The sequence below is a fragment of the Globicephala melas genome, chromosome 12 (genome assembly GCF_963455315.2).
Source record: "Globicephala melas chromosome 12, mGloMel1.2, whole genome shotgun sequence".
NCBI lineage: Eukaryota > Metazoa > Chordata > Mammalia > Artiodactyla > Delphinidae > Globicephala > Globicephala melas.
Window position 1 is genome coordinate 32,084,110 of NC_083325.1, and position 131,514 is coordinate 32,215,623.

Sequence of the window (131,514 nt, forward strand, 5' to 3'; positions counted from 1 at the left end):
CAGTATATGAAAATCAACAAATAAAATAGACCATACTAATAGAATGAAAGGCAAAAACCACATGATAATCTCAACTGATACAGAAAAAAATCTGACAAAATCCAATGCTCTTTCAACATAAAAATGTTCAACAAACTAGGAATAGAGGCAACTTCCTCCACCTTATAAAGGACATCTATGAAAAACTAACATCACACTTAATGGTAAAAGACTAAAGCTTTCACTGTAAGATAAGGAACAAGACAGAGATGTCTATTCTCACACTTCTGTTCAACATTGTACCAGAAGTTTTAGCCAGGGCAATTAGTAAAGAAAAAAAAAAAAGAAAGAAAAAAAATTCCAAAATAAAATTAAGAAAACAACTGTATTTACAATAGCATCAAAAAGATAAAGTCCTTAGGAATAACTTTAATCAAGATAGTGAAATACTTACACGTTGAAAACTACAAAACATTGTTGAAAGAAATTAAAGAACACCTAAATAAGTGGAAAGATGTCCCATGTTAATAGATTGGAAGACAATATTATTAAGATGGCAATACTCCCCAAAGGTCTACAGATTCAATGCAATCCCTATCAAATTCCAAATGCCTTATTTTAGTAATGCACCATTATTGTAGCAAAGGCTAACTCAGACAACATATACCCAAGAGAAATGAAAATATATGTTCATTCATTAACTTGTACACAAATGTTCATAGCAGCATTATTCACTGTAACCAAAAACATACAAATTTTCATTAACTGATGAAAGTATAACAAACGATGTGGTATATCCTTACAATGGAATATTATTGCGCCATAAAAGGAAATGAAATAATTTCTCTTGATGAAAGAGAAATACATGCTGCAACATGGGACATCTTAAAAACATTATGTTGAGTGAAAGAAGCCAGACACAAAAGACCACATATTCCATTTTTATGAAATATCCAAAAGAGGTATCCACAGGGACAGAAAGAAGAATGGTAGTGGGAAATGGGGAGTGACTGCTTAATGGTTACCAGAGTTTCTTTTGAGATGCTGAAAATGTTTTAGAACTTATTACAATGGGTGGTTGCACAACTGCTGTGCAACATTGTATTGTTGCTGCCCCCAGCACTATACCCACCATCTTCATAGGTCTTTAGACTCCTGTTGCTCCTGTGAAAAAGAAGGGTTTCCATCTTTAGCTATATTTTAATTCCTATTCTAGTAACTGCCTCAGAGAAGATGGATATGACCGTACTAAGGTCCTCTGGCTATGGGCCAAATTCCATTCAATTCAGTTCAAGCGTTTAAAGTACCTCTCTCCCCAGATAAAAGCAGAAATTAACAAAATGTTAAACCATTGGTTATTCTATTTTCTGTAGCCTTACTGCTAGGAAAATGAACATTTAGGTTCTATCACACATGCCAAGTCCTGAACTGAGCCCAGGGTAAGGGTCTGTCACAGGGCGTGGCCAGTAGACCAGCATTTTCATGGGGCACAAAGGCCTGCTCTGTGGAACCTTTGCAAGGACTGAGACCCAGTTCGAAAGTCAGTAATTTGAGTAATCAGCAGGCAAAAGCTTCAGCAAAAGTAGTTAGTAGATCTTTTTTTTTTATCCCTATAGTCTTTTATTCATTCAGTTTCATATTCCCTGCCCACTAGACTTTTCAGATTAAAAAATAAAAATAAATCAAAACAAACCAAAAAACAACAGCATTCACAGTCAATACTTTACCTATGCACAGTGTCTTCGCCTGAGATGCATTTCTGCAAATGGAGGAGACTAACTCCCAAGGGGAGAATCCAGGCTTTTCTACAGCATTCTTCTCTTCCCTCATGACCTGGTCACCCTTTGGGGCCAGATGCCATGCTTTCCCAAGGAAGGGAGCAAGTGTTCATTGAGCATCTATTATGTGCCAACACTGTATATACACTATTCACTTAATCCTCACAACAACTCTATGAGGTAGGTCCTATCATTAGTTCCTTTTCACACTGAAAAAGAAAAAAAAAAAAAAAGAGGCCAATGCCCTAAAGTCACACAGGCAGTAAATGGCAGATCCAGAGTTCAACCTCATGTTTCCAGAACTTGAAATTTATGTCCTTTCCATTCTTGTGAGGCAAATGAAGTACTGATTTAGAGAAGAAGAGCACTGAACATGGCCTCCCAATTCTCAGGTTTTGGGGCGGGGGGGATTAAGAGGCTTCCTGAAGTTTCATTCTGTTACCTTATTAAACATGATTTTTAATATCTGTTGTGCATCAGAATCACTAGAGGAGCATTTTCACTATACACATGCTTGGAATTCACACACTGGAAGACCTGGTTAGCAAGAGAATAAAATGTGTTTAGATTTTCTTGCAATTTTTAGAAACGATACCAAATAAAAATAGTAAGAGAATGAATGAAGCTCAAAGGAAATGTATCAAATAAAAAAGATAGATTTTAATTAATTGGGGCTAAGTTATTGGCTCTTAAAGATATTAGAAAATTGCAGTAGGATGGCATTCTGGTTTTCTTGTTTGTAATCCTTGAACCAGACAAGGTTGTCTGGGTCTCCATCAACAGCTATATTCAAAGAGCTGTTCCTTTTCCTGTCCTCAATTCAATTCAGTCATTTTTTTTTGAATGCCTGTTCTTTGAAAGGCTACTTTTTTACAAGTCACATCAGGAAGAAAAGGTTAAATTCAACCATAAATTTAACAAGCATTTATTGACTGCTTGATGTATGCAAAGCTCCATGCCAGGCAATGCAGGTCTTGAAAGAAAGGAGAAAAGGGGAGACAGAGGTCGGGAGGGCATTTCAGGAAAATCGAACAAAGTGATGGTTTAGAGAACTTCTGCAGATTTTAATTAATACAAATATGTCTATATATATATATCTTATAAAACAAACAAACACACTTCTTCTAGGCCTTAGGGACTGTGCAGTAGACTGTATTATTTGTTAGTAATTATTTGTTCATACTTGTCTAGGTAGAGTACTTTGCTGACTCCACTAGCTACTAGCCCCACCCCTCCTCAGCTGACTTTGGGCTTGGTCTTAGGACTTGCTTTGGCCAATGGCATGTGAGTGGACATACTCAGTATATCCACTTGCGTGTTTTGACTCAACCTTCTGAACTCGTACTGTCCACCTGCAAACAACAGTGGCTGCTCCTTCAGTCTTGTCCCCAAAACGAGAAGACAGAGAGACCTGGATCTTTCCCACATGCTATCAAGTCTAGCACACCCCAGCAGCATCGAGCAGCTCCACAACCACAGACCCACAAGTAAAAAATAAGTGTTTGGAATTTAAGCTACTAAGCTTCGAGGTACTTAGTAATGCACCATTATTGCTGCAAAGGCTGACCAATACATCTTGTAATGGTTTACAAAGACGAGCAGCATGAAATGTTCTAGAGATACTCCCCTAGAGCCCATCTAGTATTCGTTTTCTACAACTCCTGTAACAAAGCACCATGAACTGAATGGCTTACAAAACAGAAATTGATTGTCTTGCAGTTCTGGAAGCTCAAGGTCTGAGATCAAGGTGTAGTTAAAATTGGTCCCTGCTGAGAGCTGTGAGGAAGATTCTGTTCTGTGTCTCTCTCTACTTCTGGTGGTTTGCTGGCAATCTGTGACATTGTAGAAGCATCACCCCACTTTTTCTCTTCATCCTCACATGCGTTCTCTCTGTGCCCAGATATTTTCATAAGCATGAAATCTTTTAATAAGGACACCAGTCATATTCGATTAGGGGCCCACTCTACTGCAGTATAATTTCATCTTAACTAATTGCGTCTGCAATGACCCTATTTCCAATTCTGTTGCATTCTGTGGTCCTGGGAATTAGAACTTCAACATATGAATGGGGGAAGTGGGGGTGGGCACAGTTCAATTCATAACAGTGCTTTTTTATACTTACGTTCCTTAAACCAGGGGAAGACCAGAGACCAAACATCATTATGGCTTACACTCCCCTACCTTGGGCCACTGGCCCTTATTGTAATAATTCTCACTTTGAGAGGAGTGGGTTGTTGATGACATGGTATGTGTTGAGCCTTAGGCTTACAAAGCTTGTAAGTTCTGGAACCAGGCTGAGAATCCAGGTGTCTGGATATTAGAACATCTTTCCTATTCTATTCTGCCTTTTTAGTGGTCAGTGATTCAGGGAGGCAGCTAAAGTAAACAAAATAAAGAAATTAACAGGAAAGCAAAAAACAACAATCACATACATTCAAATCACCTATAAACCTCATTTACCATTAGCACGACAAAGTTTCAAAGGCATGAAATCTCTGAAGAAAATAAACAGATCAGTGGTAGAGGATAGCTTTAGCAATCAAAAAAGGAAGTAAATATGGTTGTACAGGATTTTTTAAAATATGAAAGTAACATTTTATAAACTTGATGAAATGAATCATTTTTTGGAAATTACAGAAATTGACTCGAGAGGTAGAAATCACAGTAATTATAGATAGATGAAAAAGTAGTTAAAGTCTCCTCCTATAAAAGGTAATAAAGCCAGATTTATGCAAAAAGTCTACTGAACTGTGAGGAACAAATGATGGAAATCTCCCCCAAATATTGGGTTGGCCAAAAACCCGAACAAACATTTTGGCCAACCCAAATATTTACCCATCACCCTTATGAATACACATCAAAAACTTTTAGTAAATATTAGCAAAACTGGATACAGCAGAAGAATCATGACCAGGATTTATTCCATGAATACAAGCATGGTTCAACATTAAATATCTATTATGTAATTTATTACATGAAAAGGTGAATGGTGAAGAAATATACTTACCAGAGGCTGAAGAATTTAATAAATTCAAAGTAATTTTTACTTCTTAAAATTCTTTATAAGCTATGAAAAAAAGTAAACTTAACTAGAAACCTATTGTGTGAGGAAAAAAACCCAAAAAACAGACCCACTATCAATAAAACTACATGTCACATATTCTAAATGTTAACCTCTCAGCAAAGAATTACTTAATATTTGACTCCTCTGCACCAACTTTGTGATCTTTTTATAGGTCTTCAGTGTTTTACTCTCCTGGAAAAGATGCCATGGTACCTTTCCAAATACTCTCCTGGATAATTACTATGTGTGTTATCAGTGCTTTCTTTATACAGACCTTGAAGTTTCTAAATTATGACACAAGGGCCACTTTCATCTGCCTTTTTGAGTATCTTGGGTCTTATCTCCCCCACTTGATGTCATGAGACCCCCTTCTTCCTTGCTTACCATAAGGCAATTCTTGAAGAGCTGTTAGGTTATGCTTAGGTTATTAAAAAAAGACCCTGTGATTACTTTTATGTGTAAAAGACTGAATTATTGTGTTTGTTTCCCTCATTTCTTCCTCTAGACAATTATTTAGAAAGAGAACAAAAGGTTTGCTTGTAAAATTCTAACTCTATGATCTTTTTTATCTATAACGGCAGCAAGTCCCATACCTCATGGTAAAACCTTAGAAGCAATCCCATTAAAATCAGGAACAAGGTAAGGAATCTGGCTATAAGTTCCCATTATTCAACACTTAATGGAACAAGAAAAATAGGTGAAGTGCAAACACTGGAAAAGAATAAACAAAGCTAAACTAGTTCGCAGATAGTATCATTGTCTAACGAGAAAATATCTCAGAATGTGTTATAATAAATACTGAAACTATTAAGACTGTTCATTAAGTTGGTCTGATAAAAGATCAACACAGGAAACTTGGGTTGTTTTCTTATTCATAGCAATAGCCGTAACCAATTAGAAAATGCAAAGGAAAAATATACTCCATTCAGAAAGGCAAAAATAATTATGAAGTACTCAGAAATAAAAGTGGCAAGAAATACGCAAGGCATTATTTTAAAGACTGTAATACTAAAGATATAGAAGAAGAACCGAAGAGATGGAAGGGCTGGTATATTCCTGGATGAGATTGAATTTTCTAAATATGTACCCTCCAATTAAATTATAGATTTTGTGCATTCCCATTAAAAATTAGAATAGAATTTCTTTTTGAATTTGACAAACTGATTCTAAAGTTCATCTGCAAGAATAGCCATGACAGTTTTCAAAAAGAACAAGGAGGGTTGTGGTAGGCAGCTTCTAAAGTGACCCCCAATGACCCTTACTTCCTAATATTCATGACATATGTAATCCCTTCTGCTTGAGCATGGGCTAGTTCTAATGTCTCACGTCTAATAAATATAACATGGCAAAAGTGATGATGTCACTTCTGAGATTAGGTTAAAAAAGGCTGTGATTCCATATTAGGCACATTCTGTTGCTCTCTCATGTGATCTAGAGCCAGGAAGCTGCCATGTTGTGAGCTGCCCTTTGGGGTAGAGGCTCGTGGGGCAAGGAACTGATGTCTCTGGCCAATAAGCCAGTGAGGACCTAAGGCCTGCCACCCAACATGAGTGAGTTTGGAAGTGGATTCTCCCAGTTGAGCTTTGAGATAAACACAGCCCCATATGCCACTTTGATTGCAGTCTTGCGAGAGATCCTAACCCGGAGGCTCACAGCTAAGCCACGCCCAGATTTCTGACCCATAGAAATGGAGAGATAATAAGTGTTGTTTTGGGTAATTTTTATACAATAATCAATAATTAACACACCCATAAATATTCAATTCCTTTAACCACAACTGCCTCAATCTCATTCAGCTTCCATTAAAACTTAAAACAGAGAACAGATGAGTCACGGAGTTCTGCAGATTCAGGGTCCCATGAGAGTTAGGCTCCTTGGAACTCTTACTCTTACTCCCATGTTGAGGAGTTTTGTGTGGAAAAGCAGGTGCATTCACCAAAGGAATGGTCTGAAGGCCGTCATACCTTCCCAGGGCAATCTTTTTTTTAGAAACTGCAATTAATTTATTTTTTTAACATCTTTATTGGAGTATAATTGCTTTACAATGGTGTGTTAGGTTCTGCTTTATAACAAAGTGAATCAGTTATACATATACTATATCCCCATATCTCTTCCCTCTTGCATCTCACTCCCTCCCACCCTCCCTATCCCACGCCTCCAGGGGGTCGCAAAGCACCAAGCTGATCTCCCTGTGCTATGCAGCTGCTTCCCACTAGCTATCTATTTTACGTTTGGTAGTGTATATATGTCCATGCCACTCTCTCACTTTGTCACAGCTTACCCTTCCCCCTCCCTGTATCCTCAAGTCCATTCTCTAGTAGGTCTGCACCTTTATTCCTGTCTTGCCCCTAGGTTCTTCATAACCATTTTTTTCTTTTTTAGATTCCATATATATGTGTTAGCATACAGTATTTGTTTTTCTCTTTCTGACTTACTTCACTCTGTATAACAGACTCTAGATCCATCCCTCTCACTACAAATAACTCAATTTCGTTTCTTCTTATGGCTGAGTAATATTCCATCGTATGTATGTGCCACATCTTTATCCATTCATCTGTCGATGGACACCTAGGTTGCTTCCATGTCCTGGCTATTGGAAATAGAGCTGCAATGAACATTTTGGTACATGACTCTTTTTGAATTATGGTTTTCTCAGGGTATATGCCCAGTAGTGGGATTACTGGGTTGTATGGTAATTCTATTTTTAGCTTTTTAAAGAACCTCCATACTGTTCTCCATAGTGGCTGTATCAATTTACAACCCCACCAACAGTGCAAGAGGGTTCCCTTTTCTCCACACCTTCTCCAGCATTTGTTGTTTCTAGATTTTTTAATGATGGCCATTCTGACTGGTGTGAGATGATATCGCATTGTAGTTTTGATTTGCATTTCTCTGATGATTAATGATGTTGAGTATCCTTTCATGTGTTTGTTGGCAATCTGTGTATCTTCTTTGGAGAAATGTCTATTTAGGTCTCCTGCCCATTTTTGGATTGGGTTGCTTGTTTTTTTGATATTGAGCTGCATGAGCTGCTTGTATATTTTGGAGATTAATCCTTTGTCAGTTGCTTCATTTGAAAATATTTTCTCCCATTCTGAGGGTTGTCTTTTCGTCTTGTTTATGGTTTCCTTTGCTATGCAAAAGCTTTTACGTTTCATTAGGTCCCATTTGTTTATTTTTGTTTTTATTTCCATTTCTCTAGGAGGTGGGTCCAAAAGGATCTTGCTGTGATTTATGTCATAGAGTGTTCTGCCTATGTTTTCCTCTAAGAGTTTTATGGTATCTGGTATTACATTTAGGTCTTTAATCCATTTTGAGTTTATTTTTATGTATGGTGTTAGGGAGTGTTCTAATTTCATGCTTTTACATTTAGCTGTCCAGTTTTCCCAGCACCACTTATTGAAGAGGCTGTCTTTTCTCCACTGTATATTCTTGCCTCCTTTATCAAAGATAAGGTGACCATATATGTGTGGGTTTATCTCTGGGCTTTCTGTCCTGTTCCATTGATCTATATTTCTTTTTTTGTGCCAGTACCATACTGTCTTGATTACTGTAGCTTTGTAGTATACTGGGAGGGAGGGAGACGCAAGAGGGAAGACATATGGGGATATACGTATATGTATAGCTGATTCACTTTGTTATAAAGCAGAAACTAACACACCATTGTAAAACAATTATACTCCAATAAAGATGTTAAAAAAAAAAGAAAATAGGGAAGAGAGAAGATAAATATGTAAGATAAAAAATATATATAGCTGATAATTGTTAAAAGAGGTTCAAAAAATAAATTAAATAATAAATAACAAAAAAAGAAAGATACTGTGAATAACAGTAAAAGTACCTCTGAAAATATTTTGACTGACATATTGTTCCATTTCAATACAAAACAAAATAGATTTGGAAATAGTCTCCATTTAGCATAATTGACTCTAAGTTTACTGGGTACCTCAGCATGTATAGATAGAATATTTTCCTCATTAACAATATTATATTCTATGGAGAAGAGACAGATGAAAGTATAAACAATTTCAAATTGATTAACCATAACAGCAATATTGAAGAAAATTACAGGAGATTTTATTAAAAAAAAAAAGTAAAAATAAGGCTGTATTGAAAAAACTACATTCTTCAGCAAAATACTAGTGTCATATAACAAGACAAAGATATGGCCCTGAAATTGATTAAAGTTCAAGAATATTTATCTAAAATAAATATACTGCTTATGCTATTTTTTTAATATTAAAGAAAACCTATAAGGGAATTTTAAATTTTGATCTATTATCACTTATGTATTCAAGTTTTTTAAAAGATATTTAGTTTTGAAAAACAGTTTTGAATAAACTCTTTCGCAGGTCTACCAATACAATAAAACCAATATTTTGTTAAATAAATAAATATTTTAAAAATCACTTGATTCTAACAATTTTAGTGTCCCCTTTCACTTTCAAAAATGTCCCAGTGGGGTGGTATATTATGTGGTCACTTTGGCTTTACATAACATGTCTGGACATCCTGCTACCCCACTACAGGCCTCTGAAGTTTATGGGTTTGTCTTTACTTGTCCTTAGACTCAGTTTGGATGAGTTCTTAGAGACGGAGTCCACCCTCTCATTTACAGATGAGGTTGCCTCCTAGAGCTAGCTTAGTTCTTGGAGGTGGCATCTTCCACTGTCAGGAGAGGACTGGAAAAATTCCAGGGTAGGTACTTACCAGACAAAGAAAGAATCCCAGGATGTTCTGGAATAGCCAAACCAATGCTGATAAAGGGGGTAGGGGGGTTTTCCTCTCAAGAAATTGATTCTCTTTGAAGAACCTGAGAAAAGTGCACAGAAAAAAAAGGAAGGGGAGCAACCTGTAAAGCCCACACAGCTGGAGAACTAAAGATCATAAAGAAGCCTTTGGATATGTAAGAAAATAACAGCAGTTACATGCATCAAGCACCTACCACGGCATGTGTCAAGCACTTGCTGGGCACATTACATACATGGTCATGTCTCATCCTTTCAACACACCTACGAGATGGGTATTAGATCCATTTTACTGTTGAAATCCTGAAGCTCACTCAAGCCTGAGGGCTCTTTACTGCTGCACCACCAGGTCTTCCCCAGTAGAGGGGAATGGAGAGCAATAGGGAAACAAAGAAAGAACAGAAGATGAAGACAGGTAAGAAAATCAAGGTTACAACTTGAGAAAACTATTCGTTCATATAAACCAGCCTGAACAAAGACCTTAGCAAAATATGAAAAATCTAGAGGTTCAAAATATATAGGTTTTGAAGGCTCTTGAGAGCAGTGGTCAGCTAGAGACTTTATTCATCCAATCAGAAACAAACATGCCCTCTTTTGGGTGATGAGTGTGCAGAGAGCCAAAGCTCAGAATTAATTACAGAGTGGCTACAATACCAGCCATCCCCTGGAAGTCTGCTGTGAAGCGGAATGCAGAAATAGCACGGGTAATCAGATCCACGGGTTGCTGGGGACGATGCACATTATTCTCCCCAAATTAAAGCACTCTATTCATGTCCAGAGCTTGAAAATTCATTTCTCAGTAAAGGTCAAGAAAAGCAAACACTGCTTGAATTCAATTATTAAGCCAGCTGTCAGTCACTGGCAGTGACAGAGACAGGAAGACATACTGAGGCAGGAAATTGGCTGAAATTAGCAAGACAGCGTCCTTGCATCTTTAGTCAGAAACTCCTCTTTTAGAAATACTTTATCGCTGAAAGAATGATGCCAAGTTGGCATCTATTATATTCCCTTATAGCTTTATCTCATTTTTTAAGTAGCAAATCTAGCAAGACCTTAGTTCACTAAGAGGATGGATTTCAGAAGGGCTGATAATCATATTATTCTGTCATTGACTGTCCACATTCAAAGTAGTGCCCTGAAGCAAGATCAAGGCATGAGATAAAAATCTGACCTGCTGGCACTTTGTTTTGTTTATAAGCTTAGGTGAGAGAGAGTTGGTTCAGGCATCAGGTGAACCAATTTTATCCCTGAACCCGCCACTACTAACTAGAGGCAGCTTCAGAAGGTAGAAGGGACCCAGTAGGCTGGAAGGGAGTACTTGAACTATTGATGTACAGTGAATGAGAAAAAGGCCTAAAGCATCTGCCATCCCCTCCTAGAACCAACCCTGCTACTAATTTTTCCTCTGTAACTTTGGAGGATTCACTTAACATCTCTTAATTTACATATTATTTGATTTTTACACATCAATATTATTAATATTTCCTTAAGCTTAAGTTACTGCCTCGCTACTGATAAATGTTCTTCTGTATTTTTTTTTTTTTTTTTTTTTTTTTGCGGTACGCGGGCCTCTCACTGCTGTGGCCTCTCCCGTTGCAGAGCACACGCTCCGGACGCGCAGACTCAGCGGCCATGGCTCACGGGCCTAGCCGCTCCGCGGCATGTGGGATCTTCCCAGACCGGGGCACGAACCCGTGTCCCCTGCATCGGCAGGCGGACCCTCAACCACTGCGCCACCAGGGAAGCCCTCTGTATTTTTTGATGGTTCTTTATACACAGGGTCCTAACAGAGGAAGCAATCCCATCATTGTCACAAATGATAATGAACAGTCTTCCACAGTCGACCTTGCTTCTCAGTAAACTCTAAAGCTTCTTCCAGCAGTAAAATTAAATGATGATGATACCTTTACTACTTTCAACCAATACATATTCTCCAGTCCTTATGATGAGACAGAAATGCTTTCCTAGGCTAATGTCTGACAAGGAGTTAATGAGTTCTATAGAAAAGTTCAGGAATATTCGCTAACCTGTCATCCATTCAAGAAACTACTTAAAGGGCATGATTAGTCACATTTTCAATAGTTTTTCATTTTTTTCAGCATAATGATGGCCACAGAGAAGAAATGACATTTTTGAGTTAGATGGAATTAGATAAAAATGATATAACCTTAAAAAGGAAAAGTTTCAAATACACACCTAGCACCAAATAAGGTTTTATTTTTAAGTTTAGTATCTCTTACACATATGTATAATTAACACATATTTCATTAATATGCATACAAGGTCCTCATTATTTTCATTTGAAGTTTTTAAGTTTTAATATTTCGGGTGTTATTGATGGTTATAGTAGAAATGTCTATAAGGTTTCTTGTGTTATGGATTTCTCTTTCAGCTGATACGTATTTGGATTCTGTTGGCTATAGTGTAAGTCAGTTTCTCTTCTAGAGCATTCATCTTCTCAAAGCCACAAGATCTAGATTCAATTCACTGGGAAAAAACCTGAAAATCAGCTACGTATACAGCACAGGGCTAAGAACTGCGTGAGAAAAAGAGAACACAGGCCTCACCCTCAAGGAAACTGGACCCACATGACCCTCCTAGGATGACCGCCCAGGGGCTTCAGTTAGAAATAATGAAACCCCAAAGGGTTCTGAACGCCCTGGTAACGCTTCCTCTCCCCTTCCTCAGGACATCACAAGCCTCAGCTGCCCATACTCCATGCCCTGTAACTGGAGGCTGCAATTAGCTGCAATTGTCTTCCATCAGATGCATCTCACCATGCCTCGCACCCGTTTGCCTCAGTCAAGTCTAAGATCATTCCTCACCTAGTATCTTATACTTATGTGTTCAATACATATACAAACTTGACTCGGTTTCTTACTCCCTCCCAACCCCCAAACTTACCCTCTGTAATTCACACTCTGTCATCTCCCAAGTCTGCTAGATGCTCACCTCTTCTCTGAACATCCCCATGAGCTGGCCCTCCGTGGTCTGGCTCCTGCCTCCCTCTACGAAAGGGAGAAGTCTCTTATCCCTCCTGACCTCCGACTCCTCTCAGCCTTTCTCATTCTACCCTAAGCACTCAGGTTTTCTTGATGTTGCTGGAACTCTCTAAGCTCCTTCCTGCCTCATGGCCTTTGTACTTGTTACTTCTGTTGGGAATACTCTTCTCCTAGATCTACACATGGCCACTGCCTTGCTTCACTCGTGTCTCTACTCAAATATCACTCCTCGGGCACACCTTCTCCTACCATTGATCTAAATTAGCTACCACCCCTCACACCCACCACAAGTCCCCACCTCACCACTCCCTATCTCTTTTTTTATTTTTATAGCACTTATTACATTGCTATCATCGTCTCTGTTTTGCTGGCTTATTTGCCGTTATCCTGCTAGAGAATAAGCTACGTTTGGGAAAGAACATTGTGCCAAGAACAATGTCTGCCTCAGTTATAGTTACTCAATAAGTATTTGTTGAATGAAGGAGTGAATGAATATTCTAGAATTTCTAGAATACTCCAGGAAAAAGGTCATGGTTACATAGGTTTCATAAACAGTAAATACTATAAACACAATTTTGAAGATTCACAGAACAAATTTCCTTATGCAAGGCTATGACATGTCTCAGAGTGAGAGACCCTTTTAATCCAGCATTTCACAAACTTACTTCATCACTGTATTCCTTTCTGAGCTTCACCTATAAACACCCTATAGAATCAGAACTCCACTTGGGAAAGGCTGTCGTTGGCTATAGAAATCCACTGAGGATATTTTAGAAGGGGAATGACATCTTCTGACCTTCAAGTAATCCCCTTCCTTCCAGCTCCAATTTTCTAATTTCTTTCCTAGACCAGGAACAGAACCTCAGTCTCAGTAGTCCAGGCTCTTGCAATCTGGGACTCACATGAGAGAACAAAGAGTCTATCTGCTGGTGGCCACTTGGGAGATTTTGTTACCTAAAGAGCCACATGGAGACACGCAGTGTGACACCCAAGCTTGTCTCACACAGGTCACAGGAACCTTCCGTACGGCAGCATCCAATCTTGCCCAATTCCTGCTTCCTCCCAACACTGAACCACTCTCCTCGTTGGTAAGATGTGTGGGTTGAGTGACATTGTTAGGAGGATGAAGATAAATCTACTTGCCATTGCAACTTGCTAATTTCCCCCAGAAGATCATTGTATTGTCTTCCCATGAGCCTTAGTTCCAGGAAGTACTGCAGTCAGAGCTTTTGGGAGCCTTCCATAGGAAGTATCTGGATCATGTTACATGCCCCCAAATTTCCATGGGGGCAAAGTGAGTGGTTGAAGACAGAGAAACACAGTCTAGAATGCTCTCTTCAACTTAATTCTAACTTCTGATGCTTAAGTGAGAGCCCACCCCCAAAAAACCCTCCCTATCTTGATTGAAGCCTGCTAACAAATTCTTCCTAATTGATTACTCTTCTTACTTTCTCTCTGCTCCACAACCAGGTTATTCTATCTGCCTTGGTAGCAGTTTAAAATTTCACCCAGAAATATGAGAAATTTTAAGCATGAAAGTGGTCTCCAAATGTTTTTGACTGCACACTGCATGAACAAGAAATTTTGAGCATGTATATATTTTTTTATAAATTTTGAGCAAGTATTCATATAAATACTGGACATAAAGTATTTATATGCACCACCATATTAATATATGCCCTACAAAACACACAAAAAATTTTTAATTTTAAAGGATGAGGTCAAATTGAAATAATATTTTTAACAGGATTCTTTTGTCTTCAAATTAACTAGTATAGAGCTATGCATCACTTTCTTTTGTATTTAAGAAATCACCCCCATGTTTTATTTTCTTTGTTCTAAGACTTTTAAAGAAAGTTTTTTCAGACACACAGAAAAGTTAAAATAATAGTATAATGAACATCTGGATACTCACCGCCTAAATTCAACATTAATTAACATTTTTGCCACATTATCCGTGTGTGTATATGTGTATAATGGAACCATTTGAAAATAAGCTAAATATATTATGCCACTTCAGCCATAAATATCTCAGCTTGTTATCTCCTACAATTAAGAACATTCTTCTTCAGCATCAAAATGCTATTATTGCAGCCAAAGGAATTAACAATAATTTCCTAATATCATCTAATATTCGGTTCATATTCAAATTTCTTTGACAGTCCTAAAAATATCATTTATAGCTATTTTTTCCAAAGAAAGATCAAATCAAGATTTACGTATTGCGTGTGGTGGTTATAATTTTTTATTCTCTTTAAGTCCAGACTGGTCCCCCTACAATCTTTTTAGAACATTGTCTTTTTTTAAGAGATCAGGTAGAACATCCCACATTTTGTTTATCTGATTATTTTATTGTGGTGTCATTTACCATGTTCCTCTGCCCACTATATTTCCTGTACCCTGAGAGTTAGATTCAAAGGCTTAATTAGATTCAATAAAATATTGTGGTCAAGAACATCACTTCAGGAAGCACATAAGGTCATACTGGTGGGTGACAACTTCTCTCTCCATTGTAAAGCTACATTTTCTCATCTGTAAATTATCTGCAGGATGACACTTTTCAGGATGTGTTGATGGCCCTGGTCTGAATTCATGGGTACATTGGGGGGTTAGAAAATGGTTATTTCCTCGTACTCTCATTTCTCCTCCTTTTATTAGCTGGCATTCTACTGTGAAAAAGAGATTTCTCTCATCTACAGGGGATGAAATACAGTTTTTCCCCAAAGGCAGGATAAACGTTTCTTCAAATTTGCAGAGTAAGAAGTTAATGAGTTTTTTCCTTCTTTTACTTTGTAACAAATATTATTAATAGTAGTAACAGTAGTATCTCTATATACTCACAAATTTGTATTTATTTAATATTTTGTTATGAATTAGAATCACTAGTTTTTTGTTTCACTTCCAACTTTGGTAGTTTAAAGTTATACTTAAATCTCTAATCAGCTAAATAAATGCTGGTGCACTGGGATCTGAAGATCTGCAAGATTTTTTTTCCTTTAAGAAGACCCTGTACATATTTGAGCTTAAGAAGCATTGAAATAGTACCTGTATAAAAGAATAAACTTTGAGACTCATTACTTGACAAAATGCCAAGAAGTTCACCTTAAAGCGTTATATCAGATGTTTTAAAAGACAAACAGTATCTTTTCAACATTTCTACCTCAGTCTGCTTCCTTAAGTACTGACTTTTGGAGAAAACAGGAAAGGAAAGATCGTAACAAATATTGATGGCTAAAATTCCCTTAATTAAAAAAAATACCCTTAATTGAAAACTATAGTGTTGATTATATAGCTTAATCATAGTGTACACTTTATTGTAATAACTAAAAGGGGTTTTGTTTTTTCCTTTTTGCTGGATGCAGCAGACATCAATTTTGGCTAGCTTAAGGAAAATAAAAAAGACCCTGTGGCACTTCAGACAAAGGTCTGGGGATACGCTCTCTAGACGGCCACAGTGCAATTGCCCCAGCTCCAACTCCTCCCTTCTGTTCTTATCCAGGACAAATTCTCTGGAAGGAACACCTGATGGGCCTGTGGGGTCTGGGCTCACCCTGCATCAGTGGCTGAGGTCAGAGAGGTAGGATCCTGAAGCTGGGACGTGGTCCCCAGAGCCACTCTTGGGCATGTTCTCAGAGACAGCAGATCATCACCAGCGGGCAGCCTCTACTAAGGAAACTTCAGTTGTTCTTTACAATGAACTGAGAGTGGCTGTCATTGGTGAGATGGTGTGCTGAGTGCAGATGTGGGAATTTCATTAACTTTGTCATTCTGATTGTGTTGATAGCTCTGTTTTGTTAAAACAAAACAACTTAGGTGACTGTGATTTTTACCATTTAGAGGGACTATAGGTAGGGTGCCAGCTTGGAAAACAAAGTTTGGGGGAACAAACATGTATCCTTGATTAGGAAAATTTTACCTGAATATCCAGCCTGCTACTTCCAGACATTTGTTTATTTCACAGACCAGTAAACCTGCTAAGTCATAAAAGTGTCATCTCTTTATCAGGTGGCATGGTTAATATTTAGGCATAGATGATTTGTGCCATCTTGAGATGGCAACCATTAATCAGAAATAACAAGTGCTATATCTAAGAAGAAAACAAGAGGCAGATTGATCTGTGGCTATTAATTAGACACACCAAGCAACGTGATTTTATCTCCTGTCAGTTAGCACGTAAGATAGCACTGTCCAAAGAATGTAAATCCCTCCAGCATGTAATCAAGGGTGTTGGAAACACAGTTTGCTTAATCTCAGTTTTGGAAGAACAAATTTCTCTTTCAAAAAAGAAGGGATGAATTCCAATTATATGCTGTCATTAAGCTAGCATTAACACAATTAGGGGATATTCTGGACTTCTCATGTAAGCACTGGGATGGGGTGGGGGTTGTTTGGAGTCTTAATTAGCTCACATTCTTCAACCTGCATTTTCTTATCCAGTGGTACCAGTAGGTGAAACCCCCCCCTGGGTTTTCACCTTGCCCTGTTATAATACACAGAATAACAACGATCATGGGTGGGTGCTTGCTGACCTAATGATGCTGACACAGTGGAGGAGTCCAAGCATCAAGACATCTAGGAGAACCCGGTCAGTATTTATGACAGATGTTAAATACCATGGAATATCAAGAGATTTCCAGGAGGAGGGGTGAAGACTCCTTCCAGAATAAAGGATGAGGATGCAGCACTGAGTGGGTTCATCCTGTTTTACCTTATGATGCTCCTTCTCCAGCTTCCCCGAACTCCTCACCCAGGAGTTATATTGATAAGTGCTTGGAATTTGGAGGGAACTGGGGAAATTTAGCTTAATATTTTTTTCTAAAATCAGATTTTCTAAAATCTATCAGATTTGGCATGGGGGAATGCCTTGAATCCATAAAATCTCTTACATTTCTACTAAATTGTTTTTGTTTGAATTTATGTTTTGGCAAAACCCCAGAAGCCATGGGCATAGGGAGATTCGTCCTGGTCACTAAAAAGTTTTCACTGACAGAAACGTTATTGACGGCAGCAGAAATAATGCATGTGTCTGAGGGCTTTATCTTGAGACTGTACTGCTTATCTCTATCACTGCCAGCCTCGATTGGGATCCTTAGCAATGATTTTTTTTGGATACAAGTGGTACTTGAATATGTTCTTGTTATAATATAATAATGTATTCTGGGAATACATTAGTACATGGGCTGAATGTGACAGTCCACCCTTACTCCCCTCCCCCTCCCACATCCATTCCCATTCTCACAGGTAAGTATTATTAACAGTTACCTATACCCTGCTTTTTTTCTATTCAAATGTAAATAAATATACACAGGTACTTCTCTGCATAAATGCAGTCATACTGGTCTAATTATTCAATGACTTCTTTTTTTTTTTTACAAACAGCACTTCTTGGAGAGCTCTTCATATTTGTACATAAGTCAAACACATTCTTCTTAATGGCTGCATAATACTCCACAATATGGCAGCTTCATACTTTATTCAACTATTTCCCTATTGATAGATGGAAATTTAGGTTCTTTCCTTTTCTTTTTTGTTTTTCTTTCTTATTAGAGACAAGGCTACAATGGACTTTTTGGAATATTCATCTTTACACTTGGACACAAAGTTTTTTGTAGGACTGTTTCCTCAAATAGGAACCTGAGTTCCTTGCACTTTAAATATTTGTAACTATGGCAAAATTGTCTTCCAGAAAGGCTTGACCATTGAACACTTCCTTGTTATCACTGAAAGTTGTCAATATTTGAGATTAAAACTTGGCAGTCAAGAACTCTTCCATCATGTTAATTTGTACCCATGTACAGTGAGGCTGAACGCATTTTCACATACACACTGGCAAACTGCTTATCTTCTATGAATCACCTGTTCATGTCTCTTGTCCATTTTTCTTTTACATTGTTCATAGATTTTTATGTATATACATTGCATATACTGCAAATATTTTCCCTGTCTGTTGCTCTATTAAAACAAAATTTCTTTATTTTTGAGTGACATGTGTCATGTTTTTTCTTTATAGATTCTGAAGCGTGGGTTTTGCTTAGAAGGGCTTTCCTTAACACTAGGTTAGGGAACTATTTTACATTTCCTTCCAATATTTTATTTCCCCCATGTTTTTTCTTTAATCCATCTGAATTTTATTTTTCAGAATCTGAGGCAAGTATAATTTCATTATTTTTCAACTTGGCCCAATTGGTTTAAAATTGCACTTTTATCATAAGTTAAATTCCTATATACATATGGGTCTGTTTCTAGAATCTCTATGCTGTTTCATTCATCTGTTTGTCTCTTCCTGTATTGATAACAATTTTTTAAAAGCACGTATACTTCTATTGTTTAGATATAGACAATTTGACTAGGTGGTTGAGTCTTCTCATTGTTCTTGTTCAAAAATTATTGATTTGTGAAGTATATTTTTCTTCAAAATGAACTTTAAAATTGCAAACTTGTCAAAACTTTAGGTTGTAAAACTCTATAAAAAATACATTCAGGGCTTCCCTGGTGGCGCAGTGGTTGAGAGTCCGCCTGCCGATGCAGGGGACACGGGTTCGTGCCCCGGTCCGGGAAGATCCCACATGCCGCGAAGCGGTTGGGCCCGTGAACCATGGTCGCTGAGCCTGTGCGCCCGGAGCCTCTGCTCCACAACGAAAGAGGCCATAACAGTGAGAGGCCCGCGTACCGCAAAAAAAAAAAAAAATTCAAAATTTTACTTGAGATTTCATTGAATTTACTGATTAGAGAGATTTATATATTTTTCCACTTCATTGAGGTATGATAAATAAAAATTGTATATAAGGTATACAACGTGATGTTTTGACATAATATATATTGTGAAATGATTACATCAAATTAATTAAGGTGTCTTTCAACATTGCATTTTTAATCTAGAAATATAGTGTGCATTTCCATCTATGTCAGTCTCTCATGTCCTATAAAGTTTTAATATCTAATTCTATAGGTCTTACACATTTGTGTTAGGTTTATTACTAGGCATTTTCGACTTTGTTGCTCTTCTGAATAAGATACTCATTCATTACATTTTCTAACTTGTTCCTGCAGATGTATAGGGAAGCTGTTAATTTTTGGTGATCTTGTATCTAGCCAATTTAAAAAAAATCCTTGTTAGTTTTAATAATTTTTCAGTTCATGTGTTCCCTAAGTAGCCAAACATGTTGCAGATAGTAACAGGTTTTGTTGGGGTTTTTTTCCTATCGAATATGGAAAACTCTTATTTCTCTTCATTTCTATTACCTGGGGAGGAAGACTCAGAAGACCATGAAACTGTAAAGGTGATCGTGGAGACCGTCTTGTTTCAAACTCCTTCTCTGGGAACACTTCTAATGTTTCCCTATGAACTGCAATGTTTGCTGTAAATTTCAAATAAACACTTTCATCAACTTAAAGCAGTTTAATTCTACTCCTAGCTTACCAAGCGCTTTCTTCTTGTTATTTTGTTTTTTGAAGAACAATGTTGAATTATCCAGTACCATTTTTGGCTTTTCAGGAGATCATGAGAAACTGTTCCTTCTTTAACCTGTTAGTGTGATGAATCACATTAATAGATTTACTGACACTGAACTACCCTTATACGCTCAGCATAAATCCTGGTGCATCATGATATCTTAATGCACTGTTGGAGACAAGTGAGTCATTATTTAGGATATTTATGTCTATGTTCAAACTGAGGTAAGTCTGTAAGTTTTTCAGTGCTGTCTTTGGCTGATTTGAAGAATTGGAGAGTTTTCCATGTTTTTCTATACTCTGTAATAGTTCTTATAACAGGAGGACTGTATGTTGAATAAAGGTTTAATAGACTTCACTTGTAATCCCCAGCATTTAGTACCACAGTAGGGGCAGATCTTTGAATACTCTCCATTTCCTCTATAGCTATTGATCTATTCAGATTTTTAAATCTATTTTAAAGTAAATGTTGATTAAATTATATTTTTATAGAAAGTCATACATTTATCTAGATTTACAAACTTACTGACAAAAAGTTGTACATATTATCTTACAAAAATTTTACAACATTCGTATGTATAGTTCTAACCATTTTTGTTTCTAATGTCTTTTTTTGCCACGTGTCTATTTTATCAATCATTTCAAAGAATCTATTTTTGTGTACTACTGATCAAGTCTACTGCTTTTTCGAATCTTTTATTTCAAGTTTTCACTTTACTAATTCTGTCCTATTTTCCTCGGGTTTATCTTGATGCTTTTATCTTGCTTCTTGAGAAAACTTAGTTCATTTATTTGTATTCTTTTTTCCTAATATATACATTTAAGGCTATATATAACTGTAGAGGCCAAAGATTGAAGCAGGGAGCCCAAGCTGATAGCAGTGGAAGTTCAGAGATAGAGTCAGATTCTGGATATATTCTGAAAGTAGAACCATCAAGATTCTGCTGAGTGTGGGAGAAAATGGAAGGTCAAGAATAATATCAAGTTGTTTAGGTCTGATCAGGAGAGGAAGGTTTGGGGGGTAGCGAGGAGGGCAGTTCGAATTCAGTATTGAACATGTAAAGTTTGAGATGTCTATCATACATTCAAGCGGAGATGTTGAGTAGACAATTGGGTATGTAAGTCTGGAATTTAGTTAGGGAAGAGGTCAGGTCTTGAGATACAAATTTAGGAGTTATCCATACATAGAAAAAACAAAACAAAACAGAAGATTGCATGAAATCACCAAGCAAATGAATGTAAATAGGAAAATGAAGACCAAGGACTCTGCTGCAGGGTACTCAGCATTAAGAGCTCATGGAAAAACTAAATACCCAGCAATGGACACTGGGAGTAAGGCAGAAAAATCTCAAGAAACTCTAATTTCCTAGAAGTCAAATCAAGGAAGTGTCTCAAGGAGGTAGGAGTGACTTATTGTCTCAAATGTTGCAGAAAGTTCAAGAGGAATGAGGGCTGAGAACTGATCATAGGATTTAGAAGAGTGATCATTGATGCTCTTGACCAAAGCAGTTGCAATGGAGAGGTGATAAGGAAAGCTTGAGTTTCAAAGGAGTAGAGGCATTAGTGACAACAAGTATAGACAACACTCTTGGGGAATATTTCTGTTAAGGGGAGAAGAGAAATGGAGTAGTAAAGCTGTAGAGAAAAGTGAAGTCAGAGGAAGATTTTCATTTGTTTTCAGGATGGAAGAAATATTCTTTATATGGTGATGGGAATGGTTCAGTATATAGGCAAAGACTGATGAGATGAGAGCAAAAGGGAGGAATTACCAGTGTGATATCCACGAGCATGAAAGAGGTGACTGAATATGGGGGATTGGCTTTAAATAGGAACACAGACAATTCAACTGTAATATCAGGAAAGACAACAGAGAATATGGGAATAGCTGGGAGATAGGTAGATACAGGTGAGAGTCTGTAAGTTCTCATCTAATGGATTCAATTATCTCCATGGAGTACGAAGTCAAATCTAATCTCAGTACTTAGGCTTGTATCCATTCTGTAGCAACTGACATTGTTCGCTACTTTCTAATAGTTCCTCAACTTTTAGCTTCTGCAACACAGCAAGTTCCTGACATCTCTCTTCTCCAATTCCTTTGAAGTCTTCTTTATCTTCCTACTCCTTAAATGCTGACACACAAGATCTTGTCTTCAACTCTCTTCTCCCTATTTATCACTCACCCCTTCAGTGATTGTGGACATTACTAGTGTTCACTCCATCTGGTTCTCATCTTTTCTGGGCACCCAAATTGTACTTTCCAGGGCCCTTTCAGTGGGCAAGGCGATGTGACTACTTCTGGCCAATGGGCTGTGAGCATGAGTGACACTCGCAGCATGAAGCATTTAATTAACAGGGTACAACCCTCCACTTTCTTTGTTCCCCTTGCAGTCATGATTGATAAGTTTTCATATTCCGGTGGTGCAACTACAAGATGACAGGTTCTGAAAGCCTGGAATGATGAGTTGCCACATGAAAGACACTGGCCTGGAGAGTCACCCAACACAAAAAATCTTGGCTTATGAAAACTTTCCTTGTGTTCAGGCACTGTGATTTGGGGGTTATCCCACCATAACTAGCCTAGTTGAATGGTACAGTGATCTAATTGAGTGGTTCTCAAAACATTGAGGCTTAAGACTCCTTTAACTCGTAAAAATTATTGAGGACCCTAAAGAGCTTTTGTTTATGAGGGTCATATCTATACTTACCTGTTTTGAAATTATAATTGAGAAATTTAAAATATTTATTTGCTAATGCTTTTAAAAATAATAAATCCATTATACATAAACACAAATAATATATTTTATGGAAAATAATATTTTAATTTAGTGAAATGAGTGGCATTGTTTCACATTTTTGTAATCTCTCATTTTTTAAATCTCTTTAATGCCTGTCTTAATAAAAGACAGATTCTCATGTTTGCTCTCGTATGTTGTTTTGCTCAAAGTATACAGAGAAAATTAGGCCTTGTACAGATATATACTTAGAAAAGGAAGTATTTTAATAGGCTTTTCAGATAATTGTGAATATTATTTTCAAAAAGTCACCCAAAATAGACAGATAGCAGCTTCTGAGATGTTAGGTGCAATGTGTAACGTGAAATCATATAATGAACTTTACAGACTCTGTTACACTAAGTTTCATTGGTCTATCTTATGCCTTGAATGTATCTTTTACCCATGCCTGATTTTATAACATACATTGGTCATTTGTAAAATAATGGCTTGCTCAGTTTTGTAGATCTCCTAAATGTGGACACATTTCATTGTATTATATCACCATCAATATCATCAGAAGAGTTTTAAAAGTTCTGGGAAGCTATCAAGCTCACAGCGACATACACAAGTTTTCTAAAATTCTAATTTTTTCTTTGAAAGCTCAATTTTTACAATTACAACATATACTGTTGGTTGCTTTCCTTGAAAAAATAGGCTAAGTTCATTTTTGAGGAACTGTCTGCCACATACTCAAATGTGAATAACCACAGTATGTCTGCCAGTCACTACTGAAGATAAAAATTGTGTACCATGAAAAAAATTTGCTAGTTCAGATTGTAACTCAAATCAGACAAGGGCTCTTCCTCAAGAATGAGACTGTATTTCAATATGCAGCAAGACAGGACATTTAAATTATACTCCAGTATTCCTTTCTTGGACTATTTCATTTCTACCCATTATGCTATTTGCATACTTGCCTCACTGCCTTTGTGAGCTCTCTGACTGTAGACCCCATGTCCTTTTCTTCCTTGCATTCTCCACAGTGTTCGGTAGTCACCGTTACTGAATGAATAAATATCCTATCTTCCCAAACAGACTGTAAGGACACTGAAAACAGAAACTCTGTGTTATTCTTCTTTGAATCACCAGCACCTAAGACAGGGTCTTGGGCACAACAGAGTACAACTGTGGTTGTTTATGATAATCAAGTTTATTATGTATATTATATCAAGATGGCCGGTAACAATCTCAGCAATAATTACTCTTTATCATTTTTCTTTCAATAACTACTGTAGAGGAGCAGCTTCATAAGTCAGGTTTGCAGATTGGCAGGAAGAAACCAAACACATATACACACACGTGAAAGAGAAATTAATTGCAACAAGGTGGTCACACAGAGCAGGGTTGGATATAGCATGTTGGTGTGTGGTTTCCGCCTCCATGCGGTGTGTTGGTGACACTGAACTCTGCATAGATAAATCAGAAGAAAGTCACTATCCATTTATTGTCAGCTTTATATCACCATTCTGGAAAAATTATGCTCACAATCTATTTGCTTTCATTACAATGAATGTTTACAACCACTAGGATCGTCTAGTTCTAGAAACCAACAGTATCAACAAAGCCATCCTCAACCTGGGAGAAAAGCAGAATCAGCACCCATGTGTCACTGAAAAATCTTCATCTCTCAAGCTTCCCAAGGTCCCAGAAAACCCACCTCCCTTCAAGAAGTCAACAAAAAATATCTGCTTTTAGAATTAAACATGTAGGTGAGAAATGTATATGTGATCATTTTTAGCTTGAAGGAGGAGGCTGGGATATAGTTTAAATTCCATGAACACCACGATAGGGAGAGTTGGCTCTTTTCCACGTTCAGGACAGCAATTAATTAAAGAATCAAGTTTTTGTTAATATTGCTTTTGAGCCCACAAATGTCATCAGTTTTCCCTCTATTTCGAGAATCACAGACTTAAATATAGTCCAATTACAAGTGGCAAATTTTTCTTACACTTTAGTCAATTGAGTTACATATTTATACATTTGTTATACTCAAAAGTGTCTTCAGGATGATTATGAAAGGCACATCAAACTATCCTTAAAAAACAGCTACCATGAGTTATCATATTACTCTACTTCCAGGAAGAATATATTCTGATATTGAATGCTTTTTTTTTCTTTCTAAAAGACGAGTGTCACCCTTTGCATTCTTTTTTTTATAATACCCTTATTGAGATATATAATTCATATGCCATAAAATTCCCCCTTAGAAAGTGTATAATTCAGTGGGTTTTAGTAAATTTACAGAATTTTGCATCATCACCACTAATTTTAGGATATTTTTATCAATTCATAAAGAAAGTCTTCTATGCATCAGGAGTCACGCCCTAGCCCCTCCCTCCTCTAGACCCTGGCAACCACTCATCTACTTTCTGTCTCTATGGATTTGCCTATTTTGGATATTTCATAGAAAAGAGTTTACACAATCTGTGGCCCTTTGTGTCTGTCTCCTTCCACTTACCATAAGGTTTCCAAGGTTTATCCACGCTGTAGCATGTTTCAATCCTTCAGTTCTTTTTTATGGCCAAAAAATATTTGGTTGTCGAGGAAGACCACATTTTGTTTATCCATTCATCAGCTAATGGATATTTAGGTGTCTCCACTTTTTGACTATTACGAATAAAGCGTCTATGGACATTGTGTACAAGTTTTTACGTGGACACGTTTTTAATTCCTTTGGGATAGATCTGTAAGTGGATCAAGAAACACTTTAAGGATTAAGTTAGTGCAAAATGAGAATAAGTTCAAAGAATTTTTTTCACAGGTTTTTCAAGCCCCCAAGACTAAAGGGACATTAGGAAAGAACATTAGTTCCTAAATAACAACAGAGAGAAAATCAGAATAATAGACAATAGAGAAATACTTACCTTTTCCTTGCTGTAATTTAAGTAAATTTTAGTATTATACAATGTCTTGAAAACAAATTTAAAGACACTAAGAAAACAATTATAAATCTGTCTTGCTCTTTCTAGATATACATTTTTAGGTTCTTTTAGAATAGAAAATATTAGTGTTTAACAAGAAAACTTTTGGTTTATGATTTATGATTTCAATACTGTATCTACTGCGTTGTGTACATACCCAAATTAAAGATTCTAAACTATATTTCAAAGATTCTAAGTCATCTAAAATGAAGAGTATTACAGAGCCTAAAGTAGTTTAACAACAGAGATACAGGGAGTTCCCTGGTGGCACAATGGTTGGGAATCCTTCTGCCAGTGTGGGGGACGTGGGTTTGATCCCTGGTCCAGGAAGTTCCCACATGCCACGAGCAACTGGGCCCGTGCGCCACAACTACTGAGCCTGCTCTCTAGAGCCCGCATGCCACAACTACTGAAGCCTGCACACCTAGAGCCTGTGTTCTGCAACAAGAGAAGCCACCTCAATAAGAAGCCTGTGCACCGCAACAGAGTAGCCCCCGCTCGCCACATCTAATGCAGCCAAAATAAATTAATTTTTAAAAAAAGATACACTACATAAAATTGGAGAAGAAGGAGTTTCTTCTTGAAATAAAAGGCCAGCATCTTGAATGCTGGCAGACAACTTGCTACTTTCATCTGAGGATAAAAGAACTAATATCGTTTGAGAAAATTATGGTTAAAAATACTGTCTTTATTCTTAATATAAGGACAGCACATTGAGAGCTAAAATAATCAGGCAGGACTTCAGTTTGTAAAAGAAATGGTCAAATTCTTTGAGTTTTCCTAAATACTTTTAAACTCAGACATACAGTAAATTACAGAGTTGGGACGCAAAATAACATCCCCGACATGGTGGACATTTCTCTTCTACAGTCTAGTTGAATCTATTTGCAGTATCCATTTGGTACTGATTTCCCTGTTTCAAAGAATAAAAGTGGTAAATGAAATTGCAAAGCTCACATCTAGGGTTCTAGAAAAAATAACAGCCATTAGATGATGGCTGTTATTTTTTAAAGCCTGGTTCTGCTCGAAGAATTACTTTTAATAGGAATGAAAGAAGCATGCTTTCCCACTAATTATGCAATCTGCCTGCTTATACTGGAGTAAGTATTCTATATAAAGACAGCATCTTTGGAAAAAAGAAAAGAGACCAATGTTTTGTGCCACCTATGGCTTTTAGTTTTATTATAAACACACGAAGTACATGAAAAATATCAAATTATTTCTTTTTAACTCTCTGTCTGCTTATTATTTCCAGATGCTTTAAATAGGATAGAAAAAGCAAACCAACAAAACAAATTCCATCCACTACACTGAAGGTTGACATTTCAGTGTTTCACTTGTAAAGAGTCAATAGTAAAGTCATAACTATAAAAAGAAGGAAAACAATTATCACTTAAGTGCTTCCGTGGTTCCTGAATTATTTTTCCACAAAGAAATGGTAAATATGAGCCATATATTACTGCAGAGGAGAGTTACTTTTTTCTTTTCATGAACTTTTTCGCTTCTTTCAAAAGCCCTTCCACATCTTCCTTTTCTAGGTCTTCCTGTCCTGGTTCCCAGTCGGAATCTTCATCTGTTGGCTCATATTCTTCTCCCTCATCATCTGTAATGCTGTCATGCAGGTTGTACTCACTGGGTTGGCCAACACTGTCATCTTCATCTGAAATGTTTCTCACTGAAAAACAGTTTAGTACATGACACAACAATTGCCACTCAACCTGGGATTAGAAACATCTAACTGTAAAATATCCTTTTCTGCCAAGAAGAATTAATTTTACTTAATACAAAGCTAACTACTACAAATTTCTAGAAAGGGGGCTAAAGCTCTCATTTGTTATAATTCTAACTTCTTTTTAACATTTGCTTAATTCTAACTTTTCCTACCATGAGGCTCCCAAGACTAAAATGTCCTCTGAGATTCATAATGGTTCCTTAATAATATCATAATCATATTCATGCTACCCTACCTTCCACTGTGGTAGAATGTATTTTTGTCCCAGTTATTCACTGTCGCTCCCTGTGATGTGATTCTATTTACCCACCCCCACTGACATCAGACTTGGCCAAAGAAAAGTGAGTGGAAGTAACAGCTTCCATGGAGAAGCTTTAAGGGCCTTTCTGTGGTTCTGCTATTGCCATTTCCCCTCTGCTAGGAGAACAGTGTGTCCCAGATAGAGGTTGATCCTTCAGCCTGGAGTTGGGATGAGAACACACATGAGACAGAGCCACAGCCAACATGCAGCTACATGCATGTAACATGAAGGAGAAATACACCTATTTATCGTTGTAAGGCACTAAAATTTGAGGACTGTTTGTTTTCGCTGCAAACCTAGCACAATCTGATTGACACACCAGGGTTGTGACCAAATGAGGAAATATAAGCTTCCAAACTTTGGAAAATTTAGCTCATGCTTCAATAAGACTAGGATTACTATGGTAACAGCCATTAGACTTTACAGATTTCTAAATAACATTATAATAGTAGAATTACAATTCTAGAATTCTTCTGTCTCAAAGATCCTTTGACCTCAAATGACCTCAAAGATCCTTTCCAACTCCGAAGTTCTAATTTTAAGGACAAAACAGGAATTTTCATTTTCTCTACAGGAATATGAAATGCAGAGACAGGCTGACAGCTTGACTACTTGAAAGCAGCACAAGAGAAATAAGCTGTCACTTTTTTAAAAAAACTGATGGGTAACACTGTTCTACCATAATAATGAAAAATAACAACCTCTAGAAAAAGTAACAAACTCTTTAACATATTTGAAACAACATGCTATTAACTATTTGGTATTAGGATATGGTAATTTCTGACTTTTCTATTTATGCAGAGGAATTTATAATAACAGAATGACAACTCTGAAGTTTGTATCCAATATTTCCTGTACAATTTAAAATTTCACCATCAAAGTCTTATCCCAAGAACCAAGTCTGCAGAGCTACTGAAGAGTATACTGTGTCACATACATGCTGGAAGATTTTTACATGGAGAAAAAAATCTTTCCAAATTGCTGATTTTCTCCAAATAGTTTTCTGGTAATAGGCAATAATAAGACAGATGTCTCATTACAGCTTAACATCAATAATTCTTCAGGTTTTATTTTCCTTTCTTTTCCAGTATATCTTAGGATTAGTTAGGATATTAATTTTCATTTAAGTGAAAAAATACTTTAGCCCAGCATCTCTAAAGATGAAAGCTTACTACATACTATACGAATAAACATTTTTAAATGCCTCATTTTACTACTAAAGACCAAGCTACTAGTTGGGTATTCATATTTTTAACTTTGGGAAAGCAGTTTGTGCAGGTCTGATCCACTTTATTATACATTAAGTTTATTTCTTTTTTAAAACACCATTGCATTAGTCTTTTATATGTTCCAAAATCTCTCAGGTTTCCTCACAGTAAGCAGCAGTTTACAGAATCTCATTTAAGTTTCACCAACCTTCCTTAATAGCTTTCTTTCTAGATCTTTTAATTTCTACTTCTGAAAAGAAAAAAGTCTACATAAGCACATGTGTGCATACAACTGCAGAACTAGAGAAATAGGAAAATAGTTATCAGTAGGACATTCTAAATTTTGAGTCATGAATGGTACTGATCACCTAGAATCATGACTATCACATAATAATCAAAGCCAGAAAGAATGACTCCAATAATCAGGTAATAAAATGCTAACAACAATTTCTTTCAAATGCTGTCAACAAGCAAGGTAGCTAAGAAAGTTTAAAATAAAATCTTCCTGGCATTGAGCACTCTTGTATTCAATATGTTGTGCTAAAACTGCAGCACTATGAAAAAGTGTGGAAAGTTAGTGAAATTTTAAACCAATTAGTTATACAAGAAGCTTAACAGATGATAGCAGTCAAACCTACAAAAATTGGAATACACTGCATAAACTGTTACATGTATGGAAGAACTTTACAAACTGAAGTGTTTTAGGAGTGCTACAAATCAGAAATTAAATAAGGATTTCATGTAGTTATTCTGTATTATAAAATTCTATAGTATTTGGTATATAGTATATGGGTCTATATTAACTTTTACTGTTTTATTATGTATTTATGATACCCCCACCTCAAATTTAACATGTGTTAAAAAAAAACAACCCACAAACTACCTAGTTCTTCCTCCTGATCTCTATTATCATCTCCAGCCTCCTGATAATCTGTACTTTAATTTTCAGTCGTTCCTATTTCCTTTACCTCACCCCACCCCCCACACCACAACCAATCAGTTGGCAAATCCTATTGACTCTTAGTTCAAAATCTCACTTGTATCCAATCCTATCTTCCTACTCTCATGGTAGCCTAGTTCTGGTCCTTTATTCAACTACCTAACTAATCTCCAGAAGGCTTCCCCTACTCTAATTCAGACTGCTCATCATCAGGGGTAAAATACTGGCTCACCATTGTTTGTCAGTGCACAATACCTCTTTGGTCTAGCTTTCAAGAGCTTCTATAATCTGACTTCAATACACCCCTTTAGTATCATTCACAGTAACTAGAGAGACTCTCCCTGTCAATTAAACTGATCTACCTTCTAACTCCAAACACAACTTTCCATTTTCTACTCAATGTCCTTGACTCATCTATTATTCACTTTATCTGGGATGTCCTATACCCACCCACGCAAAGCTAAGAAACAAAGATAATTGAAATCCTACCATCGTAAAGACCAACTTAAAATTCCCTTATCAAGTCCACCCTGGTAAACCCTGGCAAAAAGTGCTCCACCCCTTTCCTCCAAGATTTTAGAGCATTTCACCCCAAGCATGTAGAGCCAGAGCTGGTTCTCATGTATCTCTGTAACTCTGCTCACTTGGAAGACACATAATAAATGAATAAATGAGTGAATGAGTGTTACATAAATCAGATTAAGATCTTGGGTAATGTTAAACTTTAAAGATTTGGGAAATAAGAAAAACAAGTATGTTAGCATTTTATTTTAGATATCTCTAAATTAAGAAATATGAGACCTCAACATTTAATATTTTAAATACCCCAGACACCTTAATTTATAGGATTTTAGAGTAGGAAGAGATATTCTGACTATATTGCCACATAACAACTCTTGAAAGTACATTAAATATACAAGGCTAAACTGTTACATTAAAATATCATACTTAAAAAAAAAACCACAACTGTCTTTCCAACAAAATAAACAGTTTTTTTTTAAGAAAAGTTAATTGTTCTAAAAATACGTTCTTCATTCAGAAGACACTTCAGTGATAATTCAAAGAGATTTTTCAAAGAAAATTCAGATACTTTTAACTATGCCATATGATGCATATTGTCGGTTTTAGGAAAATGGTTCCTAGTTCTGTAAAGATATACAAATGTGTCAAATGCTCTTTCATGGGGCAGTGCTGAAATCTGTCAATAAAATAGAGTTTTAATCAAATATTATTACATTATTGTTCAAAGGAAAGTTAATTTAACAACCATAAAAGCTATAGCTTGAGATACAGCCCCAATAAAGAAAAGGATAACATATAAACTCCATACCACATTAGCTCAGATAAAGTGATTAAATCTGTATCCACAGTATTAAAGCACTGAAGTGTGTTTCAATAAGAAACAGCAAATAGAATTCCCTTGTGGTGAAATTAATTATTTTTATCACTTGGTTACAAGTTGGCTGTGTTTATACATATACAAAGGCAAGTGGGCATAGCCCGGATAGTACATTTTATTCTCTCACTCTGTGGGCAGAAATACTGGATGCTGAATTGGCCTCTGCATTATATAAATGATATGAAGAAGCCAGAATTTGTTAACGGGAAAAAATATTAGAGTTCAGAAGCAGGGGAAACAGAAGGTAAAACAGACTGATGTAAACAGGAATGACGGTCATTCGATAGTTGCATCTCTGGTGTCTATCTCCCCTTCTTCCCCAAAACTAGCTTCTACTGGGGATCTCTGTGGTTCTGAAGAAAGGGACTCTGAAGAAAGGGACTCTGCCTTGGTTCCAAGGGTGGAACAAACTAATCAGTGGTCACAGTGATTAATTCAAGAATAAGAATGTAACCTAAGCCAGTTTAAAAAAAGTTAATTTTATGATTTTTCCTAGGAATAGCAAGAGTCAAAGTTGTTCTCTCTCTCTCCTTACATATAAACATGGGGAGTTTACCATGTTAAATGGAGTTTAGCCAGTTGAATAAGGATGCATATAGTTCCTTGGTGGGGAGAGGAGCCAGTCTTAGGATAAAAATCACCCCTCTAAAGACAGGATGATGGAAGGAAATTGGGTGTTGGTGAATTATTGACATTATTAATGAGCCAAAGCAACAAATCTTGTCCAATCTAGCCTTGCTTCTGGACTTTTCAGTTATAGAAGTCAATATGATCTCTTTATCATTCAGGCCAGTGTGAGATTTTGTTTTAAGGTACCTGCAAACAAAAGAATCATAACAGATACCAAGGCAACTATATACTGTTGGACAATGATTGTAGAAAACATCTGCTATATAAAAACTCATCAGTTATTAAATCTAAGAAAATTATTAAAATCAGCAATTCAACAAATTCACAGGAGCAGAGATTTTAAAAATTCACAATAACTGGAAACTGTATCTAGGTTTAACAGGAGAATCCATTTGAAGGTTTCATTTGGAGTTTCCTGAAGGAAAATTACTTACCTGGAAATGTACTATGTCTATATTCTATCTTGTGCTGGGGATTCTTCCTTTAAAAAAAAAAAAAGGGGGAAAAAAAGAAAGAAAGCAAATATAAGGTCTAGTTTGACAATCACTGAAAAGGAATAGGACTGTTCAAATTAAACTAGAGCACTCACTAACCTATGAATAAAATTATCAGTAAACCTCTTACTGAAAAGCCTTGTTATTGTTGTTGCTGTTAACTAGAGTCACCATGCTGTACAAAGCATTTGCTTTTTAATTACATTTACTGAGTGCCTACTCCATGCCAGGCATACTTCTAGATGCAAAGACAGAGTGATGAACCAGATAAAGTGCTGCCCTCATGACTGACATTCTACAGAAAAGCAGTATGAGACAAATAAAATATAATACAATATACTGTATCTCTAAACTGTCAATGCCATATATCACATATATAAAGATATGAGGTAAATTAGTATATAAAGTATATAACACAAAATATCAAATTGTGTGTGTGTGTGTGTAATATCTAAAAGGATACTTCTAAGGCTCTTCTAGAATCCAAAGACAAAAGCATGTAAGTCATGTCTCTCCAAAGAATACCAATCAGCTGTTATGAGAAAACAAGAAAGTCAGTTTGCATCGAGAAATTTATAACATATCCCAAAGTCAAACAGAAACTACTGTTTGAATATCTACTTTTGATTATATACATTAATGATCGCTTCTATCATTTCATTAAACAAATGTTTGGGTACACTGTGTATACAACACATTCTCCACAAAGTACAAAACTACCCAGGCAGCAGAACCCCAAAGCGGCAACTGGTTTATCATGATCCACTTGGTGGGTACCTTTCTCTTAGGGGACTGACAAAGAAGAGCCGGGGAGCGCTGACAGTAGACATGTGCTGAGGTATACAGTTCACATGAAGCTGTTGTGAGGATTCAGGAGTAATACACAATAAGTCCTCAGTTTAAGGGCGTAGTAGGCGGTAAGTAATTAATCTTAGCCATTGATTCATTCATCAGTGGTCCAAGTAATAGGCATGGGCCACTTATTACATGCCAGGCTCTGTGTCAGGTGTCAGCAACGTTTCTTATTGCTAATATCTCTTCTTTTGGGGTAACTTCTCCTACGATATGAGCATTAAACACAGTACGAGAGTGCAACCACACAATTAACTGGGGTCATAACTCAATAGTTTTGAAAAGTGGAAAAAAGATTCACCAAAAGATTGTGTGTTTGGGGTAATTAACCCAAATCTGACCTTTTGATGGAAAAGAAACTTCAAAGTTGAAAGAAATAAACTGGATAACTTAAACGTGATGAAGGGAGCTGCAAATGAACAAAGCTGCCATAATGCTTCGTGGGAAGATCTTTCCTTACTGAACATGCTGGCACAGGTCATTAACTTGTTTAATTCAGTCTTTATTAAAGTACAATTAATGTTGGACATCAGGGGAGGTAGAACAGAAAAATGGGGGACATTAATACCAAAGGTATTTTCATCAATAATCTGGATGAAATTGCTGATCCTTTGAGATTGTTTTTGGTAACCTTTTTAAAATCTTTTTTTTTTTATTGTGGTAAAATATACTAGTAACTTTTTATTTTGAAAAAATGTCAAACTACTGAAAAGTGGCAAGATTAGTACACAGAAATTCCATATATCTTCATCAAGATTCTTCAAGTGTTAACATTCTACACAGATGCCTCATTATTATTATTATCTATCTACAGTCATTTGAGATTTAAAGGCTTTTTTCTCCTTCCTTTTAATACATGTTTGCTTCAGGTCCCTAGAAGTCCTAACCTTTTCCTGTTTTGCCCTTAACGGAGCAGGATTATTGAAAAGTTCATTATGGTCTTAATTGTTTGCTACTGGAGCCTCCTTCAAAAGCTGCTTTAGAAACTCTCAAGTAACTAAATGTCAGACTTTAAAAACAAGTATAGAGGGCTTCTCTGGTGGCGCAGTGGTTGAGAGTCCGCCTGCCGATGCAGGGGACACGGGTTCGTGCCCCGGTCCGGGAGGATCCCGCGTGCCGCGGAGCGGCTGGGCCCGTGAGCCATGGCCGCTGAGCCTGCGCGTCCGGAGCCTGTGCTCCGCGACGGGAGAGGCCACAACAGTGAGAAGCCCGCGTACCGCCAAAACCAAAAAAAAACAAACAAAACAAAACAAAACAAACAAGTATAGAAATGAAACCAAGTGAGTTAATGGAGACAAGTACAGTTTGTGTACCAAATACCAGTTAAAAGACTGTGGACATCCACTGGCAGGCTAGCAAGACTGAAAGGAAGAGTAACTTTTTTAAAAGGCCAAATGAAGACACAGTATCAGGATTGACATGTATATATATTAATATGTATAAAATAGATAACCATTGAGAACATGCTGTATAGCACAGGGAACTCTACTTCACTGTACAGTAGAAACTAACACAACATTGTAAAACAACTATACCCCAATTTAAAAAAAAAAGAAACCACGGTGGGGATGGAGGTAATGGTTCAACCCCAAAGTTGCAGAAGGTAAGGTTCCCCATCATCTTGGAACACATACACAGTTGCACTCACATACTCCATTTACATTATCTAACCTCACACACTACCTAGGAAAAGGCAAGCCATTTAAGAATAAACGAATACGGGAAAAAGTTTACCCTGGTATATTGCAAAAAGAGCAGAAATATGTGTTATGAAATTCTGTGCTCAGAAAATTTCAGCTCCATGTGCAGAGTCTCATCTGCCTCAGAGGGGAAAAAGCTGTTTCTCTGAGGTTCTGCTAATAGTTTCCATCCTTTCCTAGGAGAACTTGCTATTTTCATTAAAAGGCAGGTGTTAAGACTGCAATGTAGACCAGAAGAAACTAGCTGAGTTGGTACTTTTCCACATTTAACTTAGAGATCAAACTTCCCATTTAAAACAAAAGTATTAATTAATTAATATCAATAGAGATTCTGCTAGTTAATTCATTGAAAATGAAGAAAAAATATCCTCTGGGACAGGTTCAAAAGTTTCCTGTTTTGGGGTATTTTCAAAAATACTTTATTCTTTCTTGATGCTATAACTCACAGAATAGATAGACTTCAATATGAAAATGAGCCAAAGCAGAAACAAAAATGTATCATCACATTTATGTGCAAAAGCACATACTCAAAAACAAATTTTAGGCATGTTTTCTTTACATAGCAATTTAAATGTAAAGAAGTTAAGTATTCTGAATGTTAAATTATCCTCTCCTTCAAGGTCCCTCCACCTTTATTTGCAGCCCAATCCTTCATTTCTACATTGGGAAAAAAGTTTTTGATTTTTTGCCATTGATAGGCACTTGCTCACAGCCTTTTTTTTTTTAACATCTTTATTGGAGTATAATTGCTTTACAATGGTGTGTTAGTTTCTGCTTTATAACAAAGTGAATCAGTTATACATATACAAATATCCCCATATCTCTTCCCTCTCGCTTCTCCCTCCCTCTCACTCTCCCTATCCCACCCCTCTAGGTGGTCACAAAGCACCGAGCTGATGTCCCTGTGCTATGCGGCTGCTTCCCACTAGCTATCTTTTACATTTGGTAGTGTATATATGTCCATGCCACTCTCTCACTTTGTCCCAGCCAGCTTACCCTTCCCCCTCCCCGTGTCCTCAAGTCCATTCTCTAGTAGGTCTGTGTCTTTATTCCCATCTTGCCCCTAGGTTCTTCATGGCCTTTTTTTTTTAGATTCCATATATATGTGTTAACATACGGTATTTGTTTTTCTCTTTCTGACTTACTTCACTCTGCATGACAGACTCTAGGTCCATCCACCTCTCTACAAATAACTCAATTCCGTTTCTTTTTATGGCTGAGTAATATTCCATTGTATATATGTGCCACATCTTCTTTATCCATTCATCTGTTGATGGACACTTAGGTTGCTTCCATGTCCTGGCTATTGTAAATAGAGCTGCAATGAACATTGTGGTGCATGACTCTTTTTGAATTATGGTTTTCTCAGGGTATATGCCCAGTAGTGGGACTGCTGGGTCGTATAGTAGTTCTATTTTTAGTTTTTTAAGGAATCTCCATACTGCTCACAGCCTTTTTGCCAAGAATATTCTTCTAACTCTACACTGCTTGTCTAAGTACCTTGCGCAGGAAAACAACTCTGATAATTACTGGGAAATATCTCCAGAACATCTCTTGTCCATATCCACCATTTGGTACTTATCACGTAATTTCTTATACTGTCATCTAAATTTTCAACACAAATGTTTGTGTGTGTGTGTGTGTGTGTGTGTATTATCTCATCATCTGTCAAATGAGCTGCTGGAGGTCATGGGTTTTTCTTACATTTTTAAATATCTTTTATAGCACTTACAAGAGTACCTTTTACAAGGTGGCATTCAACTATATTTTTCATAAATTATCTACCTACTACAATATAATCAACTCTTTTCCTTCAAAAAGAGGGTTTTTTTAAATTGAGCTTTACATGAGTTTCCAAAATGATGAAATATTTTCTATTTTCCTATTTAAGAGGAAAAAAGACCCTTGTTTTTGCTACCTATACTATTATTTCTTAAGAAAATGATTGTTGAAAAGAGCTTGAAAGAATCATTTGTGGGACTTCCTTGGTGGCGCAGTGGTTAAGAATCCACCTGCCAATGCAAGGGACATGGGTTCGATCCCTGGTCCGGGAAGATCCCACATGCCGCAGAGCAACTAGACCCGTGTACTACAACTACCGAGCCAGCGCTCTAGAGCCCACATGCCACAACTATTGAGCCTTCGCTCTAGAGCCCGTGCTCCACAACAAGAGAAGCTGCCGCAATGAGAAGCCCGCGCACCACAATGAAGAGTAGTAGGCCCCGTTCCCCACAACTAGAGAAAGCCTGTGCACAGCAAAGAAGACCCAACGGAGCCAAATAAATAAAATTAAATTAAATAAAATAAAAATGCCAATCTTTAAAAAAAAAAAAACATTTGCAATAAAATTTTCATTGGCTGGTACAAAACACGATTTCTAATAACTTCTAGACTGATGAGTTTTCTTACATTAACGTTCTTTTTTTTTTTTTTTTTTGGAAATTGTAATCCATGGATCATGATGTTTTCAGAAATCTATCCTTTGAAAGGCAGTTTTTCTGTTGGATATAAGCCAAAGAATGCCTATTCTCATTAGGCTGAAAAGAATGTCTATGTGCTGAAATTGCTCTGCATTCACACCTACAAAGTTAATAATCAAAGTGCTCATGGAAGCTTTTTACACAAACCTAGGACTGAAATATGTTAGAATTTCCTGCCATTAACAATTCATATTACTTCCCCAGGAAACAATGAAAATCCGACAACCATATTAAGCAGACACCACTGCAATCAGGTTCCTGAGATACTGACTGCTCAGCATCATAGGACACTTAGCTCTAGTCAATCAATCACTCCAGTTAACGGGAACACAGAGTGTGTCCTTCACAAACGCTTAAGAGGCAGATGCCACTGTGACTTGGACCAGTTCTCATCTGGCTTGTTAAACTTTAGATCACCAGCATTATGTTGTGGAAGGGGTTCAGGTTTCGAGATCAGAAGAACCGAGTCTGAATTCAAACTACAGTTTACTGGTTATGTGATTCAGGGCAAGTCCCGTGATCAAGTCTCCACTTCCTCATCTGTAAAGCAGCGAAAATACTGCCTACCTCACACAGGGTTGTTTGAAGCATTAAATGAAGTGACGTGCATAAACATTTGTAGGCCATTAAGCATTTTACAGGTGTCAACTATTTTTATAGAAACATAAATCAATTTTACTTTAAGATAGCCAACAGGGCTTCCCTGGTGGCGCAGTGGTTGAGAATCTGCCTGCTGATGCAGGGGACACGGGTTCAAGCCCTGGTCTGGGAAGATCCCACATGCTGCGGAGCAACTAGGCCCGTGAGCCACAACTACTGAGCCTGCACGTCTGGAACTTGTGCTCTGCAACAAGAGAGGCCGCGACAGTGAGAGGCCTGCGCACCGCAATGGAGAGCGGTCCCCGCTCGCTGCAACTAGAGAAAGCCCGCGTGTAGAAACGAAGACCCAACACAGCCATAAATAAATTTAAAAAAAAAAAAAAGATAGCCAACAATGTCTAAAAATTCTATATGCCAGTAAAAGTAATTGCCAACTAATACTAGAAAGCTGAATCTTTCCTTCAATAATACATATAATTATTATTGTTGAATATTTCCCCAATTGCATTTCACATATTTATAGAATATTTTATAACATTTGCCCATGCATATCCTATTTTTAAAAATAAGTTATTAATAATAAAGCAGAAAGTCTTTTTCATATAACCCTGGGTTAAGGCTAAGTGGCAATACTGTACAGCTCTTTGGGGACATATGAACACCTGAAATAACTTTCAAGGACAATGCAAAATTCCACCCAGGACTTTTTCCTAATAATGAATGGAAATACTTAGAATTCATTCATAAAAGATTTACATCAACCTTTTCCACAAATAGCATTTTCTGTAACTCAGCAGGCCTCAAAATCCTGTTTTTGGACTTTTTTTAAATCTTTGGGTTCTAAAGATAGACGTATACACCCATAACTACACCAGGTTTTTATGAGCTGTTATATTTTAAAATATACATTTTCGAAAGCATTTCTGGTGTTAATGATATAGACACATGAATAACAAATACATATCTGAAGGAAGAACACTCAGTAAGAGAAAATAAAAAATGTCTTCAAATTTGCCATGGCCGTAGGGTATTTGGAAAAACAAAGATTTGTATAGCTCAAGGAGAATGAGGGAGAAGGAAAAGAAGTCCTGAATGAAGTCAGAGAAGAACTTGTAAGCCATGGAAAAGAGTTTTGTGGGAGGCTATCGGATGATTCTGAGTAAGAAATCAACATGATATGACTTATTTTTAGAGAACTGCTCTGGCTGCTGTGTGGAAAATGAACTATTAAGGGGCAAGAAAAGAAACAAGGATATCAGTTAAGAAGCTACTGCGGTACACCAGGTCAGAGATGACGGTGGTTATGACTAAGACGACTGAAGTAGAGGAAGTAGGAAATGGTCAGGTTCTTAATGTATTTAAAGGTTGAAATGGCAAGAACTGCTGATGGATTGAATGCGTGATGTGAAGAAAAGAGAAGAATCAAGGGCATGTCTTGGTTTGGGGCCTAAACACTATGTGAATGGTGAAGTCATTTACAAAGGTGGAGAACACTTGGGAAAGAGTTGTTTTCATGACCAAAATCAAGAGGTCTGTTTCTGATGTAAGTTTGACCTATTTTACAACCAAGTGCAGGCATTTAAACATTTGAGTCTGAAGCCATTACCCTGAATTAGCTCACCTAGGGAATAAACAGAACAGAGAAGGGAAAGGATCAAAGAACTGAACCCTGAGGCTCAGCAATAATTACAGGTGGGAAAAAGGAGACAGCAAAGGCGGCTAAGGAAGAGTAGCCATGAATGTAACTGATCTGACTTTATGAATATGACTATATTTCTCTCTGTTCTAGATTTCCCCACTATTGAATGGAGGCCCCCAGAGCACAAATGATCCAACCTTCTTGTTTTCATGAGGAACTGAAGCCTAGGAAAATCAAACGACATTGAAAGTTTTGCTACAGAACTGGCATAACCATAACTAGAACCTAAGTCTGCTGATTTCAAAACCCATTCTCTCTCCATCATAAAGAGCTACCTAAAGATTAACTAGGCAGTAACAAGAACAGAATAATATTTATTTTTGTTTACTTCCAAAAATTTGATAACTTAATACCAAACCTACCACTCAAAATTTTAAAATGAACCTAAAGTACTGTTTTACATCAACTTCTATAAAACTGACTAGTATATCAGATGCTCAACATTCACTCAATGAATAAATGATCATACTATATGCTTTTCATTCCAAAATAATTTATCTTGCACTTCTGAAATTCAACACTTATTTTAAAACCTAAAGCAAAAACATGAATCCTATGTTTTCAAATATCTAAGTCTCAAATTTAGGAGAAAAAGGAAAATTAACAAATATGGTCTTTATCAAATACTGAAAGAGTAAGCCAGCATAAAATAAGAGAAAGTAGTCAATCTGCTAATTGAAAATCATTACAATTTACTATCTCTGCCAAGAGAGCTCTGAAAATTTGTATACATGTGCAATTAACACTAAATATAACAAAGAAAAACAAACATTAATATGAAAGGGAATGTATATTCAAATAAAGGAGAAAGAAAAACAAAACCACAGAAGACACTCCAGCACATTTTGTCAAGGCTATATGACACATTACATGTCAACTAGCAATGTTGTTACTGCTACTTCTTTTTTGTTGCTGTTACTGCTATTTCTAAATGAAGTTAAACAAAAATTTATAGCCAAGTCTCAGGTAAAACTGTGCAGCCAGTGATTAACATTTACTTTAAGATACTTTCTTCTAAGATTGTATTCTTACATATGATTAAAGAACCGTAAGCGTGGCAAGTGATGACAGGTTACTTCCTATATATGCAGATCCTATAAAAATGCGATCAACTTTGATTATTCTTAACTACAAATAAAATCATCGACAGCCTCACATGACTGATTCTGGGAATCTCAACTACGAGGCAATTAGAGTTTCCCTATTAAAACCTATTTATTTTGCCTCAAATAATATAATATGAATTTACACTAAACACACACATTCCTATTTTTTTAATTAAGCAGCTTCTAAAGATCAGTATCTTGTAGTTTAAGGTGTACATTTGCATACAGGATCTATTAAGATAATACTGCAATAACTTGGAACACTTTGAAAATAAAAGAGAAAATAGGAAAAGACTAGATCATAGCTATAAATCTGGATCAACAAATAAAAAAAGATAGTAATTTTAATATCAACGAATTATGCTTGTGTCAAAAACACTTACGTTTTTTCACACTATACAGATCATATTGCAGATTCACTACAATGAGAGCACTTACAGTTGATGACTGATACACTTCCTTATGTCATCCCTCTTAGAAGGTATTATAATTAATATTTTAAAAAAATGGGGCATTGGCTTCTGGAAAACATGAAGGCAACAACACTTTCATTTGTATAATACATGCCTGCCTAAGGTTTTGTAAATCTAAGACAATATACGTGTTTGACTTGACATTTTTACACTAAGCTGGTTGAAGATGGATTCTGTTCATTTTAATGTATATATATTTTAAGTTTAGTGCTTAATTTAACAAATAAGAACAGGAGTAATGCACTGAATAAAATCCTATTATGCACCAGAGGAGGTAGGTCAGAGGCAAGCACAGCAATCACTGGATTATCCTGGACATTAAGTATCTAATGTTCTAATTTAGACAAGTACCTTAAGCTAATCAAATGCATTAAACAGAACAAGTCTTCTGACAGGCTGCAGTGTATAGTGCAAAGGGAAGAAAACTGGTTAAATGAGTGAGATACTGAAAATGATAACAACTAGTTCTTTCAAATTATCATTTTTCAAGTTGATTTAACTTTGTTAGAGTTTTAAAAGTATAATGTCAGAGAAAATATTAATAATGCCTGTAGTTTTAGAAGAAATAAAATTTAATAATTAAAGATCCTTTTTTCAACATCAACCTCCTATATTATATGGGCTATGGGAATCTTTATTTTACTATAGATTCAGATTCAGAACTTAAGTCTCTCAGACCTCCCAGGAACTCAGCAAATATTTCTTGGGAAAAATCAGCCTTGTGTTTGGGGTTCCTTTAGTTTCTAGACTGTTGTGACAACACCATGAGATCATGATAAGCTGTACTAGCTGATACAGTATAAGATTAAGATTATTTAATGTATTATACAACATTTGAGATCACCTAGATTTATCAAAACGAGAAACTGACTTGGACACGTTCAAGGGATTAGAAGGTAAGATTGGGAAGCAAACAAATTAAAAGCCAACCTAGTATTTCACTTGAGAGAATACTTGTTTTTACTTGAGAATAATTCTTATCCTGTTTTGTGAAGGCAAATTTTTAAAGATAAAAAGCTAACAAAGATGTTTTAGCCCATGAATTTCATCTCTCTTCCAAATGTGTCAACCATCATGGAATACAGGCATATCACAACTTTACTTTTAAAACATATATATCTTTACTTTTCTAAATATATTAATTTCTGGCTGATTTCGTGGGTTATTTTATGATCCGTGAGGCTTCAATATTTTTCTTCTATGGCTACAGGAAAAACCTGACATGCATTTACCTAAAAACTTGCTTTTAAGCAAGCTAATTTAGAACATTTTATCATTCTGATACAGTAGGCTTATATTCTAGCGCTATTGAAACAAACATCTAGGACCAAGATGGAGCCACTCCTGCCTAGGGTGCCATGTCAGCAAACTGAAACTTAAGATAACTTTCAGGTCCCTGTAAATGCTCTGCTTGACCACAGACACCGTGTATCCAGTCAGCCAATCCCCACAGGCCAAACCAATTCTTGGCTCTATACTTATTTCTTTGTTCCTTCTCACCCCAAACAAGGTTGACTATGGGGCCCCAGCCAATCAGACATTTTCTATTTTTCTCTTCCTTGTTCTTTATTCTTCATCCTATAAAATCTTCCTGTCTTCTGCCCCATGTTGCACTTCTCCAAATGGAGACTGTCTGTTTCATAAAGTGTTAAAGTTAATTTGTATCACCCAAACTGTCTTCTTTAAATCATTTTTTAACAGCACTAAACAGTATATGGCTAAAAAAATAATTTATTCTTGCAAATCAATATTGTTAAAGAAAAAATAGCTCATAACATTATATCAATTTAGTTATAGAAATGATACAACATAAATTTACTAGATGTGTTTTTTGCCTAACTAAAAATGATAATGTGACGAGAAAGGATATATAAATATATATCATGCTTCTACAATCTAGTTTCTAGTATCTTGTTGATTTGAAAAATTCACGATTTCTTTAAGGTACTTTATCTGCGTTTTTTTTTTTTTTTTTAACTCCCAAATATTATTTTGCTATGTGGCTAGAAAGGCAAGCACTATCAATACTTTAGAAGCGCTAACAATGGTGGAATCAGGCCACAACACAGAGAAATGCTGGACCGGAGGAGAGAGGAGACTTGGTTTTGAGCTCACTAGCTTTGGAGTCTTAGGCAACTCAATCTTTCTTTGTTTCCATTCCCTTATTTGTAAAACAGTAGTCAGAGTAAGCAATCATATCTAACATTCTCCAAGAGTCTCTCTAAACTGTAATTAAAATTAATGAGGGAGAAAAAAATCTTACGATTTTATCTTCAAGTGGAAACAATGACACCAAGCAGCTCAACAGATGAAAAAGAAAAATACAATATACATACATATAGATATATTTAGATACAGATATGAAAGTTTCTACTAGCACATGTGAGTCACTGGCCTTTGAGTAATTTCTCCTGACTACTCCCTACTCTGCCCCCATTTAAAGAGACTGATGAAATAAAGGCAGCAATTTTTGACATCATTATTCTTAGCAAAGCTTTGCATTTTGTTTTTATTTTCCTCGAGAATAGGCATATTTGTATTTTGCTTCTGAAAAGGGTTCAGGACATCATGGCAGACCGATACTCTTGTTTTAACAACTAGAAAAAACCCTTGATAAATGGTTAAAAATATATTTATGAGAGAATTGTGGGAGCAACGAGAATTTTATATTATCTAAAATTCCAAAGAGGAAAAAGTCCTTCCTAGGCGAGCTGACAATAACTGGCTCCTTTCTTCTGCAGAAGCCTTTGACAATTCTTAGTGTGGGCTAAGGATAAGATTTGGACCGAGTGGACGCACACTATCTTAGGAAAGAGAAATTAGTACAGCTTATCATGATCGCATGGTGTTGTCACAACAGTCTAGAAACTAAAGGAACCCCAAACACAAGGCTGATTTTTCCCAAGAAATATTTGCTGAGTTCCTGGGAGGTCTGAGAGGCTTAAGTTCTGAATCTGAATCTTCAAAAAGGCAGAATGAAATGTCTAACTCAGGTAGTGTTTCAGAGACAAAGTACTACTGGAAGTAAGAGATCTGTAACAAACACATAACTAGCTTCTAACAATCAATTATGAGGAAATACAAGAGAACATAATGAATGACAATTTGGTAATGCAATCAGCAAAATACAGACTAAGGGATACTCCTCAGTACAAATGGTCAGCTTTCTTACACAAATATATTGCAAGGGAAAAAACAAAGAGGAACCTATTGATTAAATAACTTAAGAAACATGGCCACTTTTTGTCATACATGGACCTTAACTGGATCTGGATGCAAAGATACAAAAGGAAAAAAAAATATTATGAGACTGTAAGGGAATTGGGATACCTGACAGAATATTGAGATATTAAAGATTTATTTAATAATGGTATCATAGTATTGGGTTGGCCAAAAAGCTCCTTCGGTGTTTAAAGTAAAACTAGAAGACGGATTTTTCATTTTCACCAAGAACCTTACTGAACAACATATTCACCGTTTTGTTCCACTACCATCTGCCAGTTTCCAGGCAACTTCATAATTCTACCTTCTCAAAACCTTTTATCTTTTTGAGCAAAGAACTGTTCCAGGTGCCTTTTACAGTCTTCCATTAAGAGAATTTTGTAAAGACTGAAATAAATGGAAATCTGAAGGTGCAATGTCTGGTGAATATGGCGGATGAGTCAGAACTTCCCAGCCAAGCTCTAACAGTTCTTGCCTGGTCATCAAAGAAACGTGCGGTCATGTATTATCCTGAAGGAAGATTATGTGTTTTCTGTTGACTAATTCCGGATGCTTTTTGTCGAGTGCTGTTTTCAGTTGGTCTAATTGGGAGCAGTACTTGTTTGAATTAATCATTTGGTTTTCCGGAAGGTGCTCATAATAGAGGACTCTCACCATATACACAACATCACCTTCTTTGGATGAAGACCAGCCTTTGGTGTGGTTGGTGGTGGTTCATTTCACTTGACCCACGATATCTTCCGTCCCACAGTATTGTACAGTATCCACTGTACAAAAAAAAAGTGTACAGTGTACACTTTTCATTGCCCGTCACAATTTGTTTTAAAAACGAAACGTTTTTGTTACGTTTAAGTAGAGAATTGCACGCGGAAATATGGTCAAGGAGGATTTTTTCGCTTAACTTACGTGGAACCCGAATAAGGTGACATATGGTCACGGAGGCAAGAATATACAATGGAGCTCAATATCAAAAAAAACACTACCCAGTCAAAAAATGGGCAGAAGATCTAAATAGGCATTTCAGCAAAGAAGACATACAGATGGCCAAGAGGCACATGAAAAGATGTTCAACATCACTAATTATTAGAGAAACGCAAAGCAAAACTACAATGAGGTATCTATCACCTCACACCAGTCAGAATAGCCGTCACCAAAACATCTACAAACAATAAATGCTGGAGAGGGTGTGGAGAAAAGGGAACCCTTCTGCACTGTTGGTGGGAATGTAAATTCAGCCACTATGGAGAACAGTATGGAGGTTCCTTAAAAAACTAAAAATAGAGCTACCATATGACCCAGCAATCCCACTACTGGGCATATATCCTGCCTTCTTATTGAAAACCAAATCATAGAAATAGCAACAATTTCAAAAACGGCAGTAGGTTCAGTAACCTGTATTCCAAAATTATCTAAGAAAGACAGTTGTCTAGAATTAAAGCTCTCTAAGAATGGAATCCTACTTCTTTCTTTGGTAGTTTGATTTATTTCAAGTTCATTCATTCATTCAACAAAGTTGCAGATAAAAAAGTCCTTACTGGAGGGACTTCCCTGGTGGTCCAGTGGTAAAGAATCTGCCTTCCAATGCAGGCTTCAATCCCTGGTCAGGGAACTAAGATCCTACATGCCGCGGGGCAACTAAGCCCACACGCCATAACCACTGAGCTTGCGCTCCTCAATGAGAGCCCACGTACTGCAAACTACAGAGCCCACGTGCTCTGTACCCTGCGTGCCACAACTACAGAGCCCACACACCCTGGAGCCTGAACGCCACAACTAGAGAGAGAAAACCGTACTCTACAACTAGAGAAGCCCGCGTGCCACAACGAAGAGCCCACACTGCAACAAAAGATCCCATACGCCTCAACAAATACCCCAATGCTGCAACTAAAACCTAAACTAAAAAGGAAATAAATTAAAAAAGAAATAAAGATGCTTAAAAAAAAAAAGTCCTTACTGTCAAGGAACTTACTGTCTGGAGGAGAAGCCAATCCAGGAAAGAACTAAACACAACCTCATGAGATAAATTCTACTGTGCATGATACAGACAAGTACAAGATGCTATGGAAGGAGAGAGGGGAGGTACTGTTTCCTTTTAGGATTGAGTTTCATGTGCTGGCAAGAATGGTGGCCTGGTAGGCGTTGAGGGAGGCAGAGATAACATCCTGAATTGATTTATGTCAAACTAAGGAGTCTGGATAGAAGGTATAATGGGGTAGCACTGACAGCTTTTAAATTATCTGATTTACACTTTAGAAAGTTAGAAATGAGGAAAAATTTTAGGCATTTATAATGTTAATAACTTCAACAATTTAGAATTATCTAAAAGAAACATTACAATCCTACCTATTAACAAAATGAAAACCTATTATCTATGGAAGTTTAAAAACTAAAAGTGAAAGGCTTGAGATGAGAAGCTTGCCTGCAGTTTCTCCTGAGTAAGTAACAGAGGTTAAGCAGAAAAGGAGTATAACCAAACACTTCAGGTTTACGTACCTATAACAAGATGCTCCATAGGGACATTCGGGCCGGTCATCAGCCTCACCTTGACACGTGATGTGTACACCTCCATAATCACTATCACCAGGGTGACTGAAGTGTTGAAAATGGACAGGATTCTTCCTATGAGAGTGATAAACATACTGTCAGAAAAAAAGAATTAATAGGATATAGCAGACTTCTAGATAAACTAGAAAAAAATAATAGGATATAGCAGGAAACCAAACAATACACATTTGATTATTCTAGAACGTGAACCAACATGCTACATGACATTCAGTCAGTGAGGAACTCTCATGGCAGCAAATTAAATTTCTGGTGACATGGGGAAGACCATGAATGTCAACGGACAATCTGAAAACAGTACTTTATATAGGCTATATACAACAGAATATACAGGATAATATAAATAGCATACAGAGCTTTTAAAGACTTTTAATAAAGTGAACACATCTACACTCCCTCTGCTAAGATAAAAAACAATATTACCAACATTCTAGAAGCCCTGCATGTCCCCTTCGAATCATTAAACCCATTTTACTACCCAAAGCTAACCACTATCCTGTCATCTGCAACAGTGTTTCTCAAACTTTTCAGTCTCAGGAAAAAAAACTATTAAAACTCCAGAGAACTTTTATTTATGTGGGTTATTTAACCTATTAGAAATTAAAAATGAGAAATTTTTAAAATAAATTTACTTTATAATAGTAATAAACCCTTTACATATTATGATAAATAGCACATCTTAATGTAAATACCTATTTTCCAAACAAATTCGTGGAGACATCGTTTTATACTTTGGAAATTTCTTTAATGTCTGGCTTAAAAGAGGGCATCCGAATTCTCCTATCTGCTTCTGCATTCAATCATTAACACAAATCATGTAGCCTCTGGGAATACTGTACACTTGTGAGTGAGAGAATCAGAGTGAAAAAGGCACACACACACAAAGTATTATTATGAAAATGGTTTTGGCCTCCTAAAAGCATCTCGGGGACCAGGACCTGCAAGGGCCTCTGGAACATACTTTCAGAAGCAATGTTACAAACAACATATTAGTTTTTCCTGTATTTGAATTAAAATGGAAATATGTAGTATGTACTTCTTTGAGAATGACTTTTTATGTTTGTATGATTACTCCACATTACTGCATGTAACAGTAGTATACTTTTATTACTGTGTAACATTCCACTGTATGAAAGTGCTATAATTTATTTGTCCATTCTACTATTAATAGACTTTTGGATTCATTCTAGTTATTGGCTTTTATAAATAATACTGCTGTGAACATTCTACTTTTGGCGTACTGTTAGAAGTAATAAACTAATTCAGCAAAGTTGGAGGATACAAAAATCAACACCCAAAAACCAGTTGTGTTCCTATATACTTGCAATGAACAATCCCGAAAGGAAATTAAGAAAACAATTCAATTTACAATAACATTTAAAAATAAAATAGTTAGGAAATAAACTTAAGGAGGTGAAAGACATACACAGGTTTAATTTCTATTAAAGAAGACACAAATAAATGGAAAGACATCCCATGTTCATGGAATGGAAGACTTAATACTGTTAAGATGTAAATACTACCCCAGGCAATCTACAGATTTAAAGCAATCCCTATTAAAATCCCAATGACATTTTTTTGCAGAAATAGAAAAATCATCCTAAAATTCATGTGAAATCTCAAGGGACCTCAAATGGACAAAACAATCCTGAAAAAGTTGAAGGTTTCACACTTCCTGATTTCAAAACTTATTACAAAACTACAGTTATCAAAACAGTGTTGTACTAACATAAAGACAGGCATATAATATAGACACATGGAAAAGAACAGACAGCCCAAAATAAACTCTTGCTTATATGGTCAAATGGTTTTTCAACAAAGTTGCCAAGACCATTCCAAAAGGAAAGAATACTCTTTTCAACAAATGGTGCTGGAAAAAGAGGATATTCACATGCAAAAGAATGAAGTTGGACCCTTCCCTTACACCATATACAAAATTAACTCAAAATGTATCCAAGACATAAAAGTAAGACCTAAAATATAAAACTTCTAGAAGAAAACAGGGGGAAAGCTTCATGACATTGGATTTGTCAAAGATTTCTTGCCAAATGCAAAGGCAAGAAATGTAAAAGTTGCCTAAGTTCCATGAGACTGCCCCAAACTCTGCCTGTCCTCTTAGCCCTCAGTCTGAAACACTAAAAAATTGGCAAATGTCACAAGAGAAAAAGAAGCCTCAAGGTCCTGACTGCCTCTAATGTTCTCAAGCGTGAGTGTTCCCCTTTGCTAGTTGTTTTCAGTGGGAGCTTTGGTCCTCAATAAGACACATCACCTTTACTAGAGATAAAACGCTTGTTTTATAGACTATTAACTCATAATTTATATGACCTTATGGAGATAAAATCTACAAGTTTTAATTAAGGTATAAATTTCTTACAAGTTAATAAGAGACATTTCAATTTCTATCCAATTTTTAAAAGCAGTTTACTAATGGAATCAGATGCTATTAAACAGAAAAACTATATGGCCCCAAAAGAACAAAATTTTCAAAAAGAATTTTTTGGAAGCAACGGTTTCTATAAAGTTAAATGCTATTTTGTTGTTTTTTTGCTTCACAAAGGATTGAAATAAGATGTGACTGCTTTAGACAGGTTGAATTTGAAGTGCCTGTGATTTAAGTGGTGATTATCTGGATCTAAAATTTAGTACAGAAATCTGTGTTGGAGATACAGACTTGGGAGTTAATACCATAACATCAAGGGAGTGAATAAGACTACCCCTGAGCAATAATTTTCTATTAAGACAGAACATGTAAACAAATAATTAGAAATAAATGATTAGATAGTAAATATCAGATCTAATATCAAATATTAGAAAGTGTACGAGGAAATGTTGTGTAGAATAGAAGATGAGCAATTTAGGGAAGAATGAACATGTTAGAAAAGGGCTAAGAAAGGAACTGAATGTGTCTTTAAGCAGGACAGGAGACAGGAAAACGGAACAACACATCCAAAGGACCTAACAACAGCATGACAGCATGGTGCATCCAAAGAATTACTGGGAGTTCAGGGTCTTCTAGGCTATGCTAAGAAATCTGGCCTTTAGCCACTGAAGGATTCTGTAAAGGAGAGTAAAATTGTCAGATTTTTTTCTCTCTCTTCTTTTTTACCTTTGTTTTTATTTTCTTAGCCAGATCGTTCAGGCAACAATGAGGAAGGAATGTGAACCTGACGGAAAGTTTGGAGACTTAGGAGATTATTCACTTGTCCCAGAGAGATCATTGCATGAGCTAAAGCAGTAGCACTGAGGCTGAAGAAAAGATACATTTAACTAATTGTTAAGATGCATGTATATAACAAGAACTCAATATAGGTTATTTTTCCCCCTTTGTTACAAATATAAACATTTTGTTTTCAAGATTTCAGTGGCAAATATTTCTCAGGTATTAATTATGTATATCAAAATTAGTGAAGAAGTAAAAAAAACTATTCATAAGCTATGACTGGTTAAAACTAACGTGTATCATCATCAAATATGTATGAATTCATTATGATCTTGATAAAACATTCAATCACATTTAACAAAGACAAGTACCAGCCAAACACTGTTATGGACTGAATTGTGTTCCCTACCCCCAAATTTATATGTTCAAGTCCTAACCCCTAATGTGACTATATTTGGAGACAGAGCCTTTAAAGAGATAATTCAGATTAAATAAGGTCATGAGGGTAGGGCTTTAATCCAAAATGACTGATGTCCTTATAAGATGAGGAAGAGACTCCAAAGATGTGCATGTACAGAGAAAAGGCCATGTGAGGACGCCATGAGAAGGCACTGTCTGCAAGCCAAGGAGAGAGCCTGCAGGAGAAACCCAACCTGCCAACACCTTGATCATAGGCTTTCAGCCTCCAGAACTGTGAGATAATAAATTTGTGCTGTTTAAACCACCCAATCTGTGGCATTTTGTTATAGCAGCTCTCGTGAACTGATACAGATACCAAACAGGATTTTTCAAAAATCCAAAATAATAGAAGGTTTATATACTTCCATTTCACAAGTTTATAAATTATGTTCCATATGCAGGACTAAGGCCATTGCAAATAGACAAAATTGTGAATAAACGCATAAATTATAATGGTTGAAATTGAAAAATATAATTATTCAGGTGTTATAATGGCACTGCATTTTAAAGAGAGATACAATGAATGAGAAATTAACAGAATATGTGATATAAATATGCTATTGAATAGAAGACAAACTGCACTAGAATGTACTGATAAGATACTTGGTTTGATAAGTTGGAATGGCAAAGAAATACTTCTGAAATAGGGCTAGGTAATTATAAACATGCTAGAATAAACACAGAGAAACTATAGCCTAAAACTAATTCACAAAGCATGAAATTAGAAAATATGGTACAGTGTTATCAAATGAAGTAAGTATAGGAGTAACCAATCAATCCAGAAAATATATATTTAGTTGTTTCAGAAGGCATCACGGTGACTCAGAAGCACCATTAGAAAAATATAAAGGAAAATGCACAAATATAAGATGCTTAAGCACAACTTAGAATTCTCTTGAGAGTTATACTGTATACAGCAACTATTTATGAAGGCATCTTTCCAACAGCTAAATAAGACATTACATAAGCAGGTATTTTGATCTGAGTGATTCTGTTTTCAAGTCTGGATTCCCCAGTTCAGATTCCTGTATTAATCAGCATATCTACAATGAAACATTTAATTCCCCACAATATTTTAAAAGCCTCTAGCAGGATTTGCTAGAATGCATACTGAGAAAGTGCAAACCAGGAGAAACATGATAAAGCTCCTAACCTTTAGGCCAATGGGTTTTATTAGGCTTTTAACACACTATAGCATGTATCTACATAGCTGTTATGCTGTTGAAATAATGGAATTATATGCTAGCTGTAATTTCACTTCATACCTGTAGCAGTTTGCCCCATACATGCAGGATGTCCTCTTGACCTTGTTTTCTTCAGAACCCTGTGGAACTGAATCAGCTGCCTTTGCATGCAAAGTTTCAGGATTGGAGGGATCAGAGCCAGACTCAGGATGAGATCTTTCAGGCTCGTCATGGAAGGACTTGCCTTGGGCACTCAAACAACTCTCAGAACAACTCCTCGCCTTGCTGTCTTTATTTGGTGTTCCCTTAGTGGTGATTTTATGTTCAGGAACCTTACCAAGTTCCTCTACTGGGATTTCATTTCTCTGTGCATTAGTCTTCATGTTATTTACCTCTGTGTTATCTAACGTGATTGCAGAAAATGACTGTGACATTTCCTATAACACAAATCAGAAAGTAAATAATAAAGCATGTTTCAAAAGAAATATGTAAATTTAAGCATAAAAGCGTGAAACTACAAGATTCATGCAATATGTATATTTTAAAACTTTAAGATTCACATTTTAAAGTTATTAAAAATACCATTATCTCTGTCTCTAATTAAATAACTTTGAAACGGTCTACCGTTATCAGAAAAGGAACTTATAGCTGTATCAAACCTTTACAATCGTGTCAAACATTCAGTGACAAATAACCAGAAAAATACAAACGAAACATAAGAGAACACAACAGTTGCTTTCATTTGAATATAATCTTTCCCAAAAACCTAGTAGGCTCTTAAATTTCCTGTTCAAGAATGTGTCACACTCTTATGCCCTGTTCTTATAATTTCTTATAAGTTACTGTAATACTTTATTTCTACCCTCTAAATATAATCATGATTTTTTTCCTACAGCTGCATGATGAAATTGCTCCGCCTTCACAGAAAAATTTGCATTAAGTTATGAGCAACTTAGAAAATAAATGATTCCTTTGAAGTGGTAGGAATAACAGTTTCAGTTTAACCAATTAAAGGCATCTTGAATCAAGTAAATATTCTCATTAGCACTACAGAACCTTTTTTAATGTGTACTTACCACCAGTAAGTACAATGAGTAAGCCTAGTCTTATCCTATTAAAAATGACCTATTAATTTCTTATACTTCCTGTGGAATGAAAACATTGCTCAGATAAACCCCAGTCCTCCTGGTAAGGATGTGATGACCATGTACTAGATACACGTGAATGTTCACTCCCATGTATAACTAAGAACTCATGTATGCTGGCTGTCTTCTGGGAAAAGCTGGTTTTAATGTTATGTGATATCCAACAGCTCAAATTTCTTGAGAAGGTATCAGCATGACTTTTTTTTAGACTAATTACTTAGGTGTTTTGATAGTTTTTTCTTTTCTAACACAGTATGCCAACTTTAAAATGTTATCCAAACTGACTAAAGACCTTGCAAAAAGAACCTAGATCTAATCATGGCTCTCGTATAGTAGGTAACAGACAACCAATCATGTGACTACCTCTTGGAGCTGGCCCTCAGGTGGTGGCATTCATGCCACGTCCCGCTAACATATACACTATTTCCTCCGAAGCTGCTCAAGTACACCCCAATCTCATCTCCTTCTGCTATAGGACCAACTAACACATGCCAGGATCTGGACCTGGGGGTGGGTGGGGTAACAGAGCAATTCTGATCCACCTCCCCACTTGGCAGTCCCCACACTGGGTCAACTCTCACCAATTTTCTTTTTTTCTGTTCAGACAGTAATGGGGTAAGTCAGCAAATCCACTGGCTAAGCAGGTCTAATAAAATGTCAGTCTCTTCTTCCTGTTGGCATCTCGAAATGCCACAATAAATTCTCTTAGAGCACATCTCTTCTCTTGATTTTAGAAAGGGAGAAAATAACTTCTTCCCCCAAACACAGCCCTCTCCCAGATCTTAAAACCTCCTTGTCTCTCAGTTCTCTTTGTATAAAGCCTGAGGGTGGAACAGTGAATACTTCTCACCCCTTTCAATAAGCCCCACAGGGAAAGTCTAGCTCTCACTGCTGGGGTGCTCCTTTCAAACATGAGATACTTAACAGTACTTCTGTCCTCAGTGTTGGGCCTCAGCAACAGTTTTGTTGACAATAGGGAAAAATATCCCATTCAACGTCCTGTCACATTTAGTATAGGGGAAAAAATACAACACAACTAGGGAAATGGTTAAATAAAGTAGAATACATTCTTACCATGAAACACTGTGCAGAGGTTGAGAAGAATGAGGTAGATCTATATATATATATATAAGGATTTTTTAAATTAAACAATATATATATACTATGATTCCATCTAGCTTGTAAAAAAATATTCCCTATATATCTATGTGAGTACTTACTTGTGTAAATCCACGTGAAAAGATTTAGAAGGATGCAAACTGAAATACCAGTAGGCAATAAGACTGAAGGATGAGGCAAATCAAGATTTTCATTTTACTTCACATAAGTCTGAATAGTCTAATTTTTGACAATAAGCATCTACTATATTGCCACTTAAAAAATGAAAAGCAAACCAAAGAAATGAAATAAAAGATATGAAGTGTAAAGCATCATATTTCAACTCCCTCTACTTCCATGAAACGTAAAGAAGGATTTGTTTTTTTAATATCTTCACAAGGAATATGTTGAACATGTTAATTTATTCCAAAAGAGAAAGGAGTAATAAAGTCACAGATATCAATACTATGGATCAGGGGTTCTCAAATAGTTTAAGAGGCATAAAAACTGGAATTCATAATGTTCTTTATGGAACTCCATGAAATATTGATATTCAGTAGGCCCCTGGCATTTAACATTCGTGGTTTCAATTATTCATAAACGGTCTCAAAAATCTATTACATGCAGTATTTTGTAAGTTTGCTGAGACATAAATTCGTACTGTGCCAATTATAAAACTCATGAGCCAGAGCAAGTCACTGAACTGGCAAATGAGAGAAGAGGAAAGATGGAGGGTGCTCTGTGCTGGAAGAAGTAGGGGAAGGCAGAGCTCCACATTTTATGGCACCCAAACGGCTTATGTCCTAGATGAGATGAAAAAGTGAAGAATGAAGTGTGGCAGGCTAGAGATTCATGACAGAAGAGGCAGATCTACACTTTGTAAAAATACATGCTAGAGACCTCAGGGATCGGGGAGCATGGAGCTAATGGAAGGTGGCCCTGGTGCTTGAAGGTGGCTAAAATGTACCATATTAAGGCTATTAAAGTAGCCTGTTAACTTGCCCAATAAGCCCTGCCTCGTCCCTCAACCATCTGAAGTTGTTTTTTTTTTTGGCCCCGCCATGCAGCCTGTAGGATCTTAGCTCCCCAACCAGGGACTGAACCAGTGCCCATGGCAATGAAAGCACAGACTTTTAACCACTGGACTGCCAGGGAATTCCCCATCTGAAGTTTTAATACACTACAAGGGACAGGATAAAGAACCTTCCCCGATACAAGTTCAATGAAGTAATTTGTTGTTATTTCCAAGCTGCCCTTGGAAAGAATGTCTGTGCTAATAAATTGCCTTGAAAGTCCTGCATCAATCCCATTAGCACCCACATGCTAAGGACTAAAAAATCCTAAACTCCAGCCCCAGCCTCACTCTTGAGCTTCAAACTCATATATTCAACCACTAGCTAGACATTCCTTCCTCAATATTCTATGCAACTCAAACTCAAAATGTCAAAATTGAAATCCTCCCTCTGTATTCTGGCCATAGTTTTGGCCAACATAATTTATCTATTCATTCTAGCCAGAACCTTGGAAGTCTATCTTTCATTTCTTCTTTCCTTCACTTTCCCCAGATCTAAGCAACAAGTGCTGCAGTTTGTTTCTTAAATATTTCTCTAATCCAATGCCTTTGCATCATCCTTAATGTCAGTGCCTTGGGTCAGATTCTCTTCATTTCATGACACTGTCAATGACCTTATCCCCCATTTTTATCTTATTCTCTTCCAATCTCTCCTCTGAAGAGCTGGCTTATGTAGTCCTCCTCAAGGCTCCCATAAAAATCAATGTGTTGTCACTTTATTTTAGGATTTGAATCATGTCCCCTATAAGACTATTTGCTTCTTATCAACTATATCTTATTCATCTTTATTCATTGAATTCCATATTCTAGCATACTGCCTTGCATATAACAGACAGACTGCTTTAGTGTAATGATTATTAGAATGGTCTTTGAAATAAAAGAATCAGATTTTGAATATCAGCTTTGCTATTTCCTAACCTTTGACCTTGAACAAGTTGATTTAAACTTTCAGACTCCCCTGGTCTGTAAACCAGGGATATTATCAACCAACTTTACAGGATTTTCTAAAACTTAAATGAAATAAGTATATCTTAGTACTGGGTATAGCCGATAAAAAGGGCTCAATAAATGACTGGGGGTGTTTTTTCAGTTGTTGTTGTTAATAGCATTATTAATGCCACCATATTACTACTATTTGCTTAGTGAACGCTTGTTAAATGAACGAATGATTAAATGAATGAAAAGGTGTTTCTGTGGGACTGATCAGAGACATGCTATAAATGGTACAACCTAAATGGCCGATCAGGAGCAAAGGATATAGGATTCTTTGATGCAGTAAACAAACACTAAGAAGCGCTGGGGGACACAGTCTTACTTAAGAGGTAGCTATGTACGTAAGAGTTACGCTCTTCACCTCTCCTGTTATTTTGGTCAGCCAAGCCAAGAATCTAGTGTACTCAAGACAAATGAAGATATTCTTAAAATATCACCTCCCTACCAGCTTTCAGGAATAAACAACCTATTTTTGGTAATGTTTCAAAGAGTTTATTGAACATCTAGATCTTTTGATATTCCTGATAACTTAAAATGTTTTCTTTCTGAATAACCTTGATTGCAGTCCTTACAGTTGGCAGAAAAGGTCTGACCTTTCTTAAAGGTTCACTTGTGATTATCAAACTTTATGGGTTGGTATAAACATAGGAAAACGTGTATACTACAGATTTTCCTCTGGAAAAAAATTTCTCTTCTTGGGAAAAAAAAAGGGCAGTTATATTGATATTGTAAAAAATCAATAAAAAGAAACCTCAATTAAATAGAGTCAGGATACCAGAAGATGGAGCTCTCATGCCCTGTGATGAGAGCAAAGCCCAACACAAAGAAGACTCCTCTTCTTTCCTGGCAATGATTCAGCCAATAAAAAGCCATGGACTCTTAGTTTACTATAGTCTGCCAACCTCCTTTTCCTCTCTATAAAAGAGTTCTCCTTCCCTTGTAAAGCGAGAACTTGCAGCACATGGCTTGCCATGGTTATAGACCTCGAATTGCTGATCACAAATAAAACCATTTGTTTTAGGTCAACATTTTGGTGGCCTGTATGGGAATCAGAGAAGACCCCCAATAGCTCCAGGGTTGGTGAGCAAACAGGTGCAGTCCCCACAATTGAGTCCACTGTGCTCACTGATTTTTCTCGCAGACCCTGGAGTTCGCAGACCCATGTTTCTCCAGGATCCGAGCTCATATCCTCTTTGCATTTGAAGCTCTCCAGGCTTTATCTGGAATCTATTTTAAGGTTCTGTCTTCCGGGTTAAGGCCTTGTTCTGCATGAGGGTACTCATTTGGCACTTTGGTCCGACTTTGAGATCAGATTGTTTTAACTGAAGCTGGCTGAGAAGCCTCTAGCCTGGCTTCTCCAGGACCAAACTGTTTCCTTAGAACTGTCTGGTATTAGACCTGCGAGCTGTTTGAGTTGCGAGCTGTTTGAATTGAGCTGCTTAAGCTGTTTGAAAATTGTTCTTTTATTATAGAGAAAAATCTCTGAGAACTGGCACCCAGTTATCTAAATATTTTGAGGGCAACCCACCCCCACAACAGGTACTTCAGCTGATTTTGTGTTTAAAAACCACAGTCCTTCCTCACGGGCATTTCCAACTAAATGGACCAACCTGACCAAAGGCAATTTAGAATATCAATGGCCATTATGGGAAACTTTTGAAATCCCCAAATTAATTTTCTTAAAGCCAAGCTGGATTACAATAGCTCAAAAACTTCCAGAACTGAATGGAATGACTATTTTGATTTGAAATTTTGAGGCTTCCCAATGTTATCAGAAATCTAAAATTGACTCTCTGCAAAATAAGATTTTAAGATTAACTGAGGCAAATGATTAAAGAAAAACAAAATAGCTTCTGAAGCTTCAGGCTCTTCTTCCTTAGCTTCTTCATCTCAGGTTCCACCTCAGGTGCCATCTTGTCTTTCTCCCTTAGCTCCTATGGTCAGACTCTGCCTCTGGCACGAACTTCCTCCTTCCTTTTATACTGTCTATACCTCCTCTGTACCCTCAGTGCCCCCATACTAATTTTCTTGCTAAACTTCCCCTTTTGTCTGAAACTTACCCTACTCCCTCTTCCTTTGAAATTGCCAGAACCTGTTGCTTTAAAATTAAGCCTTCTGAGGAGCCAGAGGCTAAACCCTTAATTTCTTATATTCCCTGGACTAAAGCTGAACTGTGAGCAATAGTCAAAGGTTTTCCCAAAGTAACAGAAGATCTTCATAGATTTGCTGAGGAATTTAATATAGTCATTCAAACTTGACAACCTGGTTTCTCTGACTTATATCACCTAGTTCATATATTTGTCACTGAAGGCCAGGCCCAGCATTGGATAAAAGCTACTAATTGGGAAAATCTTGAAAGGTTTCTAGCATTACAAGTGGGAGACCAGCCCAGTAACTTATTATATGATCACACTTAAGCAATCATGAGGCGACTTCATCAGGTAATTCCTACGGCTTTTCCAAAGCCTGTTGATTGGAACAAAATTCAGGCTTGCACACAAAAATCTGATAATCCTGTTTATGACTATTACAATCAACTTCAGATTGTTTTAAAAGAAAATTCTGCTCTTCTTTCAGATGTGGATTCCACCTGGGTATCTGTTAACTCTATGTTTATTACTGGGCTGAACTGGGTCCTTTCCTTTCTAGTAAAAAGGAGCAGGATAGAATGGAAAACGATGTCTACTCCAGATTTAGCTAACCTGGCAAACCAGCTCACTCCAACTCTAGGTGGGTAACCCTGCCCCCTCTGCCAAAAAAAGACTACTAAAATTCTTAATCTTCAAATCCAGCAACTAAAAGACTCCTAAACAAGACCAAAACCCTCCTGGTTTCTGCTATTATTGTGAAGAGCCAGGACATTGGAAAGAGACTGTTAACAAGTGTAAGTACTTCAGGCCTTCAGCCCTCTAACCAGCCTTTCCAACATCTGCCCAATTCTCAATGACAGGACTCTGATAAACTACAGGGGCTCTTCCCAATCCTCCCTCTCCATCGACTTGGAGAAACATTTCTCCAGATTGGGGATGAATCTCTTCTAGTCTTAACTGACCCTGGAGCCATACTTTCAATGCTCAACCCCGCTACTATAAAGCAGTCCCTAAAACAGCTCAAATAGTGGGATTTCTAAAGAGCCTCAAGAGTTTCCTCTCCCTGAGTCTATTCCCTTTTGTTTAGGCCCTTTGAGAGACGCACACCCTTTTCTCCTTAGTTCCTCTGCCCCTATTCATTTATTAGGCTGAGACTTCTTAAAGAAGTATCATGCTGGAATTTCTTTCTCCCAAAAGGGGGAAATAATTCTAGAATTTAACAATAGTCATCAAAGTAACCAATCAGGTGAATTAAATGATCCTTTGACATCTTTTATTTGTTTTGCCTCTGATGGCACTAGAGCTAATTCTTGGAAACACTGATCATTTGTCCCTAGTGAATCAGCTGCCACCCTCCTTATGGGCAAAAACTCCAATTGATACTGGCAAAATTCACAGCGCACCTCCCATCAAGATTCAAACAGAGCCCTCAAAACCACTTCCAGAATTAATATTCCATAAGAAAAGAAGCCCTTAAAGGCATAAAGCCATAATAGAACATTACAAGGCTCAAGGCCTCATTATCCCTTACACCAGCCTGGTAAGAAAACCTAACGGCCGAGGGTGGAGGTTCATCCAGAATCTCTGAGCAGTAAACAACATTGTTATCCCTTGACACCCCGTTGTTCTTAATCCCCGTACATTACTAACATCCATTCTTACTGGAAGTAAATTCTTTACTGTTACTGATTTATGTAGTTCATTCTTTAATATTCCAGTTGATGAAGCTGGCCAATACCTTTTTGCTCTCACTTGGGAAGAAAAACAATTCCCCTGGACAGTAATGTCCCAGGGTTTTGCTGAGGGTCCTTCTTATTTCTCACAAATCCCAAAGGCTGATCTGGATTATATAAAGTTCCCTAGAGGTTCTACTTTGTTGCAATATGTGGATGATTTGCTTCTTTGCTCTCCTTCTCAATCATCCTCACAGGAAGACAGTATTCACTTGCCAAAGTTTTTAGCCTGAAAGGGACATAAGGTTGTCAAAGAAAAATTGCAGTTTGCCCAAACCCAGGTTCAATATTTAGGGCATCTGATATCAGAACGAAAGCTACATGTAGATCCAGATACACTTCATGATGTCCTAAGTTTTCCCAAACTCCAAACTAACCGCCAACTGCAAAGTTTTCTCAGGATAGTTGGTTACTGCCAAAATTGAATTCCAAATTTCTCTCTTATGGCCAAACCTCTGTATGCTTTATTAAACAATAACAACCATGACTCAAACTTATGGGAAGAACCAAACAATATAGCCTTTAAGGCCTTAAAGTTGAGTCTGATGAACCCGCCTGCCCTTGAGAATCCCAATTATCAAATTCCCTCTTTTCCTTTTTGTATATGAAAAGGAAGAGAATGTCCTTGGCGTACTCACCCAAAACCACGGGGTCCACCATCAACCCACACTGCATTATTGCCAATAACTGGACCCTGTGGCACAGGGATATCCTGCTTGCCTTAAAGCCATTATGGCCACTGCCCTTTGGGTTAAGGCCACCAAGAAAACTGTGGGATCCCCTCTAACTATTTTTGTACTTCATGCAGTAGAAGCCCTCCTGAATTCTCATCACCCTCAATATTTCTCAGCCAGCTGCCTCACCTCCTATGAAGGAAGTCCTTTTGTTAACTGCTCCTCGCATAACTCTTTTATGCTATAATAACCTTAACCCTGCTACTCTTCCCCCCTCTGTCACGAAAGAAGTCCCTCTTGACTGCTTAACACTGACTGATCACCTCCTGACTCCTCATGATGATTTACAGGAAAGATCTCTCAGTAACACTGACTTCTCATGGTTCACTGATGTTCTTATTTAAAAGGTAACAATGGCAAATATTATGTTGGGTATGCTTTGCAACTCCTTTTGATGTTGCTGAGGCAGCATCTTTACCAATGGTTACTTTGGCCCAACAGGCTGAATTATACACTCTCAAATGGGCTTGTACTTTAGCTAAGGGCAAAACTGCCAATATTTATACTGATGGTACACACTTTAAGAGTAGCTCATGATTTTGGAATACTGTGGAAGCAACGTGGTTTCCTTACTTCCAGCGGAAATAAAATTTTAAATGGCTCTTATGTTCAGGAATGCAATATTTTTATCTGCCACTTTAGCTATTACTAATATTGCAGGGCATTCTAAACTTTACTCTATGGAAGCTAAGGGAAATCACTTTGCTGACATTTCTGCAGGGAATGCTGCCCTGAAAGGGGCTAACAGCATTCTGTTGGTCCAAAGGAACATTTCCCCAGTTGATAACTTAGAAAAACTGGCTAAAGAAACCCAACAACTGGCCTCAGAAAAGGAAAAACAAGATCAGAAATTCAAAAATTATTGGTTTGATAAAAAGAGAAAGCTCTGGTTTAGACTAACTAACAACCCAGTCCTACTGGAGACTCTAAAATCCCCATTCAGCACCCCTGTACATGCATTAAACCACTGGTCTACTGACAAAATGACAGCATTCATGAATCAGTATTGATGGGGAAACATTGACAAATCCACCCAAAGTATCTACTTCACTTGTCCCACTTGTCTGAAATATAACCCAAAGAAGTCTGTTTGTACTGCTCCTAAACAATTTAAACTGTCCAATGGACCACTCAAGTCTGACAACTTGCTCTGGCTCATGGATATAAATATGTTTTAGCAATGGTCTATGTGTTTTCACATACAGACAGGCCTCCCTTGCAGACAGGCTACTGCTTCTTCTGTGGTTAAGGTCCTTTTAGAAAAGAGTATCCCTACCTGGGGAATTCCTCTCAAATTTCATGGTGATCAAGGAACACATTTTACTGATCAGGCACTTCAACAAGTCTGCTATTTAGCCAGTTTTACAACACTTTCACTGTGCTTTCCACTCTCAATTCTCATTTAGGTGAATGCACTAATGGCATTATTATGACTCAATTGGCAAAATTTGTAAAGGCCCTCCAGATACCTTGCCATTGGTCCTTCTAAATCTCAGATCCACCCCTTTTGGAACTCATAAAGCTCTCACCCTTTAAGACAGCCACAGGATGCTCAATGCACTTGGCTCTTGCTTCTTTTGACTCACAACTGATAAGAGGAGAGATATTCCAATATTGCAAAGGCCTAATTGCTTCTATTAAAAATAACCATGTTTTGGTAGAGCAATCTTTTCATAGTGTACTTGTAGGAGATGATGACCTTAAACATCACCTGGCAACCTGGATATTTCGTCTATTGGAAAGAAACACCTCCAGAAGAACTCTCTTCAACCTCACTGGAAAGGCCCCTATCAGGTACTGCAAACCAGCCCTGTGCTGCCAAACTCCAAGGAGTGGACTCTTGGATTAATGTGACACACTAAACACTGCACTGAACCCTGACTAGCCCTGCACATCATCTGATGACCTGAAGGTAAAGATTTCCCATAATTGAAGCCACATCTGATGAGACAGCTTTCCCAAGATATCCAGGCCAGGCCTGTTGGAACCTTGTCTGCCAAACCTCTGATGATGACATAAAACTTCAGATGCTCTCCAATCTCTATGATCTTTATAACATAGAGACTTTAGATTAAAAGTGCCTGAAAGTTCTTCCTCCTACCTCTCCTTGATACTTGAATGTGACTTCAATAGGTTTCCAATCTGTACTTTCTCTCCAATGTGAGACACCACACCTAGCAAAGGCCCCTCCTGGCATTAAGGGACAAAAAGCCACTGAAACCAGAACACCTGATTCTTGATCAGCAGTGCTTTCAGAGAAAGACCTTGATCAAAAGGGGTAAAATGTAAAATATTAACAAACAAGAAACTTCAATTAAATAGAGTTGGGAGACCAGAAGGCAGAGCTCTCATGCCCTGTGATGACAGCAGAGCACAACATGAAAAAGAAAGACTCCTCTTCCTTCCTGGCAAGGACTCAGCCAATGAAAAACCATGGACTCTGTTTACTATAGCCCTCCCAACTTCCTTTTCCCCTCTCTAAAAGCATTCTCCTTCCCTTGCTGTGCAGGAACTTGCACGTGGCTCATCCATGGCTGCAGACCCCAAACTGCACTGATGACCTTATTAAGTCTTTATAGCCAATATATGAGTCAGAACACATTTTGTTTTCATTTATTAAACTTGACTCCATAAGTAAGCAAAGGAGTTGAGCCTATAGTGATTATACCCCACTTCTCTAGCTTGAGGAAAGGATCCAGTGAGAAGCAGGATCTCCTCTAATGGGAGAGGAGGCAAGAGTGAGGGGAGAACTATAAAAGGTCTGACTCTCTGGAATAACTGCTGGAATTTCCATCAATCCAGTGCATGCTATTCTAAAACCAATCCTACTCCTATGGCTCTCAATGAGACTAAATAGATGCAGACCCACAAAGCTTAGCCATCGGTCTACAAGGATCATGAAAACTGTCATCTAAAGCCACCCTACTCCTGAAAGGAAGACTACCTGATCTTTCTGTCCTAGGGCCATCTCTCTCTCTCTTTTTTTTCCCCTTCTCTCTCTCTTCTTAAATGCATCCAATAAATAGGCCTCATTTTCTTAGAGTATCCAGTACCAAAGAATGCTTCAGTCAGCCAAACAATTCTAGTGACTTAGCAAAAACTGAAAGAGGAAAGAAAAGATTTATAAATACTGCAAGTTAGTCCAGAAGTAATCCTGCAACAGGCTGTTAAGAACTGCCCATTTGTTGTTCCTCTCTTCACACTTATCAAGAAGAAGGTAGTTACGGGCAGTCTGAGAATGACCAATAGAATAGAAGAAACCAGATTTTCAAAATGGAGGTACCAAATTATGACCAAAGTCAAGTGGTCTCCACCTTTTTTTCAGTCTGAAAATGTCTAAATTAAATAGCTTTGTTTTCTACATTGCAAGTGCTATATTAAAGATTAGTTTCAGTAAGCCAAAAACAAACAAAAGAAAAACTGGGGCTAGTTTTTATCTTGATAAACTCAATATAAAAAGCATTTTTGGTTTTTCCTTGATATATACAGCATATAACTATTCCTAACTAGAACACCTGATGAAGAAAATAAACAATCAAATTATGAATTTTTAAAAAATCACCTTGGATGAAATGATAGACTCTTCCTGGTCAGCATTTTTGCACTTTTTTCCTGTGTCTTGCTCTGCTGATATACTTTCTGTACTTCCTGATGAAATTAATCGCTTTCTTCCTTGCTGTGTGATGTTTACTTGGGTTTTGTCTTTGCAGATTCCTTCTTTTCCACTTTCTTGGATTACATTATTATCTTAATCACACACAAGTACATAAACACAAAGAAAAAGAAGAAGAAAATTATCTCCTGTACCTTCAAATGTCAATAATCCATACCAAAAAAAAAAAAGACAGAAGGAAAGAAAAAGGATAAAAGAGCAAGTAAATTTAAAGTTCTATTTATATTAAGGCCAATCTCCAATCTGAAAATGCATATTTGCAAATCTCAAAAAGTATTAAGCAGCACCATGGCCAAGAGCTCCAGCCCTGAAGTCATCCTGGCCAAGATGCTAATGTGGGCAGGCTCCATCCTCTAACTGTTTCACCTCACCTTTCTCAACTTTGGTTTCATCATCTGGAAAAAGGGAGTTATAATAATAACTGATGGAGTTATAAGGAGGAGTAAATGAGGTAAGATATATAAACTCTCAGTTTATATATATGTATGTTAACATATATGTATGTTAGTTATCATATACATTTTTTAAAATTTTGGCATTGAATTTCTCTAACAGAAAATCTGACATATAACTATCCAATGAATTTTACATACATTTACTGAGCCTCTATCATCCACAGTGAGGAATACAACTTAAGTTACCTTAAATACAGATTAAGTACCTAAAATAACTGAAAAGGAAGAGCAACCTCTACAAACTTCACTGATAAAGAAAACAAGTCTCAACAACAATGGACACTGCATTGCTATAATACTTATTCAAGGTTCAATGTAGTGGGGAAACTTAAATCAGCATCATATTTTGTTAACAAATTCATGAATTGTCTAATCAGAAAAGAAAAAAGATCTGCTTATTTTAAGAGGAAAATCTTCATGGTTAGTTGTCTTTCTCCTCTACTTCATGAGGGCAGAGACTTTCTGTGCCTTGTTCATTGTCCCCCATTTTGTGTCTCTAGTATCTAGACCTATGCCTAACACAAAACTGATACTCAATGAATATGTTTGAGTAATTGAATTGTTAGCATACACAGAAATTGTCCAAAGATCCTTTGAGAGACTGGATACAGGTATGTAAGGCAATCTGTAGTCACTATTTTAATGTTCTAAAGCAAAGATTAGCAAACTTCTGCAAAAAGCCAGAGAATAAATATTTTAAGCACTGTGAGCCATATCATATTTGTCACAACTACCCAACTCTGCCTTGTAGTGTGAAACCAGCCATAGACAATACATACATGGATGAGTATGGCTATGTTCCAATAAAACTTTCTTTACAGAAACAGGCAGTGGGCTGAATTTGGCTCATGGGCTGTAGTTTGCTCAGAGCTGTTCTAAAGGATATTCAAATGCCCTGAAATGACACACCCTCATTAAACTCAGAAAAGAAATACTAATAGAATACTGTCCATATTATTGAACAGGAAAATCACTGAACCAATATAAAAGTAATGTATTTATCAAAGGAAACTTATGAAAAAACTATCTAATAACTAAACTCAGCCTCAATTGTTTAAATCTTTGTTTTGAATCTAAATTAGGGAACATTTCACATCATTTTAGAAACTGGCAGAAATAGGACTAAATAAAACTGACTATACAGTTTGGTGAAGCAAATGACCAAATATTACAACAGTTATGAATTAGTGAAACCAAGGGAAATAATCAACTATGATACTGTTTACTATGTTAGGAACTAAAAAACTGTATATTAAATAAGGCACAGCTTTTCCACAAATGACAGTTTACCACATTCTAAGTGTCACAGATGTATATAAAATTCTAAAATTAAACATATATATATTTAAAATATACAATTCTTTAAAATTCCAAATGATATACTACAAATATCCCTTCTAGGGACCAGAGCTCATTTTTTTTTTTTTTTTTTTTGCATAGGAAGAAGTCATTTTGATACTGTTAAAATGTTCTTCACAAAGTGTATATAAAATATGTAAGTTAATTGTCTCGTAACAATCTTTATATCTGGCATATAAAATATTTTTCTAAATCCAGGATAGGTATACTTAAATGATAGAAATATAAAAGAAATTAGCTATTAGAGCAAATCAGTTTATTTTAAACAATTACTAACTGCATTTACTTACATGATCAGTTACACTAATACTATATGAATACTAGCTCAACTATATGCATATATGTCATTAAAATCACAACCATCCAATTTTATCCTCCAAAGAAACCACTCCTAACAGTTATAGTAACAATTTGATGCGTATTCTTCTCAACTTTTTCCTAAGTATAAGCAAATATATTTACAAATACATAAATATATACAGGGCTAAAAGTATACATGCTATTCTTTCTCTGGGATAAATACCTAGAATTGGAATTTCTGGACCAAAATGAGTTATACATTTAAAGATCTAAGAGATATTGGCAAATATCTCTATTTAATGTCTCTAAATAACTTTAAAAGGCTATACCAACTTATACTTCCACCAACCATGTTTGCTGATACCCATTTTGGTCAGTACTGAATATTATCAATTGCTTAGATTTTGATGAGTTTAATAAACAGAAACTGGTATCTGGTTGTTTTAATTTACATTTCCCTATCTGATAGTAGTCATATATTTATTGGCTGTTTGTATTTATTCTTCTGTAGTACAGCATATAAAATGCCCCAAATTTCTACCAAGTTCTTTCTTTTGTGTTACTAAGTAGACAATCATTAAAAACCTTCTATCTATTATATAACTGTGGCAGATAATATCTCCCAGTATATTGTTTGTCAGTCTGCTATTTGCCTCTGACTTTGTTTACAGTGTCTTTTGCATTAAAATTTTTTTTACCTTTAATCTAAATAGATCTGCCAAATTTTCCCTTATGGTTCTAGGCTCCCCATCATCTTAAGAAAGTCTCCCAGAAGTAATAAAAAATATTTCCCCATATTTTCTTCAAATGCCTTAATAGTTTCAATTTTTACATTGGTTATTAATTCAATAGAAGTTTATTTATGAATATGGCATGAGCAGTGAGTGCTCTATTATTATTTCTTCCAAATGGAAAGCTAATTCTCCCAACATCATATTTAATAATGATGCATCCTTTCCCCATCAATTTAACTGATAATTTCTTATATATTAAATGTGTGTTATTCTAATCTGCTTTGGGGTGTTTCACTCTTTTTTACTGGTCTAACTTACCTATTCCTATGCCAGAACTATCAACTACTAAAAGTAGGCACCAGCCTAGATTGTGAAAAAGGAAAGTTCTATAAAGAAATGAATATTTCTGTCATTCAAACTGTCCTTGAGCATATATAAAAAATCTCCTAATGCACTTTATACAATGCTGACATAGCTCTAATGTCAAAATCTGACATGGATGGCACAAATGGAGAAAAATACTAACCACACTTATGAATATAGATACAAACGTCCTAAACTAAATATCAGCAAATCTAGCACAGCATGAAAATAATAAGTCACCACAATAAAATTAACTTATTCCAGGAACACAAGCATGGTACAACATTAGGAAATCTACCAACATCATTAATTACATTATCATATGAAAATGCAGGACTGTTTCTATAACAAAATTTCTTTTCAAAGAATTCAACAGTTATTCCTGAAGGAATCAGTCAATCACCCTAAACATGATGAGTATCAGAATCAAATACCAATCATATTAAGTGCTGAAACACTAACAGAATTACTGTTAAAATCAGGAATACAGATGCCAATTTTATCCATTTTTATTTAAGATTTATAGGATCTAACTTATGAAATAAGAAATGTTTTTAAAAGCAGTAAATAGATCAGAAGAGCCAAAATTATCATAATTCTGTAGATATGACTATACAGCTAGAAAATCCAAGAGGCTAAAAAATGATTAGAATTAATTAGATCATTTAACAAGGATGCTTAAAATAAAGTAAATGTTTATAAAGAATAAGAAGAGCTTTAAGTAAACTGAACCATAATCAAATTAAACAATGTCAGTTAAATATTTATAATCTGTATTGAGTTGTCATACAGAAAATATTCAGAGTACAAAATTAAGTGTAAACTAAATGGTTTGGGGACTGCTTACTACTTCAACCTTTATCAGCATGTGCCATTTTTCATAACTCCATGTTGGAGGATTAGAAGATGGGGAAAGAAGAATACTAAAGGGTTGCATGATAACCAGTGAAAATATAAAAGCTGCCTTTTCAATCTAGCAAGAGTGTCATACCCTAGGAGTTCTAACTTGTCCTGGGGTCTAGAAGGTTGAGGAAGCAAATGGAAGCAAAGAGAGGGGAGGCTCTAATACCCTTTGCCCAAATATTTATATTCACTTACCAATCACTAAGGGACATGGAAAAATTTTAGCCCAGGCCTGAGAAACTCATGATAACATCTAAGGGCTAGTAGCTGGGGACCCAGAAAAGTAAATAAATTAGAAGTATACTGGTTGAAAGACAGAAAGGATAGCCTGATCACAGCAAACATTCACGTACATATAAGAATTAAACTAACAGTTAAACTGAGAAAAGATCTAGGAGAGAATGCAAGGGCATATTAATAAAATAAAAAGCAAAAACCAAACCAAACCAAACCCCCAAAGCATACAGAGGGTAAATTCAGGTGGCATCCAGGTATAGTGGTATGGTTCAGAGCATGGGCTTTAGAGCCAGGCAGAACTGGGTCTCAATTATAGCTCTGGCATTTATTATGATCTTAAATAAGTTAGTTAACATCAGTTAACATTATTATTTGTCCTGTAATTAATGTCACAGATAGTTCCAAAATATCAAGACGGTTTCATAGTCTAAATAAAGATCAATGAACACAATAGAGTACTAAAGCTGCAAAAGACGTAAGAAAGTATCCTACATCTAAATGAGCCTAAAATGCATCTTGGAAATTGATTTTTCAAAATCATTAGCATCGGTCTGTTGACCTGGATGATATATTACTTAAACAAACAGAACAATAACAATAATAAAAACTACACAGCAGAAAAAGTCAAATTATTCCAACCTTTAATTAGCTGGATTCAAGTACGAAACTGTCCTTTACTTCTAAATCTTTCTGTCTTTAAAGGAGTTAAGTAACCTAACTTCGCTTTTTTAAGTATTCCCCCAAAGTCTGAATTTTTAAGACATGCCTGAATGCAAAGACTTTTTTATCTTATTTTGAAGCTTTAGCATTTTAAGTATATTATGTACTATATAATATTCCTGTCCAAATCAATGTCAAATTACTCTCATTTGTATTTTCAAGGTGAGGTACCAAAAAAAGTGCTTCTTATTTTATATGGTGCATTTATCAAGTGAAAATTAATGGATATTTGCTTCAAATTTATAATTTGAAGCAAATATATTTTAGACGATTATAAGTCATCTAATAATGGTAGTACAGAAGCATATAGAGTACAAAATAACTCTGAAAGAAAAGAACTTGTTTGCAAGGAGGCAGTTCACACTGGTCCAATTTTTGGTCCAATAATATTCTTTCTATATTAGAGAAAAGGTTCTACTGAGGGAAAGTGCTGCCCCCTCTCCACTACCATCCCCCATTCCCGTCCTGCAAACTGAGAAGAACCACACTTAATGAGAAATGTTACTGATAAAAATATATTATACATGTAATGATGGGGGTGGGGGATTGAAAACCACTGTCCTGGAATAAAACACTTAGCAGGAAATCTTATGATTTAAATACGAAAATTCTCTAGATTAAATCACATCTCCCTCACCATATGATATATAAGCTATTTTTGCCACAAGACCACTCTGATCCTACTACAACCTAAATTAGCATTAAATAAGGAATATTCTGTACACAACATATTTGATCAAAAACTTTAGAAGACTTCTATGACCACTATGCTGAACATGAGAAATAGTAAGAGTTGGAACATTCAACTAACATATATTGTGCTGTTAATTGTACTGTCAATTGTGCTGTTAATTTATAAAAGACAATGTTCAAGGTAAAAAGGCAGATTGACTGAACTGATCATCCCAAACAAGACCATTACAAATTTTAGACAAAATATTTTTTTTAAAAAACAACTATTTGAAGGCACTAGAGAGTAACCAAAAAGGCAGAAATGACGAGTCTGACCTTGAAAAATTAACTACAGTCTGCGAAGTTTATCAATTTATGGCTTTTTCCCTGAGGGCATCCCCCAATTCGCAGGTGACAGAAAGCTGCACCCTTACTGGCTTAAGTGCTGGCTGAGTTTGAGGCTAACAGAGTAGGCAGAAAGTTAAAGACAAAATTCCAGAAGGAAGAAAGGCTTAGAGAGCCAAGAACCAAAATCTACATTTAAAACTGACCCAAATCCCTGGCTGGTTGCTAAACTACATGCGCAGAGACTGCAGCTGCTGTCCACACGGAGGAAACAGAGTTTAGGGCCTGAATTAAATGCCCATTAAGAAAACAGGAAGTAAATTTCCTATTAGGCCCAGTTAATTGCCTATTAGAATAAAAATATTTATTCAGAGGGATATAAAATCAAAGTCTCTATACTCTATCATTCATAACATCCAATAGCATAAACAAGAAAATGTGACCCATCTAAAGGAAAATAAGCAGTCAATTGAAACTAAACCTGAGATGATGAAAAGCTGCAAATAAAATGCAGACTGAATAATACAATGTAGCAAACATTTTAATAATCTTGAATCAATGGGAATACCCAGCAGATGACACAAATCATTGTGGTATCTGCTATAACAGTGAACTATGCTAGGACACTGGTCTCATCTTTGACTCCTTCAGCACGTACCATTGGGTGCCTGTAGTTTTTTGTTTAATTAAATAATTAAATTAATTTTAAACACTCTTACTGTGCTTGTCTTTTACCTTAGACATGACCCCAACAGGTCTGTTTGAAAACCTACTTTAATAAGTCATCTGTATTGCTTTCAGTATTAAAATGAATAGTATTTTTCTACATATGTAAATAGCACATATTGTAATGGGTGAAACCTAGAGTTGACCAGGAAACAATTTTTCGAAATTTTTTTTTCCATTGTAGTATAAAGGGAGTGCTTTAGCAACATATATCATGATCCTTTAATATTTACACTTTTTGATAAACTAATTTCCTTTCTACAATTTATACCATAGTAATAATAAGAGTAGACTTCTAAGATATTCACAGTTTTTAATTGCACTTACTAATGAAGCTGCAATTTGGGACAGTGAATAAATATTCAATAATAAGATAATTCTTAAATGATGATGTATTAAGACCATGTATTACTGTGGTTGGCAGAATTCTAAAATGAACCCTCCCCAAGATTTCCTGCCCTAATCCCCAGGACTGTGAATAAGATGAGATATCATGCCCATGATTATGTTAGGTTATATGGCAAAATAAATGTTGCACCTATTTTTAAGGTTACAAATCAGTTTATCTTGGGTTAATTAAATGGGAGATTATGTACATGGGCATGATCTAGTCAACAAATCCTTTAGAGCAGAGAGTTTTCTCAGCTAGCCAACGAGGGGAAATTAGAGAGACGCAAAGCTGGAGAAAGGTCTGCTGCGTTATGCTGGCCTTGAAAATGAAATGCAAGAACAGAAAAATGCCCTCTAGGAGCAGAGTGAGCTCCAGCCAACAGTCAGCAGGAAAACAAGTCCTTTAGTCCTCCAACTGCAAGGAAGCAAATTCTCCACAACTGGAATAATCTTCTAAGGGGATTCTCCCATGACACCCAAGTCAGAACCCAGCCTGACAGACACTTGGATTTCTCTTGTGAAAATCTCAACAAACAACTCAGTTGAATCTGCCGGACTTCTCATCTTTAAAACTGTGAGCTAGGGCTTCCCTGGTGGCGCAGTGGTTGAGAGTCCGCCTGCCGATGCAGGGGACACGGGTTCGTGCCCCAGTCCAGGAAGATCCCACATGCCGCAGAGCGGCTGGGCCTGTGAGCCATGGCCGCCAAGCCTGCGCGTCCAGAGCCTGTGCTCCGCAACGGGAGAGGCCACAACAGGGAGAGGCCCACGTACCGCAAAACAAAACAAAACAAAACAAAAAAAACTGTGAGCTAGGGCTTCCCTGGTGGTGCAGTGGTTAAGAATCCGCCTGCCAATGCAGGGGACACAGGTTCGAGCCTTGGTCCGGGAAGATCCCACATGCTACCGAGCACCTAAGCCAGTGTGCCACAACTACTGAGTCTGAGCTCTAGAGCCCACAAGCCACAACTACTGAAGCCCGCATGCCTAGAGCCCATACTCTGCAACAAGAGAAGCCATAGCAATGAGAAGCCTGCGCACCGCAACGAAGACCCAATGCAGCCATAAATAAATAAATAAACAAACAAACAAACAAATTCATTTAAAAAAACCCTGCGAGCTAATAAATGGGTACTGTTTTAAGCCACTAAAAAATAATCATAATCATAATAATTAGCATAATGGTGTTTGATAAATGGCATAAAATAATAGTTTATGTTTAAAATTAGACTTCATGAACACATCTAAAGAAATGTTAGGCTAAGTTATACACTTACATAACTGCTATTGTGTCTTCATTTGTTCAGAAAAACTTCCAAATTCTGTTAAATATTTTCCTGAAACAAAACCTACCTCCACTGATGACTGGTACTGAAAGGTTCTGATCACTTAGATTTTCTGTTAACATCCACGCTGGAAGGATTCTTTTCCTCTGGGAAGCGTTTGGCTGTTGCTTACTCAAGTCTCTACTTTCATCTAGGAAAGACTAAAAAGGCACTTATATATGAATTGCTAAAAATAATCCTGCATCCTTAATAAAACCACAAAAATTATTTACTTTGCAGAAAACTACCATTAAAAAAATCCATCTGGGCTTCCCTGGTGGCACAGTGGTTGAGAGTCCGCCTGCCGATGCAGGAGACACGGGTTCGTGCCCCGGTCCAGGAAGATCCCACGTGCCGCGGAGCGGCTGGGCCCGTGAGCCATGGCCGCTGAGCCTGCGCGTCCGGAGCCTATGCTCCGCAACGGGAGAGGCCACAACAGTGAGAGGCCCGCGTACCACACAAAAAAAAAATCCATCTGCAACTGTGGACTGAGTTGCTCAAAGTTCTCAAAGTAAGAAATTCAGTATCTCTGTTAGTTGAAGTGTTGGTCTAGTGTGATATTCTCTAGAGCTTAACTTAAAAACAGCAAAAGCAGATCAATGCTAGAAATTTTGTCATGATAAGTCTAATACCAGTTGTCTTGTCTTTCCTTAAGGAACATGTTATAAACGGATGAGATCTTAAATTTCTTACCACACTATTTGCAGCGGTCTGGGTCTTTCCTATTTCTGTGCTTCTTTCCAGCTGTGGGGCATCAGGTGTCTCATCAGGCAAATCAATCGAGGAAGATTTTGGCGTTTCACTCAATATATCATCTTCATCATGTATTTGACTGTTTCTATGAAATACAATTGAAATTCATTTATTAATCACGTAAATTTAAAACATTTCTATTGCCTACCATGCCATTATGTGATTCGCCCAAGTACGTCTAACTAATGGGTTATGCTACTTTTCTCAGACTTAGGAAGACAAAAAAGCAGATTATAGTATGCTAGAATAAAATATATACACTAGAATATGTTCCTCATCTTCTGCCCACTCTATCACCATAAAATACATTAATCTTTCCAAAACATGGGCCTAGAAACCACAGCTATTTATAAGATGGGCAATGGCCATCTCTATGAAGGCTTAAGAGTTATTTACTTACTATATAGTATTTGTTCAGATTGTCCATAAAAGTTAAGATCTCCTCCAAGTATCCAAAAAGAAAATGCAAACTGTAAGAACATCAGCTAAGCTAGTTAGGCTCTTGAAGAAAAAAGAAATAAAATCCTGAGGTCAGGTTCACACACAGCTGCTACTGGGGTCTTGGCCAGTGCAGCCACTTGTGAAATCTCCTCAAACTTGTAGTCCGACACAGGAGCATCCACAGTCACATGTGGAACATACTAGCAGAACCAATTACCTCCTACTTGCTGCAAAGTGTGGTAAGATCATCCAAAGTTCTGGATCATTATTCTTTATGTATGCATAGAGATGATCCAACAGACTTATCTTTTTTTTGTTTTTTCGTTTTTTTGTTTTTTTTGCGGTACGCAGGTCTCTCACTGCTGTGGCCTCCCCCGCCGCGGAGCACAGGCTCCGGACGCGCAGGCTCAGCGGCCATGGCTCACGGGCCCAGCCGCTCCGCGGCACGCGGGATCCCCCCAGACCAGGGCATGAACCTGCATCCCCTGCGTCAGCAGGTGGACTCTCAACCACTGCGCCACCAGGGAAGCCCCAGACTTATCTTTTTGAAAATTTGAAAATATAGATGGAAATACCACTCAGAAATAAAAAGGAAAAAAGTACGATATGTACATTAACTTGGATGAATCTCAAAGGCAGTTTGCTAAGTGAAAGAAGCCAGACACAAAAAGTACATATCGTATGAATCCATGCATATGTCATTCTGAAGAGGTAAAGCTACAAGGACAGAAATCAGATCAGAAGTCGCCAGAAACAGTGGGTGGTGGAGGGGAATGACCACAAAGAGGCAAGAGGGAATTTTCTGGGGAAATGAAAACGTTCTATATCTCACTGTGGTGGTACTTACATGACTACACAAATTTGTCAAAGTGCATTGAATTATACATTTAAAAGGGGTGAATTTTACTATTGGTAAAATGTTCCTCAGTAAACACTAACATTAAAAAACTTTGTCTAGCTGAGAAAAGAATAATTAATGGCTTGTTTTATTTGTTTTAGTGTATCTTATAGGAATAACCTCCTTCAAACGCAGACTCGAATTCAGGGCAGGAATCAGTCAAAAGAGAACAACTTACTTAGACTAAATTTCCCTGCAACACCACTGTTTTAGTTCATTCAATAAATATTTTTTAAATACCTAGGGTGTGTCAGACACTGTGCCAGGCACTGGGGACTCAGAGTTGAAAATGTATGATTGCATGAAATTGCACTCCCATCACAATATTCAAATCCATTTTACTCACAACACACAGGTGTGCTTCCAAATTCTTTTTTTTCCTCAAATTTTCTTAATATTTAATTTGAAAAATATTAAGAAACACTCCAGAGAAATGCAATGGCTTTTTACAACTTACAGTGTTACAAATTAAGCAACATCATCCATTCCATTTCTAGTTTTTCTATTCTGGCATAAATTCAAGACTAATACACACACATCCTATAGCCACAGGGAATTTTTATTAATATTTACCAAGAATAAATATAACAACAAAGAATCCTATCCCAGAACAAAATTCCAACATTTAGTTTCAAATAGGTCAAAGTGCAAATTATTCTCTTATACTTTTATTTAAATATAAATATTGTCACTGTGATATGGACATATTCTTATATTATCTTCAAATACTTCCTCAAGCAATCAACTATCACAGATTTATAATACAGTGTAATCAGAATTTGTTAAAAAATAAAAACTTGGAATTTAATCTAAATACAATATAACAAAGGTAAATGAGTTACCCTTTTCTTTGGTAACAGCTATCAAGACATAATTCACATAATCATGAAATTCATGCCGTTAAAGTATAAAATTCAGTAGTTTTAGTATATTCCAAAGTTGTACAATGATCACCAATATCTAATTTTGGAACATATTCATCACCTCAAAAAGAAATCCCGTATGCATCAGCAGTCACTTCCCATTCTCTTCTCCAGCCCCAGCAACTGCTAATCTACTTTCTGTCTCTAGAGATTTACATTTTCTGAAACTTCATATAGATGGAATCATATACGTTGTTTGTATACAGATGTTTTCAATTCTTTTGGGTACATTCCTAGGAGTGCAATTGCTGTGTCACATGTAATTCTGCGTTTAAAATTTTGAGAAACTGCCAGAATGTGTTCCAAAGAGGCAGTAACACTTTACAACCCACTACCAAAGCATAAGAGTTCCAATCTCTCCACAACCTCATCAACACTTGTTATTATGTCTTTTTTACCATAGCTACCCTAGTGAACGTGAAATGGTATCTCACTGTGGCTCTGATTAGCATTTCATGTTGAGCATCTTTTCATGTGCTTATTGGCCAGTCGGGCATTTTCCCTGAAGAAATGTCTACTCAAATTTAGTATGCATTTTGAAATTGGGTTGTCTTTTTATTACTGTGCTGTAAAAGTTGTTTACATATTCTAGATAGAAGTCCCCTATCAGATATATGACTTGCAAATGTTTCCTCTCCTTCTGTGGGTTGTCTTTTCACTTCCTTGATGGTATCCTTAGAAGCACAGAAGTTTTTAACTGTGATGAAGTCCAATTTATCTATTTTGTTTGCTTGTGCTTTTGTTCTTCTATCTAAGAAATCATTGCCTAATCCAAGGTCACAAAAATTTATACTTGTGTTTTTTTCTAAGCATTTCATAGTTTTAGCTCTTATATTAGGTCTCTGGTGCATTTTAAGTTTAGTTTTTCTATGTTGTGAGGTAGGAGTCTAACTTCATTCTTTTGCATTTGTCCCAGCACCACTTATTGAGAAGGCTACTCTTTTCTCCATTTAAATGTTTTGGCACTCTTGTAGAAAATTAATTGGCCATAGTGTAAGGGTTTATATCTGGACCCTCAACTGTATTCCACTGACCTGTATGTCTTTCTTCACACCAGTACTACACTGTCTTGATTACTGTAGCTTTGTAGCAGGTTTTGAAATTATGAAGTGTGAATCTTCCAACTCTTTTCTTCTTTTTAAAGACAGTTTTGGCAATTAAGTTATTCTTAACTCTTAAAGATATATTCCAAGTTATATTTAAATATAAGTTATATATTTTGTCTTTAATACAAAATGTACTGCTAATATGTATGAGCTGGATCTAAAAGTAAGTTTTAAAATAATCATAAATGAATTGTAAACATGCACACTTTCATATTACAATGGCATTTTCATCAACATTTTATTGTTCTGTCCTGTCCAAAATTAAAGTGATTAAAATTAGCTATTTATACGGAATCTAAGTATTAAGAACTTTAACAATTTGAAAGAAAAATGTAATTTGGTACAAAAGATTTACTTTCCTTTCCTCAACAGTGTTTTAAAGAAAATATCCCTCTAGAGAGAGAATGTTATACTTCCTTATCAGCAATGAAATTCAGAAAAAGAAAATGTTATACAATATTTCATTCGTGTATTCAAGAAGCCAATGCCTGCTAAGCACCCACTACTGGGGAAGCAATAGGAATGCAAAATTAATGTTGGTCCTTCTACATGAAATATGTCAAAATTTAATTAGCTAAAATCTAAAACTTTTTTTTGGCTTTCTTACTTTGACTTCTCAAAAAAGTATGGATTTTAGTACTTCTCACAGAATAATTTCATAGAAACATATACAGAAAAGAGTGAAAAATGAACACACTAGAGCTGATATATATAGACCCATATGCTCTCATTGAGTTCATTATGAATGGGATTTATTATACAGAATGTAAACACTACATGAAAAGCATGTTGACATGAGTGAAGTGAGAACCTAAAGAAATGACAAGCTTTTGTACGGTTGTTTTGTTGTTCAAATCTCTTTCTTAAATTCATAACTGGTTGGAAGAAAAAATTTACAATGATATCAGGGGTCCTTACAACTGACACAAAGCACGTAGGTTTTCTTTTCTGTTCTTATTCAAATTTAAAAATATTTCAACATGTAGAAATATAGAGAAAATATAATGTATGTATTCTATCTACCTATCTATTAATATAAATACTTCTGTATCCATCACCCAAATAGAAACATTTTGTCATATTTGCTCCAGATTAATTATAAATACAATCAAATCTTCCTCTGTGTCCAGCCTCAACCTTGTTCCTCTCCCTCTCATCCCTTCTTTGAAGGAAAATTATTCTGATTTTATTATTCACATGCATGTCTTTATACTTTTACTACTATATGTATATATCCATTACTTGTGTGTATATATATATACACATAATATATATATTATTCATGAAGTAATCCAAATAATCCACAATACACAGGTATAATATGTAATATATATCTATATACAAACGGCGTATGCTTTATATATATGTAATCTTTTTGTTTGTGTTTTTCCTCAACGTTACATTGTGGAGATTTATCCACATTTTAACCTGGAGCTCTCTCTAGTTCATTCACTTTCACTCCATTTTAAAACTACACCAAATTTATTTAGCCACTCTCCAAGTGTCTTCACTATTAGAATGACTGCTATAGTAAGCTTTCTTACACAGTCAGGGAAGTCAGTAAGAGCTATAGTCCTAGTCAGCTTGTATTTGAATTCTCTGTCACATATTAGCTATGAGACCTTGGGCAAGTCTCAAACCTTCTGTGTCTCAGTTTCCTAATCTGTAATACAGGGATTTTAACAGTACCTATTCCTTATAAAGATGGTTGTGAAGATTAAAAAGTTCATACGTGTAAATCTTACACAACAGTACAACCGTGTTTCTATGAGGTAGACACTACAAAATGGAGCTAGTTCTAAAATATATGAGAATCCCAATGGTATCAAAAAATGTCTAAAATATATTTCAATACTTCCACAGTCTAAGACATGGTTCACTCCCCCTTGCTAGAGGATAGCAGCCTTTCTTTGTCTGGAGACCAGGCAGCTGCCTCCTAATGGTATACCTGTCATGATGATACTTGCCTTCCTTAAGACCTGCCCTCCCACCCCTCGTGGCTTCTATTCCAATAACCAAGGTCAACTCATCATTACCTGACTAGAAAAGTACTGTCCATACTTCAACAGGAAAGCAAATATTTACTAAAGAGCTACAGGACCTGGCTAATATGTACTGACAGAAACCAGAAGAGCATGCCCAAGAATAGATCTTGAAGATGTTAAAACAGGGGATGCAGAATAAAACTGGAAAAAAAACACTGCAACCTGTCCTGCAACCTGGGATTTAAGGTACTGGCAAGGATACCTGAAGCCAGTCCTAATATACAGCTGAAATGGCTTGTTCATGCTTGGAAAAAGAATATGTTTACAGTAAATAGGGTAGAAATAGAGAATGCGCTGGCATGATACTGAAAAGGGGGTCAATAGGCTCTAAGAGGTGGGCATGCTAAAATGGACTTATTACATGAGACTAGAGAATCCCCCACCTGACCATGTTCCCCAGAAGGGCCCAGAACACTAAGCTATATACTAGTGAGGCAGTGTTGAAGAGCTCAATGGTAACTGCCTCTATAGGTCAATGTTGATGGTAGGAGAGGCTGCCAAGAACAAGCCTCTTTAGCATCAATGGAGATGACAGCATTCTAGAATTGCAGAGGCCAGGTGGTTAGCATTTAACCATCAGAGGCTAAGTGGACATTATGTGCATAACAGTCAGCAAAGTTGTAATGGCACTGATCTATAAGCACCTTTAACAATGGCTATCCACCCAGCTGGAGATTACATTGCCCAGCTTTCCTTGCAACTCCGTGTAGCCATGTGCCAAACAACCCGATCAAAACGTGGGCAGAAGACTTAAATAGGCATTTTTCCAAAGAAAACATACAGATTACTAACAGGAACATGAAAAGTTGCTTAACATCACTAATTATTAGAGAAATGCAAATCAAAACACCATGAGATATCACTTCACACCTGTCAGAATGGCTATCATCAAAACGTGTACAAATAACAAGTGTTGGTGAGGATGTGGAGAAAAGGGAACCCTTGTGCACTGTTTAAGACTATAAATTGGTGCAGCCACTATGGAAAACACTACAGAGGTTCCTCAAAAAACTAAAAATAGAACTACCATATGATCCAGCAATTCCACTCCTGGCTACGTATCCTAGAAAAACAAAAACACTAATTCGAAAAGATACATGCACCCTGATGTTCATAGCAGCACTATTTACAACAGCCAAGATATGGAAGCCCAAGTGCCCATCAACAGATGAATGGCCTGTTGTTATACAAAGATACATATATATATATATACACACACACACACACACACACATACACCCAATGGAATACACACACACACACACACACACACACACACACACAATGGAATATTACTCATCCATAAAAAAGAATAACATTCTGCCATTTGCAACAATATGCAGGGACCTAGAGAGTTTTACATTAGTGAAATAAGTCAGACAGGGAAAGACAAATACTGTACGTTATCACTCATATGTGGAATCTAAAAAATACAACAAATGAACGTATATAGCAAAACAGAAAGAGACTCACAGATATAGAAGACAAACTAGTGTATACCACTAGGGAGAGGGAAGGGAGGATGAGCAAGATAGTGTTATGGGATTAAGAGATAAAAACTACTGTGAATAAAATGGATAAGCGAAAGGATATATTGTACAGCACAGGGAATTACAGCCATCTCTCAGTAATAACTTTAAATGGAGTATAATCTATAAAAATACTGAATCACTATGCTGTACACCTGAAACTAATATAATATTATAAATCAACTATAATTTTTAAAATGACAGAGAATATATCCAGCACCCCCAAAAAGTTCCCTTGTGGCCCCCCTTCCTAGTCAATCCTCCAGAAATAAACATTGATGGATTAGTTTTCTTATAATAGAACGTAATATAAATGTAACTATACAGTAGGTATTGTTTTGTGACTTGCTTCCTCAGGATTTTCTAAATAGACAATCATGTCATCTGCAAATAAAGACAGTTTTACTTCTTTCTTTCCAGTATGATGCACTTTATTTCTTTTTCTTGCTTTACTGGACTGGCTAGGACCTCCAGTCAACATGGAATAGAAGTTGTGCAAATGGATATCTTTGTTTTGTTCCCAACTGTAGGGAGAGAACTTTTCAATACCTCACTACTAAGTATTTTTTTATAGGAAGGAAATTTCCTTCTTTTCCTAGTTTTCTCTAAGGTTTTTTTAACAGGTATTAAATTTTTGTCACAATTGTTTTTAGGCATCTACTGGAATGACAGTTCTTTAATCTGTTACAGTGAATTTCACTGATTGGTTTTTTTTTTATATATATGATAAATTCACCTTGCATTTCTCATACAAATTTCACTTGGTCATAGTGTATTAAAATCTATTTCACACATTGCTGGGTTTGACTTCTAAATATTTTGTTATAAGGAATGTGGGTTTGTATTTACTTTTCTTGTAATGTTCTTGTCTGATTTTGGTATCAAGATTATGGAAGCTTCATAAAATGAGTGGGGAAGTGTACTCTCTTCTATTTTGGAGAAAAAAGTATAATATTGGTATTATTTGTACCTTGTAAGTTTAAGAGAAATCACTAGTGAAGTTCCTTGCAGGAAATTCTTAAATTGGGAACTCAATTTCTTTAATGGACATAGGATTCATCAGATTTTCTATTTCTTCCTGTATCAGTTTTGGTAAATTGTGTTTTTCAAGGAATGCATCCATTCATTTAGGCTATCAGTTTTACTGGCATAAAGTTTTACATAATTATTTCTTCATTATTCTTTTAAGGTCTGCAGGATCAGTAGTGATATTGCCTCTCCCAGTCCTGATACTGATAATTTGTGTTTTCCAGCTTCTTTTTCTTGGTAAGCCTTGTCAATTTTATCAATCTTTTCAGAAAACTAACTTTAGGCTTTGTTGATCTTCTTTGTTATTTGTCTATGTTCTATTTCCTTGATTTCTAGTCCTATTCTTCTTATCGTTTCCTTTTTTCTGTCTATTTTGGGATTAATTTACTCCTGTTTGTCTATCTTCTTAAAATAGAAGCAAAGGGCATCAGTTTTACCTCTTTCTTCTCTTCTAATATAGGCATTTAATATAAATTTCCCTCAAAGGACTACTTTAGATATATTTCACAAATGTTTTTGTTATGTTTTCAGTATTATTCTGTTCAAAATGTTTTCTAATTGCCCTTGTGATTTCTCTGGGTTCCAGAGGTTACCTAGGTATGTGCTGTTTAATTTCAAAACACTTGAAGATTTTCCTAGATATTGTACTTTTATTGATTTTTAAATTTAATACCAGTGCCGTCAAAGAACACACTCTATATAATTTTGTCCATCTACTTCTGTAGGTCCAGTTTAAGTATTCTATAATTTAAAAACTAAAACAAAGGCGAATAATCCGCTAATGACTGCCTCAACAAAACTAGTGCATTAATTTCAATTTTACATCAGCTATTTATTGTAACCTCATTTCATCTGTTTCCCTATTCTATATTTTCTGTTATTTTTATAAGAAATAAGAGTTATACAAGCATAATCTAAAACAGAGGTTAATACCTTAAGAAAATTTTAAAAACTAAAAAAAAAGATTAAGAAAATGTAGTCAGTTTCAAATTAACTATCCTGGTTATTGTTAGATGCGAAATATATTCTAAACACAATGGTAAAAGATACAACATATGGAAGCAATCACTATTGAAGCATTAGTTTCCAAAATCTAATGTTTTCTAGAAACACACATACACACACACACACACACACACACACACACACACACTCACCATGTAAGACCTATCGCCAATGTAGTTGAATTCTAGAGCGGTGTCTACTGAAGCTTTTGTGGATGACTGAGGAATTAGATTTCAAATACCATTACTTAATTGCATTTCATCAGGCAATCTTACCTTAAAGTACATTCCACTTCCGTTTCAGAATGTGTAGACAAAACACGAAAAATGTATTTGTCAACTAATAAAGAGAAACTATCTCCAGGATTCAACCAGTGCCATAGATTTGTCTTCAATGGTAAGAGCTGGCTCTTCTCAGAAGACTGATAAAAGCACGGATTTGTATGTATCTAACAAATTAAAGAAAAAGAATACAGTGATGTAGTAACTTAAAATCATGACTAGTTAAAACTACAACTAAATACGAACTGATTCAAAATTTGTGTCAAAACAATTCTAAGTATAAACTTACACTTAAATGTCTAATAAATCTGGCACTTCTAAGTATCATAATTATTATCTAAACATAAAAAAATAGTTGTAACATACCTCCCATTTCTCTAGGAATCAAAGAAAAAAGCAAAGTTATCAATTAACTGGTTAAAAGATACTTCTATTTTGTTTGAGAGATGACTGGACATTGGAAAGAGAAACATGAAAAATAATTATCAGTATGGAAACTGAGTCCCCCAATTTTGATATCCAAAATTCACTAATCTATTGAAAATTCTCTTCTGCTTATTTTCCCCTAATAATTTCTTACTATGATTAAAAAATGAGAAACTATGGGAAGGAAATTCTTGATCAAATTTCTCAAGCAAACAACACACCTTTTTTCTTTACTCCTCACAGAGGAATCTTCTTATTTTGTTTAAATGAAATTCCCCTCTGAAGATCATCATCCATATTCAAATTGCAAGAGGTAAATATATCTCAATGTCAAAACTATTACAATATCCCCTACTTTGAATTATGTTTCCACTGATTACCTCACGTTAGCAAAGATAATGAGAGTTGCCTCCATAATTAACACCTATTGAAAGGCATCTTAAAAATTCTAACTAAAATCAAGCTGAATTTAGCCATCTCCAGAATAGCCTTCTTGTCATCTAAACCACTGGGTCTTTTAATAAGCTTTAGCATATACCAAAGCAATCCACATTAATGCAGATCTTCAGTTTTTTAAAAGAATTTTACATAGAGCAACTCCCCCTACCACCCATTCATCTGTCTACTTCATCAGTATAAATGACATTTTTTTCTAGAGACATCAACCATCTCTCCATTTATAGCAAGGTAAATGTCACCCTGAGATTGGACATATGCCAAACATTCTCAGTTTTTCTATTTATACTTCATTAAAGTATCTTGAGATACAACTAAATTTTCACACATCAAAACCTTTTCTGATCCCAACCATTTAATATATCTATAGGTGTTAAGATACGTTTTATTCACCCTGAGTTTGAACAGACTAGAAATGAGTATAAATTCAGTAGGTAAAAACTTCTGTTCCTACTGTACAAAATATTCATTATGGAAAAATTAAGGAAGCTTATAATAGTCCTCTTTTTAATGTATTTTGAAATTCTAGAAATGCATCAGTATTTTTTTTTTCTTTTTACCCCTCAAAAATTTTCTTTTCATTGGGAAACTTGGTTAAAATTTTTTATTAAATATAGTTACTTTCATTTTTTAAAAATCTTAATCATTTATGGAATATAAACTAAGATATAAACAAGTCTAGAATATTGTTATAAAACATGAAGCAAATAATGTTGTTAAGTTAGGTAGATTACTTTGCATTATAATTTATTTTTCATTTGTTTTTATTTCTTAAAATGCCTATTTCTATGGAAAAAGAATAGGGTATTTCAAGTGTAAATACAAGATATTCTGATTTAGTTTCAATTATATATTAAAACACACCAAAATATCCACAAACTTTTACTGAACATCTACAACATTCTTTCATTCCATTCAAATGTCAAGCCCCAGATCATTTACCTCTGAAGTATCCCGAGTCCATCTCTCTTTAGCATTTGCAGTCACTGCCCTAGTTCAAGGTCTTACCCACTGCTTGCGTTTCTTGCTTGTGCTAACATCATATCAAGTCTCCCTGATTTCCTTTACCTCACTGCTTCCTAAGTTTTTTTTTTTACATTTCCCTACATAAGGCCTCTGATGCTTCTCCAATATAAGCAAAGCATAGCGGTGAAGGCTCTTCATAAATCTACAGTGGTTTGCAACCTCATCTCTCACCTTCACACACCAAAATCTTCACCCTATACATACAATCTTTGATCCAATCATTGAGACCTACTCAAAAATGCTCTTTTGTTTACTACAGCCTCAGTAATGTCTTATCCCACCCCACCTTTCTGCTTGAACTATTGGAACCAGTCCCTATCAGTTCAAAGACAGTCAGCTGATAAATCACCACTAGACTCCAAGGTCCATGGGTGCAGATAACTACCTAACACAGTTCTAACAGTCTATGATTAAAATGACTATAGAAGCCTCTAGCAGCAGGAAGAATCAATGATATTTCAACTGTCAATCATTAGTGAATAATCTCAGGAACGGTTCCAAATAGTGTACCATAAGAAGTGAGGCTTGAAGTCTAATGTACTTAATAAAAATGCTACCTGTTGAATCACTTAAATAGAGTCACCCCTAAAACTGTTTGACTGCATTCTCTATAAGACGTCATATTAAATGATTTTTTTAAATTATAATCGGTACAATTAGGTAAACTAAATTTCAAACAGAATCCACTTTCATCTGCTAAAAAGCTCGTGGAAGCAAGCAACTCGGCACATGAGCTTACTGGCTTTCAAAATCCCAAGAAACTCACAAAAGTAACTTTAGTTGTCACTTCACATGACTTCTTCTGATCAAATACCATAATATACTTTTTAAAAAAAATTATTTACTTATTTATTTATTTTCATTTGATGACTTGAATAATATATATATATATTTTTATACAGAAGGTTCTTACTAGTCATCCATTTTATGCACATCGGTGTATACATGTTAATTCCAATCACCCAATTCATCACACCCCCACCCCCACCACCCGCCGCTTTCCCCCCTTGGTGTCCGTACGTTTGTTCTCTACATCTGTGTCTCAATTTCTGTCCTGCAAACCAGCTCATCTGTACCATTTTTCTAGGTTCCACATATGTGCGTTAATATACGATATTTGTTTTTCTCTTTCTGACTTACTTCACTCTGTATGACAGTCTCTAGATCCATCCACGTCTCAACAAATGACCCAATTTGTTCCTTTTTATGGCTGAGTAATATGCCATTGTATATATGTACCACATCTTCATTATCCATTCACCTGTTGATGGGCAGTTAGGTTGCTTCCACGACCTGGCTATTGTAAATAGTGCTGCAATGAACATTGGGGTGCATGTGTCTTTTTGTGTGTGTGTGTGGTATGCAGCCCTCTCACTGTTGTGGCCTCTCCCATTGCGGAGCACAGGCTCCGGACGTGCAGGCTTAGTGGCCATGGCTCACGGGCCCAGCCGCTCCGCGGCACGTGGGATTGTCCCAGACCAGGGCACGAACCTGCGTCCCCTGCATCAGCAGGTGGACTCTCAACCACTGCACCACCAGGGAAGCCCTGCATGTGTCTTTTTGAATTATGGTTTTCTCTGGGTATATGCCCAGTAGTGGGATTGCTGGGTCATATGGTAATTCTATTTTTAGTTTTTTAAGGAACCTCCATACTGTTCTCCATAGTGGCTGTATCAATTTACATTCCCATCAACAGTGCAGGAGGGTTCCCTTTTCTCCACACCCTCTCCAGCATTTGTTGTTCGTAGATTTTTCTGATGATGCCCATTCTAACTGGTGTGAGGTGATACCTCATTGTAGTTTTGGTTTGCATTTCTCTAATAATTAGTGATGTTGAGCAGCTTTTCATGTGCTTCTTGTTCATCTGTATGTCTTCTTTGGAGAAATGTCTATTTAGGTCTTCTGCCCATTTTTGGATTGGGTTGTTTGTTTTTTTAATATTGAGCTCCATGAGCTGTTTATATATTTTGGAGATTAATCCTTTGTCCGTTGATTCATTTGCAAATATTTTCTCCCATTCAGAGGGTTGTCTTTTCGTCTTGTTTATGATTTCCTTTGCTGTGCAAAAGCTTTTAAGTTTCATTAGGTCCCATTTGTTTATTTTTGTTTTTATTTCCATTACTCTAGGAGGTGGATCAAAAAAGATCTTGCTGTGATTTATGTCAAAGAGTGTTCTTCCTATGTTTTCCTCTAAGAGTTTTATAGTGTCTGGTCTTACATTTAGGTCTCTAATCCATTTTGAGTTTATTTTTGTGTATGGTGTTAGGGAGTGTTCTAATTTCATTCTTTTACATGTAGCTGTCCAGTTTTCCCAGCACCACTTACTGAAGAGACTGTCTTTTCTCCATTGTATGTCCTTGCCTCCTTTGTCATAGATTAATTGACCATAGGTGCATGGGTTTATCTCTGGGCTTTCTATCTTGTTCCATTGATCTATGTTTCTGTTTTTGTGCCAGTACCATATTGTCTTGATTACTGTAGTTTTATAGTATAGTCTGAAGTCAGGGAGTCTGATTCCTCCAGCTCCGTTTTTTTCCCTCAAGACCACTTTGGCTATTCAGGGTCTTTTGGGTCTCCATACAAATTTTAAGATTTTTTGCTCTAGTTCCGTAAAAAATGCCATTGGTAACTTGGTAGGGATTGCATTGAATCTGTAGATTGCTTTGGGTAGTATAGTCATTTTCACAATACTGATTCTTCTAATCCAAGAGCGTACAATAATATACTTTTAAATTAACCACAGAATCATGGAATTTGGGGAAAGGAACCAAAAACTACTTAGCTAAGTTAGGAAAGAAAATGACTACATTTTAGACGCTAAACCATCTAAACAGTACATTTAACCAAGGCCTGGGGCAGGCCGGTGAGACTAATACAGAATAGGGAATGTTAAAGCAAAAGCTGCCAGGAAAATAAGCACTGTTACCTACATGCTCAAATTAAAGAAAAAGAAAAAAAAGACAATTCTGAAAGCTGCAATGAATATAGTCTATCTAGTTCTGGCAATTAAAATTCATGAGGATCTGGTTAAGTCCTTCCTAGGTGTTTCTGCAATTGGAAACATTTCTATTTCCTTTAAGTCTGTGTTAAAAGAAAGCAGTAAAATAAAATTTGGAGAGAAAGGGTAGAAGTAGAAGTTAAAAACAGAGGCTATATAAATTTGGTAGGCAATTATTTCATTTGTCAGTCGTTTTATAAACTATATTAATATAAAATTTTATAAACAAGATGGCATAACAATGGAGATGCAGTGCAATTTATGCAACATCATATTCCTAAAAAGAGCTGTGAATGTTTGATTTTTTTTTTTAAGTTATAACTGAAATGTAATGTTTAGAAACCTTTCATTATGTTATCAGCCACCCCTAATGGTTCTCTGGCATATGGCTAGAGCTTTTGAGTGTTTTTGCATGTTGCTGGGCTTGGAAATGTTCCCTGTTACTCCTCAGCCTTTAAAGGGAAGCCTCCCCTTCCTCGGGTGTATGCCACGGTCACCCGTGAGGAATGGTGGGTAGCAGGAAGGACAAGAGTCAAAACAGGAATATACATATCTTCTGCCTGAACCCTGAATATTCTCTAAATGAGGTTTCCTTCTTATAAGCTAAGAGAAGACCATGCTCTTATTCATGAGTATTTTAAAGATTCAAATGAATCGCTAAACAATATTAAATAATGATATAGTCCTAAGTTTACAAAAGCTAAGATGTTAAATACAAAGGCATAAAATTGTAAGAGAAGAAAAGGTAAAATACTTAAGAAAGGAAAATGATTATGTTTCTTTAAAAACACATCACAAACCCAAAGTCAAGAAAACAGTCAGTTTGAGTATTTTTTGCTCAGCTGAAAGCACTTAATATTTAAATGATAGGTGGTTAAATATTAGGCATTTAGCAAATCATCCACAAAGAAAGTGGACCAATCTGTGTGGTCCGTGATCATCTTTTTCTTTTCCTAAAAATGTTCATACAGGAGGTCCCAGAACTAAGAGCAAAAATGACATACCAAGAAATCTGATGTTCGCTCCTAAAACTCACATCTAAATAACTATTACTCATTGAGTAAGCTTTTTAAAAAAATCTATATCAAACAATATACACTCCAACTAAAAAGCCACACATACAAGAAGTCCAAAAGGCTGTTTCTTAAAAGTTATAAAATGACAAAAATTTATCAATATTTATAAAAAAGGAGAAGACAGACACAACATTTTCTGCCTCTATTCAAAAAGAGTCATGTACCACAATGTTCACTGCAGCTCTATTTACAATAGCCAGGACATGGAAGCAACTTAAGTGTCCATCAACAGATGAATGGATAAAGAAGATGTGGCACATATATACAATGGAATATTACTCAGCCATAAAAAGGAACGAAACTGAGTTATCTGTAGTGAGATGGATGGATCTAGAATCTGTCATACAGAGTGAAGTAAGTCAGAAAGAGAAAAATAAATACCGTACGCTAACACATATATAAGGAATCAAAAAAAAGAAAAAAAGTGGTCAGAAGAACCTAGGGGCAGGACGGGAATAAAGATGCAGACCTACTAGAGAATGGACTTGAGGATACAGGGAGGGGGAAGGGTAAGCTAGGACAAAGTGAGAGTGTGGCATGGACATATATACACTACCAAACGTAAAATAGATAGCTAGTGGGAAGCAGCCGCATAGCATAGGGAGATCAGCTCGGTGCTTTGTGACCACCTAGAGGGGTGGGATAGGGAGGGTGGGAGGGAGGGAGATGCAAGAGGGAAGAGATATGAGGACATATGTATATGTATAACTGATTCAGTTTGTTATATAGCAGAAATTAACACACCATTGTAAAGCAATTATACTCCAATAAAGACGTTAAAAGAAAAAAAGAAATGGTGCAAAGGATGCATTATCCCTGAAGGACTAGAACTAAAATACAAATCAATTTTCTATAGCTTTCTATTGGAATTATCATTAAATATTAAACAAAGATTGATGTATACCGAAAAAAAGCGCTCCTCTTATTTTGTGTTTTTTTAATTTGGAAAGCATTTTTTTTAAAAACAAAATGAGTTGTGGAAAAGCTATTTTAGTATTTTATAGCTATTTTACAAGTGCACCCATAATTTCATGGGAAGCAAAACAATCACAACTCAGAAATTTCATTGTGCAATAGAAAAGATACAATCACCCAAAGCTGCATATTTTGAGAATCAATACCAAATGGCAAAAAATACATATCTTTTGCAATTTATACACAGTTTAGAACTACTCTCTCAATCATCCAAGAACCAAAGAGTAAGTTTTTATTAAAATGAAATAAAAGCATTGACAGGGCTTCCCTGGTGGCACAGTGGTTGAGAGTCCACCTGCCGATGCAGGGGACATGGGTTCGTGCCCCGGTCCGGGAAGATCCCACATGCCGCAGAGCGGCTGGGCCCGTGAGCCACGGCCACTGAGCCTGCACATACGGAGCCTGTGCTCCACAACGGGAGAGGCCACAACAGTGAGAGGCCCGAGTACCGCAAAAAAAAAAAGAAAAAAAGCACTGACAGCTATAAATTCACCCTGATGACATAACTAACCACTGGTGATACAGTCATTTACAAAGAACATCATCATTTTGCCTTCAGAATGCATCTTCTCCCTGCTGATACCAGACTGTACATCAAATTTAAACGACACACAAAAAAGCTAGCATCATCTCCCCATGAGCTAATATTATCTCCTCATGCACTATTTCCAAGAACTGCTAAGAGCTAGAGGCTTTTCTAAAGGGAAATATTAGAGCAGGAAAAAAAGACAAATTCATCCAATTTAAAAGTCCAAATTAGTTACTCCCCTAATTGCATTCATCTATCATTGTCAAAGCTACTTTTTTATTTACTTAGATTTCTAATTTGAGGGAAAGCAAAAAAACATTTAATTACTTAAACATAAAGTGGAATATACAGCATACAGAAGGGATCATCAAAACAAAATATCTGCTATATTTATTTATATAATTTTACAAAGTTTTTTAAACTAAAACTTCTCTCTCAACACTTTATTACAGTTGTATATATAATTCGCTTTAGCAGATCAAATAATTTGTGATTGACTAGAACAGAGAATAAGTGATATTTAGCACACATTATGATAAAATGAATAAACTGGAAGTTATCTGTCCATCTCATACTCATTATTTCTAATCTTAAACTTCCATTAACAAAGTCAGTGTTAGAATTCCTCTAAACTTCTCTAAATTGCACCTTGAAGGTGCAGCTACAATAAGATGCTGATTAAATAAATAAATCTATTTCAAGGGGATAGGTATTTTATTGAAACTATATTAATATAAACAAGAAATCAAACATTACATAAAGCAAAGAACCCATACGTATATCACTAAGTCCAAGAAGCAGCTTTCCTTCAACTAATATAAAGTGAATTCCGTAATTCTTGGAATAAAATTCAAAACCCAATTAAATATTTTTCTAAAAGAGCAATCAAATTCTAGTACTAGAACTGCACATTTCCTTAAAAAATCATTTTTAATGTCTTCCAATGTTTGGTAGTTTGGCATTACAGAAATAACTGCAATATACTGTACTATTCTTTACCCTTTTTCATGTTATAAATATTCCATAATAATTTTTTAGAGACATAATACATGTAAGATATTATGTGTGGACCCACCACCCAGTTTAAGAATATTACCATTACCTTTGATGTTACCAATGAGTCTTTACCTAACCACTCTCTTCTCAGTTTCCTCAGATGTAATTATCCTGATTTTTGTGTTTATCACTTCCTTGATTTTCTTTATGGTTTCACCACCTATGTTTATGACCCTGAATATATTGTTTACTTTGTAGGATTTTTAATCTTACATAAATGAAGCCACACTGTAAATATTCTTCCAATGCTTGTTTTCATCATTCAGTATTATGTTCCTGATTTTAATCCATGCTTTTTCAGCTTTCACAGTAATGTATCTTCACTGTTGTACTACATTTCATTAAATTAATATATCACAATATATTTATTGATTTTACTGTTGGTGGAAATTTATGTTGCTTCTAGTGTTTTGCTATCATATAAACAATTTTGCTCTTCAGGCTCTTGTACATATCTATTGGTACCTGTGTGTGTGTGAGGTCTGCTTGCAGGGAATACAAGCCTTCATCTTTAGGAAATAGCGTCAAGCTATTTTCCAAAGTGGCTGCACCATCTAAGCTCTCAGCCACAGCTCATAACTATTCCACTTGTTCTACTGCTCCTCCAACACTTGAAATTGTTAGACTTTTCATTTTTGCCAATCTGTTGGGTATGGAATCATATCTCATTGTGGTTTCATTTATTTCTCCATCTAATAAGAAGGCTGAGCACCTGCTTTTCATGTTTACTAGCCAGTCAGGTTTCCATTTCTGCAATGTGCCACTCAAATCTTCAGCCCATTTTTCTATTGGATTATCTTCTTCTCATTGACTGAAAGCATTTGCTATAAATTCTGGATATCATTCCTTTGTCAATTATATGTTTTAAGTATCTTCTCCCTGTTGTATTTTTCGTTTTCATTATAGTGTCTTTTGATCAGCAAAGGTTCTTAATTTTAATGTAATTGGCTTTTTTTCAATCTTTCTTTTACAGTTTCTGCTTTTTATATCTTATTTTAAAACCTTTCCCTAATCTAAGGTCATAAAGGTTTTATCCTACGTTATCTTCTAACAGTTTTACAGTTTTGACTTTCACATTAATCTATCTGGAATTGATTTTTGTGTATGGTTTGAGGTAGGGGTCTAATTATTTTTTTTATTTTTTTGCCCAAACAAACAACAAACTGTCCCATTTACTGATAAAAAGTTCTCTTCTCCATTTATATGCAATGCCAGCTCTGGCCCAAATCAAATTCCCACATACAAAAGCCTGAATCTAAGATTGCTTTCAGTTCTAAAGTTCTACTCAACTGAAGGCACTAAAACGTCTTGTGAAGATAAGTTGAAACAATTAGTTTTAACTTCAAGAATTTTTTTTAAAGAAGAGAACATGGCAAAAGAATCCTGACTTGGAAAATGTGATGAAAAAAAAAAAATACTGCAGAGGGTTCAAAGAACCTGAGTTCTAATTTTCATTTAACAACTTACTGACTATGTAGAATTAGACATTCTAAGTTGTCAAAAATAATAGTACCAAGAAAAGGGTAAAAACACTTACCTTTTTCCCATGTGTATAAGGTCACTTAATAAAAGTTCATAAAATTATACTAAACAATATTTAAAAGATAAATATAAACAAAGGTATAATTTAAATAAAATGTTACCATCCCAAATTTTAGTTTTAAAAGTCTATAATCTAATGTGGAATTTTTGCTCTAACTTCTAATTTTGTATCTACCACAGTTTGGTGCTCAAAAGACACGTGTTGACTTATATCAACACAATCTAATTAAAGACCAAGCAAGGTAAAGAATGTTTTCTAAAAGGTGTCTTCTTTGTTTGAACATTGTTAAACACCCATACAGAAATCTGACCCACTTCATAAGGGATAAAGTTTAACCTGAAGAAAGAATTTTCCATTAATAAAATCACCTTTAAGTATATTTATTTTATATTATCGATACTCTTTTAAATAGTCACAGAAGTTCAAAATACACCTGAATACTTTTCATCCAAGTATAGACATGACTCCAATTAAGCATCTCTATTAAGCCAATTTGGAAAATACTCTAGGTACAGAAATCTATTGAAAGAAGTCTATAACACTTAAGTGACTTTGGCTGCTAACCCATCCCCCAAAAGCCAACCATTACACAGTTATGGACTTTCTTACAGAATCTTATTTGTAATACCTATTCATGAACAAAATCATAATGTACACATGAACTGGTAGTCACCTTTCATTAAGATTCTAACTACATAAATGTAGCACTGCCCCATGGGAAAAAAAAGTAGCTTAAACAGTTTAGATCTTTATCTCCCAATTATCTTCTGGCAATAAGAAAAACATATTCTGACATTAATTCCCTATTTTCATAACCTTAAAAATAAGCCCCTCCAATCAGGAGCTGGAAACACGTGAGAGAGAAAATGTTAAAATAAATCATTAATAACATATTTACCGGTTTGATTCGAAGCTGACCACCCACCACTTCAAGAATGGCATGTCTTCTGGACACTCTCTTATCTGTTATCTACAGGAGAAAAAAAATTAAAATTTCAAACACAGCCACCTGCCTAAATAACAACAAACCCCACAGCAACGTTTCTGAAATCAGTAGGCTAGATATGAAATCTATTATTCATTCAACAACTGTATATTGAAATGACTGTCCTCACTGAACAAATAACAAAACAACTCAGAGATTAAGGGACCTTAATCACAGAAAAATAAACAGTGAAGCAGAGACTCAAGGCTGGAAACTAACAGATCCCAAAACCTTTCATGATGGTTTCCATTCAAGACAGACATTTAGTAGGGATTCTTATCAATAAAATTCATAAAATGAGAAAAAAATCTATATAATATGTACTTATCAGGAAGCATTCCAAATACAGATAAGATAAATTATGTTATAATGACAGAAGGTCTCAAAAAGCAGCAGTCTGGTAAATGTAAAACGTAAGACTACAAGCTTTGGTGTCAAGCAGACCCAGGTCAGGCAGACCTGCATTTGAGCTCAGGGCCATTAGCAGTAGTTAAGAGAACAGGAAGGTAGGAGAGGGAGCAGTGAAAACCAAGTATTTACAGTGAAGAAAAAAATTTTAATTATATATTTGCTTCCTGTTTTGAGCCAACACTGTTCTACTTACTCTCACAATCACTTCTGCACACCAAAGTTTAAAAATTGAGAACTTCCCTGGTGGCGCAGTGGATAAGACTCCACACTCCCAATTCAGGGGGCCTGGGTTCGATCCCTGGTCAGGGAACTAGATCCCATATACATGCCGCAACTAAGAGTTCACATGCCACAACTAAGGAGCCCGCCTGCCGCAACTAAGACCTAGTGCGACCAAATAAATAAATATTTAAATAATAATAATAATAAAATAAATTGCAACCTTCACTTCTGCACTTTCTATCTCCCCTCTCCACAATTAAAAAAAAAAACTGCTTGCACTTTCAATGTTGAAATTGCCAATCAAGCCTTCCCTGCATGGCTATTAACAGAACAGTTAAGATTACCTTTGTAATTTGTGACTTTACGTAATGAAAACATTTTAATCACCAATTTTACTTAGCACCATAATTATCCGGCCTACCTCTTCATTACCTTAGTATCTATCACTTCATCTCTGACCTTATCCACATCAGGACCAAAATTATCAGTAAAAGCAGACTGTAGCAAAGCCTAAATTCAAGTAAACCCATTGGTTCTATAAAAACTTGCAAAAATATGAAACTTCCAGGAATCAGTACTCATTATTTTAGCCAACGACTCATTCACACTTAAGGCTGTGACTATATAAAAACAGAAGCATCGCAGTGGAATAAATTCCACATAGTGAATATTCCACACAGCTACAGTTGATTTTTAGAACATTTTCTAAAATAAAATATCTTAAAGGTAGCCTATTTAAAATATACCCACTACTAGCCACAATGGCTATTTCAAACAATTAAATATAAACTAGTAGCCTGTTCAATCAGAAAAGAGAGGACAGAAATTTGGAGGTTCCTATATTCTTCCCATAATGTGCCTTAGTGGGCCCAAAACAGCAGTTATCTAATAATCCACTTTACCATTTGCACAAACTTTATCATTTGCATAGAACTTTCACTTAAATATTGAGCTTCACCCTAATACTGTCACAGCTATTATTCACATTTTACATATTTGGAAGCTGAAAGTCCAGAGAATTTAAGTTGCTTGTGTGGGTCACTCTTCAAGCAGGTAGGACTCCAAATCCATACTTATTAACAAAAATAAATACCTGAGAAAAACAGTCATATATTACTCTATGCCTACATGTAATCATTCAGAAGTAGTTTCAAGAACTGCAAATTATTGTGTGGTGAGGAGTAAGAAGTTTCTATTTATAACTTGGAGAGTAATATCTTACTGTTAACTTCAATAATACAAATTGATTTTTTAACCAACAGAGTAAGAAACTGTCCAATATAAAACCATGACATATAAGGATGGTTCCTGTAATAGTCCAGCTTGGGTTTCCTTCTTTTTCAAACCATATTTTTGCAGGAAGCTATGAGATAAAAGTATAATGTGACCTCTAGTGGACACATGTTTCTACAACAATGTAATTTCATCACAAGCTGTGCATTTCTATAGTACCCACAAAAGTGTTTTAAAGAGTCTTTGAAATTAACATCATTCAGGCATTTAGCTATACCTGTCCCTTTTAAACCACACCTCTAAATAATGAGTAAGTTACAAAATAATAATTTATGCTTTTTCAATGGAAAGTTTAGAGATTTAACAAATTATCATTAAAGCTTATTTGAATTTCAGGATGTGGATGGTGAGAAGCGGGTAAAGTCACAAACAGATCCTAAAGATCTGATGACCTGCTTTATGTAACAGCAATCACTGCTCCTTGTGCAGAGTAAATATTCATACATTCTTATTAACATACTAACTGTAATGGCAATTATTTACCAAGACCAAGACACTGTTCCATATTTATCACATATATCTTTTTTCATCTTCACAAAACCTGTGGAAGATACTACTATCTTTGTTTTTCAGGTGAGAAATGGAAGTGCAGACGAGTTAAGCAACTACTTAAAGTTACACAGCCAATAAGCAGCAGGACCAGGATTTGTGATTCTAAAGACATCTTTGCTCTTGGTACTGTACTGCTTCCCTCATTATCATTATGTAAAATATCATTTTTAGATGATTTAACATCAGCTTGACTGTAAACTAAAACATACTAAACAACTGGAAATAAGGAAGAATGGCTATTTATTAAGCAAATAGACATTCTAAGAAAACTCAAGCCCTAGATAAAGCTCCAAGAGGCCTTCAGGCTTTCACGTGGTCCTGTTTATTCTAAGATCACACCCAAGTCTAATGAGATGAGTTATCTGAATTCCCAGCTGTCTATTCACAGCAGATAATAAAGTGCATAGGGTTTAGTAGTCAGTGCATTAACAATGATGTTGGTCTGCAGGTGGAAAGGAAAAGGCTGTAGAAAAACAAAGAAACATAAAGACTCAAAGAAGTACACTGGCTAGAGACTCCTGGGAGTAGGACGAATGGCATAACATCCTTCTCAAGGTACTAAAGGCTTATCTGAGTTAACTTACTGATTACCAAGAGTCATCAGGTTTAAACAAAAACTTCATTTGAAAGTCAGACATTTCGCATCTTAGAAAACCATAGAAGTCGTTAAAATAGAGGAATTCCAGTGTCCTACCAAATAATTGTAGCCACCTAACTTCTAATCACACCACACATTCTCCAAAAAATCAGAGATCAACAAATACAGCAAATAAAACCACCTATTTTCCACATCTAAAGCACAACTAGGAGACAGGTTACCACTAACTTTAATTTACATGTAAGAGGGGAAAGAAATGCCAAATGCGGATGAAGCTTCAGGATCGATGCTGGAACAGAATTCAAGTGGCAGTTCGGAGGAAGAGAGAAGATGGGAGCGAGAACCACAAAAACATCACCCCTTGAGTGGGAAAGGCTGAAAATGCATCCCACATCCAAGAGTTCAGAGATCCAGCAAAATTGAAAATAATTTGGGCATCAATATGAATAATAACAATAATGGAATATAACACACTCAATACAAAATAAGCCATGAGTTCATACTGAACTCAAGAAAGGGGCTGGGGTCAGGGCTGGGAGAAAAAGCCTTTCTTTATAAAAGAATGACAGCTAACATAGAAGAAATGATGGAATGAGGAAATCACAATTTTGTAACTACTAACATTAACTGACTCAGTAAAGTAACAATGGATGTTAATTTTCAGGTGAAAGCTTGATGGAAAGCAGAATACTCCTGAAGTCTCAAAGCATCTCTCAGATTACTCACAAAAAGAATAGCATCGTCTCTGGAGAAGTCTGATAGACACCACCTTCCGCAAGTGATCACATTTATAACCAACAACAACAGGACAAAGAGAGAGAGACCTGGGCCTCCTGACATGCTGCTCTAAGTTCATATCACCGATGGAATGTTCTTGCCCAAAGTGTTTAACCTGAATCTAATTATGTGGAAACAATCAAACAAATCAAAATTCTGGGCATTCTATGCAACAACTGGCCTGGACTGCTAAAAGCATTAATGCCATGAAAGACAGCTCTCGATTAAAGAAGATAATATATATTTGATTGGATCCTAAATTTCTTTAATGCTGAAAAGGGCATTATTTGAAAGTTGGGTAAAACTGAATATGGAATATTAAAATTTACTGCACCATTACAAATTTCTCGAGTATACTTTATATAACTTACATATATAATGTATATAGAAATGTCCTTGTTTTTAGGTGATACATGTTGGCATATTTGGGGATGAAGTGCCATGCAATGTACTTTCAAATGAGTTCAGGAGAAAGAGGGAAAAAAATGTGTATATATATATATATATATATATTTATACATATGAGAGATAAAGAAAAAGTAAATGGGACAAAATGTTAACCATTAACTAACCTAAGTTAAGGATACATAGGTGTTAGTTGTACTAGTCTTTCAACTTTTCTGCAGGTCTGCAATCTTTCGAAATGAAAAGTTGAGGCAAAAATAGTTAAAATTTCAAAAATGTTGGTACATTTTTGGTTGGTACTAAAAGGGTTATCATCAGGTAATGGAAAATGTAGTGTACACAACTGCTAAATAACATAACTGAAGTGTGATTTAATTTACACCTGTTCCAGTGAAATTAATAACCCTCTATTTTCTACATGCTCTTTCTATTTTCTACATTTCTATATGCTGTTTTAAAATATTCCTTTGATTTAGGCTAAGCACCACAAACTGGTAGCCAACACACCACAAATCACTCAGTATCTTTTTTAATTTTTACTTTGAAGAGTGTATGTACCCTCCACTTCCCCAGAGTGCCCAGCACTCCCTATAATCTTGCACTTAGCCGGCTTCACTCTTTATTGCATATCTGGCCTCTGCAGGCACGTGAATTTGTAAGTCATGATTTAAACTACACCTATACTTTTTAGATGCTAATTCTTCACACATGACACTGTGTACCAGATGCTACTAGTTGCTTAATCAATATCTATTCATTTCTTCTTTCATACTACTATTACTTCAATTTTGTTTAGCGTAACAATGTACCCAGTTAAAAACATCCAAATGCCCAGAATTCCTCATAGCTATGGATGGCCGAGACACACTTCTAGCCAAGCACATAAGGAAGAGTGTGTACTAACCATGTTTTATAGTTTCTGTATCTGATGCTTTGATAGCTAAGACTTTGCTGACTAGGGAAAGGCTACCCCTCCCAGGGTTACTGATTCTAAGAAACAGTAAATGACTCACCCGCAAGTGCACCTTTCATATGCAAACAAACCCATCCAAAGCCACACCCCCAATGATGGCTTTACCTAGTTCTTACACTGCCCTAACCACCCTAGGACTAGGCATCAACTAGGGGTGGGCCCTAAAGCCCAGAGCCCCATAAGATTACTCAAACTAGATCATCCTCTGTTTACACTGCCTTGCCCATTCACTCCAAAGAGAACCACAATAAAGGCTTTCCTGCAGTTCCCCTAGCTCTCTCTACCTTCCACCAACCTTGTGTGGCCCTGTGTGGCATGGTGTGTCCTTACTTCTCTCCGGAGCTATGAGTAATTAGTTTTACAATAATAATCATCTCCTGGTCCGTTGGCCTCACCATACCTAACAAAACAATAAGACTACATTTCACAATATAGTGGAGCTTCTGGGAAGATTAGTGTCTTCCTGATAAAAAGGAACAGGCTCAACTGGCCTGCACCTTTTTCCCTCTGCCTTTCTCTTTTTCTTCCAGCTTATGTGTAACACCTCAAGGTACAGCAGCCATCTTATGAGTACAGATGCGAAAGCCATACGCAAAGGATGACCAAGGAGAAGCACAGAAAAGCCTGTTCCTTGAGCAGCTGCACCAGCCCTGCACCGACTGCCCAAGATTCTGTTACAGAAGAAAAATTAATTTGATTAAGCTGCCATTTGTCACATTTCTGTTACTTGCAGCCGAAGCAATTACGATTAACACACACTACTCTAACAACTGTTATTATTGATACTGGACACTAACAGCAAATTCGTTTATGCTCAGCCAGTGAGAGAAGGAGTATTAGAAAACAGAGAAGCTAACTAAATTAAGCATTCAAATACAAGAACATTTAATATTAAAAGAACTGCACAGCATACAGCAGGAGCTTAGAAAAGAAATTCTGAAGGATACACAGACTGAAGAATTACACTGAAATCACTCCTATTTCTTGTTAGCAACAGCTAAAATGACAGTAATTTTTCTTCAGACACTATAGAAAAAACCCTTTTTACTTGAATTCTTCAGACTGTGTCTTGAAAGGGGACAGGGATCTCTGTTTTTTTTGTGTGTGTGGTACGCGGGCCTCTCACTGCTGTGGCCTCTCCCATTGCAGAGCACAGGCTCCGGACGCGCAGGCCCAGCGGCCATGGCTCACTGGCCCAGCCGCTCCACGGCACGTGGGATCTTCCCGGACCAGGGCACGAACCCGTGTCCCCTGCATCAGCAGGCGGACTCTCAACCACTGCGCCACCAGGGAAGCCCGGGATCTCTGTTTTTATATGACTTTTGTATTAATACAATGCGGATCCCTTATCTTTGACTTTCTGGGTTTGAATTGGATATTTCATGTATTATGACACATGTACAAGTTTTCTCCATTTTTAAGACATGGAGTTTGTGGTAAAAGAAAACACATGAAAATATAAAAGAACTGTTTGTGATTTGTTTGCCAAATATTTATTTTTGGCATTTACTGAAGTCAGACAAAATGAAGATTTTCTTACACTATCAGCAGAAATGTTTAGATATTTTGAACCAAGGTCTCTGACCTATTTGTTTATTATGTCCAAAATCCTAAAAGTAAAAAACAAACCTGAATAAAGTAAAAGTAGAAAAGCTACTGGACCTTTCATTTCATTTTTGTCCATATATAATATTTACTGAAAAACCAACATCAGTTAATTTTTCTGACAATGTCTTCCTAGAGAAATTTCTGAATATCACAGACAGGAATAATATATCTCATGAATTCAGTGTTCCCATTTAGCCTGGTTCCTATAAATGGAAAAACAGAGAAGAGGAAAATTTGTTTTTTTCAGAATAAGCTACATAACAAACCACAGGCTAAGATAATAACAATTTTCTTGTACAATACTTTATAATTTACAGTGCTATCATGTAAGATTATCTGGTTTGCTCTATCAACAACAGACAAATTCAAACTTTCATAGAAGAGAAAAACAGAAAATCATCTGCTATGGGATTTAAGCCTGTATTATGAGAAAATGCCTAAACCTAAAGAAGCATGGGATCTATTTTAGGCATAATTTCCATAAAATTCTTTCCCCAAACTTATATTGTGGGGCAAGTAAGCAAAATCTAAAATTAAGACCTGAAAATCACAGCAAGATCTTTTTTGACCCACCTCCTAGAGGAATGGAAATAAAAGCAAAAATAAACAAATGGGACCTAATGAAACTTAAAAGCTTTTGCACAGCAAAGGAAACCATAAACAAGATGAAAAGACAACCCTCAGAATGGGAGAAAATATTTGCAAATGAAGCAACTGACAAAGGATTAATCTCCAAAACATACAAGCAACTCAACTCAGCTCAATATCAAAAAAACAAACAATCCAATCCAAAAATGGGCAGAAGACCTAAACAGACATTTCTTCAAAGAAAATATACAGATTGCCAACAAACACATGAAAGAATGCTCAACATCATTAATCATTAGAGAAATGCAAATCAAAACTACAATGAAATATCATCTCACACCAGTCAGAATGGCCATCATCAAAAAATCTACAAACAATAAATGCTGGAGAGGGTGTGGAGAAAAGGGAACCCTCTTGCACTGTTGGTGGGAATGTAAATTGATACAGCCACTATGGAGAACAGTATGGAGGTTCCTTAAAAAACTAAAAATAGAACTACCATATGACCCAGCAATCCCACTACTGGGCATATACCCTGAGAAAACCATAATTCAAAACGAGTCATGTACCACAATGTTCATTGCAGCTCTATTTACAATAGCCAGGACATGGAAGCAACCTAAGTGTCCATCAACACATGAATGGATAAAGAAGATGTGGCACATATATACAATGGAATATTACTCAGCCATAAAAAGGAACGAAACTGAGTTATTTGTAGTGAGGTGGATGGACCTAGAGTCTGTCATACAGAGTGAAGTAAGTCAGAAAGAGAAAAACAAATACCATATGCTAACACATATATATGGAATCTAAAAAAAAAAAAAAAAAGAAAGAAAATGGACAGAAGAACCTAGGGGCAAGACGGGAATAAAGATGCAGATCTACTAGAGAATGGACTTGAGGATACGGGGAGGGGGAAAGGTAAGCTGTGACAAAGTGAGAGAGTGGCATGGACATATATACACTACCAAATGTAAAACAGATAGCTAGTGGGAAGCAGCCGCATAGCACAGGGAGATCAGCTTGGTGCTTTGTGACCACCTAGAGGGGTGGGATAGGGAGGATGGGAGAGAGGGAGATGCAAGAGGTAAGAGATATGGGGACATATGTATATGTATAACTGATTCACTCTGTTATAAAGCAGAAACTGACACACCATTGTAAAGCAATTATACTCTAATAAAGATGTTTAAAAAAGTAAAAAATAAAAAGGATAAAAATAAAATTAAGACCTGAATTGAAGAAAGACTGGTTACTGTAAACCAGTTGACAAACCATAAACTTTTCTTACCTAGAGTGATCCCCAGTATTGGGTCCAGCCCACACTCCAGAGGTCAGACATCAACACTAAGGCTGCCATGATATTAGATGATAAGTAGACCTTATTTCTGAACAGAGCAAAAGCTAGTTGACACAAGCTGTTTAATATCATCCCACGTGGAATGTATCAAAGTGCAATTTCTGATACTAAGAAAAGACAAGTTTGAGGAAATGGACTTGATTTTGACCAGAGGCTCTCTAGGCAGACTCCAATTTATGCATGATCTCTCTTTATAAGGTTATTAATATACTGGATGTGGTCTTTGAAACTTGTGAATATACTTTCTCACATGAATAATGATGTAAATAAGAGGTAGGTTATCAGACTACCTCACAAACACCCATGTAATCCACAATACTAATGAAATATGGATCATTTAGACTTTTAAAAGTAAAATCCAATACTTTCCGAGCTCCTACTTCAAGGTTGCCGAATTGTTAGCCAATATGATGAAACTGTGCTGACTCACTGCCACTGAAATTTCAACTCACTCAATCAGTTTGGCTTGCAATTCTGCTTGCACAGTGAATGCTATACAAATGTGAGAACATCATCCTCAACTTTAATATATTATGACAGAGGCAACATAGTGAGTAAAAATATAAGCACAGCTTAGTAAGATAAAACTGGGTCTAAATCCCCACTTGGGACTTTGGTAAATGAAGCTTTCTAAATACATTTAGTTCAGGTCAGCAGACATTTCTTACAGACCTATTCTGTGCCAAGCATTCCACTTAGTGTGTCTAAAAGTGGTTTTCAAACCTGGTTTCTCGTATTCACATTGAGTGGTACCCGGGAGATGACAATTTAAAGAATTAAATTGGAAAATACATATGAAAAGCAATTTACTACACACCTATTAGAATGGCCAAAATCTAAAACACTGACAACACCAAATGCCGACAAGGATGTGGAAGAACAAGAACTCTCATCCACTGACAGTGGGAATGAAAAATGGTACAGCCACTTTGGAAGACAGTTGGCAGTTTCTTACAACACTGAACACACTCTCGCCATACTATCCAGCAATTGTACTCCTTATTATTCACCCAAAAGAACTGAAAACTTATGTTCAAACAAAATCCTGCACATGGATGTTTATAACAGCTTTATTCATAATTGCCAAAATGTGCAAGTAACCTAGATATCCTTCAGTAGACAAATGGATAAACTGTGGAACATCCAGACTGTGGAATATTACTCATCACTAAAAAAACAGGAAAAGACATGGAAGAACCTTAAATACATACTACTGAATGAAAAGAAGCCAATCTGAAAAAAAGTCTACATATACATGCTGTATGATTCCAACTATACGATACTCTGGAAAAGGTAAAACTATGCAGATGGTTAAAAAGTTCAGTAGTTGCTAGGGCTTGCAGGGGAGAGGGAAGATGAACAGACAGAACAGTGAGATTTTTAGGGCAGTACTCTGTAACACTACAATGGTGGATACATGTCATTACACAGTTGTCAAAACCTATAGAATGTACACCAAGAGTGAACCCTAGTGTAAACTGTGGGCTTTGGGTGATAATGACATGCCAATACAGGTTCATCAAATATACCACTGTGGTCGGGGATGTTGATAGGGGAGGTTTTATTTTTAAGAAAAATAAAGAGCCTATTTTTAAAAGAGAAAGAAAACTAGTACATGCTGTAAAAGCAATGTCTGTAAAAGTTAAACAGAATCACTGATGTAATGTGATCATCCCACAAGTCTACTCAACGCTTATCCAATTATCCAATGTGCCTTACCCTTTCCAACTTTAGAGCCTTAAATCATTCATTTAGCCTTAAGGGCCCTTCCCTTCCTATCTACTGTCGACCTATCAAAATTCTAACTGTTCTAACACTCAGCTCAATATGTCAGTGAGTTCACGAAGCCTTCTCTGAGCCCTCATCTTAATTGTGGGTTCATTCCTACACCTCTCTGTATCACGTTACATCCTTCTGTTTGGCTCAAGGTATTGAAACAAAACTTTTAATGTAACCTTTTAAAAATCAGAGGTTGTATCTAAAAATCTAGATTTCTTACTACTTTTGAGAAAAATGATATGACACTTACTAGGTAGGAATGGGGGTGAGTATTACAAACTGCATTACACAGTCCTCTCCTTGTGGCCTCAACACTGAGGCAGTTGTCATTTACGACACCGCTGTCATCTATCAGTGTGTCCCTGTGTTACTATTTCTTACTCTCTCCCACTTCACTCACTGGAGGTGCCTGCCTAGCTCCCCTTTCTAGTTACTTGCTTCTATGTCTCTCATACCTACTAACTATAAGTTTCCTGAGAGCAAGGACTTATTTCTCCTTCATTCCTCCCATCTAACTATAGTATATATTCATTAGCTATTTTCTGAATTTACTAATTAGTCAATAAAATAGAAAAAATGCTAACACAATCCACCATGAATGTTGCTCCTTAAGCTTTAGCAGTTGGTAGCACTGCCTCGTTACTATATTTATATTCACTTTAAAACTCTACGCTCTCCTTTTTACACCTAAGTTGCAAGTAGGCTCTTTATGAGGGTTGGAAGAGTGAGGCTGAGATGCAGAAAAGGAAGAGATCATGTGTTGAAGGCCTACCATACGTCAGGAATTGTACTAGGCTTAATAACTGAGGGCAGGGCAAAGCTAGGAGTGCTTGGCACGTCCCTAGGGACAAACCTTGTCAGACCAGACAGCCGCAGCAGGTGAAGTCTGGCAACAAGTAGGAACAGTGCAGAGTTGCCAGGCCTGGGAGTGCTTACTTTGTATAAACTTTGTGGGACACTTACAACAGTCTTATAAGTGGTGAACTGATGCCTGGTGAAGAGTCTGCACTAGAGCCCAGGACTAACTCCATCCCCACCTGGGGGCCCTTTCTCTTTTTAATTAGAGCAGTAGCTTCAATCACATCTGCCTTTAGGAAATCGCACTAGATACCAGGTGCTGTCCTATTTCCTTGGAAGAAAATAGATCATAAAGGAATGGGTCCTATAATCCCTGCTATCAAAACAGAATAAGGAAACTTTGAAATCAGAAAGAGCAGTTTTCATTTAAGAGCAAAATCGGATTTAATTCAAGAAAAACCATAAAGCAAATAATTGGGCCTAATGGTATTCTGTTGTTTGAGATGCTGTAAAATCTTTTTTTTAACTAATTTTTTTACTTAAGATAGTTGTAGATTCATGGTTAAAAGCTACATTACAGAAAGATCTCTTGTACTGTTTACTGTTTCCCCCAGCAGTAACATCTTGCAAAACTACAGTACAGTATCACAACCAGATATCGATATTGACACAGTCAAGACACAAAACAAATCCCTCATTGTTGTTTTACAGGCATACCCAATTCCCTCCTGCTCCCCTCACCTCTTCGTTAAGCCCTGTGAACCACTAAGCTGGTCCCCATCTTTATAATTTTGTCATTTCAATAACAGTATGTAAATTAAATCATACAATATGTGACCTTTGGAATTGTTTGTTTTCACCTAGGAAAACTCCCTGGAGATTCATCCTGCTGTAAAACCTTTTAAATGGTGATCAGGAAACAGAATTACAACTTAGTTAAATAAAGACCTTGGGTTCCCTGATGACTTACACTAAAGCAAAGGGAACAAGAAAATGAAATTTCACTGTGCTCTGTTGTCTACAAGTGTTCTCTATAAGGGTTTTCCTGCCACTGTAAAGATACGAAGGCATTCCCACGGTCAAATTGTTTTACCACAAAGAATGCTTTACACGTTGGAATTATAAACCTAAAGGTTGTGGCCATGAAGGTTCGTGAAACTTGTCTCCAAAAAACATGGCTAGTTAAGAGAGTTCAAAAATCATCCTGATTATTACTAATCACTTCAGATAGATATGAATTTACAGTAAACTCCCTGAGTTTACTAAGTCTGCTCTCTCACACACTACAAACAAAACAAACCAACCAACTCACTGGAATTGCTGTTGTTTGAAACAGCAGCCCTCAGGTGGAGTTTAAACCACTGCAGAGAAGAAACACCTGTCTGTCAGCTCCAAAATCTTGAGAACCACAAGGTAATTTGTTTTTCAAGGTTTTCCTTCCACACATCTAGTATCGTTCGTAACCACTTCTAATAACCTGCCTTGGCAACTTAAATCTCATCACTGAATGACTATTCAAAAAGGAAAAGCTAAATCCTGACCAGATAATTGACTTTCTATTCCTTACCATTTTTAAAAAGAGAAACCGGGCTTCCCTGGTGGCGCAGTGGTTGAGAGTCCGCCTGCCGACACAGGGAACACGGGTTCGTGCCCCGGTCCGCGGCTGGGCCCGTGAGCCATGGCCGCTGGGCCTACGCGTCCGGACCCTGTGCTCCGCAACGGGAGAGGCCGAAACAGTGAAAGGCCCCGCGTACAGCAAAAAAAAAAAAAAAAAAAAAAAAGAGAGAAACCGAATAGGCTCCTCTCGCATTAGCAAGCCTATAACACAAAGATCAAGCTACAAATAATGAATCGGTCTGTGACCCGATGTCAAGTTTATAAAACAGAGGCCTAAAATTCATCCATCATTTAACCGGATCCTCAGCACTCGGTGTTAGTGATACAGTATGTTAAGGAAATTAAAACTCATTAGTAATCAGACATAACATTTCTAGATGAAGCACATACTCTGTTTCTAACTGAGATAAAGTGAGAGAGAGAGAAAAATAGGGGGAGGGAGGGGAGGAGGGACGAAAAGGGTAAGGAAGGAAGAAAGGAAGGACGGAAAGAAGGGAGGAAGGGAGGGAGGAAACCTCCAGACAGTTCCACCAAACGTTTGTATAGGTTAATAAACTTTGAAGAAAAATAACAAACATTTAAGTAAAAACAAAAAACCCTACAAACAAACCAGCAAGTGAACTTGGAACTTTCTCAAAAATCTTACCACATACACATATATGTACGCACACATACACTCACACCCCTTTAGAACTGACTTCCCCATCACCACCTTGAACCACCACTCCTTTTCCTGCTTGGAGAGGAGTCCTAAGGCTAATACCTATGGTTCTATTTAGACACTGGAGGTTAACCAGGGTAACAGACAACACTCCTTACTCCCTGGTATTGGCTCACTGACACAGGTGTGTCGGGACAGTCCAAGAGAAAACTGGAGGGCAAGGACCCATTCATCCCTGTGTGCCCCGCAGTGCTAGGGTCTGCACGACATGCTGCGCAAAGCAGGCGCTAAACAAGACATGCTGAATGTTGAGAAAACAATATATATGTATTTAGGATGAGATCTACAAAATTCCAGAATGGTACAGGCAAGTTTTCTAACTCCTAAACATCCCAGAGGAAGAATACGTAGCCCAATGGCACTCTGCGTCCAAAAGCTGTGTGTGCCCTTTAAATAACCAATCCATAGCTCAATTTTCTCATCTGAACAATGAAGATAATAAGAGCACCTAATTCATAGGGTTTGGAAAGGATTAAGAAGTTGGTATAGGTAAAGTCCTTAGATCAATGCCTGGAATACTACACACTACAGAAGGGTGAGCCACTGTTGCTGAAAAAGGCTACTACAATAAAAGTAAAGCCGACACAGTACCACCAAAGGAGCCAAAGCTTAAAAGAAATTATTCTAGAAAAGCTAATATCAGAGGTTGGCAAGCCTTTTCTGTAAAGGGCCAGAAACTACTGTAAACACTGTGGCTTACCAAGCCAAGAGGCAATATCCCCAACCCTCAGAGCAATTATTCTCCCTGAAAAGCTTAACATGGATTTTTTGTTTACGTTTTACAGTTTAAAATTTGAGAATCATTCTTAGTATGTGGGTCCAAACAAAAGCAGGCTGGATTTGGAGCCAGAGCCACAGTTTGCCGACCCCCGGGTAAGATTATAATGATGATAACCCAAGTCAAGTTGACTGAAAAACGTGCTGCCCCCAAACTTCTAAAATACACATAGGCCAGGCCGGCGCCGTGGGGAACAGGCGCAGGACCCCGAGTAGGGCCTCAAGAGCCGGCCAGGATCTCGCGGCTCTCCGGGGCCGCCGAGCCTCCGCCACACTTACTCCCAGCAGCGGCCCGCGGCCGACCACCGTCTCCCCCGGCGCCAGGGCCACCCGGGGGCCGCCGTCCTGCGGCTGCAGCTCGAAGACCCGGGACATGGCCGCGAGGATTAGACCCCTTCGCGAGGAGCCGGACCCCGCAGCCGTTTCCGCCTTCCATGGACGGGCGCCGGGCCTACGCAGGCCCCCGGAAAACACAGGGGGAGGTGGAGCAAAGACTGCCCCTGAGTGTGACCAGGCCGCGCGGAGCTGGGGCCCCAGCGCGGGTACGGAGTCCCGCCCCTCCACTCAGACCAATGACTAGCTCAGGGATTTCCCCCTTCACGCCGCCTCCAAACTATTGTTTAAAAGCCCCGGTTAAACCCCCCCAGCCCTTCTCACCGCCCACCTGTCTCGGAGGACACCGGTCCTTGTAGTCCGTGGCGCCTCCACTTCTCCTCGCTTGCCGAGCTGAGACGCCCTGGGAAAACTACCAATCCCAAGAGGCAATGCGCGCTCCTCTCTGCGCCTGTGCGAAATACTAGTCAGCAAGGCGGGGCTAGAGTGGGCTGGACGTGAGGGACTTGAAGGGGCAGGGTTCGAAGTCCGGAACGTTTAAATCGTTGAAGGAGAGGTCACCAAGGCCCGGTAGGTAGGAGGGTCTTCGCTTCCGGCTGACTTTGGGCGGGCGTGCTTGGGGGCGCGGCCCTGGCGCTAGCACAAGCGTCCGCTTAGCCGGCCGGAGCTGCTGTGACATTTGGTGCTGACGGTTGTTATTGTTTACTTGTCAGTGCCCCGTATGGTTTGGACTCCGGCAAATGCAGTCTGGGCGGGACACGCCAGGAGGGTGGCTCAGAAAGGACGTGGGGTCATTCCTTCCGACCTGCGGGGTCCGCAGGGGGTGAGGGCTCCCCGAGAGCCGGGCGTCTGCGCTGCCTTCCGATCCCTCCCTCCGTGTGACACCCGAAAGAGGGGCGATCTGTCACCTAACTAGAGAGGTAATTCAGCAAAGTTTGGTTCAGAAAGAAGAAGGGGCAGAACAGGATAGGTTTCTAGGCATCCAGGCAAAACTGGACTTAAAAGAAGAAGAATGCCTAGTGGGATTTTAGGAACCTCACCAAGGCACCCCCATCTGTTAAATTCAAAAGCTTTCATCTGCCTCCTGTGGTATAACTGTAAAGGCAGGACGCATTTCATCCCCAGTGAGATCTTGGGAGAAGTAACAAATGTGCATTTAAATGCACAGTAACTTTTTCCTAATATGAGATAGAGTAGTTTGGCTTTGGTTTGTATTAATGGGGCAGGAGGGTGGGGTGACAAAAACTTGACTCATGAACTTGTTTTTACCAGTTTGCTTTCTTACTTACCCAGACTCTCAAGAGGAAGTCCTCTGCTGAACTCAGACATTAAAATCCTAACCACCAGAGCTAATGTGGATCATAAACCACCAAATGAATGGGAGCGTATGTGGTCTTGGCAAGTACAGAAACATATAGGTGAGTAGCACATCTGGAAAGGGGAATTTGTCATTAGCTGAGCTAGAAGAAGTATTTAGCTGTATCTGAAACCTCTCCTGTGATGCCACCCCTCATTATAAAAGGAAGTGCAAAATGGAATAAACTGATTTTAAGTAAATATGAACTGTCTTTATATGCCAAAATAGCTCCATGCTTCCAACTGATTTCAGAAGCCTGCACCATGCACCTTAGGTAAATCAGCTGAAACTGGACTTTAAATTTTTAGTCACGTGCTATACCTCGATGAGTTATAAACATTGTTTATAGTTGTTAGTCACTGTTGCTTGATGGCCTCAGTGACTGTTATCTTAATTCATAATTGACTATGCATGTAGTGTAGCTTCAAAAAGCCATTTCTGGGGGCTTCCCTGGTGGCGCAGTGGTTGCGAATCTGCCTGCCAATGCAGGGGACATGGGTTCGAGCCCTGGCCTGGGAAGATCCCACATGCCGCGGAGCAACTGGGCCTGTGAGTCACGACTACTGAGCCTGCGCGTCTGGAGCCTGTGCTCCGCAACAAGAGAGGCCATGACAGTGAGAGGCCCACGCACCGCGATGAAGAGTGGCCCCCGCTCGCTGCAACTAGAGAAAGCCCTCGCACAGAAACAAAGACCCAACGCAGCCAAGAATAAATAAATAAAAGCCATTTCTAAAACACTACTCTTATTGAATATTTGAAATTTTGTCAGTATAACCCAGACCTCAACTTCTTGTCTATTCCAGTTAGTATTTGTGTCAAATGTGAGCACCTACCCATTAGATGTAAGTAGATAAACAATTCTTATATAAACTACTAAAAGTTGATCAAGTTTATGATTAAGTCACAAACTGTAGATGAAGAATTTAATGACAAGGCATTGGTTCCCACAGACAAATATTAATGAGTTAAATAGAATCGAATACTTTTCAAAAGTATTTTCAATCAGTACTTGGAATCAAATGTGTTCTCACAATATTCGTTTCTACTGCTAAAAATAAATTATAGTCTGACTGTGAAGAATCACTTCTCTTTTTTAAGATAATGTTCGTTGGGAGTAAAAAAACCCCAAATATTTAGAAACAAACCCATTTACCAAAAATGTCTAAAAAGAAGAAAGGAAGTAACATGTGTTGGGTGCCTCCCACATGCAATTCAGATGTGGGGCTAGATGTTTTACACATTATCCCTGTTTATGCTTGCAAGAACACACCCCAGAGAAGCATCATTGGCCCCATTTTACAGACTGAGAAGCTTAAGTCAAGAAAGTTAAAGTTCATTAAATCACCCCCAGAAAGTATCTGGCTCAGAGTAGGATCTATAGTCTGATCTAAAGGGAGTGAGTCTTTTTAACTTTTGCCTTTTAGCTTACTTATGAGGATAATTCACTAAAACATCAAGCTATGAAGAAAAACTCCAAGAGGAACCACAGTTCAAGGGTTTCTGACCTAGAATTGAACTCTGCGGATGCTGAGAAGGAAAAGAAAGAGCGTCAGAATAACTTTGTTGAACTGCTGCCTCCAGAAGTTACTTTTAAAATTTTCAGTCAGCTGGACATCTGGAGTTTGTGCAGGGCTTCAGTGACGTGCAGGAGCTGGAATCACACAATAAGACACAGCGATGCCTTGTGGAAACCTCATTGCCTGACTGTGAGAGCTGTATGCCAAAGAGAGATAGATGATGATCTAGAGAGTGGTTATCCCTGGAGGGTAAGTTTAACCTATGGAGTCTGCAGTGTTCTTGACAATATGGTGGTCAGTTTGAGCCCAAGCCTACCTTCTGCTTGGAAGAGGGAGGATTTCATATCCAGAAGGACATACAGAGTTTGTTGGCTTTGGGAGTTAAAGTTGAATTTTATCATTCTTTTCCTGCAAACCACGCTATCTCCCATCCATCTTTTTACATTTTGGGGGCATTTACCTCTGTTAACCACAATAGCTACTTCATTTCACTTTACCTTATCCAAAACCCCCGGGAGACTCTGTGAGTCACTCTGTTCTGTACACACACACACACTTATTAGTATATGTGTATATCGATGTAAATAATCTTTTCAGCCCTCTCAATCAGCTTCTCTAGTTTCAAACAAACTCACTCACCAACCACTGACTACCTTCTTTAACAATGGTGGTTTACCTCTTTCAGGTAATACTACTGAGGAATTACCAGAAGAGTAAAGTGAAACATGAATGGCTAAGTGGCAGATATAGCAACATATGTTCTCCTATCAGCCTACCAGAAAAAATCATGTACCCAATGGATGCAGACACATGGGGGGAAATTCTAGAAGCAGAACTGGAAAGATAAGCAGAAGAATCACACACAGATCTCCTAACTTTGAGAGTTTAAAACTAAAGTGACTCTTAGTTTATAAAAGGTATATCTTTAGCCGTCCATTTTTTTGTTTGCCTTTTTACTATTTAACATTTAAAAGAAAACTAAGTAGAACATATTATAAAAATATAGCTTTGATTTTATTTTTCACTTTAGTTAAAAATACGTTTCTGGTTTTATTGTAATGTGGAAAAATCATGAAATGCTATTTATGTAAAAAAACTATACTGATAGAGTGATTTCAAAATGTATTGTTTCATGTATTTGTGTTACTCTGTTGCAGTACTTTAATGATAAGAGAGTTTGATTGGTATTTTCTGCTTAATGATAATTTGAAAATTCAGGAAACCATTTGAAGAAACTGACTTAGAGATTTTTTTTTTTTTTTTTTTGCGGTACGTGGGCCTCTCACTGTTGTGGCCTCTCCCGTTGCGGAGCACAGGCTCCGGACGCACAGGCTCAGCGGCCATGGCTCACGGGCCCAGCCACTCCGCGGCATGTGGGATCTTCCTGGACCGGGGCGCGAACCCGTGTCCTCTGCAAGGGCAGGTGGACTCTCAACCACTGTGCCACCAGGGAAGCCCTAGAGATTTATTAATTAGTAGACATAACTAGACTCATGGGGAGACTCCCTAAATGAAATTAATAGCAATATGTTTAAATGTATAATAAATTTGTATTTCAATAACTTTAAAATTTCCATTTCAGTGGAATCAGATTGAATCGTCTAACACTGAAACCCTTTTGTGTTAAACTTGTGGTTTAATTTAAAATGAATCTGACCAGAGGGCTAAAACTTGTGAGATTAAGATTCCCGTTACTTGCCTACAAACCTAGAATTGCTCTCAGGGACTGAAAATATATGGAAAGTTTTCAGCACACAAAACGGCCATCAGAACCTCCACACTATTTTTCCTGGTGAAACTTACCTTCTTTTTGACAGCCTTATAGCACCATCTAGTGTACTCCTTGTAGATAACCAAGACAAAGGACCGGCTCCTTTCTGTTTTCTGCACACTGAAGAGAAAGAAAAATATCATTTTCGAGAAACCTGTATACTTTGTTGAAGTTTAGAGCTTTATAGGAGTCTTTAACTTTTATTCTCTTTTTCTTAAAAGTAGATGATATAATATTCACTATTCCAGATTCTTCATTCTGAATCTGTGATCAGCACCATAGGTAAAGTGTCTACAAAACCTTTAGTTAGCATGGGATTTTCTTCTTAAATGGTGCTCTATAGCATGAGAAAATGAGTCCAGGAAATCGGTATTCCACGAATAGGCAAATATCAGGAAGGTGCCCCACTCTATACAAATTCCCTTTGTTGGATCAAGTAGATGATGATTGATTGTCTCCTACTGTCTTCTTGGGGTTGGAAGGGGCCTTGAAGATCAGGCAGTCCAGTCCCTAGGACTATTCAGTCATCCCTGCTATAGGAATGTTCTTCTTCTCACCCACCATTACTTCTTTTCTTGGCAAATTCTTTTGTAAAATATGTCATCCCGACCTGGAAACCATCTCAAACTTCTACCATTCTGGATTAAGTGACCCTCTTAAGGTTCCCCTAGTTCTTTGCACATACTGTTCTCAAAGCTGCATACTACATTAAATTGTCTGTTTTATCTGTCTATCTCCCCTTTTAGGCTGTGAGCTTCTTTTTTTTTTTTTTTTTTTTTTTGCGGTACGCGGGCCTCTCACTGTTGTGGCCTCTCCCGTTGTGGAGCACAGGCTCCGGACGCGCAGGCTCAGCAGCCATGGCTCACGGGCCCAGCCGCTCCGTGGCATGTGGGATCTTCCCAGACCGGGGCACGAACCCATGTCCCCTGCATCGGCAGGCGGACTCTCAACCACTGTGCCACCAGGGAAGCCCAAGGCTGTGAGCTTCTTAATAGCAGGGTCCATTTATTTATTTTTGTGTTCCCAAACCTGGAACATAGTTCCATAAAGATTTGTTAAATTATTTCTATATTATTTATTTTAATCCTACCCAGAATGTAAAATAAAAATAATTTAACATATTGTTAGTGGATAAGATTGTATTGAAATGCAATGTACAACCTATAAGATATATGGGATGCTTAATATTAATGCTAATATATGAAGAATTATTCTTGTTTTCTCAAAAGCTGTAAGAGAAAAATAGGAAAAGTTGAAATATTTTTTTAAATTCTTTGAATAAACACTTGCAAATAAACTTCACCCAAAAGTTTCACTTATTTTTAATTATTGGGTCACCCCAATGAGTCTTAAGTATTATTTTGTTATATGAATACTCTTTAGTTTGGTTTTTGTTTTAGTATTATACCACTAAAATAATTCTATGTATAATAAGTTATAAACTATGATCACAGTCTACACTGAAAGGAAAGTTTTGGAACTTAATGACAAATTTACAGAATGGGCTTAGAATGAATTGTACATTTATCAGACCAAGCCATTGGCATCTGAGGACATGTGTGTGTGGAGTAGAATGAAAGGAAGGAGTGCTTTCACTCAGAGATAAATAACATGTTACATATGCACAGTTTGTAAAAAGAGTTAAGGTTATTGGGGATAGAGGATTAAAGAATTTCCAATGTTGTATAATGTTTGATCAGCTCAAGACCTAGTTTCTTTGTTTGTTTTTAGAAACCTTTCCTTAGTTGCTTCTAGTTTATAACCCAATCTTAAACCAGGATAATCATTAATAAAATCTATGGGAATATAAACTTTAGACCTTAGAATAGTCATGTATAGAAGCCTAATTTGAAAAATATACCCCTAACCAGTTTAATTTCATCTTTGCTTTGACTTTACATGATATCTTCTCTCCAAAACTTCCAGTGCCCTAATAATATTAACAAAAATAAGATGAGTATTAACACTAGGAAATGGCTTGGGAAGAATATATAAGATGGAAGATCACACATTTTTATTTAAAGTAGAGTTGAAAGAACAAAACCATCAAATGGATGAAATTAGGTCAACAATGGACAAAGTTGATTAATTACAATAGCCAACATTTATTGAATGCCTACTCTGCCCCAAGCATTGTGCTTAGGTGGGGGGTACTCTAACTCTATATCCATTTTATGCATGAAGGAACTGAAGATTAGAGAATGATCTTATCTGTCTAGTTCAACCCCACTCCTCAGCACCTGTAAGAATAATACATAGTAGGTGCTCATTAAATTTTTATTTTGAACAAATAAAAACTAATCTGAGAACAAGTAACTCAAATGAAAGAGCCAAGAATGTTCCTTCAACTTTTTATTTTGAAAAATTTCAAACCCCCAGAAAAGTAATAATACATGACAAAAAAACTCTTACATGGGAGGAGCTTCAAGATAGTGGAAGAGTAAGACGCGGAGATCACCTTCCTCCCCACAGATACATCAAAAAACTCTTACATGTATATCTTCACCTAGATATACCAGTTGTTAACGTTTCCACATTTATTATTTATTTTTGCTGAAACATTTGAAAATAAGTTGCAGACATGATACTTCACTCCTAAATACTTCAGCATGCATCTCCTAAGAATAAGTACAGTCTCCTAAGTACAATTTCATTAGCACATTTTTTTTTTTTTTTTTTGCAGTACGCGGGCCTCTCACTGCTGTGGCCTCTCCTGTTGTGGAGCACAGGCTCCAGACGCTCAGGTTCAGCGGCCATGGCTCCTGGGACCAGCTGCTCCGCGGCATGTGGGATCCTCCCAGACCGGGGCACGAACCCATGTCCCCTGCATCGGCAGGCGGACTCTCAACCACTGTGCCACCAGGGAAGCCCAGCACATCTATTTTTTTATATTAATTCAATAATATCATCTAATTTACAATCCCTATTTAAATTTACCCAATGGTTCCAAAAATATCTTTTATAGATTTTTTTTCCCCAATTCAAGATCCAGACAAGGTTTACATATGCATATCGTTTTTTATGTTCCTTTAATCTCTTTTAACCAGAAGCATCTCCCTGCCCTTTGATTTTTTTTTTCAGTATATTGACTTGTTTTTTGTTTTTGATTTTTTTTAAGAATTCAGACTGGTTATCTTATAGAATGTTCTGTAATTGATTTGTCTTATTCTCCCTTTATGATCTGATTCAGGTAAAACACATTCAGCAATTAGACTACATAGGTGATGTAATATACTTCTTATTGTACTACATTAAGAAGCACATAATATCCGATCACTTTACAATGTGAGAGGGTAATCTGATCATTTGCTTGAGATGATAATCACCAAATCTCTCTATTTAAAGTGTTATTTTTTCCCTGGAGCTAAGATTTCTTTTTTCAACAACGTGTTTCTAGATTATTCCCCCATGGCTGCCCTATGCTAAATACTTTATAATTTCATCTTCACAATTAATTAGATTTTTAAACAGCATAGGAAATCATCACCAAGTTCTTTGCCAGGTAATCTAAAACATAAGTATAAAAAGAAAATGAAAACCTACTATTTAAACACAAATCTCTGATTTCAGAGAACAAGCTTTTAACCACTAGAGTAAAGTGTCTTTTATAAATTCAGCACTTTGTTCTTATGTTGAGACAACATGACAGACTAAGACTAACATGAAGCATCTCCCATTACAAGTATAAAGAGAATCTATGGGAAATTAATATTAAATATATAGAACTTACATTTCTACTAATGGCAGAACAGATAATTCTGACAAGATATCCTACTCAGGACAACTCGAAAACCTGGGGGGGAAATTAATCTATTTGAAGGCATCCCAGAGCTAATAAGATAGAAAAGAAATATTGGACCAGTTTCTGGGGAAAGAAAGAGAACCAAAGAGGTAAGTCAATAATTGAGGTTAATCTTGCCATGAAGCATTTGCCAGTTTCTGCAGGAGCAACTGAGAGATTAAGTAGATTTTGAAAGCCTGCAAGGCCACGAGGACAATGAGCAGAATCTAGGATTCACTAAGAGAAAGGGAACCAGCAACCCCTCTCCTTAGTAATCTACCTTCTTGTGGTTTGGGACCTAGAAGGACAGCATCCTAGGAATGGAAGTGACCTGGAAGTACATAGTACCTCACAGGAAAACCATGCACCTTCAAAACATCTCAGCCTCTGAAACTGCAATGAGAGGATCCCAGAAGAATAATGCCCTAGACACCTGGCAGAAGCAAAAAAAAAAAAAAGTCCTCCCTGGAGAAACATATCAACATTTTAGACTTTATATTATCTCTATAAGGATTTTAAAAAATCAGTGTCTGATGTGCATACACACACACACACACACACACACACACACACACACACGAGGAGACATTACAATGAATAAAATGAAAGAGAAAAACACAATGGAAAAGACCCACAGTTGGAATTATCAGATGCAGTCTCCAAAATAACAAAGCTTGAGGTAACCAATGACATAAAAAGCAAGTTGAGAATTTCATCAGAGAAATAAAAATAATAAAAAGAGCCAAATGGGAATTATACAAGTAAAAAGTAAAATGACATGCTAAGAAAGCAATAGATGGATTTAACAGCAGATTAAGCACAGCTAAGAGAGGAGAAAGTGTTAATGAATCTGAAGATAAGTACAAAGAAAATATCCAGAATGAGGCAAAAAGAAAGAAAGGATGAAAAATACAGAAAAGAGAATAGTGGAAAAACATTTATAATGAAGTGAGAAGCTCTATACATGTGTAATTAGAGTTCAAAAAGACAAGGAGAGATAGAATGAGGTAGAAGCAATTTTGAAGCAATGACAGCTAAGAACTTCCCCAAATTTTTGAAAGACCTTAAGTCACAGATTCAAGAAGCCATACAGTCTGCAAACATGCTAAATAAAATATATACCCCCTCTTAAGCTAAATATGCTGAAAAGTAAGGACAAAGGGAAAAATGAAAGCAGTCAAAGAAAAAGGACAAACTACCATTGGATGAATAATAATTGAATGATTTCTTCTTAACAAGAACAAAAGGTTGTTATCTTCAAAAAGCTTTCCAAAGAAGAAAAGTACCAACTGAGAATTCCGTACCCAGAGGAAATACTTTTCAAGAAGAAAAGTGAAGCAAAGACATGCTCAGGAAAACAAAAACTGGGAGAGTTCTTCATGAATGGACTTGAACTAAAGTATATATTGAAAAGGTAAAAAGAATATGTTCCCAAATTTAATCTGGTTGGAATACAGGAACGAATAGAAAGCAAGAAAAGTGGTAAATATGTGGACAAATCTCAATGAATGCCAAGTATAAGGCAATAATAAAATCTGCAATGGAAAGACAAAGATATTAGACTGGATTTTTTATTTTAACTGTGTTACCAAACTGAACTTGAGTCTGTTTGCCTGATGCACAGCAAAGCCAATTTACTGACACCAGGTTGTGGTGAAAGAAAATACAGCATTTATTTCAGGTGCCAAGCAAGGAGTACAGGCAGCTCATGCTCAAAAGACCCAAACTCCCTGATGGCTTTCTGAGAAGCACTTTTAAAGGCAACATTTGGGGTTGAGGGTTTCAGGATGCATGAATTTCTTCTGATTCGTTTGTGGTGGAGTAACAGGGTGGTTTTCAGAAATCTTAATCATCAACTTTCTGGTTCCAACCACTCTGGAGTACCATCCTCCACCTGAGTGAGGGAGGGGAGCCTTAGTTCCTGAAGTACAACGTAAAAATATCCATATCTATCAGATTTTGTAGGTATCTAGATATCTATAATATCTGATAGATTATGATATCTATCATATCCTTTGAGAAGGAACTAGGACTCTGTTTTATTGCTGAATTATTGTCATTGCTTTTCTTGTTTAACTGCTTTTCCTTTGTTTCTGCATTCCCTCACTTCCCTAATTAGTAACTGCCTGTGCCTGCTCTTTAGAACTCAGGGAAGGCCTAGGAGACTAAAGTTTTTTTCTACAAACAAGAAACAGGGGACACAGAAGGGCTTTTGTACCCAGGAGGGCCCCAAAGTGTCCTGCTCAGTTTCATTCCCCTTTTCTTTGGTACTCCTCAATCTTGAGGGGAACAGGTGTGGGACAAGAAAGGGAGTAAAGTTTTGTATAGAGAGGTTAATCATAAACTCAGCAGAGGAACTCAGTTTTAGGGGGACTTGTTTTCAACTACATTCATTTTACAAGAGACACATCAAAACTTAAGGATATAAAAAAATGTTAAGTAGAAGGATGGAAAACTATATGCTATGCAAACACTGACAAAAGAGAAAAGTTGATGTATCTAATGTCAGACAAATTAAACTTTAAGGAAAAATATGTAACTGAAGTATTTTTTACAAAACTATACAATTATAAAAAACACAATTCACCATGAAGATTGTCTTTTCTATTTGTATGAATTTAATAATACAGCATGAAAATATAGAAATAAAAATTAACTACAAGAACAAGTAGAAGAATCCATAATCACAGTAGGACATTTTATCACACCTCTGTCAGCAATTGATAGAAAAAACACAAAAAATATAATAATGATATATAAGAGCAATGCTACTGCCTCAAATAAGTAGAAAAGACATAAAACAGAAAACATCAACAGAAAGGTAATGGAGAGTTGCCAAAGCAACCAGAGCTAGAGGGACCAAGATTCTGGAGAAGGATGGACCTGGAGAGGTAAGTTGATATTCTGCAGTTTTCTTTTCCCTGAAAACATTTGGCAATTGGTGTGATGCAAAAAAACTGAGAATCTGGACTTTGTTAAGATAGAGGACCTTGGCAGAGGAGGCAGGGGATCTAGCAGAGCTGTGGGTGGTCTCAAGAGGACTGAAGAGAAAAAATTGGAGACTTGAAGGCTCAACCAGAAGGGAGAGGCGGAGAGCTAAGTCTTAAGACATTTGCCAAACTCTGAAGCTCTGCAGAATTGGAGGTTAAGAAGCTAAGCAGAGAGCCTCTGAGAAACAGAGCAGAGTTTTCACACGGTCTCACACTGCCAAGGAAACTAATTAGAGTTGGGGTCCACCCGACAGAGGGGCCCAGGTGAGCATCCAGGTTCTCAGTTTAAACCCCTGGAGGGCTCCACAAAAAAGTCTGCAGCCTCAATTCAGCTAAATCTAATTTGATTAAGATGAGCAAACCCCTGGGCCTAGCAGAAGACACTTCCTCTTTAGAGGAAGATAATATCACTTGGAGCCTCTATAGGTTATAATATACAATGTCTACATACAATAAAAAGTTACCAGGCATACTAAAAGACAGAATTAAATGATGGAAAGTCAAGAGAAAGGACCCAAGTCAAAGGGAATTAGTGGAGTTTGCCAACAAGGACTTCACAATAACTATATTTAATAAGTCCAAGTAAATGGAAGAAAAGAGATAACAATGAAGAATTTTACCAGAAAATTCTAGAATAAAAAAGAACTAAATGGAAGTTCTAGAACTAAAAAGTATTAACAGCAGACAGGAAAACTCAGTATGTTGGTTTAATGGCAGATTAGAACACTGCAGAAAAAAGACATTTGTGAACTGAGAAATAGAACAATAGGAAAATGTTTTGAGCCAAAGCACAGAGAAAAAAATTATTTTTTAAAAAAAGGATTTAGAGATTATGAGTCAGAATACAAAACCTTAGTATATTTATAATTGGACTTCCAGAAGCAATGGAGAGAGAGAAGTAACCCTCAAGTTTCCTCAGCTCAGTGGGACATGCAGGAGACCATTGAAAAGGATCCCATGCTCTATGAGAGGGCTATAGAAGTAGCTGAAAAATAAGGCAAAAGGACCCCAAAGTAGAACCCTGGGATTGACAACCGAAACCAGGAGCCAAATAGAGAATGCCACAGAGTTCTTACAGCACCATCAGTGCAGTAAGATTTGCAGTGGGCCAAAGGCAGCAGTGGGAGGACACCCATGCCCTGAGCCCTGATCAATCCCAGAGAAGAGGCTGCAAATTACAGGGACAAAGGATACAGTGTGAGGAAAAGCTACTGCCCACAAGGCAAGAGGCCTTTCAGGAGGCTGTTAGAAGTGAAGGCCTCACTTGGCTCGCAGGGCAACCACAGGCTTTGCCCTTGACGCTGTTACTCAAGCTTCCTGCTCTGCCTGGATGCCAGGAAAGGGGAAGGAGAAAGGAAAAAGGAAAGAGGAACTCCAAATAGGATTGCCAGATTTAGCAATAAAAACACAAGGTGCCCAGTTAAATTTTTATTTTAGATAAACAACAAATCATTTTACTATACTGAATAGGATACACTTACACTAGAACATAAATTGTTCATTTTTTTATCTGAAATCCAAATTTAACTAGGCATCTGTTTTTTCCCTGGCAACCCTAACCCTGAAAGACGGAGTAAGGTGCTGAGCCTGAGTTAACCTGGAAATGACTGGAGAACGTTTAATAGGCAAGGTTAGGTCTCACAGCGTGTCCCGTCCCCCCTCCCAACTCCACACCCCTCAATGAACACAAAATGGTTGCTGACGAAGCCATGACCCTGTAAGGTAACCCAGCCTCTTCTCAGGCCCACTCTGCCTACGGACCCGCAGCGTGCCCCTTTCCACTCCCCTGCTGCTGCCTCATGCTGTTATAGGACACAGGAGTTCTCCCAGGTTTTTGGAGAAATATAGAATGTTCTGCCGTGAAATCCCTCAAACATGTCTGGGATTGGGGGTTCCACTCTCAGGGAATGTATGAGCAGGACTCTCAGAGGCGCCCCATATAGACATCCTTTAGTCTTCTCTGATTTTCTTCTTTCCACCAACTGGCAAACATCTCAATTGCTTTTTGAGTGGGAATGCTGAACTTTAGTTGTATCTTGCATCCTTCCTATTTTATGGTAGTTCACTTAGTAAACACTGTTCTAGATTTATTTAAAGTGAATCTTTCGGAATTCAGAACACCCTTCTCAAGTGCCTGGGTCTTTGCATTGAAAGCCTGACTAAGAAAACCTTTGTTTCCTCTGTGCTTTTTTTTTTTTCTTTTAGTCTTTTGAAACTCAAGGCAGCTCTGACTCCTTTGTTCTTAGCCAAATCCACTCTCCCCACAAAGCTCTGGAGGCCTGCCTTCACAGGTGGAGAGCAGCAGAGAAATAAGACTCACTGGGAGTGGAAAGTACAGTGCAAAGTGTTACCAAAAAATCAACTCATTCTATTATTACTCTACACAATAAAACAATCCGGGAAAAGGAAGAAAGATTAAGAACAACAGAGACTGAAACGTGACCAAAGAAAGTCATAGTACAAATGAAGGATGCAAGTCAGGTCTGATTAAAGCTCAGCATTTTTGTATTCGGCCCTACTATAAATAAACCCACTTTTTTAATAAACCCATTTCACATTTTTCTAACACCTCCCTAGTCCCTGACAGTCAGGCAGAATGGATGGTAAAATAAGATAAAACTAGAGGTTTGCAAACCACACCAATTATGCTGTTACCATAAACATTAACTTGTCAAGGAAAATTTTTTTAATATCCATTTTCTAAGGCCTGTTTTTCAGCTATGGGTCTTCTGAGCCACGTAGAGAAGAAACCGACTGCTGGTTTCCCAATCTGCTTGTTTTGATTTCGTTTTAATAGGACAAAATTATCTATTTGATCATCAGTGAAAGCCTGGGAGAAAATCTTTACATAAACTCATAAAAGAAGTTTTCTAAAAATCACATTTGAAATTTTCTCAACTTAATGTGATGTCTTGTGGGTTTTGTTGCCAATAAGTAGATTAGGCAGAATTTTCTGTCTTTTCTTTATTCTCATAAGAATAATAATAATAAAAGAATTTTTACCATTGTTTTTCCACGTGTGGCCTATTGTTTTAATCAGTTCAGCTTCTTTTTTCTCTCCTAGACTTCTTTTATTATATATTTATGAAAGTTACCTTTTCCCTAATTGTTTTGTTGAAAAAATTCAAACATACAGAGAGTTGAAAGAATAAGATAATGATACAATCACCTAGATTATCCAGTCGTTAACTTTAGCCACATCTGCTTTATCTATACCAGGTTTCAAAACCTTGGCACTATTGACATTATGGGTTCTTTAGGGGGCTGTCCTGTACTTTGTAGGATGTTTAACAGCATCTCTGGCCTCTACTCATTAGATGCCTGGAGTACCCCTTCCCAAGTAGTGACACAAAACTGTCTCCACACTTTGCCAAATGTCCCTGATATAGAACTGGTCTATGATAAAAATACATACCACTTCCGCTGAGCTGAAGTATTTGAAAGTAGGTTTTCAGGCCTCATGTTTTACCCATAAATACTACAGTACGTTTTTCCTCAGGACACACACATACGCACTCCTACAAAATCACAGCCCCATAATCACACCCAAGAAATGTAACTTTCATACAATAATATATCATCTAATACCCCCAGCTCAGATCCAAATTTCACTCCGTTGATCACAGAAGTATGATTTCAAGCTTTTGAACGCTCGTCAATCTGTTAGTAAGAAATGATATCTTCATGTAGCTTTTTGCAATGATTTATTATGAACTTTTTCAAACATACAGTAAAGCTGAAAGAACTTTCTCACTGTAGATTTGATTTGCATTTCTCTTGTCAAAACAAAGTTCATATGTTTAAAGGTGCTTATATTTTTGGTGTGTCTGAATCTTTGCTTTTCTCGACTTCTGAGTGCTTTGTAAATAGGGAAAGTTAGCTCTTTATCTGTGGTATATGCTGCGGCTATATTTCTCCCAGTTTGTCACTTGTCTTTTGATTTTGCTTATAGTGCTTTTTCCAGAAAACTTCTTTCTATTAACATAGTCAATTTTGTTGATTCTTTCTGCTATTGCATCTAGACGATGAGTGTATTTTAAAAGTTTCCCCCCACAGCAAGACTATGAATAAATTAACTTGGGGTTTTTTCCTAGTGCATTTTTGGCTCATTTTGTCATTTGAAGTATGAAATATGAAGTATCTTGTGGATCCCAAATTTTTTTTCCAAATAGCTGTGCAGTTGTCCTAACAGCATTTTTATAAAATCTGTCTTTAACCCAGTGATTTGAGATGCCACTCTACTCATTAATAAAGTTTACTTGGTTCTATTTCTGAATTTTCAGTTATGTTCCTGATCTATCCATCTATTCATGCCGTATTGTTTTAGTTATAGAGGATTTATAGTGTATTTGTATTTAACAGGGTTATCTCTCCTCACTGACCCTTTTTTCCCACAGATTTTCCTATATATGTGTGTTCATTTTTCCATGCAAATTTAGAATCAATTTGTCTAGTTTCTAGAAAAATACTTGTTGGAATTTTATGGAAGTAGTGTTAAATTAAGCGTAAGTTACAATCTTTTTGATGTCAAGTTATCTTATCCAAGACCAAGGAATTTGTCTTTCAGGAATGTTTTACATTTTTCCTAGACATTTCTTTTTAAGTTTATTTTTCAAGTATTTTTATCTTTTATGCTGTTATTGTAAATGGGATTTTCTCTTATTTTATCTTCTAATTGGTTACCGTTACAAATACACACACACAAATGCACACACACTATTAATTTTTGTACGTTAGTTTTGTAGCCTGCTAACTTACTGAATTCTTTTGTTCATATCAGTATTGGGTTTTCCAGATGTATTATTATATCACTTGCAAATGGAATTTTCCTTTTTTTCTGATATTTATATATACGTTTTCCCTTTAATGAGTACACTGACTAATGCATCCAGTATGTTGTTAAACAGTGAACATCTCTGCATTGTTCCTTACCTCAGTAGGAATGCTTCCAGTATTCCTCCATCATAACATTCTCTCTCTTATCATATATATATATATATGTCATACATATATAATATGTATAATCATGTTGGGGGAATATCCATTAATTTCTATTTCATCTAATACTCTCATTAGGAATGCATATTGTATTTTATTAAAGGACTTTGGGACATCTATAATTTAAGTTATGCATTTCTCACTTGAGAATTTTTAAGAACTTTACACATGTTATGTTAATATTCTATACGCTATGAGGATAGCTTCTTAGGTTGACATAACACATGTATGTTTTCTCAGATCCAGAAAACCAACAGTATTGAAGATCATATGTTACAACTTTGAAAAACTTGCTGAACAAGCTGTCTTTCTTCTCCAAAAGTGTCTTATACCTTTCCTTTATTAAGTACCTTTTATGTGGCCATTTACCCATAAAACAGTCTTGAAAGGTAGTCTTTTTAACATTACTATTTTAAAGATGCAAAAATCAAGGCTCATAAAAGCAAAGTAACTTGAATAGTATCAAACAGCTTTTACATGGAGGAGAGACACCCTGACCCTAGGTCTGACTCAAACTGTTTCTGCCTCACAATCCTTGAGAGCTGGTCAATGCTAACCGGCTGCCAGCAGAGGGAGCAATGTTTCTATTGAAACCTAGACAGACAAAGAACTTGAGTCAGAGAGCAAAGAGCTCATTTCAACCCTGTTTGCTGATTGGAAAATTTCGGACATCAGAATTTGTCCAAACGCTTTTAGTTGCAAATGACAGAATTAAAACTAGTCCTGCCCATCCCAGGTGACAGGGATGGACTGAGAGTGGAGTGGAGTCTTTCCTGGAAGAGAACATTTGTCGATCCAAAAATGACAAACAGATTCTACAACTAGAAAGTTAAGGTGTCAGGAAACATAACACTCCAATGAAGAGAATTCTCATCCTAGACCATCCTCCACTCCTGGCCTGACCATCCAAAGGGTTTCTACCTTAATCTAGAAAGGCACAATTAAGAACATTTGAATCCAACTTTTTTTTTTTGTCAAAAAAAAATGTCCAAGTCATTATTCCGTGTAGATGTTTTTCCATAGGGGTATTATTTCATTTTCCATGGGTTTGTTCTCCAAATCTCCAGTTCAGTGCCTCCACTGATTCTGTAGCTCTTTGAGGTTGCGCTGTAGTAGTGAGTATATTATACTGAAGTAATGAATGCAAGCTCTGAGGTTGTTGGCTCTAAGAGCTCAGAATTAAACATTCATGGTTTAACAGCCTTTAGGTGTAAAGAAATTTCTCACCATTTTACTAACATTGTGAATAAATTCCGCTCCCATATATGAAAAGACTATAAAAGGAATTCACCCAGAGGTCAAAACACTTCTAGAATCATGTTTGATTCTTTCCCTTTGAAACTTACTCGGGCAGATAGAGTGAGCCAGCGACCTTGAGGGGCTGAGCAAGGCGATCAAAATTCACATGCAAGAGTCCATTTCATTTGAAAACACACCTATCATATGTAAGTTCTGAAATTCATCTCCTGAATTACACACTTTATTATGTATACAATATCCACATCTCAAAAGGGAAAGCAAATGTGCCCAAGTATGATGTAGAATTTCGTCTCAATATGACTTAGTTTTGACTCAATATGACTACTTTCCTGACCTTGCTTAAAACACAGTGTATTTGTGATACAAAAGTCACCACTCAAGTTTAATGCATAGATATTTATAGCTACCCTAAGGTGTGTGCTTACTATGGAGAAGGTATCCTCCCAACAACCCTTGAAGGTATTTCATTCCTGCAACTGTCCCCTATTAACTATGTGGGCAATTTGTGTATACTTCTGATTTTCATCTATAAAATGAAAATTACAAAAGTGTCCACCTCATGGAGCTGCTATGAGGGTTAGCAGGCATGTCCCATCTCCCCAAACTTCCTGCTCTGCCTCAACCACTACGAATCTACTTTCTGTCTCTATAGCTTTGCCTATTCTGGACATTTCATTTCGAGTTAATTTCTTGATACAGTTGACCCTTGAACAACACGGGCTTGAACGGCAAGGCTCCACTTACACTCAAATTTTTTTACTAAATATGCACTATAGAAATGCATGATCCAAGTTGGTCAACTCCATGGATGTGGAATACAGAGGACAGACTATAAAGTTTTGTGTGGATTTTGGGCTGTGCGGAGAGGGGGCACCCCTAACCCTTTCGCTGTTCAAGGCAACTGTATAGTATGAATTAGGGGACTTCATTCTTTTGCACCTCACTCTCTGGTTGTCTGGGCGCCATTTGTTAAAAAAACTGTTTCTTCCCCATCGAGTGGTCTTGCCATCCTTGTTGAAAATCAGATGACCATAAAAGAATGGGTTCATTTCTGGACTTTCAATTCTTCTCCACTGATCTATCTATCCTTATGCTTTATCTTGATTATTGTAACTTTGTACTAAGCATTGAAATCAGGAAGTGTGAGTCCTCCAACTTTGTTCTTTTTAAAGATTGTTTTGACTATTCTGTGTCCCAGGAGGATACTTTGTTTTTGTTTTTTGTTTTTTTTAACTTCACCTTAGTTGGCTGAGTGTTTCATAAGGAGGAGAGAGAAAAACTGTCCCCCGAAAAACAAAACAAAAAAAACTTCCAAGTGACTGAGCTGTCTTTCCCGCCAATCTCAACCTCCAGCATATCTCTTTTGTAGCTGAAGTTGCAAAGTCATTAACAATTCACTGATACTCAAGGAATATTGTCCTTCTGGTATTTTCTATATTACACACTTCTGTGCAGTAATAAACAGGAGCAGAGTTAGGGCAATACAAATATTACTAACACTAGTTAGTAGTGACACTTCAGGCTGATTACTTGCTGTTGACCAATAGCTGCTGGCACTAGAGGCACTTGAGGAATCACAGACCCTGACAATTCAGGCCATCTTGACCTTCTAGATGCTCTGCTGGAGACCCCAGCCCACGGGAGTAACTTCAGCCCAGAGGTCAGTCACTCTGAGTAACTCATGTCACCTGTCAGCTTTGTTGTTGTTTTTTTTAAGTAACGGGAACTTACTTTTCCAGACCTTCATTCCACAAATACTTGGGGACTTGGAGTTAGATTTTAACAGGTTTTAACATTTCGATTTTATACTGTATACGTCTTCCTTTGGTCTTTTGTCACCTTTTTATTTTCGTTCTCTGTATTTACCATTTAGCTTATTTTAGCTTTATCATGATTTTACCCTTTTAAATCTTGGGATCTAGAATTTTTACCTTTTACTGTGTCTATTTTTGACTTTATAGTGTATATTTTATCCTGTTTATATTCTTTTTTATTTAGCCCTAATTTTTATCCTTAATTTGTGCTTCACTTTTAGTTATGTCCAATTTCATCTTTCCTTTTTATTTTTTAAAAATTTCAGCCAAATATATTACTTTAATTTTCTGATTCATTCTGGGCTCAGACCTCTTATGTATAGTTCTTTTTTTAAAAATTCTTTTAACTTAAATTTCTGTTCACATGTTTTTCTTTTTAAATGTTTTCTCTTGTGTCCACAGTAATTTTTAAATCTTTTATTCTTTTTTTTAACTCTCAAGCTATAATGGTGGGCAGGATTTATGGGTCTAGGAATAACATAGCTGTGGCGAGGTCCACACCACAAACAGAAATGTTGAATACTCTTTTCCTTCTAGCTGTCTCTACGCTTACCTCTCTGGCTCTGCTCGGCAGATCATCTGTCTTAGTCAGTGTTTTTCTCCAAAAACAAATGTTAACTGGGTTATACCAGAAACTCAGGAACGAGAACTCCTTCACGTGCCTCTAAACTTCCTACTTACGTAAAAAGCATATTTGAAATGCTGGAATGAGGGCCCTTTATAAGGAACTACATGTTCTAAAATCTATGGTCTATGACATATATAGCTAGTCAATATATGGGGTAGAGATTTAGGCCGAAAATACCTCTTCTTCTTCCAATTTTCCCTTTAGCAGTAAATCAGGTACCAGATGCTCAAGCCAGAACCCCGTGAGACATCCCACAGCAAATTCTATCCATTCTGCCTCCATACATCTCATATTTGTCCCCTTCTCTTCAACTTCACTGCTCACCTGGGCTACTGTCATATCATCCCAACTTTGCTTCTAAATTCGACCCCTTCTATTCATATAGCAGCCAAAGTGATTTATTAATGTATCAAATCATATCACTCCCTGAGTAAAACCTGTCAGTGTCTATTTTCCCATTGTACCTCAAATAAATCAGTACTCTTTTTTTTTTTTTTTTTCCTTTGCGGTACGCGGGCCTCTCTCCGTTGTGGCCTCTCCCGTTGCGGAGCACAGGCTCCGGACGCGCAGGCTCAGCGGCCATGGCTCAGCCGCTCCGCGGCATGGGATCTTCCCGGACCGGGGCACGAACCCGCGTCCCCTGCATCGGCAGGCGGACTCTCAACCACTGCGCCACCAGGGAAGCCCTCTAAATCAGTACTCTTTACGAGAGCCTCCGCTTGGTGACCTGGTCCCTGGCTGTCTCTTCCCCCTCAGCTTGTTCCTTGAGCTTCCTCCCTGCACTGACTCTTCCCTGACTACGCCAAGCTCTTTCCCACAGCAGAGCCTTTGTACTTGTGATTCCTTCTTCCCGGAGTGCTTGTTTCCTACTCTTTGTAAAGCTGGCTCTTTCTCATCCTTCAAGCGGGGTGAGCAGCCATCCTGGTTTGCCCAGGTCTAAAGGGATTCCAGGGATGCAGGACTTTTAGCTTTAAAACCAAGAAAGTCCTGAACAAACTGTGTCTGTCAAATTGATCACTTATTTTCAAGTCTTCGCTCAAGTATCATTCCCTAGCAAAGCTTTCCAGGCCCATGATGTCCTCAGCGGGTTCCCACCCAAACGCCCATTAGTTCTCATTTCAACGTACTGTTGCCTTCACGAGGAGGACCTACTACATACACTTTGCACTTACTTTATGTATGTCTCTATTTGCTTTCTCTTTGTCTCATTCCCAAATGTCTAAGTATCATGGGGTACCAACATGCCTGTCTTACTCCCCATAATATCTCCAGTGCCCAGCACTGGCCAGGCACACATGTGTTGAATGAAAGAATGGAAAAAGCAAGGATGAAAGGAAAGAAGAGGGCGGACCCCTTAACTTAACATCAGGCTTACTTTTTTAAGGAACGGTATCATGTTTAACCTTCCCCCAAAGCCCTATGGAACCAGGCAAACCCATTCTTCACAAGCCTACTTCTGTGTATTTTAATTGGATTTGTGTCCACTTTTTAGGGAATTACTAAAAGAACCTTTCAATGTCTGAATTTAGTGTGTGGGTTTTCTTCACTCTCCGCCCTTTGAATTCCTTTCAGAGTCAAGTAGCTCCTGGAGAGTCATTTGATTTCTTTATATACAGAAATTATAAACCCCAAATGCCCTCAGGAGCCAAACCGGCAATATACAGGAATGAAGCAGACTGAACGTAAGAAAAGTCAACTGAGGAAACACATACTCACACATATTTTGTTTTTATTCAGCTGTGGCTTAAGCACACAATCTCATACACATTTGTAAAATATTGGAAATTTTATTTGAAAAATGAAATGGAAATCCAACCCAAACAATGAAACATAGAAATGTAATTATCCTGAATACTGCCACAGGTTTTACACAACTTATATACACCTAGAATGGTGTTTTTCCTTTATTTAGCTCAGTGGCCCCCAACCTTCTTCTATGGGGGGAATGGTTCAGGTGGTAATGCGAGTGATGGTTCAGGGGGTAATCTGAGCGATGGGGAGCGATGGGGAGCGGCAGATGAAGCTTCGCTCACTCACCCGCCGCTCACGTCCTGCTGTGCAGCCTGGGTCCTAACAATCTGCGGACCAGTACCGATCTGTGGCCCAGGGGTTGGGGACCCCTGATTTGGCTGATATAACTGTGTTCCTTGCAAACCCCTACCTCTGAGTTTCAGAAGGGGAAAGATTTACTATCCAATCCATTGTTTAAACCTTAGACCAATCCAATAACAGAAAGTATTATTAAATTTCAGACTTTTGAGAAAAATGCTCATTACCTTGTATTTCCATTGCTTTCTACCCTACTGTCATTCAAAATGGTAAAGGATTCTTGGGGACAGAGGGATTCACGTGATTGTGCACCAGAAGAAGTCATGTGACATCTGTTCTCCTGTCATCCGGTCTTATGGCTGCTGAAGCATATGTAGTTGACTGGGACTGTCCAAGGACTTTCTACTGGCATCTGCTACTGACATACATCTACTGCATACATGGTCTTTTCTCTGCAGTCTCATGCTGCTC

The 131,514-nt window shown here is 37.0% G+C and overlaps 2 protein-coding genes across 2 annotated transcripts; one reads left to right on the forward strand and one right to left on the reverse strand.

Annotated features, from left to right (window-relative positions):
• Positions 1–26,290: 26,290 nt before the first annotated feature.
• Positions 26,291–109,131, reverse strand: APLF (aprataxin and PNKP like factor). Its single transcript, XM_030877425.3, has 10 exons — positions 108,825–109,131; positions 93,977–94,048; positions 82,988–83,160; positions 73,677–73,821; positions 73,012–73,144; positions 64,347–64,531; positions 52,001–52,356; positions 47,048–47,173; positions 32,363–32,409; positions 26,291–27,393 (listed from the first exon to the last, which is right to left on the reverse strand). The coding sequence occupies exons 1-10, from the start codon at positions 108,918–108,920 to the stop codon at positions 27,191–27,193; spliced, it is 1,536 nt and encodes a 511-aa protein (XP_030733285.1). The 5' UTR covers positions 108,921–109,131; the 3' UTR covers positions 26,291–27,190.
• Positions 109,132–109,339: 208 nt separating this feature from the next.
• FBXO48 (F-box protein 48) lies at positions 109,340–114,809 on the forward strand. Its single transcript, XM_030877424.3, has 4 exons — positions 109,340–109,448; positions 110,172–110,296; positions 111,660–112,001; positions 112,438–114,809. Exons 3-4 carry the CDS (start codon positions 111,696–111,698, stop codon positions 112,597–112,599), a joined length of 468 nt encoding a protein of 155 aa, XP_030733284.1. The 5' UTR covers positions 109,340–109,448; positions 110,172–110,296; positions 111,660–111,695; the 3' UTR covers positions 112,600–114,809.
• Positions 114,810–131,514: the final 16,705 nt, after the last annotated feature.

Coding starts and splice junctions, on each gene's coding strand:
- APLF (XM_030877425.3), bottom strand. CDS start 108,920: ATGTCCCGGGTCTTCGAGCTGCAGCCGCAGGACGGCGGCCCCCGGGTG. Junction 32,410..47,047: donor TATGGAGCATCTTGTTATAG/GTACGTAAACCT, acceptor TTTTTTTTAAAG/GAAGAATCCCCAGCACAAGA. Junction 27,394..32,362: donor TAGACATAGTACATTTCCAG/GTAAGTAATTTT, acceptor ACTGTTTTTCAG/TGAGAAACATTTCAGATGAA.
- FBXO48 (XM_030877424.3), top strand. CDS start 111,696: ATGAAGAAAAACTCCAAGAGGAACCACAGTTCAAGGGTTTCTGACCTA. Junction 112,002..112,437: donor AGAGTGGTTATCCCTGGAGG/GTAAGTTTAACC, acceptor TACCTCTTTCAG/GTAATACTACTGAGGAATTA.